This window comes from Oenanthe melanoleuca, chromosome 2 (assembly GCF_029582105.1).
Source record: "Oenanthe melanoleuca isolate GR-GAL-2019-014 chromosome 2, OMel1.0, whole genome shotgun sequence".
Classification (NCBI taxonomy): domain Eukaryota; kingdom Metazoa; phylum Chordata; class Aves; order Passeriformes; family Muscicapidae; genus Oenanthe; species Oenanthe melanoleuca.
Genome location: NC_079335.1, coordinates 97,641,067 through 97,743,078, shown reverse-complemented (window position 1 = coordinate 97,743,078; position 102,012 = coordinate 97,641,067). Strand labels below are relative to the sequence as shown.

At 42.3% G+C, this 102,012-nt stretch overlaps 2 protein-coding genes across 2 annotated transcripts; one reads left to right on the top strand and one right to left on the bottom strand.

Moving 5' to 3' along the window:
• Nucleotides 1-3,361: 3,361 nt before the first annotated feature.
• LANCL2 (LanC like glutathione S-transferase 2) lies at nucleotides 3,362-35,786 on the top strand. The gene is made up of 9 exons (XM_056484457.1): nucleotides 3,362-4,213; nucleotides 13,691-13,808; nucleotides 17,912-18,119; nucleotides 20,295-20,442; nucleotides 21,244-21,390; nucleotides 25,013-25,195; nucleotides 27,488-27,664; nucleotides 30,879-30,951; nucleotides 32,681-35,786. Exons 1-9 carry the CDS (start codon nucleotides 4,013-4,015, stop codon nucleotides 32,794-32,796), a joined length of 1,371 nt encoding a protein of 456 aa, XP_056340432.1. The 5' UTR covers nucleotides 3,362-4,012; the 3' UTR covers nucleotides 32,797-35,786.
• Nucleotides 35,787-40,046: 4,260 nt separating this feature from the next.
• On the bottom strand, nucleotides 40,047-101,366 carry VOPP1 (VOPP1 WW domain binding protein). The gene is made up of 5 exons (XM_056485615.1): nucleotides 101,003-101,366; nucleotides 58,026-58,084; nucleotides 44,900-44,977; nucleotides 42,767-42,903; nucleotides 40,047-40,504 (listed from the first exon to the last, which is right to left on the bottom strand). Exons 1-5 carry the CDS (start codon nucleotides 101,051-101,053, stop codon nucleotides 40,323-40,325), a joined length of 507 nt encoding a protein of 168 aa, XP_056341590.1. The 5' UTR covers nucleotides 101,054-101,366; the 3' UTR covers nucleotides 40,047-40,322.
• Nucleotides 101,367-102,012: the final 646 nt, after the last annotated feature.

The window sequence follows — 102,012 nt, the reverse complement described above, 5'->3', positions numbered from 1 at the left end:
CCCATAGCTCATTAGACCTAAACAGCTTTAAACCATTTAGTAGCAGAATTTATTCTTATACAATGGTGGAGGTAAGAACGAAACTAGGAAGTGCAGATAAAGGGAGGTGAAGAGGGAATTAGGAAGTCCTTTCCTATAGGCTACTCTAGGCCTATGATAATGATCAAGGAGTAAAAGGTTTTCTGCAGAGCACAAAGGATGCACCATAGACAGAGTGCAACCTGAAGAGATGACCAGAGAAAATGAAAAAGTTTAGTATGAAAGTATGAAAGACTGTATTTATGTTCAATAAAAGTATGACCTCTGATTTGCAGCAGGTATAAACTACCCCATCTCCACTGATCTGCTGTTCTACTCGACACTAGCTGAGAAATTGCCATAGCTTGTTTTTCCACGCTAAATAAAGCGGTGCACTTTGTTCTCCATTATATATCACATTAGGAGGGTCCATTCCTGGAGCTCTTGCTCCTCTCAGTTAATTTCAGCTGAATCTCTACAATCAGATATAAAATCAGATTAATGCCAGCTGGTTTCCCAGAATTTAAAAAGCACTTTAGCATGGTTGCTGAAGTCATATACTCATCATCCTGTCTCCATGGAGCAAAGCGTGGACGGGGCTGTTGCTTGCACATAGATGGAGCCGTTGTGCATGACAATAAATGAACACTATCATACTGTAATAAGAATGATCACAGATGCTGAAAGAACCACTGAACATGTCACAGCTAGAGCTATGGAGATTCATGATGGTTGCTCACACTCGTTCCACAAGCCACTTAACATTGCATCATGGTGTAGCTGCTCCTCCCCACCTTGTTAGTTAGGTTAGTTTACAACGTATGCTGGGAATAAAGCAAAATGCCTAGGAAAGCACAGCATCATTAATGGTTTATGTATGGATTCTGATTGTTTAGTCTTGACCAAAAATGTAATAGATATTTTATTTTACTATTAAAAAAATTGCACAACTAGTCTCGTTGTGAGCAGAGTATCAGATGCTGAGGGAAGTGAAGAGGATTGGAGAGAAGGAAAGGCCGTAAGAGAAGGGTTTATGATTTTCTCTTGTGTAAAGAATGAATAGCCCATTGATTGATAAGCAAGAGCTTTAATGATTTACATGAAGAAACTGACTTCTAAGCAAGAATCAGGCTTTGTTTAGACATTAGTTGGATTTTACCTACATCACAGAAAGCAAAAGGACAGCTTTCAGCTAGATCAGCTTGCTGCAGGGCTGCACATTTGGCAATGCTGCAGAAGGCAGGTTACAGGAGTGGTTAGCTGGAGTGCTGAAGTAAGGGTGACGGCTCAGTGCTTTCAGTAGCATTTAGACATTTTCTGGATGAAAGCACAAATGAAATCATTATTTCAGTAGGCAAAGCCTCCTGCTTCATACTACTGGAGATGAGAGATGTGAATTTATTGTTGCTTAAAACTTATTTTACAGGTTGACGCCGCACTCAGCCCAACTTTTTTCCTCCTCCTTCATCCATGATTCCCATCTGGGCTCTGGGAGCCCTGCATGCATCAAGGGTAAAAGAGCAAAAGGAAAAAAACACTCCCTGAGAAGAAGCTGAAAGTCTTTTGAACTGTTTCCCACCTGCTAAGAACAAAAGAAGGCCTTGTATGCTTGAAGTATAACATACCACAACAACAGTTCCCATGAAAGAAGTGCTCCAGAAAACAGGCTGTTAAAAGCAGCAGTGTGCAGATAATCAAACAGTGCAATGATGCAAAAGGGAAGAGATGCCAACCCAGCAACCCACAAACCCACAGCTCCAGAAGAAGGGAAGAACCTGCTCTTGCAAGGTGCCAGGGAGCACCTTCTCTCTTTATCTGCAGGCCTTGAGCAGGTACCAATTGGTATGATCCTGCTTTTATATTCCCATCATTTTGATTCAAGAAGAGTAGAAGGTGTAAGAAAACAGAAACCACACACACTCATATTAAATGCTTAACTCTGATCATTATGGGAATGCAGTTACTTGCACTGATGCAGCCAGTCTCCACTAAAGGTAGGAAACCATTCCAGATGAAAATATGTTATTTGAAATATTTACTTAGAGACAAGAGATGTTTTAAAAAGGTTCTGCATTTACCTTTTCAGGCACTGCAATACAGCACAAAAGACTTACATGATTCATAAAGTGATTTTTTAATTATCACAGAATAGGATATTTTATAGATTATTCTAAATTTAAAGTAACTGGTTATATTCACGTCCAGAATAAATACAAGGTACTTCTTGTCAGACAGGTTGTTTGGAATTTCTGCTTTGTCATCAGCTCAAGTTATAAAAATAAATAAAATGAAGAAAGTATTAATTCAAATTCATATCCTGTGACAAGGTGACAGACATGCTCCATTTATTCACATGTATATTGCTACAAACAACTGTAAACTGAAGCCAGTGCCAGGACAGATGTCACCTATATTTAATCTTACAAATATGTATTTTGATAGCAATAAAATTACCCAATGCATAAAACTAAATATCAATAAGCTTGCACAGTGCCCAGTTATTGGATTAATGTTTTATGGTCCATCTGACTTACAATTACTGGCAAGAAAGAATGGCATAGTTGGGAGTAAATATTCCATGGGATAATGAGGTCTCCTGTGCCTGTATTTTTACACAATACCGTGTGCAGCGTCCGGCCGGATTGCAGGCTTTCTGCCTGCTCGCTTTACACAACGATGTTTCAGTATGCAGTATCAATTCCTGAAGGCTATAGAACAGAAATACTCGCTATAGAAATATTTCCTGTTTGTGAATAGAAAAGATTTATCCTCGATGATTGTACAGTGCCCTCTCATCTGGAGCTCTTCTCCTAGCTTAAAGTGGAGGGCTAAGACGACGGGCTAAATTTATGATGAGACAGTGTCCTGGCATTCAACCCTCCCCCCCCTCCAAGACTAGATCCGAGAGACAAACGCGCGATCCACACGGGATGCAGACGCTGCTCCTCCCCAGGTGGGATGCGATCCCACCTTCACGTCCAGCCGCCACCGCCAGCCCCCTCCAGGGCTGTGAGGTTTTCTGATCGATTTCAGGGGGGCTTGAGGGTGTTTTGCTAGCACGCTTTGGCTTGCTGGAGCGAGCTCCCCGCCGGCAGAACGGTGAGCGCGGCCAGGCCAGCATCCCAGCCGGGGGGCGGGCCGAGGGAAGGAGACCACCCCCGTCCTCCCCGGAGCTGCCTCCTCTCGCCGGCCGAGGGGCGGTCGCCGCCGGCTGCGCCGTCCCCGCCGGGCGGTAGCCGCGGGCCGCGTCCCTCCCTCTGGCCGGGCGCGGGGGTTGCCGGCGGATGAGCGCGGCCCGGCGGCGGCTGCGGATGAGCCGGGCGAAGGAGCTGGTGGCGTACTGCCTGCTCCTGGGGCTGTCCGTGCCCCTCCTGCTGCTGCTGCCGCTCCTCTGAGATGCGCCGGGCGGCGGCTCGCCCCCGCCGCGGGGGGACGGGCGGAAGGAGCCGGCGGCAGCCCCGCTCCGCCGCCCGGCGTGCGGCCGGCGGCAGCAGCAGCCCGAGGCACTGACGCCCCGGCGGGCGAGGATGAGGCGCCGGAACGAGCTTTGCAGCGGAGCCACCCAGCCTGCGCCGGCGGGCGGGCTGCCTCTTGCCGCGGGGGGGCCCGGCCGCGGCCCCGGCCGCGCTCTGCCCCCGTACAGGCTGTGATGCCGCCGCGCTCGCCGCTCCCCCGCCCCGGCTGACAGGGACGCCGAGCAGAGCCGCGGAGCCGCAGCTTTCCCTTTCGCCTTCCAAAGTTGGGCTTCGGTGGCTCGGGGCCGGGGCGGCGGCGCCTCCGCCCTGGGGCGGCCCCGATGGGCCCGCGGCCGCGGGCACTGTCACCGCAGGCGCCCTCCTGATCCTGATCCTGATCCAGCCCCAGCGCCCGCGGGACGGCGGCCGTAGCCGGGGGCGGCCGCGGCGCTCGCGTTGCTGCAAAGCCGCCGCTCTGCGGGGCGGAGTGTGTCCCCGCCGGCTCGCCGTGCGGGGAGGCGGGCCGGGGGCCGGCTGAGATGGGAGAGAGCATGTCCAAGAGGCTGAAGCTGCAGCTGGGCGGTGAAGCGGAGATGGAGGAGCGGGCTTTCGCCAACCCCTACCCCGACTACCAGCCCCAGGGAGCCGTGGCAGCCCCCAGCGCGGCGGACACCCACCGGGACAGGGCGCTGCAGCCGCCGGCCGAGGAGGAGTCCCTCCCCTTCGGCGCCGACGGGAAGGTGAGTCCCAGGCGGCGGGCGGGCGCCGCGTCCCGGGCCCGGCCTCACCCGCGGGCCGCTCGCTCCCGGCGGTGTGGGTTCCGCCGTGGTTCTGCCGTGGTTCCGCCCCGGGGCGGCTCCGGCGGGGCGCGGGCCCGGCGATGGGGCCCGTGGGGCTGCCCGCGGCCTGCGCGCCGCCGAGCTCGGGGCGGCCTCGGGGGCGCCCGAGGGGACGGAGGGCGAGGTGAGCTGAGGGAAGGAGCGGCGGCTCTTAATTCGGGCTGTTTGTTTTACTCCGCTGCGGGAGTGAGCGCGGTGCCGCAGGCGGATTTAATAGAACGCTGTATAGCAGAACAGTTATAGCTGCTCTAACCACGGTGGTTCTGTGTCTCAGAAGTTGTCAGCATAAGTTGCTCGAGTTTCACCGGAGAAAATGCATAAGGGAACGAAAAAGATAAGCGCCCATTTAGAAAAGGAGAGTTTGTTCTCAGGTAACAGCAACGCTCAGTCATTAGGTGAAGATAGACTGCTCTCACGTGTTTATTTATTGATATACGCACATTTATAGGTTCAGGTGCACCATGGTAGAACCTGAAGGTTGGTTCATTCCCACAGAACGCCTGCCTCGTAGGACTGGTCACACAAGGTTTGCAGTCTTCCTGCTCTGCTTATCTCCTTGATCCCACGTGCTGCTGTTTGGTATACTATGAGTGTCTCAGGTTTTAAGCAGAGAAGCTGTTCTGGTCTGGCCTGTTACCATGCAAGTTGGATTAAGCTGCAGAAGGAATGCCAGACTATGGACTTTCTGTCATTTAGCCTCTGTGCAGCCTCATCCTTCAATACCGTGCGGCTTTGTCATCTTTTGCATGGAAAACACTGCATGGTGTCCTTCTACAAGGACAAATGCATTCAGGGTGGAAGTTAACTTCCTAACTCTCTTGATTGTGTGCTGGGATGAATAAAGGAAAGCTGTTGATATCAGCTCTGTGTTTTTCTGCTTGTGGCAATGTGGGATTACCTTGATTTACTGATAGAGTGAGACAAGGATGGTGATGCCCAACAGTGTGAGGGACAATTCTCTCCGACCATTGTAAGTACCAGCAGGATACCATCAGCTCACTATCAGTCCAAGGCAATGAAATGTTTCACTAAGTTGTTTATGACTGAGGTTTGTGAAGTTGTGCTTGGCTAAACAGGGTGCAGAGAAGAGAATACTTTGGGGCTTCACTGTCTTAGGTGCTGCAGTTAATTGCAGCTGTCAAAAGCAGAGCATTTGAGAAGGTTTAAAAAAGCAAGTGAAGTCTGCTTTGTTTTGTACACAACTCTCTGATAGTATGCGGAGTGTCGCTAAAACTATTTTTTTTTCCTTGTGGAAGAGAATGGTTATTTCTTTGTTCTTTTTGTTTGTATCTGGCTTAGTCTATAAAAATGCTTCTTCATTTACTGCTGATCTAGATGGACTAAAGCTTTCCCAACTGAGATAACCAGAAGAATGGTGAGATATCAAAAGAAGATGAACATCTGTGAAAATTGCGGTTTAGAGTGTACCAGCCTTGTTGCAGAATAGTTCAATTCTAATTTACTTTGGATTTGATCTTGAATTAATCTTAATTCAGAGACATTGTTCTGTGGCAGAGCTGAAATGAGTTACTCAAGGACTTCTAGCCCTGTGTTTACATTAGGAATGCCTGTTATGCTCTCCTGTGCATGAGAAAGGTGTTTTACAGTGGGTGCAATTGTTTTTTCCCAGCGTCAATGGTGGATGACAGACCTTGTTATGGAGTGGCAGTCAGCTATTTGTGCAGGCGTGCTCAGAAAATATGTTAGAGCGCCTGGGTAGTCATGTATTTGGTAAAAGGTGATGTCTGGGCTTTGTTGAGGAGGATGAAACACCTCTGGAAAAACTTCTGTACTGGCTTAAAACCTTGTAACTGCAGCAATTCTGTGCATTTCATAGGAGAAGGCAGAAGCAAGTGTACATTTTGTTTTGCTTTTGCATCTGTAAAATCTCAGGAGTCATCTTAAGTGTTTCTGAGCTAGAATATAGCTGTGAGTATGTTTATGTGTATTTATATTTTTTTAAGTATTTGCACGCTGTCGCTCCTAGTACTATCGTTTTATGAGATTTCATGATGGGTACTGTAGGGGTGCTTTTGTTGTTGTTTGTGATTTTCAGTTTATGTTTTAGTGTTTTATTTTTGCATTTAATGGCTCCCATTCCATCAGAGAAATAGCTTTACTTGCCTAAAGCCCTGGTGAAGACAAAAGGACTTTACACAGGGTAGGAAGTCTGTTCCTTAAACTTCTGTACAGAAGCACACAGGTTTCCTAAAAGTGGAAGCATCTTTCAGAAGGCCTCAGTGCACTGCATAATTCCCTCTTCCCATCTGCTGCTGAGTGACTCACGTAATGACAGCCTGAGGTGCGTGGGGCTCTGCTGTTGTCATGGAAGGCAATGCATTATTAATCCATTTGATTTCTTTGTCTGTCATGGTTGCCATCTAAAATTCACCTGGTTGATGAAAGGACAAGAAGCTCTTCAAGGCATTGTCTGAAATGTGAGACCATTGGGACAAAATTCTGCATATAGAAGTGTGTGTGGGTAAAATATTGTTCAGAAATCTTGAAGGCATGGGAGTAGGTGAAGCAGAATTTGAGGTTGGTGATTTGCTTTCTTATGAATAGTCACAGTAAACACTGCAGCTGTCTGTGTGGGCTCTGCTCATGTAGTTGAAATTCACTGTTTTCATAACTAGGTTTTTTCACCATTAAAATATCATGAACTTAAATTGCTTCTGTAACTTGTCTGAGAAAGCCAAGGTAATAATTCATTAGGCAGCATTAATTCTGTATTAGTAAGAAACACAATTTTAAATGTAAACCTCTGTTTAATAATTGAATTGAATCTTTCAATTAAATATATATCCTGTAGCCTTTTTTGTGTGGACCCCATAGAGATACCTTAGCCTAAAAAGGAACTTACAGATATTTTCTGAAAGTGGTCAGTCCAAAAGTTTCCAAAATGGAAATGTAGATGGCCAGGGGAAGCAGAGAAATGAATAGACTCATAACAAAGACTGCTCCCTAGTTCTTAGTTCCCTAGTGTGGTACAGAGTTACAAAGCTCTAAAGGATTTCCTGGGAAGAAGGGTGAGGAGAGCTTGCTGCTCAGGAGTAGCTTGTTCAAGGACCTATTGCCCACTGTAGAAGCCTAGACAATAATGTGGATTTTATGGTTGTGCAAAAAAATGAAGCATCCTTGTCATCAAGAAATTAATATGATCCCAGCCCTCGCTTTAAGATTGTCTGAATTTCTTGTGGAATCACAAGACAGAAGCAAAAGTAGATTCAAACTTCATGGGTTGGTCACTAGAATGCACAAACTTATTTTTTAGGCAAATTCTTTCTTTATAAGTTTTTTTCCTGACTTGCCATGGTGTTCTAAGACTGTTAGAAAGAAGTGGTATGTTCTGAGAAATGTATACAATGCCTTGTTAGTCTTTGCAGGGGACTCCTTACAGGGAACCTGTTTCAGAGATAATGGTGCTCATTGGCAAATATGAATTAATAGTGATATAGAATATTTACTTAGATTTATCATTTGGGTGATTTAGTAGTTTAGTAGTGTTTAGTTTCCTAACACTTTCTCAATCTCCTGTTACTTCCTCTATGTGGCTTTCAGTCTTCCTTCCCCTGTAAATATGTGTATGGGTTTTTGTCATAGCCTCACTTGTCTTCTTCCTTTTTTGGGAGGACTTCTTTGGAGTTTTTTTGTTTGTTTGTTCTTGGATTTTTGGTTTGGTTTGGTTTTTTGTTTTGTTTTTCAGAGTTTTTTGGGTTTGTCTCACTGGGCATTTTAGCTGTCTCACTGAGAGCAGCATGTTCTCCGAGTTCTGGGACTGACTCAGCAACAAAATTCAAGCTCCAAAGCCAGTAAATAATTCTTCCCACTTTTTTTCCAGAGATGTGGGATGAGGTATCTGCATTTCTTGAGCTTGTTACTTTTTTGACTGTTCCTGGCTCTCCAGCTCAGGCATATGCTATTTTTATAGGGGACTCTGAAACAATCAAATTTTGCAGTATTCTCTGTTATTCTTCAGAAGGCAAGTTTGTTTTGCTTTTTGAGAGTCTTGGTCAAAACTGAGCCTGAAAATCAGATTGTTGTTCTTCATTGTCCCTCACTAACTCCTGGCAGTTTTACACAGCCTGAAAAGAAGAGCTGCTGCTTCTTTCCTACAGCACAGATCAACACTGAACATCTCTTAGGGCTGTTCTGATGCTTTTGTAGTGAAAGCCTCTCCTGTTATTCAGGAGGTGACCTCAGAGTTAAGCCTGTTTGGTTTCGGTCAACTAGTTCTGAATGAAAATACTTTGTAAAATCAAACCCTGATTAAATTGTCTCACATCCATCCACTCGTCCTCAGTTTCTAGTTTTATCTTGCAGACCTGCATGTTAATGAGTTTTTAATCCAGCTAGTTGAGTGGGCAAGTGCAATAACATGTACTTGCTTCCTGGTGAAAAGAGATTTTTTATTTGGATCTAACTGCACTGATCTGCTGTCAAGCTCAATACGTGGAATATATCTGCTCTCTGTGCATTGAGGTAATTTAGACAGAATTGGCAAAGGTTTTAGCTTTTTGCAACTTGAGGACCACCTAAAAATGTCACATCTGGGCCAGAGGCTTCTGTATAGTGGGTGACTTTAAATCATACTCAAAACAGGCTTTTATTTTCTCAGTTTCAAGAAGTAGCATGCTGGTGTTAGGCTACCTGTAGGACCAGCGATTTTCAGTATTGTTATTTTGCTTTATCAGTCTCCATTTCCCAAAACGTGGGATATCTGTTAATCATGTTTATTCTTGTTACTAATAATCTGGAGATTTTTGATGATTCCTTGTGGTGATCTAGATCGTTAAGTTTTGGGTTTTTGCTGTCTTATAATCAATGAGACATATAACTTCTTTCAGACACAAATGCATTAGAGACACAGTCTTCTTATTTTTTACATGCTTTAAGTAGTTCTTTCAATAACTTGAATGTTTGCCTTTTAATGATGTTTTTCATGCCCTTATATCTTCTGAGACAGGGTGTTGACTATGTTTAAAGCCTATTCTTAGGCTGGCATTTGTAACAGTGTAGGAATTTGCCTACAGCTATTGATTTCTCTATCTCTTTCTTCCCTCCCCCTTCTTTTTTTTTAATTTTTATTTTTACTGTTTTTCCCCATTATCACATATATGGCACTAAGTGACAGATCACTGAAAAACAGTGCAATGTGTTCTACAGACAGCAATGTTTCAAAGCATTTATTAAGCATGTGGTTTTGCAGAACTGGCATTTGTTTCTGGAGGACCTGTCTGAGGAGTATCAGAGAACTTTGAGTGTTTCAGAGGCTGGGTGATGAGCTTCAACAGTATCTGGTTTTTTCAGAGAAGAAAGTGTTGCTCTGGGAGCTGTAAGAGTCTTTTGACTTCAGTAAAAATAAAGTAGATCTTGTTCTTCTGTACAAAAAGGCTGGTCACCTCCTAGATTCTGCATATGGGATCCTACTGCCATCCCTTCTGGTCTGCTTTTTTAGGAACTTGTGGAGGTGAGCATGAGAGCTCATCCTGCTTCAATAGACCCATGCTTCAATGCATGGGTGTGAAACCTGGCTCCCTTACAAAGTTCCCAATGACTTCCGTACAGCCAGAATTCCTCATTTCAGCAGAATTGTGAGTTTTCCACTACTGCATTCTTCTTCCTTGTTGTCTCCTGTGTCTTTTCTGCTATCTTCTGTGCAGGTTTGTTTTTTGAATGAGTTCTTGCTGCAGTAGCACCTTGAAATGTATTTTCTTCTCTTTGAGGTGCACTTTGGCTGAAAAACAACACATCACCATGTTATGTGTCCTGTTCTACACATCAGCACCAACAAAGCGAGGTAAAATGAAAGTGTATTTTGATTGTTTGGTAGTAGCAGTTTGTGTATAGGTCATCTCCTTTCTACTTCTGCAGAATCAATTGTTTACTTCTGCAGTCTGGTTTTACACATAGCATCATTCCCTCAAAACCTGATAGGGTTAAGAGCAAGATGGTTGTTCTGGGAGGTGGTGGTGGCAAGAAGGATTGGTACATAGGCAGCTTGTGAGGAAGCTGTGAGCTCAGGTCTCCACTGCCCTGCTGTGACTCTGCACAAGTTCTTAGCATAGATGTCCTGAGCAAGTGAATGCCAAGAGGTGTTTTTGAACAACGCATGGGTATGTAAATGTCTTTGACAAATGCAAATGAGATTACTCATCCTGTGTCTATCACACCCGAGTGTTGCCTTTAGTGACAAACTGAGTGCCATAAGGCCTCAGGGTTGAATTGTCAGACTTACATCAGCACTGTGATATTTGGTCCAAATGTGTATGCAGGACTTTAAAGTTTAACTTCTCTTACCTACCAGAAATCATGATACACAATACATACACAGCAGTTGCTTATTGCCTCATCTGCTCTTGGTTCTGGTTTGTTTTAATGCCTTGGCTGTAAAGCTGGATATGGCTGCAATGGTTAGTAAGAATTGGTATGTTATTGTAATGCTGACTGCAAGTGAAATGTTTGGGGTTTTTCGGAGATTTTTATTTGCATCATGATGTATTTTTTATAATAATAGAATCACAGAATATTCTGTGTTGGAATGGACCTTTAACAACCATTGAGTCCAACTTAAGGGAATTGCCCATATGGGGATCAAACCTATGACCATGATTTTATTAGCACAGTGCTCTAATGTAGATGTGTAGTTCTAGTGCTGAATTTACAGAAGATGAGTTAAATTCTCTTTAGAAACCCTAAGTGAAAAAAAGCAGATGTATGGAAACATGTATTGCTAACAAGGACAGCATAATTTAGACATCTTGTGATTAGTGCCAAAGACAAGTGGTGTTACAAAAGTACATTTTTGTTGGCTTTGGAATACTTTGTATTGGTATCTAGCTATGCCTGCTATCTCACTGCAATGGAAAAAGTGATATGGTTCAAAGAAATAACTAAACTATTAATTTCTAAACCAACATGTTTCATGTTTTCTGCATTGCTTTTGTGCTAATAATGAGCCTTTTTAGTTACCATGACCAATATGGCACAAGGCTCTGTTTGGTATAATGAGGAATTTGCTCTCTTTTTTTGTGTGTGTTTTGACAGTATAAGACTTGACCATTGTTTGGGGTGATAGTGGTTGTTCTTTGTGCAGCAGCAGAGGAGTAATGCAGCAGTTGAATTCCTGGAAAGAGCCTTTTTTAATTAGAAATACTCCTTAGCTCCTGCTATCACCCAGGACTGTTGTGAACCAGAAGCAAATGTGCTACTGGGTGTCAGAGATCTGGGTGGTTTTTGTTTGTCCCTACAGGAATAACAAGTCACGTGCAGAAAAGGCTGAATGCCAGCTGGAAACATCCCCACGAGATGAATGTGCTTCTGAGGAAAATCAGTCTGTGCTCTACACAAGTGTGCGTGTTATGCTCAGTTGTAATGCCCTAAAATTCCTTGAAGGAAATTTTTAAATCTTCTAAAGCCACCTTTCAACATTCATTTCTTCATGTAATTAATTTATTTCAGTGCATGTAGGCATCTGTTACAGGCTTATAGGGGAATCTTATGAAATGATCAGTGGCAGTGCTCGGTTGTGAAAGCTTCAGAGCAACTAGAAAAAAAGAGAGGCAGTGATGGAAGACTAGATAGCTTGGGAAAACTTTGTTGCCACTTGTAACATATTAACATTGACACGAGCTTGGGAGTAGCTTTGTTTGGGTTTACAGATAATTATAAAAATACTGATTAAAAATATCCTTTAATCTGTGGTTTTAAAGCACTGAACCAAGACAAGTAAGTTACAATTCAAATTTTAGAGAGAGGTATTACCAGCCTGAGCTAAATTATTTGTATGGGACTGAGTTTTCAATGCAGAACCCAGGCCATCCTTATGTCCTGGTATTCCCCTCCTACTAATCAAAGTAATTTAACCTGGTGTTTGATATAAAATATCCTGACTTGGTAACAGCAGGTGTATTGTCAGAACAAAAAGATAACCAGTGTACTTGTAATGTGCAGTAGGTAAATAAATGGGGTGTCTGGAGCCTTAGTTCACTCTTGTCAGATAAGCTGAGCTCTGTGCCTGGGTGCATCCACGTGAATATCCTCATGCTGTTTCACCATATGCCTTAGCATTGGCAAAACTGTCTTTTGAAGAAGAGAAGCCCTGCCCATGGAGAAGGCTTTCCTCTCTGTGTTGAGACCTCACTGAACTAGTTAAAAAAGGGAGGGTATTGGGGTAGGGGTGATGTGGATGCATAGTATAGTTCCCTAATGCTTAACACCATATTAGAGCTGAAGACTAACAGGCTTCAGATGCCTACTGTGTTTGGCTGCTATTTCTAGAGATACTGGAGAAAGGTTAAAGTGTCTCTAGCTTGTTTCTAGAATGATAAGTGTTCAGTGTGAGGTATAATAGCACAATTTCCTTCTCCCTTCCTGTTCTACTGTGGCTATCCCTGAATGGATTTGAACTATTGACCCTGCAGATTTCTGGTGTGTCAGAAGCCTTGTGCAATTTTTAGTCTTTCTGATTTTTGAATCTGTTGGATGGATGTTTGAAATCATTGATATTTATTTGAAGTTCCACTCTGAACAAGAGTACAAGATGAGGTATGTCTTGAGTTGCATGATGGCATCCAGGACCTGTAATTTATCCAAACCCTGCACTTCTGGTATGTGCTGTAGTCAAGGAAGAACTTGCCTTACTCCTGTGCTAATTTCCATGTTCCATAGGCTTTGAGGAGTAATCAGTAGCATATCTTCCCTAAGAGTGTACATAACGAGAGAGAAATGCTGGCAACTGTAAAGTATCCTCTGTTATATTTCATGTATTTCATCTATATAAACTTTTTTGGTGAAAAGTAAAAGCAAGCAGCGTGTAAAATCAGAGACTTGTTTCTTTGCATTTGTGCCTGAGCTGAAGATGCTGAGCTGCTTCTGCTCATCTTCTTTGGCTTGATTGTTTTGAGTATGAACATATATTTTCCTTGGGCTATTTCCTGCTTTGTAGTGCTACAAAGGATGTGCAGGGACCCTGTGATGAGAGCAAGCACCTATAACGCAGGGCTTGTGCTGTTTGCCCATAACATGGTCTGGGTACCAGCACCCTGATTTGAATTACATACTGTCACAATGTCCATAGCTGCTCTTTGTGTGACTTTAAAGAATGCGCAGGTAATTTTTTGTCTAATGTAGGTACTTGTACCTTACCCTAAAATGTAGTCAGAATGCTTTTACATGAGACACACTTAAGATGAACCACCTTAATGGTGCTGATTGCTGTATGTGTTACTTATTTCCTAGTTTATTTATTTTTTTTATTTTATTATTGGTTTCGGTTTGGTTTGCTTCCTAAACAAGAAAGTGGAGCAGGCACTTTGCATTCTTTTGCATTCTTTAATTACTTTCTTTTCTGCCTCATTCCCTGTCTCCTGCTTTCAGGTCAATGCTCAGTTCTCAAAACGGATCCAGGCAAAAATCAAGGACCTTCTGCAACAAATGGAGGAAGGGCTGAAGACGGCAGATCCACATGACTGCTCTGCCTATACTGGCTGGACTGGTGAGAAAGCTAGAATTTGGATGAAATGTATTTGTTAAATGATGTAATTGGATTTACTCACAGAAGATTCTGATATTCTCATAGGAGTGGCAGAAGTACTCTGTTATGAGCATTTTTGTGAGCTGGTTTTTTCTTTTAACTCTGGAGCCTTGTTTGCTGCTGTCTGTAACTTGCATTGACTTCAGCAGACAAAGATACAGAATGATAATTGACTTTTATATATGGAGATAATTATTTTGCAAAAGGAGTGGATATTCTAAGACAGTGCTTTTACCTTACTTCTTGTTTCTTTAAGTTTGCTTTTAAAAATGAGTTATTTTTCTAATGGTAGCAGCGTCTTCTAATCACTGGAAGTAGATGGGGGGAGTATAGTCTGTGGCCAGGAGCTTGGAACCTTCAAATCTGGAATTTGGGTAGTTTGGCTGTTCCTGTTCTGTCTGTACAAAAATGGTAACATGATTGTGTGAGGAGGGGAAGTGTAGAGGTATGATTGCAAGACTTTGAAAATCATGAAGAAAATTACACATGTGCACGTGATGGTTATTGCTAGGGACCATTTTTCATTTAGCATTGCATCATTGATGCTGTCCAAATGTAAATGAGCCCATCTAATTGGTGTGACTTAACACCACCTGGGAACTAAATAGCACACAGCTGAGCACTCACACTCTGCCCCTCCTACATCCCTTCTGCCATAGTTACATAGGGAGAGGATTTGAAAAAAAAAAAAAGATAAAACCCATGGGCTGAGATAAGAAGTTTAATAATTGAAATAAAGTAAAATAAAAAAATAATAGTAATGGAACCAACAATAATAATTACAATTGTAATGAAAAGGGGAGAGGGATAAAAGAGAAATGAGTGATGCAGAGTGCTTTCACTCACCACCTGCTCTCCAAAGTCCAGCTCATGCCTGAGCAGCAGCAGCAGCAGCATCTTGTGCACCTGCTCCCTGGCCGAGCATGGGAAACTGACAAGTCCTTTGCTTAGGGTAAGCATCCCTCAGCAACAACTAAACCATCAGTGTGCTATCAGTGTTATTCTCGCACTAAATACAAACCACTTCAGCTACAGAGAAGAAAATTAAATATATCCCAGCTGAAACCAGGATCTTTTAGGCAGAGATTACAGTTTTCATGTCTGATATGGCCACTGTTCTTTAAGTCACCAGGACATGTCTGTCTAGGCCTGTTAAGTGGGACTTGCTGGGTAAAATGGCATATTCTGTTCCTACTCTTCTAGCTCAAGCTTCAGGCTACACTAAACTTTTGGCACCACATGTTTAAAATGTGCCCTGAGGAGATCTATTTTTTTATCTGTGTGTTGTGAGGGGGGAGTAGCTTGGAAAAGCTCTTCAGCCTTCATCTATCCTTAGGCTTAAATCCAGCAATTAAAGGGTAAACTTTCTTTGCTTTCTTCTTGATGTTTAGATACAGATGGTTCTGTGGGTGGATGGGTGGGGAACTTTTAGACAGCTCAGGCTTAAAAGATAGACATGTTTCAGGGTCTGAAAGTGACCAGCTGCTGAGTGCGTGCAGATCTCCAGTGGTGGGCTTCTTCATGCTGACAGTACAGAATGGCTCCCGGGGAGCTGTGTTCTGATACAGTGACTGAAATCATGGCTGATAAACCAGAGCATCTGAAAATGAGTCATAAGGTAAAAGTATCACAGCCATCATTAGCTGAAACAGGAATATAGATGAACAAGTGATGTTGTCTTATGAGTGTGGGATTTTTCCATCCTGTAGAAGGATTGCCATCTACATCTATTCCAAGCTGTTAACTTCTTTCAAGGCTCCTGTGGATATGGTTCTGAATAAAAGGATTTAAATGATCTGGTTTTTAAAATACTTAATGCAGATACTTTTTCCCAAACTTGCTCTTTGCTGCATTTTGCTAGTGTGCAAATCAGAAGGTAAAAGTAGTGCTATAAACAACTGCCCTGCTTTTTATGTACCAAGTCCAGAATATCTTATTGGCAGTGCAGTCATGAGCATTGGCTTGCATTTTGTGAACCATCTTTAAAATCTTGGAATACCTACTGTTGACATGTAACAATCATAGCACATGTAAGTATCTATCTTATTTATACAAGTACTTTTTTACCTGCCAGACCTCTTGGGTGCTGCTCTGAGAAACGCTAGGAAGGATTAGATGAACTGGACTTCATGGCTACATTTCTAACCATCCTTTGATCAAGCCAAGATATTTATACATTTGTTGCAGCATAAAAAAGGGTTCCACAAATCCCTGTAAATAGCCCACAAGTTCCCATGATGTTGCACTGGGTTACCCAAGCTCTTCAGCTTTTTTTTTAGGTTCACCTAGAAAAGCTTGCTCAGAGCCTGCCTAGGAAACGTGTGAGGATGTACCAGCACTTGTGGTGCTGTTGTTCTTGTTCTACTGAGATAGTCTCTCTGTGAGCTAAGTGAGCCTTGCATGTACTGGGCTTTGGATGGGGCTCAGGAGTGTGCTCTCTCCATTCAGAAATGGATTTGAGTTACAGTGAGGTGTGGAGATAAGTGATTTACTTCTGCACCTGTATGCTTGCAATTGGCCAATAGACATCCTCTTAGACAGATTTGTTTCACTTCCTTCAGCCTACATGGTCTTTATTTCTAAGGTTTTGGTTTATTTTAATGGAGAACTATGTAATGAGTTTAATGGAGTGAAGCATGATAGTACCTCCTGGCATTCTCTGAGCCCTGCTTTGACTTCTGGCTTTTACAAACCAGCTTGACTTGTGAAATACTTTTAGGAGTTATGTAGAATTTGGCAACTTGAATCCAAAAACTCATCAAAAGATCCTTTTACAAATCAAATGAGAAGTCATTTCTTGCACATAATAGATGAGTATTATACAGTTAGTGTATAATAATAAATAATCTGCTTGTTAGCTCAAATTTCTGAATCTTCAGTGATTTCTTTGTGTAGTGGGTTGATACTGACTGAATGCAAGGCACCCACAAAGCCTCTCTCTCATTCCCCTCCACATCTGGACAGGGAGGAGAAAAATATAACAAAAGCTTCATGAGTTGAGATAAGGACCAAGAGAGATCCCTCATCAAATACCATAATGGGCAAAACAGGCTAGAATTAAACATATTAGTTGAATTTATTGCTAACAAAATTAAAGCAGGATAATGAAAATAAAATAAGACCTTCAGAACACCTTCTTCCCATTCTCCCTTCTTCCCACCTCTACATCCTCCCCCACTGGTACAGAGAGACAGGGAATGGTCAGTTCATCACCCATGGTTTCACCTGCTGCTCAGGGAAAGGAGTCATTCCCCTGCTCCCCCACAGGGTCCCTCCTACAGGAGACAGTTCTCCATAGACTTCTCCAGCGTGAGTCCAACTCACGAGCAGCAGCTCTCTGCAAGCTGCTGCAGCATGATGCAGTCCTTCAAGCAGAAGCTGTTCCAGCCTAGGCTTCTCTCTCCTCAGAGGTTACAGCCTCCTTCCAATAGGTCACAGCCTCCTCTTAGGCATCTACCTGCTTTGGTGTGCTTCGTGAATCTGCTTCACAGGCTGCATATGGATCTCTGCATCCCCATGGTCCTCCATGGGCTGCAAGGGCACAGCTGCCTCACCATGGTCTGCACCACAGCCTGCAGGGGAGTCTCCAGGAGTACCTGGGGCACCTCCTCCTCCTTCTCCTTCTTCACTGGCCTTGGTGTCTGCAGAGCTGTTCCTCTCACATGTTCTCACTTCTCTTCTCTGGTCACAATTACAAATGCATAATAACGTTTTTTCTCTCTTCTTCCTAAATCTGTTATCACAGAGGCATTATTACCACTATTTCTAATTGACCCCAGCCTTGACCAGTGGCACATCAGCAGTTTGGCTATGCAAACCCAATACAGTTTGCCAAGTGTTGAGGCCTGTGTAATGAGTTTGCTTCAATTTTCCTTTTTTGAAGTGTCATTTAAATAGTAGCCCAGTGCCTTCACACTGCATAAGCTAGGACCCTTGACTCACATGTTTTTATTGCCAGAGTACCTGTTCACATTTGAGTGGCTGGTTCAGAGGTACCAAAGAGGGGAATATGATATGCTTAGAAAGAAAAGTGAAGCTCTCTCTTTTTCATGTGTTCGTTTCAGGTATTGCCCTCTTATACCTGCAGCTGTACCGCGTCACAAAAAACCAGAGCCATTTGCTGCGATCTCTTGATTACGTGAAGAGAATCCTTCGCAATCTGAATGGCAGAAGGGTTACTTTCCTCTGTGGTGATGCTGGGCCATTGGCAGTGGGTGCAGTGGTTTACCACAAGCTGAAAAATGACAGTGAATCTAAAGAATGTGTTGCCAAGTAAGTGGTTGATGGTAGGAAATGTCATGCCTTTCATTTGTAGAGAGCATTGGTTCAGTAACTTTTGCAAGGGAAATTTTAGAGGACAGGATTAAAGAATGGACACTCACTCCCCTGATAAGTGTTCGGTACAAGAATGCAAAATAGGCTTTATCTTTATTAAAGCTGGCTTGTACTTGATTCATGTTTAGTGGGTTATCTTGAGTCCTCTATCACTGTTAGGACAGGATGTCCTGGGCATATCTGTAGTGCATGCACGTTCTGATTTTGTCACATTGAAGTGACATTTAACAAAAGCCACACGCTTGTCATTGGCAATATGTAGTGTTTGTGCAGTATGCGATGCTTTCTCTAAAAATTGGGTCTTAATTGTAGATTCATTACAGAACAGTGCACTGCAGGATCTGGAAACAGCCAGAAACACAGTGTATCTGATTGATATGTAAAAATTTAATATAACAAAGAGGGAGTATTTGCAGGAGTAAATTTGTGAAGGCAAGGGATTTAATTAGGTCAGAGCATATGAAGGGTGGCCTGAAAAAATTCCAGCCCCTTTTCAAAGTAATCTAAATGGAGCAAATGTCTCAAGAAATCCCATTTAGATGTAGTTTCATTAGAGAGCTGAGTGTGCCTTTGCTGGTACAGAGTTGATTGCTATCCCAGCAAGGGCTGGAAGCCCTGGAACACTCTGGGGTTTGCTTTCAGCACCACAGTCCACCTGCTAGCTGCCTGCAGAGCTCAGGCTGGCAGAATTTGCCACAAGGCTTATGTCCTCATCTCCATTCTAGTTTATGTTTGGAAATGTAACCGGTCTCTTTCTAGTCTAGAATCCTAGTGTGATTAATCTCTGCTACTGTTCCTGAATGAATATTTCGGTTTTGAAGTGAGTGATATGTTTGGGGCTTTTTGCTTTTACAACTGGTGGTAAACTTAGGCATGTCATTTTGAATGCAGCTCAGAAAGCAGTGTTGTTTGCAAGAAGGCAAGAAGCATGAGTATAGCAAAATGAGATTAGCAGTAAATCTTTTAGTGTTGCTTCTCCTTGGAAAGTAATTTCTATGAGGAGTAGTGAAAAGGAGTTTAGTTTGATTATTTGTTTATTTTATAACTTTTTTGTTTACAAATACATACATGACAGCAGCTGAATGGTACATCATAGATGACAAAATGTAATCTGTGATTTCACTTTTAACTTTTTACCTTGTCCAGTTGTATGAGTTCAACAATAAAGCTTAATAGTGGACAGTTTAGAAGAAAATAATTTGATTCTAAAACCAAAGCATAGTTCTGAGAAAAGAAATATAAAACTGTTCTTTGTGGGTAGCTTTTCCCTAGTATTAAGCAGGGACAGCATAAACACGATTGAGGTCGGTGGTTTTGGTATGGAATAATATTAATGCTAACATTTCTCCTGAGAAATAACAGCTGGGGGAATCTGAGAATTGAATTTGGTCTTAATCCAGATTGTTGTTGCCCCTGCCCCAATTTAAAATCATGGTGGTGATCATCACCGTGGTTTCATCTAATTATCGATTTAATCAAAAAAGATAGGAAGAGACAGGGAGAGGAGCAGCTGGAGAACAGATCTCTGATCCACCTCAGTGCTAATAGAGACTGTAGAGTATTAGCAGAGTGTCATTCTGGAGAAAATAAGAGTTACTATGGCCAGCACTTCTTGTTTCTTGTTTTTTACAAGCAAAACATTTGTGAATTATAGCAGTTATAAAACTGAGGCGCTAAATGTTTGAGACAACGTGTTTTCTTAGGAGAAGGAATGACGAATGGTGGTATTGGGTTATTTTGCATGTCCAATTAAGTGTTCCTCATTTTGGTGAAATTCCCAGAGGCTCCAGGAGGTTTCTGTCTTTGCTGGAGTAGCTAGCTTTCTGGGCTTCCCCATCTCCTATCCTGCATCTGTTTCTGTCTGCACAAAATCCTGACAGTTGTGCTGATAGTGACCTGGCTCTGGCTCAGAGTTTCCTGTCTCCAGGATGGCAGGCATGCAGAGCTCCTGCGAGTAAACCCAGCAGCCAACTGGACTGCACTGATAGAAGGGGAGTGGTTGGGCTTCACCATTTGTTCTGCTTCTGGTTGGATTGATGGCTTGTACAATGTGCAGTCCAGTGTGGTCTCTACAGAACATACTCTCTCTCCCATGTTCCTTGTCTGATGCAGGTTGTTGCAACTCCAAAGAAATGTCGTCAGCATGGATTCTGAACTTCCAGATGAGCTGCTCTATGGCAGAGCAGGTTACCTGTATGCCTTGCTGTACCTGAATACTGAAATCGGTCCAGACACTGTCCCACAGTCTGTTATCAAAGAGGTAAGACACTTTTCTCTCTCCAGGATCATGTTATCACTGAGGTTGAACTAGGATCACTCTCATGCATATTTCAAGCAATTTAAGAGAGGAATGCTGAAGAGAAGGGGACCTAGAGCTGGGAACCCAATATCAGCTGTCCATGCAGTCTCTTCCCACTTTCCATGCAGTCTCTTTCCTGTGGGAATTGTTGTTCCCGCAACAATTTAGGACCAGATTTGATATCCAGTATTCTGTTTTACATTTCTTGGAGGTAGCATTACATTTCTGTATTTTCATATTCTGGTTTGGAAATAGAAAATGGAGAAAAAAGGACCACATGCCTTTCAAATAGATTATAGGTCTCTTCCCGCTTTCACTGCTGCCCAGCTGGGGCTGGGACTGGCCAGTGTGGGTGGGTCTGTGTCTAGCCAAGGAAATAGGTCAGTATGTAACTAGTTTTGGCCACTTGAGACGTTGTTACAAAAAAACCTTAAGACAGAAATGTTGAAGTATTTAAGTATTATTAAGTGAAAAGGAAGGGAATTCAGTGTGAGGAACATACATGACCAGAACCAGAAAAGCCAGGGCTGGAAAAAAGTAATTAGAAATGTTGATAGATTAAATTTCTACTCTGAAAATATAAATTATTTCATCATTAAGGAAAATACCTTTTCTCTCTCAACCCTTAAATCCAAATGAATTGAATATTGTTATCCTACCACTGTACTGTGGCTTGTTTGTTGTGGGTTTAGTCATGCAGAAGCAAAATCCTCTGAATCAAAGTAAGCAACACAGGTGGTCAGGGTGTGCTCTTTTTCTTAGGTAATAGATGCTATTATTGAGTCGGGGAAAAACTTTTCAAAGGAGGAACGGAAGACAGACCGTTGTCCTCTGTTGTACCAGTGGCACAGGAAGCAGTATGTTGGAGCAGCCCATGGAGTGGCTGGGATCTATTACATGCTCATGCAGGTAAGAGCATCTTCTGTTGGCTTTGGTGAAGTAGAAATGATTTTTTGTTTTGCATCAGAGGATCTTATCTTCAGCTTCCATACATATGCAGTGTTGTGCTGGATCGGGGTCTCACAATTTGGAGTTAGACTGAGCACAGAACTGTGCAGAGGTGCTGCTTAAGGTTTTCATAGCAGAAGAAATCTGACTAGGATATCATCCCATTAGAATGAATTAACTCTTGAGTTGTGGTTGAGAGCACCAGTTTTTGGGATCTGGTTTCTTGTCCTCAGCGAAGACAGTGAAGGGCTTTTTCTCCATACTTACTTCTGCTGCTGCCTGCAGTTAGAGCAGCTGAAAATTCACTTATTCACTATCCATCACTCCCCAATTTTTTGCTATTTTTAAATGATTGCACCGCTGATGCCTCCTGTCCTTCGTGCCCTTCTCTCTTTTCTAGTGATTTTTATCCCCCATTGTCTTGGTGCTGTTGGAAGACTATCCTTAATCACATATTAGTCTTCAGTATGCTTTTATTATTTAGAAGTTTTTCTTTTTCCTTAGCTCCCCAATTTCTCACACAAAAGTCTGATGTTCTTTAGTGTATTTATGACCCCTGCGTTCCTCTTTCTGTTTTCCTTAGTGAAATTCCTCTCTTCTGTAAACCTTCTCCTTTCCCACACTTAAATTAATTCCCCCTACCCTCCTATTTGCAATAGGATTATCATGTTTTTCCAAACAAACCTGAATATCTTATTTCTGTTCTACAGTCTGGGAAAAAACCCTTAAGATTCATTATAGAAGATTGCAATAGAGCTGCAAAACTTTATTGCACCTGTTTCTGGTTTTTGAAGGTGCCAGTGTGTACATCTTTGTCAATATCAATTTCCTTGCCAGCTCACGCAGAATGAGTTTTCTTCAGTCAAATGGAAGGACTATACATCCTCATAGTCTGCAGCTGTGTACAGATATTCACTGCAGAAGTGACTGAGCTGGTATTTGGTGCTGCCACTACTCAGCCGTTCCTTGCTTAGAAAAAATGCTGCATTTCAGATTACCTTACACCAGTTCCACCAGCAGTTCTGGTTAAGCTAGCTGACTTTGTTATAGAAGTAGCTACTGCTCTGCTACCTGGGGTAGTCTTAACCTCACTTACACCCATTTTCTGCAGTGACTATCCCACTGGGGCCTCAGGCTGCTCTGATTTACCATGTTCCTATCTTTAACTACTGCTTTCTTCCATGAGGTTGTTCACCCTCGCCTGCTTCCTTCAACTTTCTGGCTTCCATTTTTCTTTCCCTACTAGTGCTAGATTTTCAGAGAAGGCTCTTTAAAGGCTCCATCCTTCATTTGCTATTTAAAGCTCATAGCAGAAATCATTGCACAGTGCTTTTTGGTTTGAGCAGAAGCTACTCTGTCAACATGTTAAAATCCTAGTTATTTTTCCTTTACTTGTAACTGCTGCTTTTAAGAATTACCAGAAAGCCATTGTTTATGCAGCATTAGATTACCGTCTTTTCACTGTATGTTAAATATTGTGAGTCATCCAAAGTTGAGTCACTCACTGCAGAAGAAGATTTCATATCAGAGTCCAATCCTTTTTCCATCCCTCCCACGCCAGATGGGGTGAATTTTGCTGTATTTTCATCAAAGAATTCAAGAGATGGTTTGTCGAGTGGTTATTTGATAACAAAAAAAAAGGCATTTAGCATTGCACGTGAGATGTGAAGATTACTGAGGATCATTCCTGTACAACACCTACATAATAGAATCACAGAATATGCTGAGTTGGAAAGGACACATCAAGATCATCAAGTCCAACTCCTGGCCCTGCTCAGAACACCCCAAGAATTACACCATGTGCCCAGACCATTGTCCAAGCACTTCTTAAACTGGAGGAAACATGTATTGCTGGATTTATTTACAGGGTACTAGAAGAATAAAAGCTTAGCCATGTTAAATAACTCATCCAGGAGATAGAGGGAGAATTCTGAAGTTCTAGGTAGGGAGTCTCTACTCCAAGATCATTTCACTAACACTGAAGCAAAAGCATATGTTTGCATACCATTGCTTTTGTCCAGAAAGTCAGGATGCACACCTATATGTTACTCTTGAGCTGTTTGAAGTAAGTGCTGGGAACTTCAGTGCTTGGGCAAAAAACTCACTTGTACTCAAGTCTTCTTGGAAGCACAAGGTAAGAGGTTTGTAAAGAGCTCTGCTCTTCTTGGATTTACCTCCTAAGGATTTCTGAGCTGGGCTGGGCTTGCTTTGCACAGCTCAAGACTGAAGGCATCTATTGCTGGTGCCCATCCTCTTTGCCTTCTTCTGCAGGAGTGCTGTGTGAAATCAAGAGCCTCAAAACAAAGTGAAGCCTCCCTACTTCACAGGGAGGGTTCTGAGTGAGGGCTGATTAGCTTTGGAGTGTTTTTCATGACCAGCTGCTCTGTATTCAGGTATATTTCTGATGAGCAGCATGAACGTTTCTGTTCCACTCAGAAAAGTGCAGAGCTGGAGTCTGCTTGAAGGACCTGGTAGATAGAAGTCTGATAGAGGTTTTCTGGCTGAGGGGAAATAGAGGCTTCTGGTTTCTTCAGGTTACTCAAAATATAGCTTTTGAAAGTTTTCCTTCATTTGTCCGTCAGACTTTGAATTATGGGAGCATGCTCACCTGTTGAATACAAATATGCTGGAGCTGGTGGAAAACAGTGGCATTTCATAACATTGAATCAGTAATAAAGACATATTATTTAAAAAAATAAGCTCAGCTATTAGGCTGCTATAGGCTCCAGTGCCTGTGGGTGTTCCCACAGCTTGCAAAAATTCCAGGAGTCATATAAAAATATGTGTAAAAATAGAGAGTTCTGCCTATGAAATGGTGGAAAATGGGCTGGTAGTGGAGGGAATACCAACCAAGGACAACTGTAGACACAACAGTTACTTGGCTTCTAAACCTTTAGTTACAAGAAACATACGGGATGATGAATGTATTCTCCATTTGACAAGGATGTAAATTAAACAAAAAAACTAGGAAGAATGTTCATAAGAGCAGTTGAAAGATGAGTTAGTTGTACAAAGATGTTTGGATAGGTAGCTATTGCTTCTGAAATTGGAAATGCAGATTTATAGCCCATAGGTTCAGGGAGCTTTATTTATGATGGAAAACTTCGACCTTCATAAATTTCTTGCCAGGTATGCTGCTGTATACACTTTCCTTCATTTGTTGGGCAATAGTTACTTTTTAAAACAAAATGTGTAACCCAGTATGTTGGATGTGTGTATTATGAGCACCATATGTACAAAACTGTCTTTTTCCTGTAAGTGCTCTCCCTATTTTAAGTTACAAAGAGAGATCTGGGAGCCTTCATACTCCGTTCTGAGTCCCGTAGTCTTTCTGTGTCATCTCCATTAAGACAGGTAACAATTTGGTGCCCCAATTTCTTTGTCTCTTGCAATGACTATAAAAATCTCTTTGCAAGGGTGTAATAAGCAGACATTAATTAAATCTGTAGGATGTGATTCACAGTATTTGGATCAAGGGCATGTATGTAGGATACTTGAAAACAGATTGTAGAATTAAGTGTTCATACACAATTTGTTACTGCTTCTGTTGGTGTGTTTAGTGATGTTTACTTTATTTCTTCAGCCAATTGCAAATGTGGACCAGGAGACCCTGACAGAGCTGGTGAAGCCAAGCATTGACTATGTGCGTCATAAAAAATTCCGGTCTGGGAATTACCCGTCATCACTGAGCAACGAGACTGACAGACTGGTTCACTGGTGCCACGGTGCCCCTGGAGTCATCCACATGCTCATGCAAGCTTATAAGGTGAATCATACTGTGTTCATAGATTTCACAGATGCACAGAATATTCTGGGTTGGAGGGGACCCACAAGGATCATTGAGTCCAGCCCTTAAGTGAGTGATCCCTTAATTGATCTCCATGCAGGGATCAAACCCACAACCTTGGTGTAATTAGCACCAAACTCTTATATATATATATATATATATATATATATATATAAAAAAGCATAAATACATATATGTACCTCTATCTTTAGAGAAAGACTTATATGCAGGCCTGTTAGTTTGCAAGGCTTTAATTTAGTATCTTTCTATATCTAGGCTTTTGAACAAGACCTCCAAGCTAGACACCTAAAAATCTCAGAGTACTTACATTGGTATTTTTTAAAGAGAAAATAAGTGGGTAAAATTTTTTCTCAGAGCACTAGCAGTTACTAGGCTTTCTTGGAAAAGAGTAATATATTTAAACAATTTGGCATCAGAGTCCTGGGTGTGAGGACATTGACCTAAATTCTTTGAATCTTCATCCCAAGAGTTTTAACAGTTATGTTGGTTTTCAAAAGTATAGGTTCATGTGCCTTGCCAAAGAATGTCTTCCATAAATTACTCCTTTATTAAGATATAACTCTTGAGAACTTAACATCAGAGCCAAGATTCCAGGCCCCTTCCAGGGCGTAAATAAAACTGCTGAGCTACCACAAGCCTGCTGTTTGCCCTTCTCCATTCTTAATTTGGTTTGCTACCTGTCTTTTTTGTGTGCTTCTGATTTGCATGACATTTGAAAGTATGCCATTTAATTGAATTTATGCAAATCTATCCTTGCTTTTGACAGCCTTCCTTGACAGATTCTCTGGTTGGCATCTGGTGGGCTGACGAAAAGCAGGCTTGGTTTATGGAATAATTACTCATGCTGCTACCTGAAATGTGAACTTTAAATTTCTTACAACATTGCTGCATGTAACAGCAGTCATAATTGCTTTTTCTTTAGACTGTGGTAGGAGGTTGGCTTAACACTTCTCCACTCTCTGCTACTTTATCAATGTGATGCTTTCCCCAGCATAAAATTTTTTGCAGGACATCAGAGATATAGGACCAAGTTCAGATTAGCAGACTCTTTTATGGCCTCTTTCTGTGGTTGGTGATGAAACATATTCTTTATATTCTGCTTTTTGAAGCACTGAAAGGAAAAATTGGCATGTGTTTGCTAGCTATGCTTTCATACCAGGCACAGGACTTGTGATAACAGACAGCAGCGTTTGTCCAGGAAATCAAGTGCTGTCGCCAGGACTTAATTCAAAATGTTACAGTTAAGCAGCTGGCAAACCCTGTTCAGAGAGAGGCACTTCCTTTATCAAGCCTCTGAATTTAGGAATCTTGGATGTTGGTTGCTTCTATTAGGTTATTAAATAGTTTGACAGGGGATACCATCTCCAGAGGGTGAATTTTTACAGTAGTGCATCAGGTTTGTTTTGTTGGGGTTATTTTGGTAGGGTTGTTTGTTGTTGTTGTTGATTTGGGGTTTCATTTGTTTGTTGATCTGTAAAGTGACTTAGGCAAAGTGAGCAACAAAATGGCTTTATAAAGGTGGAATTCTGGTGCTAATCAGCTAAATTACTTGCTTTTGTTTGCTTCTTTCTGGATGAGCCCTCTATGTTTAAAGTGCGTTTCAGTTGCAATAAACTTTGCCAAGTGTTCCTTTGCTCAAACTGACCACTGCTTCTGGGTATATACTATACAAATAAACTAATGCAAGTAGTCATAAAGGCAGTATAGGGTTCCTGCTTTTATTTGTGACAGAGAAAAGAGTCCTGTGTTATGAAGAGAGATATTCTTGTGCATTTTTGATATGGAATTGAAGGTAGACAGTGAATAACCAGGAAGAATTAGTCATGAAGAACAGACCAGCAATTTAGGACCAGATTTGATATCCAGTATTCTGTTTTACATTTCTTGGAGGCAGCATTACATTTCTGTATTTTCAAATTCTGGTTTGGGAATAGAAAATGGAGAAAAAAAGACCACGTGCCCTTCAAATAGATTATAGGTTGTAGAACCAAAGGCCTTGAATTTGAAATAGAGGTCCTAATTTCAGAAACAAAACCTGAAAAGTTTTTTCCCTTGCCATGTAGGGAAAGAAGAAACAACTTAGTAAGCAAAGAAAGACAAGTCTATGAAGATTGGATTATTACAATTCAAAATAAATTTTATATGGAAAAAGCCCCACACAAACAGCAAAACATCTCTCAGGGGCAGCTTCCTTTTGTTTTCATTAGTACTTCAATTGATGTGTGTTTATTCTCTGCTTTTATTCTACAGACTTTTAAAGAGGATAAATACTTGAAAGATGCTATAGATTGCAGCGATGTCATCTGGCAGAGAGGTTTACTGAGAAAAGGGTATGGGATCTGCCATGGTACTGCTGGCAATGGCTACTCCTTCTTGTCTCTCTACAACCTAACTCAGGACAGAAAGTACCTCTACCGAGCTTGCAAGGTGAGCTCTGCAACATCCCAGCAAAATCACTGTTCCCTTTCACATCCCAGTGCCTGTGCAAGGGTAAACTGGGGTAGGAGTGGGCTGATGCACACTGGGAGTGGCTGGGATATTGGGTGGGATAACAAGGCCCATCACTTGCTCCACTTTCTGGATGACTTCAACTTTGTGTATGTGGAGCAAGCACTTTCTTAATAAGCAGAGTGAAATACACAAATGATCTGTAAGAGGGGAGGGACTAAATGTATTGGGAAGAAAATAAGAGCCAGAAAATTAGCCTGCCTGAACAATAACAGACTGATGTTATGTGGTGCTAATTATTCCACTGAGAGATCCACTGTCCTCCTAAAGTCCTTAATCAGTACTGTTTGTAGTCTTTTGTAATTATTTGTTTTCAGACTAGTGCCTGTTTGGGGCTTTTAGAGCTCTGAATTGCAGTTATTAAATTGCTCACTTAAAGTTTTTTTATTAATACAAATTGCAGAGAAAGACACACTCAGAATTTCTTCACTGGAACTGTCCAAGTTCTGCTATCAGGTCTTGACTATGCTAGCAGTTACTGAAGGAGAAGGCTTTCTCTGCCTGTTTTCTTACCTTGTAAGACCTTGGGGTTTTTTATTGGGATTTTTTTTTTCAGTTTGATTCACTGGCATGAGGTTTCATATTGTGTACACAGCTTTTTAGCTGAAGTTTGTTACAAAGTATTGCAAATGAAATTTGATGAGTTGCTTCGTAGCCGCTTTTTAGTGAATATTGGCCATATGTAAAGTTACTGTGTTCATCTCTGCAGTCAGCCTGTCCTCTGTCAGCAGAGCTTTAAAAATCTTGCTTGTCTCACATTTATCAAAGCATCATGCTGTGAGGACACCTATAGACATACCTGCATTGTAGAGATTGAAGTAAAACCCTAGTACTCCCAGAGCGAATGTGTGACTTCATTACACATGGAGTCACCCACTGCTGGTATGTGAGCCACAGCACCCTGCAGGCATTGCTGCCAGCATGGCTGCCAACTCAGCCTATCGTCCTCCATGCTAGCACACCTTCTGCAGCTCTGTGCAGCATTGTCAGCTCCTGCTGGTGCTGCATTTCTGGCCCAAGAGAGCGCTGGTGTTTGTCCACGTCTCTCTAGAGAAAAGCAAACATATCTGTCTCAAAGCTAGAAGAAGGAAGAGACTCAGTTAAGTACATGAAATCCCTTTAAGAAGGAAGTTGTGATGCAGTGGCCAAAGGCTGTTTGATGGAGGTGTCCTCCACAGGCAGTGGATTTGCAGTCACCCTGCTACTTAGCATCTCCAGCATCCCCTTGCAGGGGAAATCTTGAAACAAGCAGAGGAATTTGCTTGTCTGGCATTCTTGAGATCTTTTCTTTCTGAGCCAGAGCATGCAGGGAAGCAAACATGCAGTTATGCTGGTCCCTAGAAGCATATGACTGAGAGGATGAGATGGCTCCCCTCCCAGGGGTGCTTCTTCACACCAAGAACATTAGGCCCAGGGGAAGGAGCCTTGCCTGGAATCCCTGGTTACCTCACAAAAGCCATGAAACTGTTTCACAAATGAAGCATGAGAATTTGAATTCACGCTTTCATCTTCACAGCTTTCCTTTCACATAATCAGACCGGCACCCAGGAGGCTGAGGTGCTTCTAGCTGGTCTGTCTGTAAGAGGAGTGAGGGGCTCCAGGTAACAGACCATTGAGCCCTGTGCTGTTCAGCCTTGTGATTGCCAGTGTTGGTGGCAAGCATGCCCAGTCTGTGTGACAAATGTCAGATGTCTTCCTAAGATATCTTCTCTTTCCCCCTTTGCCCCGCTCCCCCCTGCCCCCCAGTTAAACAAAGATACTGTGGCTTAATGGATCTGGGTTGCTGAAGCTATGAACTTGCAAATGATGGTTGTGTTTCAGTAGCCTAGGGTGCATTTTTAAAATTTCTGTTGCAGTTCCCAGGCTGGAAGTAATAATAAAGGCTAGTATGCAATCAGATGTGGATGTTGCAAGAATTGATTGTAGCTTAGAAACATGCCATAAACATGTTTGATACTCACATTTAAGACAGGATTACATGGGAGAATTAAACCATAGTTTGGAGATTTATAGCCAGAGGGTGCCCAAAAATGTTTAATTGGTTTTTAATAACAGTGTGAATCAGTGTTTGTGGTTTTTCCTTGTGTTTCCTGAAGACACTCTCACACATGCACATACCTCTATCAAGAGAAGAAAATTCATCTCCCACTAAGTATTTAAACATAACAGAGTGGGGAGGGGAGGAAGAGAGGAGATAGCACCATTTTCTTGTAATGAACAGACTGATGGCTTTAGGATCATGCTTACTACACCCTTAGAGCCCCAGCTCTATGGCTGGGGCACCCTCTCATTAGGCTGATGTTTGCTAGCAGGTAGTCCAAATTGCAGAGAAGGCAGGGAGAGACCCCCCAGTTGTTTGCTTTGCAGGAGTCTATGCATGTATTTTGAACAAGCAGTGGTTTGCATCCAAGCACAGAAATGCCAGCAGAACTTGTGCCCCCCTAATGCTCTGGGGAGTCATCAAGGAGAAGTAGCTGGTTGTTACTGAATTGATCCAGGTGTGGTTAATAAGTTATGTGTGTCTAATGTAGCTACTGCAGCAGTGCTGATGAAATGTGAGAAGGACATTGTTAACTCTTTTTAATGATAATCCATCTCCTGCAACAAAATATTGATGTCCATAATTGTCTAACTGTATTTATAACAATTTTTCATAAGGTTTGGGGAGAGCAAATAAATAAAACTAATTAGTGACAGCTGAGGATTTAATACTCTAAATTGGTGCACAGAAATGAAAGAAAACCAAAATGTAGTTAACAGCTCTAAGTCCTGAGTTTGTGGATAAATTAAGCACCAGGAGAGATAAGACTGATGCAATATTAATAAAATTTTTATTGAGTATATCTGTTCTTACAGAATTTTCCTTGCATGTAGCAGGGTTGATTTACAAAAAGCAGATGTCTAGCCCACCATTACATTGTTATGAAACTGAAACTCATTCTGTGCAAATACATATTTTAAAACCTGATTGTGGCCTTGCCATGGTTGAAGGAGGACAAATTGATTTAAGTGATTAATGTGTTGTGTGTCTGCTTACACTGCTTCACATTTTGTATTTATTAATGATATTCAGATACTCAAGCTTGTGTTTAACAGTCTTGAATAAAAAAATATATTTTAATGTGTTCCCCAGTTTGCTGAGTGGTGTTTGGAGTATGGTGCACACGGATGTCGTATTCCTGACCGACCTTACTCCCTCTTTGAAGGTAAAGTGATGGTGTTGCAAGTGGTTTTGTACTACAGGAAAGAGGAGCATCCTTGCAATTTTGGTACATGCATAGGAGTTGGGAAGTCTTTGGAGGAATCCTCCACTATTAAAGCTCCCCCTATACCATCACCTCTGTCTAAAAGAAGGCAGGGTGGCAGGGGGTAGAAAAGGACAAAGAAAAATAATTCACTATCACAATTTTCACTGCTGCTTTCATTTCAGCAGTTTGAATGTAAAACCAGCACCAGTATTACTCCAGAATAAAATTCTGCTGTGCTGATGCAGCTTGGTTTAAAGTGAACAGAAGTTCAGGCAACAGTTTTGTCATGGGTGGTTTTTCAGAGGGACTGGTCAGAGGAGCAGCTGTGAGTAGGGGGTCTCAAACTGTCAGAACTAAGCTTTCTCTGCTGCCATACTCAACCAAGGAAAAGGTAGTTTTAATATGAACCTGAATCACTTGAACAGGAGAGTCCTTCACGCCTTTTCTGTAAGTTCAAGATGTTACCAGATACTTTCCTAGAGCTTTTTTTTTAATGTAGCTTGTTCTCTATTCCCTGTATCATCCTCATGTTAGAGAACCAGTAGCAAGGAATTACAGACCCAAGTGGGATTTAAGGTGGGGCCGCAGCTGCTCCATGAACAATGAGCCTCGTGTGCCACCTGCTGCAGATATTTGAAATTACAGCAGCCGAGCAGGAATATCTGCAAATTAACAATTCAGGGCATGACTGAACACAAGAGAGCAGGAGTTTATATGCAGCCCTTCTAAATTCAGAGTTACTGTCTTAATGCTTAAAGGAGAAAAGCATAAGTATTCCTGTTCCTGAGAGCACTCTCGCATGCTGTTGTAGGGAGGGGAAAAAAGCATGCATACAATCTGTTGTGTAAAAGCTTTGAAATTTGTTGAGAAGGTGAAAGAGTATGAACAGCAGGATGAATTGTGCTTTAATGCTGACACACAGCTTTTATTTAGTTTTTAATTGTCTAGATTTTTTTTTTAGAAAAGTACAGAAATCTCATATTTATGATTAAAAAAACCTCTTAATTTTGGACTTTGTTTTTGTAGCCAAAATTGCGCTTGCAGTCATCCAATTCTGCATTAGACAAAATACATGCTTTGATCCGAAGTTGCATGTGCATCTTATGGAATGGTCCTAAGTGTTCTGTTTCCATCAGATACTGTCATTCAGAAAGGTTCCTTTATATGTGCTTAGCTGCTTATAAAATAGGATTTTAGCTTGGTCATAAAACTGAAATTGTATTTGTATGATTTTCTTGTTGTGCCTCTCTTATCTATCACCCTGTGAGTTCTGGTGGATGATGCACTTTGGGCTCTGGATGACCTCTACCTGAATAGTGAGGAAACGAATCTTTACAAGTTCAATAAAGTTTTGGCTTTTTCTTTTAACCAGTGAAATGACAAGCAAGAGTTGCTCAAACTATGAAGGACAGTCCAAGCTTGGATTAACTTTTTCTCAATTTGAAAGAGCATTGAGGTTGTTCAGTTGAAGAGATATTAGCAGAGACATCTTAGTTCTTGCCTTTAATATTTTCAAATAAAATTTGCATTTCTGGGCAGAGTACAGATGAACTTGCCTTCCATAGGGCCTAAGTTCACCTCTGAAAAAAGATCCTAGTGAGGGAAGTGTTGAAATGGGGGTTGTTGCCTTTGCTGTAAGCTGTGCTATTTTAATGTGCACAGAGATCTCCTTGTCATTGTGTTTTAGGTATGGCTGGAGCTATTCACTTCCTCTCAGACATTTCAGTACCGGAGACTTCCCAGTTTCCAGCGTTTGAACTTAGACCTCAAAAGAGGGAAAACAAAGTGGAACAGGACGGCTAAAAACCATCATTTTGAAAGGAAACTGATGCCAAAAGAGATGAGACTGTTTAGTGCCTCTGATAGTGAACCAACTTGACACTGAACCGACAGATGGATAAAGCCCTTTTCTCACCCCTCCTGCCCCAAAGGACCATGAAGTCATTAGAGCATGAACAGGAGAAGCCACACTTAAGTTCTGTTAAAGTGATACCTTCAGATGTAGGACCAGAGAAGTCAAGTTCTGAACTTCCTCTTTTCCGTTGTATTTGTCTTCTTTGGGTCTTTGCCATGCTCTGCACGTTTATTGGTGTTGTGTGTTGATCTGAGTCTTTTGTTGTTAGCCAAAAGCTGGTATCTGTGTGACTCTCTGCCCTGTACCTTTGTGCATGACTCACAAGAGCAGTGTTGCTTTCTGCAGCGTGGTCATCCGCAGAGAGTTTGCTGCAGGACAGTGCCCAGCTTCACTGGTATGCTGGCAGCTCTAAAAAGAGATGAAAAATGTTTCTATGTTCATTTTTTTTCTGCCTTTTTCTCCACAGTTTTGACAAGCTAAGCTGCTGGAAATCAGCCAGTTTTGATGAAGAGGCATGAGGCCATTTCCATTTTCAGTAACTTAACAGGTTGGAAAGGATCTGACTGGTTTTTTGCTGCTGCTGTGGGAGGCTTCTTTGAAAGTCTGGAAGAAAGGTTCCCTTTGATACCTGCTGTTGGTTAGTGTGTTAGGTGCTTGTAGCAGGGTGGAGATGCTTCTCTCCATCACTGCAAAGTCCCATCCCATGCCATGAGATTAAACTGGGAGTGGAGTCACAGACTAACCTTCCTCTACCACCAACAGCAGAGCCTGGACAGCATAACTGCTTCTTTCCTGGACCTCACTTTGGAATAAACCAAATGTCCTGCAGCATCTCATATACAGATGAGCAAGGGAGGGTGCCAGGGCAAGCTTCTCATGCAGGTAGCTCAGGATGGTCATTTCTTTGAAACCAAAGTGGTGATTTGTTCCGGGCCCTCCCCTCCCATGTAGTAGTACAGGAGTGATAAATAGCAGCTGCTTTTGGAGGCTGCAAAGGATTATTGAGCAATATGAAGCCATTGCCAGTGGCTGTAGTTGAACTTCAGATCCACAGAGAAAAAGCTCTTTTCCCATAGTCTTAACTGCTGCTAGTGCTTTGCTTCCCCCTGTAGTATGGTGGGGTTGTGAAATACTAGACCTGCCTCCAGGTGCTCCTGAGTATCAGGCATTGGTTTGGGAGGAGAAATGGGACATACTCCGAGCACTCTTAGAGCAAGCTTACGTGTCCAGATAGTACGGAAAGTGTAGCGCACTCCCAAGCACTCGGGCTCTGTTGTCATCCTCTCCCAGGTCTCCTTGGGATGACCCATCCTCATTCCAGGTGCTGATTTTAATTGGTATCATGTGTCAGGTGCAAGTGGGACAGAAGGCAGAGTTTGACCTTTTGGGCACACATTGGGATGTGTCTGTGACCTGTGGGCAATCTGCTGAGTGCCAGTGTCTGTGGTGGGGCTTGGAGATGCATTGTTGCTCCTGTATAAATCAGTCTTGATTTGTCACCTTGCAGGTGACTTCCTTAAGCGCTTTCCAGTGTCTGTTGCTAAATCCCTTGGGATGTTAATAATTTCTCCATTCAATTCTGGTGGACAACAGCAGCAGTGTCAGTGCACAAACAGCTTAATGTTACAGTGTAGGAGCTCTGCTGGTTTGTCAGGTGCGATTAAGGCATGGCAGCAGCAGAAGAGACTTTTCCACCCCTCTGGCAAAGGCAGAAGGTGAGGTGGGAGCACCAAACCCAGCTGCATCTCTAAAGCCAGAGATGGAAGAAAATGCTGAAAGGCAGTGGGAGTGGGGAATGCTGCATGGCAAGCAGCTGGACTGAAGCAAAGAGGAGCAGAGCAGCAGAAAGTGAGGAACAGAGGGAGTTATTGATGTGAGGGATGAGTGAGGAACAGGAAGAACTGGCCACAGAGGCAATGCACAGTGTACAGCAGAGACTGTCTTGATGAGAGATTCCTCCATGCCAAGAATGGCAAGAGTTTCTTTCTTCAGCCTGTGGATCCCTAATCCTGTCCATAGAAAAGCCAGGAAGGAAACTTGCCCAGGAAGTCTCAGAGAAATACTAGCAGGGGTAGACGCCAGCTCTGAACCTATTTCACATCACCCCCCACCTCTTTGTTCCTTCCCCTCCACTGTGGCTGCAGAGCATGTTGGGTGTGTTAATAGAGAAAGGGCCCACCACATTTACAGGAACTGCCTGCAAACACTGGCTACCCTGGCAAATCCCAAGCCTCTGCTGAATGGACTGTTTAACTAGGGGGTCTGCTGGCAGGTTTTTCATTCAGTGATTATATGTATATTGGCCTTGGCTAATGTCCTTGGAATGGCTCCTGTGGGAGGTGAGCTTGGCTGGCTGGAGCCTAAAGAGAATTGAAACCTGCTAGTTTTAAAAATGCAGATATACGCACTCAGAACAGCTGAATGCTGAGCAGATCCCCCAGATGCTGGCACCTGTCAAGATGATGAGCAAGTCAGCTACCTGCTCTTCTGTACCATAGCCAGCCTTCTGCCATGGTGGGGCCTGGCAGGCCTGGCACCATCTTTCTCTGCAGAATCCTCTCAGAATTGAGTAAGACTGGAAATGTATCGAGCTGGGAAGTGTCTTAACAGTGCATCTGCCTCATCTTCCTGACGTGACTTTCCCTGTGGCTCCTCCTCTTTGTCCGTCACAGTGTTGTGGTATCTAGGTGGCCCCTCCAGGAAAGATACAGTGTGAAGGTGATTTCACCGAGGCATTGTCTTCAGAAATGACATCAAACTACAAATGTAGAAAATGTCTTAATATTCCCTGGTTTGCTTTGTCTGTGTGTAATAGTCCACCTGTTGCAAAAAGCAGTAATTTTAAAAATGGAAATGCTCTTTGGGCAGAAAAAGAGGAAAAAATGCTGTTGTTTTGTTCTTTGGCTTTATTAGTAAAGATCAAGCTATGTGGTGGTAATTTGTGTGAGTCTTTTTCTTCATTGAGGTTCTTCTTTCCCTCCAGCACTGTGGTGATAGCTGTCCCACTGATCCTGACTGCTGAGCTGCTTCCCACTCTCATAGTCCTGCAGGATGAAACACATGCCAGAAAGAGGGCAGATTCTTTTTTTGTAATCTTCACATTTTCTTAGCACTGCAGCTGCCTTTTCTGCTGCTGCTTCCGGGTGATTTTTAGTGTATGGTGCTTAGTGTAAGGCTCTGCTTTCCTTTGTGGCCACAGAGATCCTGTTGAAGTGTTTGCAGCTGAAGCCAGATTCAGGATGAACTGTTTTTTAAAGCACATGTATGGAATCTCTGTCCAGCTGAATAACAGCTGTTTCTTAGCTTTGAGGAAGCTTCCTCTAACTAGACTTTAACAGAAGGAAACATCAAGTATACTGCAGGCAAGGGGCAGTATTTCTGTTTCACAAAGGCCCTTGGTGCCCCTCATGGCCATCTTGGCCACCAAGAGAAGCTGCTGCTTTTTTTGGATGTAGAGGATCAGTTCTGGTCTGTAGATAATCTGTACAAATTCAGGTGTAGGTGGATAACTGCACTGGGGCTTTTCTAGCACAGCAGATCTCTAACATCTTAATAGCATGTGACAGGTGGATGGGAAGAAGTGCTGTGTGTCACCTCATAGCTAGGCACCACTGTGCTGCCTGAGCCCTGCCCAGCAGGGTGTTTGCTGCAGCCTTTCCTAGTGAAACTTCACTTTCTTCCCCTGTTTTCATTGGTTTCATGTCGATTCACAGTCAGAACCAGTATGATTTGTGCACAGGGACCTCACTTCAAACCACTGCTTATCCTTAACAGCTACAAGTGGATTGTGGTAAATCCAGCTTGTAGCTGTTGGGTAAGATAGGGTTAGGCAGCAAGAGAGAAACAGAGTGGCACAGGTAAAGAGATAGCCATCCTTGTGATACCTCTCACTGCATAAAGCTAAAATGACATTTTTGCAGGAAGGCAGGGCTGCTTAACCTGTCACTGTTCCCTCTGCCTTCTCTGCTGTCCTCTTCACCTTGCAGCACATGGCAGCTCGGAACAGGGCTGCGAGTTCTACCTCTCATCTTTAATTACCTTATTATCTAGCAGTTGCTTTGTAAAAGCTGTCTCATGCTGGATCTTGCCCTGCATGGTGTCTCTGTAGTCATTTCCCTGCCAAATAGTACAAATTGTAAGGCAGCTTAGCTCCTGGTGACGGGATCAGAGGGGAGGGCTCCCACAGGGCCTATAAAGGCATCCTGGCTCATCCACTCAATTAACAATGTTAGATCAGAAAAAGATAGGCTTCACTATCTGAAAAAGTGTTAGGGCTTCTTGGCTAACCCATGTGATGTTTTGGATGTATGTATATGAAGCTAACCTTTCTGAGGTTTTGGAGTTGGGTTTCTTAAAGCAGAGAAGAAAGAATACCTCCTTTGCTTCTTCACATGGTCTGAATACCTTTTTGGAAAATATAGTCCCAGCTGTCTGTTGTTACATCAGTGTAAGCTGTCACTATAAAAAGTTGTCACTATATTATCACTTCCCAGAGTGATGAAACACAGGCCCCACCAGAGTTACACACAAGGTGAACCAAGAGTCCTGGTGGTGCCTCTTCTCATACAGCAGCATAGTTGGGAGATTTCAGCAGAAGGGCACTGACCCCCTTCTCATTCTTCCTGCTGCCAAGTCACAGGGGCAGAGACCTCAACGGTGTCCTTCTCTGCCTGGTCCCTGCCTCAGAGAGACACCAGACACATTTTGGGGATGCATAACTGAAGAAAGGACCTCAAGGGGTTACATTGTTCATGTTCCTGGCTGCCACCCAGGTTCAGTGGCTCCACTAAAGCATTTCCATCCTGGCTACAAGCCCTGTCAAGGGATTTAACTCCCCTGGATCAAACCTCACTGCAAGAACCAGGAGACACATAGGCACATGACACAGAAATCACCTTCCTGAGGTAGATGGGGAGATCTCAAAGGCCGCCTGGGAGTCAGCTGCACGCTGGTCCAGTGCCTCTGGGAAGGGGCAGGAGTGCTCCACACATCCCCAGGGCTCCCAGCCATGACAACCAACCTTATTTTGCAGTCACAACACCACCCTGCCTCATCAGCGAGGCACCAAAATCTCTCTTGTGTTTGAGAGAGGATGCAGTAGCTGCACCCAGGGAATCCCAGCAGGTAAAGCTCCAAACCCCCTGGGGAAGTTGACATTAGCAAAGCTGCAGCAGCTGGCAGCTCCTAGGGCATCAGCACTGCCAAGTAAAATCCTGTTGGAATTGGCGAGGGAGCTAGAGGAAAGGCATGTAAACAATTTGCAATTAATGCATATGGATGCCCACACAGGTGGTGTGTTTTCAAGAAAAGACCAAGCAAGTTTGCTAGCAGAGAATTCCCTGTGTTGTATGAGGTGTCATCCATCAACACTAGGAAATAAACAAGCCAGACTTGAGGAAAATTTCACCTGAAGTTGAATTTCACTGTACAAAGGCTTCTATTCAATGTGTCCAGGACAATGCCAGCTGTCATAGGTACATTTCATACTATAAAAGGACTTAACAACATCTATCTATTAACATGAGGTCTGTTGCCATTTCTATTGACAGAAGTGTGTTGGAATTACTTTTAAAAAATTATGTTTTGTAAACACAACCATACTCAGTGACATACACAGCTTTTACACTCCAAGTGCAAGCTAATTTAGAAAATACATACAGTTGTGATGTGCAGATGGACCTCGTATTCACCTACAAAATGTACTTTTTTGTTATCCCAAGTGTCCCTCAAGCCTAAGACTGCATACACAGAAGTACTTTGCTTTGTCCCTTATTATGATGCACAGTAAGGGAAAGCCTTGGTTACAATTTCACCCAAGTCAGGTCGGCAAGAATTAACTCCTCCATGCTAGCTCTGCTCCAGATGGCTACTGACTCCACCAGCAGGAACAATGGCCCTTACAAGTTTTTCTGTTAGAAAAATTCACAGCAAAAGGGGTTTTGCAAATCCAGCTTGACACCTAGAAACAAATTCTCAGAAGCCACTGGCACAGAACAGCAGCACAATAAAGCTTTGGCTCCCTGTGCACAGGTCTTCAGATTACTCCAAACCACCTCAGTGAGACCCTCTGTGCCCTGGCTGGCGTCACACAGGAGCATTCACCTGGTACCCAAAAGACCACATGGGCCTCCTAACCCTCAGCTATGTTATTTTTCAGCAGCAGGAGGCAATGGCATCTTTTTGTCATTGCTCAGTGACATGACTGAATATGCACAAAGGGAGAAGGTCCCATTAGTACAAAGTCATGTTTCAGAGCAACTTCAAATTTTTGCTAGACATGGATGGGTGTGAGAGCCCTGACAGGCAAAGGGGCTCTGTGTTTATTTGAAGATGTTCATTTGTGGTCATTCAGAGGGTTGGTCGTGAGCACTCACAGCAAAATGCATGAAGAGCTAAGAGATATTGAAAGCCAAACCATCTGCATCAGGTCAAAGAATGCTATTAAGGATCTGTCTCAAAAAGTTATTATTTTTCTGACCTAGAGAGGAGAGTAGATTTACAGAGCTGTCACCTAAGATGACAGCTTTACTTGGTACTCTTTGTGGCAGCAGTAAGACTATAATGAAAGATACTATTTCTCAGGAACTAAACTCCCATCAACGCCAAAGAGAGTAAACTTGTACCTATACTCCCATCCCTTCTTACTGTAAATATTTTCCAGTTTAGGGAAGAAAACTTATGTCTTTCTTATGTGTTTCTAACTGGTCTAGCAAGAGACACAGGTAGCTCTGAGGTTGTAACACCTTCCTTTCATGCCAACATATAGGTTTCATACAATCTGGTAAAACAAGGGGAGCCAAGATGCCAATCACACAGGCAAAGTCCAGGTGATGGACAAGAAACACTCAAGTCCCAGTCCTTAATTTTTGGATGCATCATTTAAAGTAACTCCCTCTTTTCTAGGGCACTTGGCAGAGCCCCTGCCACAACTCAACCAATACTGGTACTCCAGTCACAGTGACCTTTATCAGAGCATCTTTCTGTTACACATCAGAAAGAGATGGTGGCCACAATTTCTGGTAAAATCATTGCCCTGCTGCTTCTGCCTTGATCCTCTTTCTCTATTGTTTCCCTTAGCTGAGGACATTTCTGATGTGGTGTCTTAGGAGGCTGCACATCACTCTGGGGTTGCAAGAACTGCTATCAGTAGCAATTAAAACCTTGATTGAAATGAACAATAAATAAAGAGAAAGACATACAGGTTTTAAATATAGGTTTCCATTAAAAGCATTACAAAGACAACTTCTCTCATTTTGAAGACAAAGAAAAAATCCACTTCTACTAAAAAATAAGGAAAAAAAGGAAAAAAAAATTTAAAAATCACCCCTTTGCAAGTAACTTTAATGAGGAAAGGTGTTGGGAAGGGAAGGAGAGAGGACTTGGAGAACTAGCAAGTGTTCAAAAGGGCAGTGCCCTCCACCTTGGTCATTTTGCAATTGCACCTTCTTCTCACACAGTCAGAGAGCCAGAGTCCTCACGTGGAGGATTTCACCACCTGCTCATAGGGGGGAGGTGGTGTGTTGCAATAGGAAGGTGGGGGTGGGTAAACCGGGTTTCCCTGTGGGGAGTTGGGCTGGACGTGGAAAGCCATAGCCATGGGATTCATCACAGGTCCACCTGGATCTGTGTAATACGGCACTCCGGGTTGTTGTGACCCTGCAAGAAAGAGAGGGAGAGAAAAGGTATCAGCAACAGCAGGGGCATCACGTTGTGCTCTCACAGGACCCCTGCTCTGCATACTCAGACAAGGATTTTCAAAGGGTCCATCAGAGCAAAGACAAGGAGTATCTTCCTCCCTTCCAGAAAAAAACCAAAACAAAACAGGCTGGCAGGACTGCATTCACCTCTTCAGATACTACCAAAAGGTTTCAGTTTTGCTTCCAATGGAAATCACTTAGTGAAGCGAAGGGCACCACTGCCCCAAGCAACTACCATTTGAAAGGGAAAACAGTGAGCCCTGTTCAGTTGCTCTGACAGAAAAGCTCTTCTGTCTGCACAGAGAAGAGGTGTGGGATCCCAGATGGACAAAGGAGTCTCTACTGCAGCCCTGACTCAGGTGTCGAGTCTTACAAAAGGACTTCAGAGATTATTTTGTGGTGTCCTGGGTCTGCCAATAAGCCAGAGTGAAGTTCAGATGGATAATTTCCCTCCCAGGCACAATACAGTCTAGAGGTGAACCTGCATGAAGCAAAGAGCCAAGCTGTAGTCAGTTACTGCTGGCTAACACAATGGGACAAGACTGCTTTGCATAGATTCAGTTTAGGAAATTACATTGGAGCCTGCAGGGACAGGGAAAGGAAATGTATGGCCAAACACAAAATTCCTTAGCTGTGACACATAAGGAGTAACAGAGATTGATGCCAGTAAGAACAAAGCTGGTGTGTAACCCTTCTCAGATATCACAGTGGGTGGTGGAAGATGACTTAATGCAACTGAAGTCACAGACTATCTCAAGATGTAAGTTAGTTTTTTTCCTTTCTTTCTGTCTGTTTAAATAAAGATGGACTGGGAAAAAAGTCATGGCTGAGCAACAGGTTTTCTTCTTTTGGATCCAGTCTGTGTTTCCTATAATGACACAGCTTCTAAGGGAACTTTCCCTTCCATTCTCTCAGTCAGGGTCCCAGAAAAGCACTCCCAGCAGATGCTGCTGGAATGGCAGAAAGATGCTGATGCTATTTTGCAGGGAAGGAGTGAGACAGGCAATGAGTCACATTTTGAGGGCTCCACTTCAACAGCGAATTGGTTACTGGTACCAAACCTAAAAGAGTAACTAGTTGAAAATGGTAACTTGCTTTTGCTATTAAATATTTCTAGAACAGTAGAAAAACTAAAAATAAAAAATGAAATAAATGGTGGGGTTAGCTCGGAGCCCAAAGCTTTTAAATAACAGTAATAACAGTCTGGAAGCAGATGCCATAATCAGGTCATCAAAAAACTTGTGCTTATTTTATATTTGCCCCTAATTTATGTTCCATGAAGCACCACGAAAGAGTAAAACTGTGTTCTAAATTTAAATCAGGTGTTTATCAATCCAGCCAAAGTCACTCCCTATTCACATAAACTCAAGGGTATTTTTCAGGCTTAAAAATATTAGTCTAGTTGGATTGGCTCCCCCTCAGTTGAAAAATACTCTGTTCAGTCAAGGAGAAAAACAGATGCAGATGTGGAATGGGAGCTCTAAAAAAACCCTTAGGATTTAAACAAGGAAGGTAAGTAAAATGCTAGTTTGTGTCTGTAACATCTTTTTAACCATTTAGGCCTAGAAAAGTTCCCAACTGGAACTAACTACCAGAGGGGAAGAAATTACAAACTTAGGCAGCAGTTTTACCAGAGAAGCCTTCACCAGGAAGGTCCTCTTGATGCTCACAGTTATGACTTACCAGAGAGACAGCAATCAGACTAACAAGCAGGAAAAGGTCATTTTGCTACAGAAAGAAAGCAGCATGGAACATTGAAGGCAAATCAAAAATACTTGCAAGATGGCCAGATTGTGGAAGAAAATACTAGGCTTTCCTTCACCTCTGCCAGATGTTATCAGTTGTATTTAAAACTCTTTCTTCCTGTGACTGTTGAATTTGGACACCTACCATTTTGTCTACATTGCAAAGGGAGAGTTTGCTACCCTCCTTCCATGCATGGACACACCTGTAAAGGTACTAGGAACCAAAACAGACCTGCAAGTTCTGTCATCCCATGTGTTTCAAAACCACTTCCATATACTGCAGCTGAATTAGGCTGTTGGAAAGGCTGAAGACATCACTCACTGCAGGAGGTGGCTGCATGTTTTAGTGCAGTGCAATCCCTTGTACAAATCACACCATTTCCAAAAAACAATGACACCAAAGCTCAAAACCCACCCTTTTTTAGTGCCTTGGCCAAAGCAAGAAAGCAGTGAAACTTGTATGAGCAGAGTCTGACCTGATGCAGTGCTGACTGGTTGTCTGGTGTAAGACACGTTAAAAGTAGGTTCTTCTACTAACGGAGGAGGGTACATCCGCCTCCGGATAAAGAAACCAGCTCCACAACAGAACAAAACTCCCATCATCAAAAGGAACCTAGGCAAAAAGAAGAGGGAAGTCAAAACCTGCACATTCAGGCAGCATTTAAATCCAGACTGCTCACTGAGAATACATCAGCCCACAACTTGTAACAGGGTTTCTTAAATAGGTTGCCTCTTGAGAGCAGGTGTGTCATTCGGGATAGCACTCATGGATATATTATGGACAACTTCAGTGATTAGTACTATTGCCAATGTTCTCTGGCATGCAACTCAAAAGTAAAAACACTTGAACTTTTCAGAAGTTCAGGTTCACACCTGACCTTGGCCACTGGGATGCTAAACTGAAATTCCAGGTCAGTACAGTTTCAAACAGCACATGTTGAATGCAGGCCCCAGGCTTACAGCATCTAGGCTGCTCAGATGTTTGTGGAGTACAGAGAGGAATACTATTCTGCATTTGCCATTAAAAGAAGAATCTTAGATATTCTTAAATTAAGACAACATTTTAATTTCATCTCCCATGGGAAATATGGGAGCTGGCACTTAAACTCAAGCCAGAAGACTGAAGCATTCAGTACTGAGGGCAACAAACTTCTGTGCTTCCTACATGGGATACTATATTCTCCATAAAAAAGACATAATTTAGCTACCATTCTCCTCCTCTCAGCATCTTTTCCAACCTTACTAAACTGTCCTCATCATTTCCTTGCCCTGGTGTGGTGGAAACAGGAACATGCACAGCAAGGGCACATCAGATTTTGTTCACAGTGGCTTTCACTGTGTTTCCTTGATCAGTAATCAGACACTCCAGTGACTCATGCAAGCTCTTGTAAATGGGAATGGTTCTCCTGCTTGTAATTGCAATCTTGTTTCATGGCTTTTTACTGGAAGATAATGACAACTGTGCTTTTTTGGAAGGGAAGGAAGCTGGCCAGAGGCAAGCCTACACACCATGCTTATCTCCCCTGGAGAATTCCCAGGTGGCTGAGAGGAAGAGTGTGGAACAGCCTGGCAGCAAGAGTTATTCCATTCAAAGGCTAAAACTCTGTTCTTGTTTCTACATTAGAAATGAGAGCAGAAGGAGATTCTTTTTCCCTGAGCCAATATTAATACATTCCCCTTTGGCAGTGTTCCCGCAAAGGATTTTTTTCTGAACAGAAAAACAGAGATTTATGACGTCACCCCAGGGATTGAGATAGAGAGCTCTTCACTTATATCAGTAAGGATTGTTCACTGAAATCCCAGAGTCAGCTTTGGGAAATCTCTGTATTATAGGATACATCAGGCTTCTGTTTTTCACTGTTTATTTGTTTCAGTTTTGAAGGCTTTTTTTTTTTTTTTTTTTAAATCAGTCTTCAAATTCCACATTAAAATGCCTGAAATTAGGTTTTCTAGGAGAGTCTTTATTTTTTCTCAACTGTAATGAGGAGGCACCTGAATAATCAGGTGCTTTCTTAAATTCCACTCCAAAAGGAATTTCCCTTATTTTTTCATTATGCATATAACAGTGATTAGTTAAAGCTTTATCCAGATTACTGAGCTGCTGGTTTCACAAGCTCAATCTTTCTGCCTTCTTTTACTTTGCTGTCATCTCCAGTGAAATCCTCATAGTCATAAATGTACTTCTCTTCCCTTTTAATTGAAGCCTCAATTCAGCTGATAAGAATTAAACCCTGCCTAAAAGCACAATCCAGCTTATATGATCCTTTAAAACTGAGTGCCCAAAAAAACGGTTGCTGCTTGGTAGTACCTGGGACAGCCATAAAGAATTCAGCAATTTTGGATAAAAGTGCTTGTACAAAGCAGCCAGATGCAAAAGCAGGAAAGGTCAGCTTGACATGATTCACCTCCTTTTTTAGTGTTTTATTACTACATCAGGAGAATTCTATATGAAAAAACCAAAATCCATGCATTTCTATGTACACATATACCTTCCTACATACTTGCACCTTCCCACATACTTTAAAATACCAGGGCTAGCAATATCCTGATTTAAGTCCAACCAACAAGACAAGGACAAACAAGGAAATTCCCAAATTGCCTGGACCTACCAAAAATACCATAGTCGCTGGATAGAGAGAGCTCTTACACAGCATCTTGAGCCACAGCAATCCTCATAGGAGCGACATCTGCAGAGAAATAAAGAGACAGGGGTGTTGGAGGAGTGGTTGTGGCTCAGATTAAAATGGCATCCCCAACCCTGACACCATTCACACCCCCAACCAAAGCATTATTTTAAGAACAGACTACCCTTGGCTGGATAAAGTTGTCAATCATACGCAGCACATATCATAGCACAGCTCTATCCCTCTTCAGGAACTTTTTCCATGTTATTGAAACTACCTTCCCATATACTTATCCTCAAACCACCTCAAAAAGACCAAATATGGTGTTCAATTCTATATAAAAAAAGGGTAAGTTATAAAGAAAAGCAGTAGCACTGTGTTTTCTTTCACAGTAAACGAACACTGCAGACCCCAAACAGATGTTTGGAGTTTTATTCAGTGGAACAGACAAGACCTGCCAGAACAGAACTGCCAGATCACCCTGTCTTTGAAATCACCAGCTTCAAAGCAGAGAAGCCATTGTGTGCAGAAAAAATTCCAATTGTACCATTATTTGCAAATTGTATGCCCTCTTTTCCTTCTCAGAAGTTGCACTGGACTGCAACTGCCAACAACTCCCACTATTGATGCAACTTTTCCTCTAAAAAAACCCCACACTTCAAATTAGTATTTTGTACACACAGAACATTTTTAAAGGTATTACAGCACCAATCATTGTGAGCAGGAGGTACCACTTCACAAAAAGCAAGCACATACATTAAGGGCAACCTCTGAACAATTCCTGTGGTAACTCCTATTCCCACACCAATGAACTCTACTTAACAGGGAAAAGGACCAAGTTCACACAGAATCTATGGTTTGTTACAGACTTGGATGAAAATAAGCAGATTAGCATATCCACATACAAAAAGAAAAGAGGAGGTGTCCACAACTGGATTGATCTTCTTAAGGGTGTTCATATCTGTGTGCAGAATGCACATATTTATTTAAGATTTATTTCTGATCTTGGACAGTTTGCTCAGCTCATTACTGTGCTCCCGTATTTGTATGCAAACTAAAACCATGTCAATTGAATAACTGTACAGACAATTACACATTTACATGCTCAATTAACAAGGCTTGACTCAGAAAATACATTGTCACATAGGCTTCAGCCTCTAACTGGGGCCAGAGGAGGATGCTCTGTGGATACATAATCAGCTGTTTTGCAAGAGAAAACAGGTACATGCTCTTCTGATGACAAATAAGTAGGGTTCATTCAGGCAAGCTGGAGGATCTGACATGATCATCATGGCAAGGTTCATTAACAGACTCAGGCATCCAGTTTGAGACTTAGGCCAAGAAAATTGCTCATGCCAAAAGAGAAAACACTCACTTTGCTGTCACTGAACCTGAAAGTGACTCATCTGCAACTTTTCTTCTTTAAAGCTTCCCAAGACTCTGACAACTGCTCATACTCAAAGCTACCAAACCTCACACAACTACTAACAAGTCTTAGCAAGTCAGCATTAACTTCAGTCCCCTTGAGACCAAGAAATTAAGTATTACTCCATGCTTCCCCAGTGGCTCAACCCAACAGGAGCTTTCAGGACATATGTTGAAGTGAAGGACAGATTGAGGGTCCTTTCAAAAAGGGCTGCAAGCTGCTCCCTTCTGGTACACCAGTTTGCTCTTCAACATGCTTTGGTTGGAGCACTTCATCCATGGTGATGGATACTTGCTCCCTTGGCTGATGCTGCACAGAAAGAATTTTGTTGGGCCAGAAGAGCAGAGAAGAAACAGAGCCCATAAATCTAGAAGCCCTTCTTGAGTCCATTAGGACAAAAATAAAAAGAAATATTTTTGGAATGTGAGCAGTCTTTATCCCTGCCTCCACACACTGCCAGTCTAGACACCTACATCTGACCACACACAGGATGAAGAGTGGAGGCACCATTTCCCAGAGCCCCAAGAGCTTCACCTGTAATAAAACTTAAATAGAGAGGTCACAGAGACTGCACACACACCTCCCTCACACCCACCCCTGCCTTGCTTATTTTGCTCCTGTTTTCTCCAGAGCCAGAAGAGATGGGAAATGGCTATTTTAAAATATATAATTATGGTCATTCAAATCATCAAAATTAAAGGAGCATCTGTAGAGGAATATAGTACCTCAATCTATTTTTATCTGTATGTTATCTGGGTTATGAGTCAGCACCATTTTTAGTCTCAACAGCTTAGCTTTTATTCCTGCAAAAGAAGGCAAAAGCACCAGCTGGAAAGCAGAAAGGCTACACTGCTGAATATTTATGAAGCTCCTGAGACCACTGACTGACAAACAAACAGGCCATCAAAGAAATTTCAGGTGACTGAATTTTCAAATGGTTGAAAACAATGATGTAAAGGAAGAAGGAGCCTCTCATCCTGGCTCCAACTCCTGGCAGTCAGTAAGCTTTCTGAGCCAGCTCATCCCAGGCTGAGCTCTGCATTTGCTGGGTAGAGCTGTCAAAGTAAACTAGTACCACAATCCTCACAACCCTTTGATATCTGACACCGGTAACTTTCTCACTTTGTATCCATAAAACCAAACAGGTCCTTTACTCTGTGTGCCTGTGTGAATGGACACATGTGCCCATATGTAGGAGCCTGGAATCAAGGCTGATGCCAACATGCTGTCTGTACTCCCCACCACTTGACAGCAGCACCAAAAAGGACTGGAAGAGCAACATTCCATTTGCTGATACTGCTATCAGGCTACAGCAAAAGCTCTGTTGATCTCTTGTTCTTAATTCAATGCACTCTATAAAAACAACACAACTCCTGACAATATTGATCCCAATTACATGACATTTAACTTACTTACAAAAGCTATATTTATTAGCTGGCAGAAGTCAACAACAAAATCAGCTTATTAATAGAGTAACATGCAAGCTTAAGTATAATCAGTTTTTGATGTACTATCTCTCGCTGCCTGATGGCAAATCACAGCAGAATTAAGACCCTGGTTCATTTAAAATAACCCCATAATTAAGCACATGCACTTACATTTATTGAATTGGTATGCATTTTCTTTAAATTGAACCCATGCTTTGGCATTGCTTTACAAGGAAAGACCAGTGTGCCCAATGCCAGTTGAAGCAGAATGAGCCTTGCTATCAATCAAAACTGGACTAAACTCATCTCCAGAAGACTTTTCTAAAGTTTTCGATTTCCCTCTTTCACAGATCAGTGATGATCCCAAGTGATGATTCCCTAAGGCAATGTTCATTTCATTGATCAAAAATTAACCTATGACACAGGATAAGACATAATTAGGTGCATTGCTAATCTGCAACTTCACCAAGAATAGTCTCTCTTACAAAAACTGTCAGCAATAGGATTTATGATTTAGAAGGTACATCTTCTCATTCATAATTCAGTGGAATGAAAGGACTGCATGTGCATGTCCAATGTCTTGAACTGCTGGCACACCAAGGATCTGCTGTGTCACTGACCAAAGTTACACAGCGTGTCAGGTCACAGGGACAAGACTTTTCTCTGGGTTCACACTTAAATCATGGCACTGAACTTCCCTCCTTTAGGGACAAGCAGAGCATAGAGTTTCACTTAAAGATATATGTATGACCCAAACCTTACAAACCAACTCTTTACTTGGATGTGTTCTGAGGATAATTGCTGCTCAATGAAATGGTCCAATAGCTCTTCTCCAATTACACCTGCATTTACACAGTTGAACAAATCCCTTCCTAGAAGAGCTGCTGCAGCAAAGAGGTGCATTCTCTACCACCACCACATCTTTGAAATAGAATTCTCAGGTTTTTTCTCTAGATGTTTTGCATCATATGGGCCAAAACCTGATTTAACATTTAAGATGTTTGATTGGTAATGTATTTTAGTAGACTGAAACAAAACATAAACTGTCAATCCACCTGTAGTGGCAGAAACCCTACTGTAGACACAGAGACAGAGCATGAGCAGGTAAAATAAAACCACAACCTCACATCAACCACCAGATATAGTAGACTGCATAATCTCTAACCTCATCTTGTTCTGAAGACAAGCCTGACATGAATTCCCAAAAAAGGTCACTAGTCATGGGTTAAATGATTATGCACATATCTGTGAATTCTGTGATACAAACTGGGATTCATTGAAACACAAGAAGCACTGGTAGTTTTGGAGTGAGGGGCAAGAAAACTAAAAGGAGTCAGGGGACTGTGTAAATGAAAATACAGCAATAGACAAAAGCAAAGAACACAAAGGAAGCATTTTGGGGGTTGGTGTAGCATTAGGTGAAGCTGAGGAAGTGCCAGATGCAGCCCTAATATTGGCACAGGCAAAGGACCAGAGGGAATTGTAAGAACTGTAAGGGATGAACTGCTGAGGCTGGGTCATCTCCAGGCAGATTCCATGCTGAGCCCTAAAGTCAGAAGGTTCAGGTCTGCTCCCATGGAACAGATGACAGCAGACAGCTGAGGGGTGCATATGCATTTACTTGTTCGAGACCAAAACAAGTTTTAAAAATAAAATAATCTAATCTGCTTGCAGCTCAGCTGCCAAGATACAATGATGCTGAACAGAGAAAAAACAAATAAGCCTCAAAACAAAGAAAAAGCAGCCAATGACCACAAAGTGACTAGCAGAAACAATTCTGATGAAGCTCTGAGTCATGGCTGTGCTATCAAAGAGGAGTGATGTCACTGCCACAAGACTGAGACCTGACAGATAAAAAATGAGAAAGATCACCTGAAGGTACCTGAGAAAGAGTTATTTTTCTACCAAGTTTACTTAAACTTTTATTCATTTCTGACATTTTGTAAGTGCATTTCCATCTTTCCAGAAAAGGCAGTGTTGAAAGCAAACCCATTGCCTGTACCGCTGTCTAAGAAAAGACACAGACTGTTGGCTGCAGACATGGGGAAGACCACCACACAATGGAGGAGTTATCCCAAGAAATCTATTTTGCTACACGGTCCCACAGAACATGGAAATCGAAACAGAATCCAACTCTGCACTCAGGATTCCCACCTAAGTAACTATTTGTGAGTCTCAAAGTGATTTGATCTCACTCCAGAAAGATGCTACAACACAAAAGGCCACATTCTTCCACTGGCATTCACTGAAGTGCTTGAGGAGCAGTAAGACAGGCAAGGTCTTTGGCAGGTGGAGCAGTTGTAGGGAACATCTGCATTCCATCCTTGGTCTCAGGGTCATTTGTGTCTCCTTGGCCTAATTTTCAGCAGACACGATTCCACCAGTCACCTGCAGTTACAGGTTCTCAGCACCCAAAATCATTTTATCTTCCTATAAATAGCAAAGATCTCTCAGCATATGCAAAAACAGTGCCTCGTAAAACATAGGTCTGATAAGCATTAATAGATAAGTCTATTATAATAAATACAGCTGCTTCATAGATGAATGGAGCTGTGACCTCAGTGCACATCTGTACTGCAGAGTAGAATCACTGCTACAAGGAGAGCACTAGTGAGAGAGTTACCCAGGCACTTGGTAAATCACACAGCCCTTAACTACATAAGAAAATGTAAGACAAAAAAAAAGGAAAAAGGCTGGCAGGTAATCTTTTTCTACAGAGTAGAAACAACTGAAGCAGAAACAATGTTTTCTCAGATTAGAGCCCTTAGTGTGCTTTGACACAACTAAAATCTCCTACAAGGCAAGATACTTGGCTCCTGTCCTTCACATAGATGTGAAGAACAAGAGCAAACAATAGCTGAGAAAGGGCTTATTTCTCAATTACTCTTTAGGTGAAGAGCCTATAAACACCATCTCTGTCCAAGAACTCATCAGAATACAGAAATCCTCCCCCACTTCTGATGGGATGAGAAGTATTTGCTCAGGTGCTCCTATCAAACCAATCCTTCTCACAATCTTCTGCTATGCAAAGGTTAACCAGCCCTCTCTTCCCAGATCCCAAGAAGAAAGCCACCCTACAGAGGAACTCTCTTTGCTGTCTGTAAAAGTACCACTGCATGGCACTCTGGCCACACATATCCATATAGAAATTTTCTCTGCTGCCCTTGTGGCAGAACCTAGAAAGAATTGCAGTGACTTGGGCTTTGGCAGTATATGGAGCCTTAAACAGCCATTTTCCAACACAGGCTACAGGCTTTTCTCTCACAGGACAAAGCAGAGCATTGCTTAAAGCTCTGACAAAAATAAGCCACAGATAATGTGTAGGACACTTGAATTTTCTGGACGTGGAATTGTAAATTTCTCATATCAACAGGAACGAGGATTTCTAGTTAATCATCAGGCCCCTTATTAAACAGATGTTTAGCTCTTCATATGTCTAGCTGCTCCCAGTGGGCAGGCAGTCCTACTGCATCTCATCCCTGCTTTGGGAAACCATAAGCAGCCTGCTGGCAGGGGGCGATGGGAATCCAGGAATTTGCTGTCTGCCTCAATTTAAGATACTAATGCATAGTAAAACTTCTTTTCCTGCACCAAGCCACTGCATGATCAAATGCAGAGAAATAGTAATGGCCAGCTGTTAAGTGCCATCAAACCTTTCAAAACTGTAATTCAGGGTCTCCTTACTTAGAAAGGATTAGAACTTCAAGATTATTCAGGTGCCAGATGCACTTTGACACTGTCCACTGAAGCTCAAGCCAGGTGCAACCCTTCCTGTCCCACAGACAGGAAGGCAGAAGAAACTGATTCTCAGCCTCTCATTAGGGTTCTTGCCTGGGACATGGAAGAATTAAGACCTGATGAGTATTTCAAATCAAACACCCTCCACAGGAAAATGTGAAGCTCACTTATGGTAAGTCACAACTGTGGTCATCACATCCTCTGGAAATGAGAAGAGGATGTGACTGGATTCTCTGCTCCACCTCTGCCAGGGGAGGGTCTGGTCTCAGAGGAGTACCCCACTAGAAGACAGAGGATGCCCTCTTTTCCTCTGTCCTCACCTTTCTCAGAATTAGCTGCCTATACCTGGTCGGTCTCCAACTCCAAAATCATCCCAAGCTTTAAATCTGAAATTAGGTCCACCACCTGTTTGATGGCCTGTGAAGGTTGAAACATTAAACCCCTCTCCAGGACCTACTCCTAGCAGGTTGAGCTGGGTGCTAATTTGGCAGCCTAATTCACCCCAGATTGCTTTAGATAACTGATTAATTTAAGGAAATTCCAGTCTGTGGCAAGGCACCTAGCTGCTGGGTAACTCCAGTCTCTTATTTGGAGCAAGGAGTAGACCACCTCAAGGGCACTGACTTTTGGAGCTAGTTGTGACATTTTGCATTGTTATTGTTTAAGGCTACACAGGACTAAACAATGGTGGTGGGCTTCTGTTGTCTTTTATATGGATGGTCTGATAATTACTGCTGTTTTCCTTCACAACACAAACCAGGCACTTGCACGTTCTTGCACTGAATTACATCTGCAGACAGGCCCTTCCTGAGGCTGCTCACTGCAAAAGTGGTGGCCCTGGAGCAAATCCAGTCTCTGTTTCTGTACACTATCAGCTATTCAAGGCGCCTGGAAGCATGCAAAACTATTACACTGCTTCCCCTCTCCCTCCTCCCTGCCGGCTTCAAATCAAATGAAAGGATAAATCAGCAGCTACATTACTGCCCTAAGCACACACCTGCTGACACTCCATGCAGCTGTAATTGCAATGGAAAGCTAAGTGTACTATCAGGAAAACACAATTAACAGCAGTAAACATAACAGGATGTGGAGCACAGACAATAGCCACCACCATGCAACACACCCAGTGTCTGCTTTGGGGTGGTTTCCCAGCCTCTTGTACACATGTTGATGGAAGAAGTGCCCTCTGAGATATCTGAGTGACAGCAAGAGAAAACACATTTTTTAATGTTTTCATCTGGAACATTTTGCAGGTTCTTGATAATGCACAGAATTATTATGGACTGACCACAAAGAATATAGGGACTCACATTCAAAACCCAGATGAATATGGCTGTGTGATAAATACAATAAAATTTCATCGGCAAAGTAAGAGAAGAGTGTGGAAATGTGCAAAAAATTTATTTTCAAAACCCAAGAAAAACCACAAGCTTAATATATTCCTCATTCTTCTCTACAATAAGAAAAATAAGTTACTCTTCCCATGCAGGGCAGGAACATGTTTTAAACATTAAGAATACTAGGAAACATTAATTTTTTAGGTTTCCATTAGTATTCTTATAGTAATTCTAAATTAAAAATAAAACGGATTTCATCAACACAGAAGTGGACACATGCAGTTGTCTGCTGTATGCAGTAAACTGGCTTCTGTGGTGGAAACACATTAGCCTAAAAATACAGCACTTCCACCTGCTTTCAGCATTAATTCAGGTCCTGCTTTGGATAAGAATTAGAAGATACTGTGAGATGCCAGTCCACTCTGTTCTGTTCTTCACATAATTACCAACAGCAGTAGTTAACACTTCCTTCCAGAGAAAATGTCCATGTTTCTTTCTGGAGGTCTTTCACCTAGTAGCACACCTTTGAGAAATCAAGACCTACTTGAGACAAGGAACCCAGGGCAGAACTCAGATGTGAAAAGTCAGTATTTGGAGGTAGAAAATACAGGCTACCAAGGAGGCATTTAGAAGCCATCACATATACAAGTAGGTGTGATGTTAGAAAAGCCAAACCTACAACTAGTAGTTGATAGGGACACCAAGTCCAGCAAGAAGAGCTCCTAGCACTACACTGGCAGTGGAAGCCATCTGTGGACAAACCAGAGAGCAGGAGATGCCATTACCCTAACTTCAGAACAGCTTTCCACACTGTCTCCCTCAATATTTTCATAACCAAGTGCAGACCTTACAGTTTGGACAGGCAGGCAGCGAAATGGGTTAAAAAAAAAAACCAAACAGAAACACCATGGTGAGGCTCAGAGGGCAGGGGACAATGGGTCTCCCTCCCTATGGGTGAGTCCTTCACTGACTCAGTGACATCAGCCATGGTATATCTATGGCTGTGGACACTTGCCTACCACTCACACTCAAAAACATTCCTGCTCTTTTATAAACATACCATGAAGCCTGGCAAGGAGAGGATTAGAAACATGCATCTGGAATTTGTCACCTCATTAAAAGCCCCAGTATGATGGTAGCTAACAACTAAGGGAAAAATAAACAAGAAAATACCTATGGGATTGATCAGTCATACCAGGAAATATACTTCGCCCTGCAAAGAGACATTCATAATCATTCCAATCAAACTGTTACCCATCAGCAAAACATAAGGCAGCTTTCCCTCTCCTATTCATGCCCAATTTAGAAGTGGAAAACCAACTGGAGTATCTTAAGTACTGCTGGCATCTGCCTACAGGGAAGGTGGTTTTGCAATCTAATGCATTCTCTATGTTACCATTCACATTATTGCCATGGAAGAAAAGTACCTTGACTGTTTCTTCTGCCAACTATGAGCACATCTGAGATAAAGCTGAGCTGGCTTACTTGAGAGTGGGAGGAGGATCCTCAGTCAAGTTTCTTGAGACAGCTTTAAACTCTGAAACACTTTCTGTGCATCCACACAAGGAGACGTACGATCTAACTCTTTAAGCAAAGTCAGGAACAACTTGGCTCCCTGCTTTTCTAAAGGATAAGAATTAGACTCCAACAACTAATTCCTTTCTCTGCCTTATATTTGCTTACTTATTTTTCTAGGTCATATTAAAAATATTTTGCTGAAGTAGGAGAAAAGTATCTAACTGACAACAGTGTCTGGTGACTCAGGCAACAAGGACATGGAGAAATGGTTGGATGGGTTAGTGAAATAAGTTAAGAGCAGTCTTGGAAGTTCTCTGTGTTAACAACAGAAGACCAGCATAAGTCTCTCAAATTCTTGGGGAGCTTTCCATGTTCACTTCTGTTCTGAAATAAGCTGTATCTTATTCACACAGGAGAGGGAAAAATGTTGGAAAATTATCAATTCCTCAGTCTACCCTTAAGAAATGGAATTTCATTTGAAAGAAACATGCTTGAGTTAAACTAAAGCTTACTGATCATATATGAAGGATAGAATAATTATGTCCCTTGGAAAAATTATTTAGAAAAAATACTAATACCATTAAATAATTGTACAGAAAGATGTATCTTTAGTTCTGGAACAGCGATCTACAACCTTTGCCCTTGCTGTTAAGAGAGAAAGTATAACAGACAACTTTTAAGGAAGTTTTGAACAATATCTCTGACAGATTTTTCTGTTTAAAATTGTTATACTGGAAGGCAGATTGAATAAAAAAAAATAAATCTAAAAAAACCTTAAGCTCCAAAAGAGGAACTGTCATATAATTGCAAGTTTTACCCACCCAAATCTAGCTGAATTTCCAGAACACTTCTTTTGGCACACTGTTCCTCTGGCTTAGCAGACACATTATCTGTCTTTGGATGGCTGAAGTAGAGTCTTCACAGGAAAGATTAACTAAGCTATCTTGCCTTTAAACTTCTGATAAAAGCAAACCACTACTTTATATGACAGTCCACCAGATTTCTATTACTCTGGGTAATTTAAAGAGAGGTAGGCACCTTCTGGGAGGATGTGCCTACCCAGAAGTGATAAGAGGTGTAGATGGGTCAGTTCAGGGACATCTCAGTCCCAGCATGCCATACTGCATTTGTGAATAGACACAGCACTTGGCATTTCTGAGCTGACATGGCAACCTTTTCACTATAATACCAACTGTCTCCGTGAGAGATGTGACATAGTGTCAGCATGGGACTGAAATCACAGGGAAATCATTAAAGAGGATTGCATTCCTGGATTTTGTAAGTCTCCAAAGATAGTCTTGAGACCAAAGGAGAAACTACATATATTAACTGGGTAGAAAAAAGTTTGTTCAGAAAACCAGTGACAGAAATAAATGGAATCTGTTGTGAACTCCTTTAAGTGTACATCTAAATATATCTGCTTCACATAGACTGTCGCTACAAAAATGGTAAGATATAATAAAACCTGTTTCACTACAGCACATCCCAGATCTAGATTAGTACAGAGGAGGCTCTCTCAGGACAAAGTTATGTATTATGCCTTTAGATAATTTAACATGTAACCATATGCTGATGGGGACGATGCTATTCATGCCTCCTCCCCCACAATATGCAGAACACTCCCTTCCTCCCATTTCACCAGTGTTTGCCAAAAACTATACCAAGCTGATTCAACACTGACTCGAATGTGCTAAAATGAACAACTTTCTGTGGGAATAGAAAATTGAATTAACTCAGCGAAGGGTCAAACAAGTCCTGAAGCAACGGGACTTTGCCCTAAGATATTGAGATTGGAGTTGTGCTGCGTCTCCACCAAGCAGCTGTGAAAAGATAGAGCAGGTAGGAAGTAGCTGGGGACCCTAGACAACAGAAACTGACATTGCAGAAGTAACAAAGTAGAACAGGTCAGGCAATGCAGACATGCATCCTATTGCTTTGATGCACCCCCCACCAATCCTCTGAGCTTTACCATCCCCAAATCCTTATCGTTTTTCCCTAGTGTTCCTTCTTGCCCACTAGAACTCATAACCACAACAACAACAACATTAGCAATAACCATCAGGACAATTGCTGAGCACACACATCCTGCCCTTTCCCCTTCCTTTTTCCATTTACTTGCACTATTCAGGAGAGTGGCAACCACAACACCTTCATGCAATGACTGCATAACACAGTGCTACAGTAACTACCACAAAACACATGATGAATAGTGACAGCCTTCTGATTGACCTGACAGTGTCAATATACAGCAGGATTCTTTTTGTAACCCTTGCTTTTGCAGGACTCTGTATGTACACAAAGGATCTGAATCAACACCCAGTCTCCAAGTAGCCATCCCTTTGTATTGCCAGGTGAGACAAAACACTATCTGTGAAAGCACATGGGCAGAAATGTAAGCAAAACACCAAGGTGATGATGTGTAACACACTCCTGAATGTCAAGGTACAGCGGGATTTTCACAATTTTGTAACATCCCAGCTTCTTTCCCACACTGTAGAAAAGCAAAATAAAATGTAGGTGGAACCATAGTCTGTCGTTATCAGCATGCAAAGAAAATGAACTTATTTAAATTCCCCCATCTGTTCTGGCCAACCATTTATGAGTAATTCTCAACATTTCAGTCACCTGAAAAAAAGACAGTGAGTTCTAGGCACTAGCACTTCCTAAGCAGCTAATATCGAGGATCACAGATGATTAAATCATGGTGCTTCTCTCTTTCTGTGGCTTTATTTCACAACTGTCTTCCTGGCTGCTTTTTGTCTCTAGCATTTCTCTCCTGCTTCTGGCAGATGAAGCGGAAGTGGAAAAGAAAAGGGAGGGAAGTTCTTGGGTTGCATAAGGATTAGGATTATAGTAATTTTCAATTCTTCAGCAAAAAAGAGCTTGCTCGGGGAACAGATAACCTAATGTTGTTCCACCCCACTTTATTTTTTTTTTTTAACTTATGTTTACAGTTGTTCGAAATTTTAAAGTTATCAACTCAGGCAAAAAGTTTACTACATTTATCTTCTTTCTGCCCCCAAATCCACATGGAATGTACCTCCCATCCACATATTTCCTCCACCTTTTTATCACTGCTGTGGGCAGTATGAAACAGAAAACTGCAATTAGAGAGACTCTCAGTCATACACCTACAGGTCACTGACATTTGGTTCGTACCCAAGCCTGATGTGAATGTAGATGCCACTCATCGAAAGGACAATTATGCCATGGATAACAAATCATCTCAAATTAAACAATAGTAATCTATTAAACAATCTCTAAATTAAACAGTATTAGCACAGGGACAAGTTACTTTCAAAGCATTCTTGGTATTCTGTCTGATTACCTGCCATTGCTCAAAACAAAGGAAGAACTGCCTTCACATTGCTCTACTTTTCAGTGTTCTGAAATAAGAGCTGTTTAAGAACTTGAGTTTTTGTTTTCAGTTGGAAAGGTCATCTGATATGTGTGGCAAAATGAATCTGTACCCTTTTTTTAATAGGAAAAAGGGAAAGAGATGGGTTACAGGGAAGGAGGGAAATGAAAGTTTACTGCATCTTCATTTTTAAATTTGCAAAAGTCTCACAGAAATTATAGAAAAAGTATAATTAGTAAAAGAGTAGTAGTCTAAGGGCCTACAGAATCTAATTCTCTTTTGAAAAAGAAAAGCAATGACTACTTACATATAATATGTAGGATATAATCCTTCAAAGTACCAGCAATGCTTTTTGGCTTCTGTACACTACAAAGAAAGAAAAATATGGTATTAATATTTACATAAGATGATGTACAGTTATAAACACAAGCTTAGAATAATTATAAATACTGTGACTCCAAGCAGTTAGGAAAGGTTTATATTCCCAAAGATTTCCCAATCCAGATACACACAGCAAGTGGGAAGTCAGTTCATGTAAATGGCAGCATGTCCTGCCAGGATTCAGATCCCTCATGCAGGGAGGGCTTTGTCTGCAGGGCCCCACCAGCTTCCCACAGTTCCCGAACAGAGTCAGGACATTTGGCGCAGACCCAGGACCGAGCTGCACGTGTTCCCTGGCAGAACTGCTGCCTTAAAAAGACCATGGAGAACTTCAGAGCTCATGCTGGTTTTAGCCCCTTATGAGACCTCCAAGGCACAAGCAACTTGATGATACTACACATATGCCTATACAGTAAATTCAGTTACAGGGAATTATTAATCTTTCTGGAACTGTGTGACACGCGGAGCCAGGCTCAGGAAGGAACAGAATGGAGAACTATCTATCCCATCTCCTCTTCCTACATTTGAAATGTCTCAAGTGCTCATTGAAGTAGTGGGGAAAGGAAACTGATTTATGCAACTCCAGGGTATCTCTCTCTGCGGATTGCTGGAGTATCCCTGCAAAAGGATGGCGAGAGGCGTTTTCTTGGGATGTGTGTGCCAGCGGCGTGAGGAGCGCTCATCCTTACGAGCACTGCCAGAGCACAGGCAGCTCCAACAAGAGCAGCCCCTAATAAAGAAAACCAGATGTCAAGCTCAAGCTCTACACAATGCACAAAATATTTCTGTGTCTCCCACTGACATCACTAGCACGAAATGCCATTTCACAGCAGACACAGCTCCAGCAGCTCCCCCGCAAGCTGTGTGATCCCATTGCACGTGGACAGGGCATTGCGGGACACCCACTGCAGGGCAGCCAGGAATATCTGGGGTTTTAACAACAATTCCCTCTGCTGCTCACACCTGACACCTGAGGACAGGGAGCCCCTGGCACACTGCCGGTGTTTGGATCATTCTTCATGTTCACTTGGCAGCTCACCTTTAAATAATAGCTCATTTAAGTTTATTAGCCTTCCCAAATCCCAGAATACTAAATGAATCCAGTTAAGACAAAGACAAAGTGGTTTTAGATCCTTGACTCTCACTCTTCATGAATAAAAAAGGCTGCAAACTCTTTAATGAGTGTCTGATGAGCTAAATCACAGACAGATCAATTACAGTCTCTGAAGACAAACTGCTGTGGATTAAATTGTTATGAGTGGTACAGGAGATTGGGGGAGGAGGAGAAGATGCTTTTGATGCATGTGATCAGGCCTTTTTCCAGTAACACAACAGGCTCACACGAGTCTTTGAGATGCACAAGCTTTAGCTTATACTGGAAAGACCAGTCCTCTCTCCCTAGGATAAATACAGCAGAAACCTTGTTCCCCTCTCAAATTTATGCCACAGTCCAGGCAGTAAATTCAGGAGGACTCCTTAGCTTCTGTTGAAGCAAGTGGTGTTCACAGATCCATCTCTGAATTGACCCTATGCTGCCTTTCTCCCTCCTCCTTCAAAGCTTCCAACTTTTTAACCCTTCCTTCAAAATATTTTCACCAGCTGGCTTTTCCTCTTACTCTGAAATTAGATATATGTCAAGTTTCTCTCCAGAACACCATGCAAACCTATATGCATTGAAAAACCCAGTAGGCATGCTGCCAAGTCATCGAGAAATATTTTGGCTCTTCAATTTGAAGGCTGTAGATCAGCAGACATTGGCTAAAATTCCAGTGCCTGCAGGTCAACCCCCTGGGAAGCCTCATTTCAGAGTACAGCTTGGGGTGTGCACTGCCATTAAATGTTTTTCCTTCTTGCTTCTCAGCCAGTATGAGTCACCATTTACCTCAACAGCCTTGAAGCCTTTTGTCAGTCTCAAGGATTTTAATCGATGTTTTCCCAGAAATGTTTCTGAGCACATGGAGCCTGCATACCCTTTGTAAGTGTAAAGCAGACATTTATATTCAGCACTCTCCCCCCATATTTTAATCTGCTTTACAAGTCCTAAAATGAATTGGGAAGATTCCACCTTCCAACATCTCCCTAACTGTAGGATTTCTGTTTCTGCCTCTAAATAACACTCTTTTTCAGACAGCCAATATGCTTACTGCTGTCACAAGAAAGGCTCCAGCCTGGAAAGTTCCTTCCAGCTTACAGGGCTTAGATACCTGCACTAAACATCCTTTGGTGCCCAGATTTAGTTTTAAATTGGCCCTGGAAGAGCAGGCACCAATCCCAGTTCTGCCTTTTTTTAATATCACAGTGCTATGAATACTGCATGGCAGTTGTTCAGCTCTCCTACATGGGAATCAGGCAAAAAAAGCAAGTGGACCTCAAATGTGAGCAGCAGAGCCAAATCTGATCCACATGACATGTCAGACAGATTTACACGCACAAGGGCAAACCGCCGAGCTCCCTGCTCAGTTACACTCCCACTCATCTCCATGGCAACTTTACTCCAGTAAAGCCTGACACAAAGCAGGCGGCACAACCACCCTCTCCACTGCTGGTGAGCAGCCTTCGCAGGAATCCGCTGCTGAGAATAACTCCAGAATGTCATTGCCTCCAAGGATCTGAGTGCCTGTAGCACTCGGGCACCAGAGACATGAACGGGGCTCAGGGTGCAGATTAGCTTTCCCCACCCCACATAGATCCTCTGAAGAAGGCTATGATAATCCACACTTGCCAAGATCCAAATTATTCTTCTGAGTGGTACTGGCCTCAATAGCTAAGCTGGTGGAGAGCCACAGTAAGAGTAAGAGGAGAGTATGAGTAAGAGTATGCCATCAACATCAGGCTCTCAGCCTTTGGAAAGCAATGTCCTTGTAGTTGTTTGAGACTATTAAACCCTCAAGAAAGCACAGCTGGCAGGAACTCGCTGCAGCCCACAAACCAGATGCAAAGGGAAGATTAGTCATATTGCTGCAATACAATAGGACCTCACACATCAGGATGGGTGCCCACTCTGCCAGCTCCCATAAGAAGACAGGCTGTATCTCAGACTTTCTAACAAGCATTCATTCATGTATTTAAAAAGCCATTTACCCATTCACTAATAGCCAAAACAGTCTGTCTATGGTTTTAAAACTAAGATTAGGTACAGCTCTACTGATACTTCCAGCCTTTCTAGGGAAAGAACTCTGCATATTTCTCTTGTAAAATTCTCCTATCTATGCCCTTTAAGATTTTGGCACAGCTGTAAAATATAAATATGAGAGTACATACATTTTAAAAATAAATTATGCAGGTCTAATTGGGTGTGCATATGTAATCTTTAGAGAATTAATGGTATGTGAATTAGCCAGATGCTTGAATACATTCCTTGAGTTTGCAAAGAAAAGAAGAGAAAGAGAAAAAGCACAAGACTTGGTTTTTTTGTCTGATTTTAAATGAATCTGCCTGTGTCTTGTAGCCTGTTTCCACTGCAAGACTGTAACAATGTGAATTGCAAGCTGTCCTTTTCTGTAGCCTCTAAATTATTTCAGATTTCCTTTAAAAAAGAAAACCTGCTTTTGCCAAAGATTGATATTGCAAATGTTACGGCTGCTAGTAAGAACAATGAGAAATAGGAGTTACTGAAACATTAGCCAAAGACTGGTTTTGATCACACCATAAAATGCAGAATACAAAATGCACATGTAGGCACATGGTGTGGGGGATGCTAGAGCACGCAGCCTGCTCACTGAATGTCGGGTGGTACTCCACAGATAGGCTTTGCAGGATTTGCAGATATACTATCTCCAGCAGGAATATCCTCCACATTGCACATCATTATCTCTCAGTCCAAAGGACAAGGAAAAGAAATAGATCTGATCAATTAATTACTCTTTGTAATCAAGGGATTCACAGCCAGTGCCTTCAATGAAGGTTTGGAAATTAATAACATAAAAGGAAATAAAGCCTCATATGCATATTCCAGTATGAGTACAGTCCATTTTTGTTATGGGTACCAATGAAAACAGCAGCCTGCTGTGGACAGACGTGCCTGTGGAGGGCAGATGGAGGGCAATTGCTATCTGTATGCTGAAGGGACATCCAGAGCGAGTTTGTGACATCTGCTCAAAGCCAGATTCTGTAGGAGGCATGGGGCTGCTGTCAGTCAGAAGGCCAATGAAAACCTACCAGATACCAGCAACTGAGGGGGAGCCTTTCTCTTCTATTATGGATCTATAAGGATCCAAGGTAGATTCAGAAGAACAAAAACAGGTATTTAACAGTGACCTGCCATACTGATATGATAGAAATGGCTCCTGGTATTTTGGGATGACCTGCTTAATGGCTGTAACCTCCCACTTAGCTGGGTATATGCTAGACATTAGTAGCGTTCAAGATGATCCACATGCCCAGTCCTTGTGGCTACAGCCTCTGAGGCTCTGCTCAGATTAATACATAGATGAACAGGAAGAAGTATCTTTGACATCTTAAACATCTTATTGTTTCTAAGCATCACACAGTCTTATTCCATCACAGAGACAGAACTCTGTCTTCCATACTGTTGGATCAAACTAGTAACTGAGAAAATGGGAAGGACAACACCTTTCTCACCATATGGCTCAACAGCATCTGAAAAACAACTGTCTATACCTGCTGCCTCTCTTACAGAAGGCCACTTGCAAAATTCAGATCTTTCCTGGTTTTATTGGTCACTGCACCTGGCAAATATTTGATGAAGCCCAGACAAAATGAAGATAAAGTCTATGGTGCAACTCCAGACTAAATAAGCAGTTCCAGAAGGCACATTAGTGGCTACGAATCACAATGTTTTATGGGATCTGACCTTTAAAACTGCATCAGTTTTCAGAACACTATCCCTTTCAGTGCCTAGACAAGAGCTGAAAACATTATGAGATACAAGCTGGGCTGAATCAGAAGGACTTCTGTGTGCTGAAAGTTTGAAAGACTGTATTTGCAGGCACAAGAATATGAGGCATCCTGTTCTTCCATTGCCAAGAAAAGGGCAAATTATCCATTAGAGACAGCATATCCTGAATCTGGAAAGTACAGCCTAAGGGTGAGAACAGTTTGCTAGAGAAAACACATTTGGTTTTAACCTTGCCTGAATCCATCAAAATTCATCCCTACTTCTTCCCTGGTGATGCTAACAGCTGAGGGTGAAAGTAGCCCATCTTCAAAACTATTCTAAGACACTGAACTTGGAAGCCATGTTACCAGTGATTTCAACATATATCCTTGTTGCAAAAGACAGAAGCAACTTTTACTAAATCTCAGGATTATGTTAAGGTATTTTTATTTAATGAAGTAATGAGAACACAGCAGGAAGCTCATATATAAAAGGATGACAATCCTTTATGAAGCTTTCCCTCTCATTTAATAGTAAATAGAACAAATACTATTTCGGCTATACAACTCTTTCACCAACACCAAGATTACAAAGTCATATAACTCACAGTATAAATAATGATTTTCATATATTTCATAAGGAAATTAAATGGTTTCAGTTAAAACTTTTTGGTTAAGACAATTGGTATTGGTCAGACTTTTTGTCTGTTCTGTAAGAAAGAAGGGAATATTTCTGATAACAGGATTCATAAAAGAAACAACTTTTCCACCTTTAATCAGTGTGAGTTTTGTAACAGTAAAAAATTTCAGCACAAGCATCTAATTTTTATTACTTCTTTTGCTGTTCAGAGAACAAATATTAATTATCATATTTTTATTTAGAATTAATGTGGGTTTATCATTATATAGCTTCCCATCACAAAGCATTATTTTACATTTAGATCTATTAACCTTTCCCACAGAGGAAATACAAATATCCCTTGTGTGCCATTTCATTTCAGGAACCTGACTCATTTATTTGTTTAATTTTTTTTTCTTTTTCTTTTTTTTTTTTGTTTTTTTTTTTTTTTTGGCCATTATGCAGCAAATTGCGAATGCACTTCAGTCCCAGAACAATATCATTTCAATTTAATATAATTCCTTCATCCATATCCGGAGGGTGGGGGAAAAGGAAGAAATAAAAGGCAAAGCAAGGCACCCTTATTTTCCAGAGCCCAGGACAGGAGGGTGCGGGCGCTCAGCACCGCGGACAGCGCCCTCCCGCCCGGCAGTGCCCCAGGCTGGTGCGCCTTCTCCACAGCCCGACCGGGGCAATAAATCATCTGTACAAAACCTCACCCTCACACATCACCGCACTCAGCTCTCAGCTCTCTCTCACCTACTCCTACTAATAGTAGCCACACTTACTAATTATCTCTTTGCATGGTGAGCACTAATATGAGAAATTAATAAGCACAACTACCGTAGAATCACAGAATATTGCAAAAAACTCAGTCCAGGTCCCTACTCTTCACAGGATTACCTAACATTACATCACATGGCTAAGAGCACCATCCAGATGCTCCTTTGACAGGCTTGGTGCCACTACCACTTCTCTAGACAGGCTGTTCCAGTGATCTCAGCAAAGAACCTTTTCCAAACGTCCAATCTGAACTTCTGCCAATGCAGCTTCATTCCATCCCCTCATGTCCTACTGCTGGTCACCAGAGAAAGATTAGCACCTCCCCATCCACTACCCCTCTTGAAGAAGTTATAGACTTCAATGAGATTACCCCTGAGCCTTCTTTTCTCTGTGCTCCACAAAATGAGTGATCCCAGTTACCTCTCAATAAGTCTTGCTCTCAGTGTCTTTCTCCACCTCAGCCACCCTCCTCTTGATGCTCTCCAATAATCTTATGTTCTTCTTATATTGTGGTACCCAAAACTGCACACAGGACTCCAGGTGGAGCCACACCAATGCTGTGTAGAGCAGGACATCAGGCCAGCTCCCCTGGACCAGCTGACAATCCTGTACTTGATGCATCCAGGACACAGTTGGAACTTTTGGCTTCCAGGGCACACTGTTGACTCATATCCAACTTCACATCAACCCAAACCACCATCAGACTGCCTCGGATGGAACAGCTGTACTCAATCTTGTTCAAACTGTTTGGAAAGCATAGTTATGATAGTTGTCATAGTTATGTGAAATACCCAGCTCAGTTCTACATCAGAATGTACAACCAGATGCTTACAAAAGTGCCAAGAGAGCCTTGGTATCAGAGAAGTTTAAGACTTGCCTTACCTTTCTTTAATTTCTGCATCCATGAATGCAGCAATAATTGCTCAAACATAAAAGCTGGGGACTGGGGGTGTCTAAACCTTCCTGGTGAATTGACCTTACACTGCAATGTAAGACCTGCAAGAAAGCATGAGCCATGCCACATACTGAAGGCATTTTCACCCAAGAAAAGCAAAACACACTCAACATTCCAATGGAGTCTCTGTAGCTTCAAGGGGGTAGTGACAGACTTTTTTTGTTTCAATTGCAAGGAAACATGCAATATTTTTCCAACTCCACTTGCAGAGGTTGATCCATTCCAAATGGTACTAGGTGGGTTCCACAGCTCCAAAACTGAATTTAGCTTCTGCAATTACTGTTTCCTTTTTCATGTGCATGGGAAATAAAACTAAGGGTATTATTATTTGCATTCTTTAACTACAGAACAAGTCACATAATAAAACAATCCATAAAGTAGGGTGCATGGGAGGAAGGGTTCACTTGCCAAAAATTGAAAGGAAGACCATGCCAAGAATGAGGACATCCACTATTTCCACACTCAGTCTCTTTATAAGTGAAACAAACCTAAATGAATTTTTTTTAATATAAAATGATTTGGTGACACAATGTTTTTACTTTTATGCCTCTAATGAACACCACGAATACTGACACCAAACCAGCTTTCCTTTGACTGAGAACTAGAAGCTTGGTTCATCTCCAGACTCGACCCTGAGTGGGCACTTTCTGCTGGCAGGAACTGATGCTATTTAGGGTACTATTAAGGGCAAAGTCTAGTTTTAGGTTTCTCCAGTTTTTATCTAAAACTGTGCCAGTCCATGCTGAACTGGTAAATTTGCCTGTTTCCTACATGCATTTCATTCTTCCGCTTTAACACCCCAAGAATGAAAACAGCCTCTAAATCAGCTAGTATTAAAACTCAGGGGCTGTCTTTCATCTACAGAACTAATAAAATCAAAGCAAAGAGAGGCTGAGCAAAAGAAAATGAATTCAGACTCAACTTTCTTAGTCATCCACGGTGAAGAAAGGATCGAGGCACTTAACAGCACTGCAGTACAGATGCTGGTTAGTTAAGTTGTGACAGCCCTTCAAAAGCTGCAGGAAAACAGATTCCTTGGATGATCTCTAGGACATAAGGCAGCTGCTTTGGGAGCTCCCAGGCTCTGTTCTGTTGATGCTATATACCCTCCACATGCTCATTTGCTCCACAGAGAGAGCGTGAGCTGAGAGGACAGAGCGCAGCTGCATAATCACAGAAACTCATGCTCCCCTCCCTAATACCCTTATTTTTCATTCTTGACATTTAATCCAAAGATGCATACCTTCCTCAGATCCTTCTTAGGAGGAGTTATTGGAAAACAAAACTTTTTTTTTTTATTCAACTAAGACTCTTACCACTTTTTTGAAGTATTTATTCCAAAACTGCAAATACTCAAAATGCTTTGTGCTTAGAAGTCCTGAAAACATCTGTAACACTGAAGATATCAAATCCTCAGTCTCAAAAAAAAAAAAATAAATGCAGAGTCCATGACCAATCACACACTCAGTGGTGCACAGAAAAAAAGAAGTCAATAATAATGAAATATTATCTAAGTGCCGTTCCTATTATCTGGAAGGTAAATGCCAAGGCAAGTACTCACCTTGAGGAGGTCATTCTAGAACCCCATTATGTTTAGTGTTAGATTGTTTTGAGGAGCATCTGTTAATTTTAAATCAGATTACACACATCATGTGTATATTAAATTAGCAAGCATTTGAACACAGTGGAGATTAAAGAGGTTACCTTGGAAACATTCTGATATTTGAAAAGCAGTTTCTAAAAAATCCTGGCAAGTGAGACTCCAGGTACTTCTTTGAGGAGAAGCATCTACTTGAATGCATTGTTGGGGGCTTCCCACTTGGTCAACTCCCACCTGCTTAACAGTGAAGTCAGTTATTACCTACACACTTAGATTAACAGCCATCATTACCGTGTCCTTCACATCCTCACAAGGCCACTCAGTCTCTCAAGGGAAAAGCACCGATGTATAATTGATGGTACAAATCCAATCTGATTTATTGACCATACTGGGACTGGAGAAACAGTTCTAAAGGAAACTTTAGTTAATTCATTCCAGCTACATTAGAGTAACTACCTTGAAGTAAATGCTGAAATTCAGATAGCAACACAGCAAAGGCAGGCATGGTCTGGTCTGCAAAGCAGGCTCATCAAACACTGCTGTCGTACAATCATCTCCAAGTTGCAGTCCATAAACACATTTGCTCTGGGACTCATTTACTGGAACACTGGGAGGAGTTTATGGGCTTGGGTTCATCCAAGCTAATAATCACAATTTTTTATTCTTGCACACAGTTTATTAAAGTTCCTACTGATCAGCAGCAAACACATCTCTGTCTCAACCCAACACTCTCCTCATGGGAAGAAACAGCAGAAGAGTTGACTGAATGTAATTTGTATTTGTTTAACAAGTCAACTCAAGCTTTTTGGGAGATGCTGTTTTGTGGCTTTTAGGCAGACTCTCACCAGGTAGACTGAAACATCAATGCCTTTTAATTTAAAATAAGAACCTAAACTGACTCCTATTCAGATTGTGCAATACCATATTGCCATAGCACTAGCATCTGATTATTAAATTCCAGTGAGACAAATCTAACAGCTGTACCTCAGAACTACTTATTTTAGCAGGAAGAAATACTAAGCATTTGTCCTTGGAGTAAGTATTTCCTTTTAAAGGACTAGAACAGCAAAAAAATAGACAACCCTTTCAGGCAAGTAACAATGCCTACTGATGGCAAAGCATTTTTCCAAATGAAGTAACTTCCTACATAAGATTTTAATATTTGCTTTTTTTTTATTAGGAGCCTGAATGTACCTAAACAATAATCTACAAAATCTCAGTCCAATTCCAACATAAACCACTAAAAAAGTGACAAATCTCTTCATTTAAACCAGAAGCACGTGAGTTTAGGCATTTTTCTAAGTGGATAATTTCTTGCTCTGAGTTATTACCTGAGTTCTATCGCACTCAAAATAGCTTATTGGAATAAGAAGAAGAAAAAAATATATTCTTAAAATAACTGTTTAGAAAGAATACTGGATACACATAACCAGACAAATCCACACAACCTCTTTGGTTATGTATAGAAGCCACAACTCAGCTCAAAATCTCCTTTCACCCCTGAAACCACTCACTTCACAACTTGATCAAGGACATGCAGGATGTGGGTAGTTTTTTACATGTCTCCTCTCACTGTGAATCAGTGCATGCCCCTCGTTCAAACATCTGTCCATATACAAGGATTTTTCTGGGACACCATCAAGCTTTCAGCTTCCATTAATAGCAGTTAAAATGCAAATGTCCCAGTTATCACTGCTGGACCTCTTGCTACCACTCTTGTGATCTGTGGTTCACGCAATGTTTTTCTTTTTTCCAGCTTGCAGATGACAGATCATATTTGTATGTTGGGAAGTCACTTGAAAAGACATTAAAAAATTTTGGGATGCTGCAGTGAACTCTGCTCTTTCCTTTGACACAGACAACACAAACATTAAAAATCTTCTTACTAAGGTTATTTCCTCCCAAGAAATATCTGAGGTTACCTCAGGGATGTTCTGCAAGTGAGAAGTGCAAGAATAAGATGAGGCATAAATGAAACATTCACTCTTTTTTAACACATGGCCTACACTCCAAAAATGCTCAAGATCCTTGCCTGGAGGTATTGCTATGGATGGATAATAGCATGAGATATGGCCATAAATGTTTAATTTATAAACCTAGCAGCTAGAAAATTATTCAACTAGACTGAAAGTGCTGAGGATTTTAATAGTGCCTGCCCACACTAAGAGATGGAAATAGCACCAAGAGCTCAGAAACGAGCGCAGACACACTCGCATATTTTGGTCAGTGTTGATAATGTTGCATAAACTGAACTTTGGGAGAAAATTTAATCCCTGTGCATGCAGTAGGCAATTCCAGAGATTTCAAGGGCATTGCTTCTGCTTTCACAGGATATGGCTTGGCTTGCTGCCCCTCTCTTCACAGGCCTGCCAGCTGCTCTTCAAGTGCTGGGCTCATCTCAGAGGGGAAACAGCACTGCAGTACAAAGGCACTAATGCTCCTACATTTCTCCAGGGCAATTCCACTCAGGCAAAGGACCCTTTATACTGAAACTACAAATGCAAGCTTGTGGATGAGAGAGAGAAAGAAAGAAAGAACAGGAGCAGCAGGGCACAGAAGCAAGGAAGACAATGACATACCCAAGAAAACCAGAAAAATATGAAGTGAAATAAAACCTAGGGCTAACTGAAATAAATGGCACTGACTCTGAGCCACAGCCAAGCCTTCTTCCCAGCATGTTTCCCTACAGGCTTCAGAGGATAGAAACCAACAGGGTGGCAGCCAAAGAAATCACAGAGGTAGTCTGAATTACTTGCCACTATATAGGAAGACAGCATCTTGCAAAGGTAATGATGAAGGGACAACTCCACTGGCTTTGTCATTTTAATACTACAGACAGATACCTGGTGCACCTGCTCTCCATGCAAGGCAGCAGTTCCAATTTTTCACCTACAACTAAGTTTTGTACCTTGAGCCCTTTCTGACACAAAATCATGACACCATGAACTAGCTACAGCTCCTCCTGTGAGTCCAGGGCAGAAATCTTTTTATCATCTCCCAAAGTATAAGGCAAAAAAAAAAATCCTTTTTTGTGTAGTGTGCTTAGCCTCTAATTTGGGAAAGGAAAAGCCTGGCACCTCACCATTGAGAGGTTGCTTCCTTTGGTTCATGTGTGCTATCATTCTTTTTCAATAAGAGATGAAAACTTCTAATAGCTTAAATGCAAGAGTGCTAACCCATGTCAATAAAGCCACGTTCATCTACAAAAGCAAAAGTTATCACCAGTTTAGAGATTCCCAAATTGGACACCAGATACTGAATAAAGGCTCAGTCCTTCAAGTATGTCAGTAGGGCTCCATATACAAAGAAGACTCTTCTTACTATTCACAGTGCACTTGTGTTAGGGGGAACAGGTTCAGCTCTCTCCTAAAATTTTAAGTTACTGAATATGAACAGCAAACCATTGCCTTTATTAATTTCCACTCAAATCCAGAAATATACCAAACCTTATTCAACACTTCTAAAGGAATGCCTATAAACTACCACAGAGGTGTGCAGTCTTCTACAATGATGTCCAGCCTAATAAAAAGATCTCTGGCCACGAGTTAGGTTATGTCACCAGACAAAATAACTGGACCACCTCTCTCTTCAGTTAAAGGTAAAAAATACATCCTTGCTAAATTGTTTTTCAAATATAGAAACAATGCACTTATGCCTGGTTCTTACAGTTGCTCTAATGAGTATCTTCTTGAACTTTCAGGAAGGATAAGGCTCTGCCTTGTCATTCCTGACACATGATCCTGAGACTTATGGGAAGAAATTCAAGCCACTGGGCTCTTGAAGGATACTTAAGAAATCCTGTTTAACAATCATCTTCTAAAGCTTTCCTAGCTTGACTTTAAGACTTAAGACCACCAGAATGGCTGTTGGAGATTGAGGCTTATATCTCTGACCCAGAGCATAAAACATAAATAAAATGGAAAATTGTTTGCTGCCAGCAATCTTCACAAAAGGCTAAGACAGATGCTATTAGTAGCAGGACTTTTAAAGGAGAGGGCTGACTGTGGAAAGTGCCAATTACCTCACCATGCACTGAGGTGCCACTAAAGTCCTCAGAAATTCATAGCAGCAATCACACTAAGGGGCCCACACAGCACCAAGTAAACTGCTAGGCAACACTTGGTACTATTTGTTTTATGGATGCTTTTGTTAGGCAGGGCCTTTTTTTTAATTAAAAACAAAAAATCAGCCTCTTGGGGGATCTATTTTCCTTTCCTCTTCTGACTTCAGCACAAACACACTAGAAAAACTAGAGCCACAGTACAAATAAAAATAGCTGAAGAACTTACATCTGTTGTTAATTTCCAAAGTATTCAACGTTGCCCGTTTAATGATGGAACAATATGCTCCAGTTTCAGTCCTGGCACAAGGCTGTCTGAGCAGCAGGCAGATATTTTAGCTCATGTGAATGCCAGAGGTACGTCAATGACTACAGCAAGTAGAGAAATGGAAGGAGGACAACATGATGTAAACCACTGGATGTCCACACCAAACATTTTCTCCAGCTTTTTGTTTCTCATTTAATGCTATTAGTTGACTCCCCAGCTGGATAGACCAGGCTTGCAGACTTACTAGCATGCTTAGCAGGAAAAAAATGTTCCTAATAAAAATTCATGAAGTGGAGAACATTTTTACAGCTAAAGAGCTGATTTTTCTATTTTAAGTATAGGGTGTTTCTGGTGTGAAATGATTTACACAGGGAGGTTTTGCTCACTTATCTCCCTGAATAAACCAACTTGTCTGTAGTCTGGATGAGTGGATTTCCCGAATTTCATACAGAACAAAGCAATAAAGTACTTGGTATTTGTAGAAAAAAAAAGAAATTAAACAAAACATGCCTCTTAAGCTTGGCAAGGAGAATCTAAATACTAAACCCACTTTTGAAACACTGAAAGATGCAGCAGAAATGCTTTCTTAGTTACACCTCTTGAAGCTCTCCCTTCAGTTGCTAAGCATCTTCTCATGCATACTCACTCACAAACCAGACTGAGCAGAATTAGCAGAGACAATGCCTATAAATTCACACACAACAGCCATAAGAAGAAATGAAGTACAAAAGAAAAATGAAGACTTTACATATAGGAGTAAAATTCAAAGGCTCAGAAGTGACAAGGAAATTCAGAAACAGCTGATTATTCCTGGAAATATAGTTTCCATCTTTGTTTGGCTTCATTTGCCTCATTCCCATGCATAAAGGCACAGTTAGAGGTCATAAAGCTAGAGCATTTAGGAGTTAACATCTAGTGAAAAAAAAAAAATTATCCTCCTCTTATTGAGGAGGATTAATTGCCCACAGACTGAGCAAAATTTAAAACATGGTAAGTAACAGTTTTAAAGAGGAGGGGAAAAATAAATTTTAAAATAAGACAAAGCTTGTAACATTGCCAAGAACCCTCTATTATGCTCAGATATGGTTTTAATCTACTCAAGGAAGGAAAAAAAAGGCCCCAACAATCCAGCCTTGGCCCAACAATCACAAAAGCAAAGGCTCAATCCAACACCCAACACATCAGAGACTAGGGTTCAGACAGCTCCATATAAATAAACTGCCTGGAGAATGTGACTGAAGTGGGGAAGAAAATGGCCTGGTTGGGTTGAAAAGCAGACAGAAATAATAGCTTCATACATAGCCCCGTGCCTTCCTGCAGGTAAAGAACAGGATTAGCTTAAATCCCATTTTGAAAGGCAACTGACAGCACAGATATGGCAAAGCCATCGCTGCTGAGCCCTAAAGGCAGGCAGAGCAGGCACCCAGGGCCAGCAGCACTGTGCTCCTGCCCTCAGCCAAGGGTGGAGAAGGGCAGCCAGCTGGATTTGAGGTCTCCTGCAAAGGAGAGCTTTGCAGAGACTGTGAGAGCTGTGGAGAGATTGCTGGAGACAGCTTGGTGTGCAGCTGTCCTTCAGACTTTTGGGCTCTCCCTGACTTCATCCTGCACACAGAAGGTGTCCCTCCTGATCCCTTCCCCCTGCTGTTTAACAGAGCAAAGCCATACCTCTAGTGTCTACAGAGACAGCAGAGACACAGCTGAACTCATTATTCACATTAGATCCTTGTGCTGGCTGTCCACAGCTCAGCTCCTGCACAAATGGCTGCTCCTGTGACAGATGATATTCACACATAATAGGCCACATCACAGGACAGTAAATGCACCAAGGCACACAGGCACCTATCCAGCCAGGTACAGACCTGCCAGGATAGAGCCCCCAGTTATAAAAGACAGAGCCTTCATTGTCTGAAGCAGGAGTGGCTGCTACTCAGAGGTCCCTGATAGGGATCATTCTCTGAGAAGGTATCAGCTTCCTTTCATTTTCTCTATAAAGAAAGAAAATAGATCACAGAAGTGATTTTATTCAGCTCTTAGATATAGTCTACCAACAGAGTGAGCAACGACCTGGCCACAGAGCAATTGCAAAACTAGATAAAATTAGAGAAACAAGCAAAAATGAGGAAACCTCCAGAAACAGATAATCACACACCTGGCACCACAGCAATGCTCATGCACACACTGCAACATGAAGGTGATGTGTGGAATGGGTGAAACAAGACCCTGTTTATCGCTGAGCCCCAACAAAGCTGTTAATACAGAGAGCTGGCAAGGAGAACTCAGCTGGCATTACACCAGTATGAACACGCACAAGTAATGCTTGTAGGGCAGTTTGGAAACTTAGGGACCAGAGGATGCTCTTCACACTTCAAGCCTAGTCCAGCCAGAAGCTTACAGTGAGATTTCAGGGCTTGCAATTACATCACCAGGTAACTACTAAAGGGCTACTGGGTTTTCTTTTGAGTAGCAGGAGAAGTGGTAGGGAAAAAAAAAAAAAAAAAAAACAGGCAAGAAAATATTCCTTACTGTATATTTTGCAGGGGAAAAGCAAAAATGAAACCCTACACCCAGAATGACTAGATCTGTGAGATGACTCTATGACTTATTCCAGGCACATCCACATGGACTGCTCTTAGAACAGTACAAAATCCATTTAAACAAAAAGAAAAGAAAGAAAACATCATCAGGAGAAATCCTTCACTTTGAAACTGAAATCTGCAAGGCTGTGCAGTGATATACTGTTGAAATCCTTTACATGTTTTTGTGTTGACTTTCTGTAACTCTGTTCAAAGAGAATGAAATATCAAACTTTTTTTTTCTGCAACCATCAGACTACAAAGCTCCCTGCTCATTCATTACAGCAATCATAACCCCTAGACTCTAGCAGCTGATCTTGGCAGAGGAAAGGAAGATCACCAATGTGAGACTGACAACTAAATGGCAAAGATTACTAAAAATAACAAACCCACAATGTACCAAGAGATTAAGGATGATCATTTGGAAATTCTTGTTCTGTTTCAAATTAGCTCTGCAAATTTAAGTCTAGCTATCACAGTAAAGGCATTCTTAATGGGTTAGAAACATCTGCTTTAAACCAAAACAGATAGCAGGAGACTGGGAACAACAGGACAAATGCTTTTCAAAGGATAATACCTTTGAAGAAAGACAAAGATCTGTCAAAAGAAGCAAGAAAATAAGTACATGATGCCAGCACATCAGACTGTGAACTCTCAGATTGCTGCCAATGACACTGATGAACACAAATGAATCAAAGAATAATTAAATTTAAATAATATATACATGCAACCACATCCATCTAGATGATTGGGAGACGTGCTGCAGGGACAGTGAAACAAATCCTAAGAGAGAAACAAGATCTGGACAAGCAGGAAAGGTGATGATGCTGTGCTGCTCATCCACTTCTGCAAAAGCAAAGAGACAGAAAGGAAGAGTCCATATGAACTTACTAAAAGTTCCTTTAGGTTACAGGAGCACAAGAAAGAAGCCTCAGTTCCCTTATTAGACTTAAAGCACAACTACCAGAACATATCACATAACAGAGAGATATGAATCTTTTCTGAGCTCTGTTTTAGGAAAATTTAATCCTCTCTCCTATCCTCTCACTGTCTGTGAGGTCATCTATATCCCTCTTCCAGCATCTGTCTTGCTCTTGCTGATAATAAATTTTAAAATTGCTTTGTTGACCAGATATTTTCAGGAGCACCCATACTCAGTGCACATCTTAGGAAAATTTGAAGTGCTGACAGCTTTTCTTGGAAAAGAATGATCATGACATCTTTAAATTCAGCAAGTAAAATTAAAAAGGTGGGGGTTTTGTTTTCAGCTTTAAAGAAGGAGAACAAAGAAAGAGATCATGAAGAGGGGACCAAAGCTCTCAGAATCTTGTATTGCTTTTGCAGAGATCTCAGGCAAAGCCTAAACATAAAGCACCCAGAAAAGGGGTGCCAGCAGAGCAGAGGTCTTCTGACCTGCCCACCTGGGAGATTTACCAGGCAAGGGGAAGTACCAGGGTGCAGCCACCCTCACAGGCAGCCATGTCTGATAGCAGACCACTGTCTGTCCATGCAGGTACCCAAACACGAGCAGTGCCTTTGTTCATCTGACACAGCAAAACACCAGGATAATATATAAGTAGACAGTATTAGTTTATATCTGTTGAGAGGTGGTAGGCAGTTTTACAATTCCTGCACACTTTGAAATACACAGTACAACAACTCTACAGGCATCCTTCAAGGCACACTGAACAAACCTTAGGTAAACAGAAGGCTCACAGGATTTCTGCTGTTGTTGTTGCTCAGTACAGAAGGCTCCATATGTGGGGCCCCATGAGATGCTCCTTTTCCCACCCCTGACATCCAGTGAGCTAACCACAGGCATTCTAGCAGAGACATCCTGAGGCTCCTTTGGGGACACTCCTGCTCTTCAAAGCCAACACACGTGAGGTATAGTGCTGCAAACATATAATCTGCTAGCATTGCAGGGAGAGAGCATACGAGGTGGCCAGATGAGCCAGTCTCACACATAAAATGCAATACCTATCAGATCTCTGTGCATGCAAGCTAACTGGGAAAGCAGCTCTGGAGCCTAGGCAGCTGCCAGCATTGCTGGAAACACTGCAAAGGATATTTACAGAAGGCAAAGCCAGAATGTAAAACAAATTATGAGAAAGTGCCGACTTGTCAACCTCAAACAAAGAGCTCACAGCAGCCAGTGTGCATATGAGTGGGTCTCTGGATTCACTGGCACTTGGTTGACTTCTTTTCAGAGTAAATTCTTGGATCTGTCACTGTCATTTTCCTTTGTCAAGAGCCAGTAATATTGTTTTGCTAATGGTTTGTGCAGGAGTACTGGAGCCAGCAGCTTGCACACTGGTTGCTTTTATTGGTCTATTAAAATGAAATGAAGCTGATACTAAAGCTTTTATAATCATTTAGGTTACTTTATTATGAGTTCAGGGCAGAAAAGCAACCAATGGTGTGTTACACAACTGAGTAGGCAAAGTACATCTGCCCGTCACTCTAAAGGAGAAATCCATATGGACTGAAGGAAAAATCAACAGAGGGAAGTTGGTTCTCCAGAGTTTCTGCTGGTAGACAGCTGCTTGCTGTACACAGAATCACAGAAAAAAATTAAAAAAAATTAAAAAAAAAAAAAAAAAAAAAAAAAAAAAAAAAAAAAAAAAAAAAAAAAAAAAAGAAAGAAGGAAATAAATTCACCAGGAGCAGAGTTTGACAGAAAGTATGCCAGGATGACTGCTACTGTACATTTATCATTGCCTGCATCCAGAAGCCCATATCAGGAACCAGGACATGACTGCACAATCATTATAGAAAAAGGAAATAGGGACTATCAAAGTATAAAACAACAGAAAGCAAGATGCAAAGAGAGGGTAAAAGCAAACAATGAAGCAATATTTCTTGTCCTGGCAGGAAATGGTCTCAATACAGGCACCTAACTGCTGCCACCTTTTGCAATCATGGCATAGAGTCCACAGCAGGACCTGCAGATAAACAAGGGAGGAAGCTGCAGGTGTTTACTGAAAGCCTTTCACAATGTTTGGGAAAAAGGCAGGACAAAGGAGGCTTATCAAGTATTTCACAGATTTATTTGAAGGCTAGGTTGGATTTTAGGAAGAAAACACTAGGAGCAGGATGACAGAACACAGATGCAAAAAGTCTTATTCTGACTATCTATTTACGTTTTTATCCATGCAGCATCATGAACATCAAGGAAACCATCAGATGTATCAAGGAATCTCACACCAGTTTCTTTTGCAAACAACCAAACTAAACATCACTGTTCATGCCCCTGTGTTTCTGCAAGCCTTCCCTGGAGTGTAAAGAAGTACCATGTACCCATAGTAATTGCACTAGCCTTGCAAGCCTAAATATATTTTAATTTGGGATTTCATTCTCAACAAGTCCTTCCTCACATTCCTACAAGAACAGCAAATTTTATTTTTATTTTAAAAATTTTTATTTTTTACATTCCATCTATACTGTCAAGTTTGCTACTTGATTTTCTGGACCCACATAAATAGAACTTAATTTTAGCATAAGGCTGTCAATAATTTGTCCTCTTTCTTTTTTTTTAAGCACTATCAAGTGACATTCTTAAATTTGTAGAACAATTTTGAAGAGACCTAGGAACTAAAAAGAGAGTTGGTGGTATTATATTATTTTCACAAGAAAACAAAAAGAGTATGCATACCCATGGTTCAAATTGTCAGAATTTAGAGCTGTGGCTGAAGATTACTGTGCTTGAATTTCACATGCCATTCATTCAACTAGCTCAGGCCTAAGGACAGCATTAAACCACTCCTCATTCACATGACATAGAAAGCACAGATCACTGTCTCTCAGAATCAGATGTGCTTAAAACTGCCCTTTAAAAAAAAATTATGACTAACCATCAGCAAAATGTAGGAACATTAAAATGTAGAAAGACCTATGTGAACCAGGCTGCATGCATTTGAATTGAAAAAGAACAGGCAAATCAGAGAAGCAACATGTCTCTGAGACAGCAGCACCCCAAATCCCTGTGGTTTTCCATGAGGAACATGGAAATCATCACAGGCATATGATTTATCAAAAAACCTCTATGTTGATAAACAAACTTCCAGTTATTACAGGTCCACACCTGGAGATCACCTGAAAAAAATGCAACCAACTCACCAAGTAAGATCCCTCGCAGATGAACTTTGATTTGCAGTATTTAATGTAAGACACACTCAAGCATTAGTTGTTAACAGCCCAATGATGTAATCTGATTGGTACAACACAGAACAAAGCATATAATCCAGTTCCTTCACAAGCAGTTTGAGTCCAGACAACCAAATTAATGTTCAAAAGGATCAATTTTTCTTTATTTACAGCCATACTGAAATGGATAAAAATGACAGGGATATGAATGCTAAGAACCTGCAGACAATTTTCAGCTCCCCCTGCATCTCGCCACTGTGACCACAGTGGCACTACTGTGATGACAGGGTTAGATATGGAAGGCAAAATGCAGAGTAGAATGCATCTTGAGGATTTTCCATTCATCTCTGACTCTCCATATACATCCACAAGTGGTCAAATTTGCCTGCCATTTCAAGGGCAGAGCACAATTAAGAAACCTCAACAGCCTGGAAGTCCCAGCTTCATCTTGTGGTCTGTGTCTCGGAATGGGTACCTTTGCCATCTCTCAGTCCAGCTGTGACACTATAACAGATGTTGGTGATATACCATAAAGGCATCAGTGGCTCAGAATGTCCAACAGGGACCAAGTATCAAATTGCACTCCCTCAACAACACAGACTAAAAGATAGAAAACAAGACCAACACCCCACCCTGACTCCCCCCTAACTCCCACATATACCCCCCCACCTCAAACATAATGAAACAAATTCTACTTTCTCTCCTTTGCCTACAACAAAGTTTCATAGGATACAAAACTGAGCCTCTTATATAAAAAACTACTCAGCTCACTGGAAGAGGACCCAGAACAGATATTGGCCATGGTGTTTGGTACACCACTGGAAGACATCACCACAGCAGTGGCAGGACAGCTATATGAAACAAAACTTAATCCTAAACAATAGCTACCATGTAATAAAACTTCCATTATATAATACAGCTCTAAAGAGCCAGTTGTGATGATCAGCAGCCTTTATGCTCATGCTGGAGAAGGGAGCTGAGCATGAGCTGGCTGCAGAAGCAGGACGTGCATTCCAACTGTCTTCTGACAGCTGCACTTATCCACGCTCCTCCAGGCTAAAATCTGTCCATCTCCTCCTACAGGTACACTCCAGCAAGCCTCTGAGCACTGAATTTTGAAAATTCAACTAGACTAGCTTCTCTCAGAGGAGGTGAGCACATAATAATTTCCCCCTTAGCCAGCCCCATCAAAAGCAGTGAAGCTTCAGGAGGCGTGAGTCAATACATGCTTTCCTGGTAGGTTTCATGCTCTTTAGCTCTCTGTGTTGAAAAGTCTTTTACTCCACTAATAATCCCTTGCAGAATAAGGGCAACTAAAAGTCAGTAACACTACTGGAATCCAACTCAAATAAATGAGTTATTTTATTGCAGTTCCTTAAAAGCTTAGAAATTAAAATTAGCTGTCTTTTAAAGATCAGTTTGAGCTCTTTTTCCATACAGGAGGTGAATCCCAAACTTTCAGCAGATACTAGTAACCAATTTTCCCCCTATTTCAAAGTGCACCTCTAAGTCCTTATTTCTGCTTTCCAAAAAGTGCTTGTAGCTAGAGATCAGATGTACAGGGAGGGACAACTACAATGAATAATCAGATGTAGCAGCTGCCTTTCAAGAAGGGTTTAAAAGGTTTGGGAGCCTTCAACTTGGAAAACAGATGCCTGGGTGATGAAGAAGAACAAGGTTGAATGCACAGCTGAATGAGGCCAAGTACAGAACTATTATTTGCCAAGCCCTGTAACAATAGTTTCAATTAGTGTTCCTTTTCCTAGCAGGAAAATCATTTAAGTAGTACTTTTTTACACAGCACATGGACAAAATCTGAAATCTGTTGCCCCAGGAAACTGCAGAAGATGACAGATTCAAAAGGAACTAGACAAATCCAAGGAAGACAGATCCAAACCAGTAATTAAACCCATTAAAAAGGGAGCTACATCCTAATATCTCTGATCCAAGTGGTCCCTATGTTGGGGAGGCATGAAAGGAATGAACAGTGGGCAGTCTTGTGGCCCTTCCTGGCACAGCACCTGCCACCACCCAAGACAGAGTGCAGACACAGATAGACACTTGTCTCACCCATCTCACTTCTTTTAGTCTTGCAGACACCCATATTTCTGAATATACAATTATCAAGAGCTCAATTAATAAATTGTGTGAACAGAACAGTATTTTGTTCTGCAACTGAAGGTGAACAAGGCAAAAGCTTTTATGAAGGTGCAAGAAGAAACATCCTTATAAAGGATAACAAAATCCATTTTTTTAAAGTCCACAAAGAAATACTTGTACTCTTTCAGAAGAATAAGTTCAGAACACTAAGGAGATTTTCAATCTTGATAATCTTGACAAAGTTTTTGAAATAAAACCAGCATAGCAGCAATATATTTTTTTCCTATTTCATATTAAATAAATGAAATATTCATAATTCTGTATAATCACTACTTAATTGAGTTTTAACCACTACCACATATCTGGGGGCAAGCATGAAATATTAATTACCTAAAACCTACACAAGATGTATAAAACATTTCAGACACATGATCTCTGACCTTACAGAGTTTAAGCAGCAAAGCAATCAATCCATCAAAACACCTTCTCCAAATTCATACATGGAAAAGTTATGCAGTATTCAATACTCCATTAAATATTCAGACTTCCTCTGTATCGCTGCAGCCAAAGAATACAAACCCCATCGTTCTGCAGATTTATAAAACCATAAACAACCACAAAGATCATCTTATGTCTGCAAGACACACACCATCCAATTAAACATAAAACCACAAGTAGGAAGAGCATCTCCTCTCACCCCTGCAAATGTCCCACTGAACTTTATGGCCTGAGAACTGGCTAGATGAGGATTTAGAAAGTGCTCCATTTTGACCAACACCTCCCAAAGAGCAATGTAACACATGGATGGGTCTGTATGGTAGCTTACTAAGGGTGCTTTTCATGAAAGCGTCATGGTGAAATGTGCTGAGTTTGGCTGGGGTAGAGTTAATTTTCTTCACAGTAACTAGTTTGGATTTGTGCTGGAAACAATGTTGATAGCACAGGGATGTTTTAATTATTGCTGAGCTGTGCTTACACAGCCTCAAGGCCTTTTCTGCTCCTTGTACCACCACGCCAGTGAAGGCTGGGGGTGCACTAAAAGTTGGGAAGATACAGTCAGGACAACTGATCCTAACAGTCCAAAGGGATGTTCCATATCATATGGTGTCATCATGAGTATATAAAGCTGGGGGAAGAAGGAAAGGGATGTTCAGAGTGATGGTGGTTGTCTTCCCAAGTAACCATTCTGTGTGATGGAGCCCTGATTTCCTGGGGATGGCTGAACACCTGCCAGCCCATGGGAAGTGGTAAAGGTATTCCTCATTTTGCTATGTTTGTGTGCACAACCTTTGGCTTAACTGTTTTTATCTCAACTCATGCTTTTTTCTGACTTCCACCACTCTGATTCCCTTCCTGGGCTGACAGATGACCAGAGCATCGCTGCTGTGCTGGACAGGATGGAATTCCAGTGTGAACTCAAGTCAAAGGGACTGTCACCTGTGGATGAGTGCACATCAGAGCAGAACACTCCAGAGTGCCTGTGGCTGCAGATAAGCCCATGCCAGAGCAGTTACTGTGGCTGTGTTTATGTCTGTGCTGCAGTCCAGAGGGATTGTGGCCAATGGATAAAAGACCATGCTGAAACAGGTGCTTCTGTGCCCGTGGATAAGCCCATGCCACAGCAGGTGTACACATGAAGAAAGTGCAGCTCATAGATAAGGCTCCACTTGGACCAAGTACAATCCTAAGGAACTGCAGTCCCTGGATAAATCCAAGCTGCAGCAGGGTCAAGTTCATTGCACTATTAAACCCTAAGGTCTGGTCCAAAGAGACAAGGGTTGGAGATGGTAATGGAAAATACCTTTAAGTTGCTCTAACCCAGGATTTGAGTTGCATATTATGGGAATTACTACAGCAGAAACCACCTGAACCAACAGAGGACAAGCTTTACAAGAAGCAGTGCAAGTGCAGCAGTGACCTGACCTAAGCTGGTTGTGGTACCCAGTAACTCCACACCATCTCTCCTGTCCTGAGTGCTCCCCATAAGAGATGGAACCCCTAAGTTATGGATTAAATTAACCCAATGTTCATTAAGGGAATGAGATCTACATATTATACCAAAGGATGAGGGTAAAGGGTGGTGGGGGTTAATGAGGATGTATTGGATGGTGTGGGACCTGAGCACAATGCAAATGGGATGGAATCAGCAGTACAGAATGTGCTGGTTTTAGCTGGGGTAGCATTCATTTGATTCACAGTAACTAGTAGGGGGCTATGATTGAGATTTGGGCTGAAAACACTGATAACACTGGAATATTTTAGTTATTGCTGAGCAGTGCCAAGGCCTTTTCTGTGCCTCACACTGCCCCACCAGGGAGGATTCTGGGGTGCAAAAGAAGCTGGGAGGGGACACTGCCAGGACAGCTGACTGCAAGGGACCAAAGGCATATTCCATACTATATGGTGTCATGCTCAGAATGTCAGGCGTGGGAAGAAGGCGGAAAAGAAGATATTCAGAGTGATGGTATTTATCACCCAAGTAACTTTTATGTGTGATGGAACCTGGGGGTAGCTAAACACCTGCCTGACCAGGGGAAGCAGTGAATAAATTCCTTGCTTTGCTTTCCCCATTAAGCTGTCTTTATCTCAACCCAGGAGTTTACTAGCTTTTACCCTTCAGATTCTCTTCCCCATCCCACCAGGAGAGGTGAACAAGCAGCTGTGTGGTGTTTAGTTGCCAACTTGGGTTGAACCATGGCATGAAACACAAAATACATTTTGTGGCTTTCAGACAAAAACTTCTGAAGATACTTCTCATTTATAACATTTTCTGACAAATTTAGACAAGCATCTGGAAAACCACAGTGAATCTGTAATTTCTAGATAACACTGTGAGTGAACTTTGTTTGGAGCTACAATTCATTTGAAGACAAATCTCTGATTAAAGCTGCATGCATTTAAATAGAACTTGCTTATTTCTTGCAAAGTTATGTACCCAGGTCCCAGAATCAAGGTGCAGGAGGAAGAGGATAGCCCAGCTCTGGCAAATGATGGAGGAGAGTTTAACACTATGCAATGGCAATTCCCGTGGGTCCTTAGGGTACAATGCCAACTGTATCACAGGTCAAGCACTGCCTAAGGCTTTTCAGGCCCAGAGGAAAGTAGATGTGATCAAGGCCATTAAACAAAGTGGGGAAAAAAAATCAAAGAAGTCGATGTTTCTCAACAGAGGGAATGAAATTGATACCCAAATCTTTTTACTTTTATAAAACAAGGTTTTATTAAAGGCCTTAAGTTCATCAGCTAAAAAAACACCCTCCCAACTATGAAACAGCATAGACTGAAAGAGGACCCCCAGCCCATAGTCAGAGTGAGCATTGTTTGATGTGAGAACCAGCATGTTACAAGAGGTAATTCTGTGGTACTTGGTCATGGCCCTTAGTACCAGTAAAAGGATATCAGAGATCCTCACCTCTGATAATGGTAGCATCTGCTCAATTCAATCTATTGAAACCTGTCTTTCCTATGGCTTTTAACCCATGGCTTTAACCCACAGCTTCCAAGACTAGCTATGAATAGAAGTTATAATTTCTCAAACTAAAAGAAGAATATGGGGCAAAAATCACAAAGAAACATGCCTGTGCCTGACAGCAGAGCCAACAGCAGAACCCCACTTTCCTAAGTGACACTGCCCTTAGCCATGAGGCTGTACTTTTATACTATTTCCTATAGAGTACAGTAGATCACACTGGAAGGAAAAATATCTTCAAATATATGAAATCATGAATGAGGAAACTAATTATTTCTAACATAAGCTCTAAAGAAGTAACTTTTTTCCCCCAGGTTCTTCTGTACCAAACAGAAAGTCATCCCCATCACCAGGATTCATTATTAACTTTGCCAACAGCCTTATCTGAGGGGCAGAGCTCTGAGGAGGTGGGGAGCTTGGGCTGTGTATCCACCCACAGATGTATTCCCTCCAGGCCAGGTCTGAGGCTCATTTGCAAGGCACGCATGTAGGCAGCTTGTTTCAAGACTGCCTGATAGCAGAACAGAGAATTCTTGGGGGACATTGTAAAATCCAGCACTATTTATACGCATAAAATTGTGATCACAGGCTCAAGATGCAGGGTTTCCTCCAAGCTTAAATCCACAGTGTGCAACAAGAAACCCAGCATGCCAAGTCTACACATTGGTACAAGGAACAGTAGGATTGATACTGCTGATATGCACGTTTTTATCTGAAAACTCTTTACCTCTTTTCTTTTGGTGGTTTCACTGCCTAGAACACTTGGATGGTCTCTCTTACCAAAAGAGGTGGCAAGTATAAAATCAATCCTAATTTACCAGCTCTGTCACCAGTCACAGAAACATAAAATTGAAAAATTGGACTATCCAGAAAAAAAATGTAAATCATTGGATTATGTAAAAATATTCAGGAAAAAACCCCAAATAAAGCAAATTAGAGCAGCAGACATAAGACAGACTTAGGAATGTATAAACTCACCACTTAATGTAGCAAACATCCAGCTCCATGGATATTTCATCAGGCCATATCAATAAAATTTGAAATAAGTATCTATGACTGTCTTAAGATGTTCATTAAAGGAAAAGGACAGCACCAAAACCAGCTTCAGCATAAATTCCCTAACCTAGACCCTATTAGACCAGAAGGAGCTGAGGAAGGTACCATAAACTGGCACAGCAATGTCAGGAATACAAACAGCCCTGCAAAAAATCTGGTGCTTAGAAAAGACACTACCAATACTCTCAGCCTAAATATTATATGGATCTGTTTTAAAACAGTCTGTAAGGCTGGAAAAGGTATACTGGGCATTGCCCTCTGCATCCTACACTACCACCTTCCCATCTCATTAGTGACTGGTGAGGAATGGTGATTATTTGAAATATATCTCTCCAGTATTGCCACACTCCTTGCCTGGATGTGCAACATTCAGGACATTACCATGAGATGCTCTCGATACAAAAAGGAGGGAAGACAGATTTTTATGAGCTATTTATTAAATATAAATATTTCGTGTAATCATACAAATTAAGTATGTAGCAGCAGGTAAACTCCAGATAGTGGCAGCTTGATATGAAACTAAGTGAAATTTGAGAAACTGTATTTTTCTGATCTTGAAACTGTGCTTCCTTCATTCCTAAGGCAAAAACAAAACAGAAATGCTCCTCTGGGGTTTTTTGTATCTGTTAGGTATCCTTAAGGACACATCTGCAGAACAGAGATGTATAAAGGAAGGGTGCAGCAGCAATTGAGTCAAGATCCACCCAACCCAGCTAATGTGCTCTGCCAGGATATGGCAAATATGTTCTCCTCTCTCCCACCCAGAAGGACTTGAGTCTCTCTTGCTCTCCTGGAAGTGAACAGAATTTAACTCCAGGAGACAGAACCTCAAACTTTTGTGCTTCTTTTCAACATGATGCACATATTTATGGATTATATGCATTTGCATGAAATGTATAAATATAGGTGAAAAGACCTATTTTCACCAGCATCCTAACTCTATCAGGAGATAGTAGCAAAATTTTTGGGACATTGTGTACAAAAGCAGCAAGGACAGAATTAGCTATCTATCTTTCTCCAATGCACACAAGCAGATTCCTCAAACTCATCACGTAAGCACTTCCCAAGACAAGGCCATGCTGTTTTATTGTAACCAGCAGACCTAATGTCTCACTCTTTTCTGTCTTTCAGAAAGTTCCTGGAAGAAACTTTCTATATTCAGTCTCTGAATGGGGTAGAATTGGAATAAACGACGCAAACACAGGTCTCTCTCTTCAAAGAGCATCTAAACCACTGAGTGATGGTGAAGCTTCCCACCTAGATTAGCACCTTTTTCCTTTATAAGTGGGAAAGAGGGATAATGTGAACAATTGACATAAAACAATTCTAGTATACCCCATCTAGGGCAGGAACACTTTCAAGGACTCATGCAGAGGACACAAAGGAGACAAAACTAGCCTCCCACACCCTGGGTGAATGCCAGGCTTTTCAGAGAAGTTCCATTCTCATCACACATTCTAAACCTGGACTTTCAATTCCCAAGCTTTTGGAAGTGCTTAAACAAAAACAGCCTTTGAAAGTTTGAAACTGTTTTGATGTGCTGTTATTTCTATTTTGACCTAATCTACTCAGCAGCATTGACCCAAGTTCACAAAATATTGACTGTCTTAGGACTGCATATTCAGTGAATGATTAAAACCAAAGGGAAAAAAAAAAAAGGAAAACAAAGAGCCTCACACAAGCATTAGTTCCTGTGGTATTTCAGAGTGCAGCAGTATGAAGACAACAATAAGTTTAACAGATTTAGTCAGCTATCCAAAGAGGTGAGATGCAGATGGACACTTTCATTAATTTATATTCTACACAAATAAATACTGGCATAACTAACAGGCTGAGGTTAATTAGATCATCAGAAAGCCATTAAGTCTAGAATGCAATCCCAATACAAGTACAATGGAGTGGTAAATGTGCAAATGCATAAATCAAAAGACCAAGGGTAAGAATCTGGAGGTATCTATTGATCTCAGATTCTCCACTAACAGGACACACTGAATAAACAGTTGTGTTACAATTGTACCAATTGTGTTACAGTTTGATAATTCCCATGGATAAGAGTCCAATCCAGGAAATTTCCCTCCAGACCACTTACACACCTGTAGAGATTCATACCATTGACAAGATGCCTTACTTGGAACTTCCAAAAATTGCCCATGTTTATAACTTCATTTGAAAGAAGGGCTTGTTGTGAAGTGTTTATAGTAAAGTCAAAGTGGTTGCCTTATACTGAACTGGAGTAGGAAACCAGGAATCAGAAATCTTAAATTTCTAATTCTGCTACAAACACCCTGCACAATATTTTCAATATTTTCTGCCCACTTACCCATCTGTACAAGGCTACACATCTGAACTGGATGTGACTGGAACATGCTATGACATATTTAATATTGCTTAAGTACTATGAAATCCTTCTGTGAGAGATGGCAGGCAAGCATACTTTTGGCATTACAATCAACTGCAAAATTCTGGTTTCCCATAAAAATCTAAGTACTGGCAAGGACTTCTGAAGTGTAACAGCATGAATTGTTCTTTATTTGATTACTTGTGTTTGAATAAAGCATGAAGAAATACCATAAATGTACAAATAGATTTAATCTAATTTGGAAGATGGATAGTTGGAGAAGCTGTTACCATGAATACAGAATGTATATCCAAGTCTAGGACATTATTAAGAAATAATTTCTCCTCCAGAACAACATAAAGCACTGAAAGGGAAAAGAACAGTAATTTTTTTCAGCAGCTGAAGAGCCAGGTATTAAAGTCAGGCACACCATGTAGTTTTGCCACCTCCAGCCCATGTTGTAGGAACAAGTATCTGAGTGTGAGCACCTCTGTCCCGGCAGGCACAGGCAGGGTGGGCAGGAGCTGTACCCAGCCCAGCAGAAGGACGCCAGCCCTGCCAGCTTCACCATCATACTGGTGCCACAGGCACAAAGCTGGCACATCCCTGCCATCAAATGGCTGCAAAAACACCTGTCAGGCTGAGGGGAGTCAGGTCCAGACACATCTGGCAAGCCTGCACAGACATGAGATCAATCCCCTTGAAGGAGTCATTTGTTCCTGCAGATGGCTTCAGAGTCAGACCTCAGTCCTTCCTGACACTTCCAGGTGTCTGTAACCCTCACACAGGAGGCAGTCACCTGCAGGGACATGTCCAGGGAGTCACCAGCAGGGCTGAGGTAACACTTGCAAATACTGACATTGAGAATACAAGTGCCATCCCTACCACAGTGAAAAAGGCTGCTAAGCTTTCTCTAGGCAGTATCAGGAAACCCAGTACTAATTGTCCCTTCATAGGCTTGCTTCACATCATGTCTAAATGTTCTTGCTTGAAGGAAAGTCTTTTTACAAAGGGTTCCTGCTTTCAAACCTCTAGATTTCTTTATTTTTAAAGCTTGCTGCAGGAACATTTCAAAAGAGAACTTCTTAAAGTTATTAATTTGGCTCCATCAGGCACTTCCAGACAGCAGGATATTTGCAGACACTGCTCATTTATTTCCTCCACTGGACTTGCTTTTGGAAATCTTTTTAACTGAATCTATTTAACTGTACTTGAGCCTTCATAAGAAATTTAATATCTTTGCAGTCTATTTTCTTCAAAGGGAACAGATGACCAATTAGGACTGAAGCTCAAACTCCAAAACATGGAGCCCATTCTGCTCCTTCCTACCAGTGAGAGTTCTGCCATCACATCCAATACAATTGGTATGCTCCAGATGAACCCCAGGGTTTGTGTCACAGACTAGCAAGCCACATGGTCAAAGCTTGCATCTGGAGGTTTCAGAACAAGGAACATTACTACTAAAGTCAATCAGATTATACATTCTGCACAACACTGGCAAGGCAGACAAAAGTAAAGCAAAGCCTTGTATGGTGTCTCTGCACCAAATGTAAAAACTGCCTTCATGCCTTTTTATACCATGCTTATCCACCTTGAACTGTCTTATCCACATGAAACTAAGAATTAACGTTTTTCTTTGATCCTAGGCAGGAGTTTACATACATACCTTTCATTAAAATTGATACAAATGAGATACCATTTCAGTTTCACTGGTTTTAAAAAGTTAACATAGTACACGAATTTTGGTTTTCTTCTCTTTTCACTACTTCACACTTGCCTATCAGTCCAGATAGGATTATTCTTAATGTATCTGAACAGATGCAAATTAAACAGTTTTCACATTGCAGAAGCTCCCGTAACAGCTCTAACACATCCTTACATGCTTCTGCACAAGAACTCTCAACTTTAGTCACATCTTTTTCCAGATGTGTAATTTGAGACCGAAAAATTAAGTCCATTAGGCATCTGAGAATTTACATGGCATCAAAATAATTTCATATTATCCATGGTCTGTGCCTGCCCTCGTCCCCTACAGTTCACAGGGTGCTGCGCATGCAATCTCCTCTGCCCACTTTCCATCTACATTATGCAACAACCATATGTCTATTAAAAACATTCTCCTAACAATCTTTTGCCCTGACAGCAACAGCAGCATGTTCCAGGGTTGATACCCTACTAAAAGGAGAAGGCATAAATACTGAGGAGAAGGGGTCTGTACACAAGGTGGACAACTGCAACAAGGAATCACCCATTCCACAAATGGAATTCCTGGGTGAAGCTGCAAGCTGAACTCTCAAATCTCTAGTCTAACATCCAAAAACAAGAAAAAACAGATATTCAGGAAAAAGGGACAGGATGGCAATCTGTATTTCTTCCAAGGGAAAAGGATTTTAATTTTTTTTTTTTTTTAAATCTGCATCCAACACCTAAATGCAATACATGGAGAATGGATTTATAAGGCACTTTTAAGGGCAGATGGTGCAGCCTTTCCTTCTGCAAGTAGGAAAAAGTAAAGACATTATGGAAGAGACAAAACCCACATGGGAAGTAGTTGTGCCAGGGCTGAATCATAGATGGAGCTGAAGAAAGCCTAGAAAAGAAATAAGAGAGGAAAGCAAAGAAAAAAACCCATATTTTAAAAAGAGAACAGGGATGCAGCAGCCAGGGAAGTGGAAACTATTGCAAATAATGAAACCAATAATGCAGAAAAGAGAGAAGAAAGCCATCCTAAGCCAACAAGGGTGGAACAACAGTCCAAAGCAAGGCTGGGAAGAGGAGAAGGAAACCAGGTCAGAGCCGTAGGTGGAGAGAAGATTATGTGGCAGCTTGAAGATAAGGTTAAACAACTTGAGCTTCAGGCAGCAAGAGACAAGGAGCTGAAAAAGCAATTCAAGATAGAGAAGACATAGCTGCAGCAATGAGAAAAGGTGGCAAACTGTACCTTCAGGATGATGAATGGGAAGGCAAATTAAAATCACACAAAAGAAAAATTAAAAATAACCCCAAACCCACAACAAATAGCCAGCAGCGACCCAGACTCTAGAAGCTGATCTGAAAACCACAGGAACATTTTGAGAGCCAGGACAGATGTTCCCAAGTGAACTACTGGCGCTCAGAGAGTTTCTGTTGCTCGCTTCCTCCCCTGCCACAGCCTTTATCCAGCTTCCTGCCTTCTCCCAAGCTATCCTGAGCTCACCCCTGCACAGCTTTCTCAGGACTAGGAGACTACAAGGAACAGCACCCTTTCCTCCACAGTTTCTCCCTTGACTTCAGTTAGCATCAGAGAGCCTTCACTGGCTTTGGCAGCACCTGATTTTATTTTTTTTTTTTATTTTTTTAATTTAGTCACTTTCCTTTCTGCAAGAGAGGAATAAACCTATGAACTGAGATACAAGTAAGAGTGGGGCTGAAGCACACATGGTCATCTCAGTTGTCTCAAAGGCTCTGGAAATTGTCCAGCATCTCCCAGACACTTCTCGGGGTGAGGTAGGGATAAGAGGTAGAGGTACTGGCAACTTCAGCATGAAAAACAGACAGTTCTGGGAAGGAAAGAAAGCAAAAATGGCCCAAATTCATGGAGAAGCAACATGAGTTCCCTCCTCCGTCATCTGCTCTGCCTATGCATTGCACATCCTCACAAGGATGCCACAGGCAGGTGGCACAGGCCTATCAAGAGCAGCTGGATACCTTCAGTGCACCTGTGGAACAGGTCTCACCACAATGTGGGGCCGGGAGAACAGCAGCTGATGTCTCACCACAGCAGCACAGGAGCAGCGGAGCTGCGAGGTCTGTGCAAGAACACACACAGCAGGCACAAGTGTTTCACCCTGTGTCACGGCCCAGCACCCACTTTTTCCAGCCCTTCATCACCGTGGATGGCTATCACAGAAATAAATGCATATTCACAAGCTATTCTTAGCGTTCACCAGAGAGGCGATTACCAAATTACCCAGTTACATAATCTCTTTTATATAATCACTACGATGCTTTCCTCCTTATGCAATGTGGACAGTGACCGTGGCTGAAGTGGCTGCTTCCCCAAGGAGAGCTTGGCAGCTCTGGGGGTGGATGTTCTGCATAGTGCAGGTGCAGAGGAATGACAGCAAAAGCTGCTTCAAGGCAACCAAACTTTTCACTGTGTGTGCCTTCAGTCCAGGGAAGACACCACCATCCCTGCCCACAGGGCTCCAGAAGCTGCACAGAGCAAAGGCCACCTGCACCTCAGGCTGGTTGAGACAGCGAGACCAAAGGCACCCAGCATCCTCCAGGCAGCCTGTCCCAGCAAGTGGGAAGCAAGTGGGATGTCTCCATTGACTTTTAATGGCCTTTGGACAGAGCCCAGGATTAGGGATTTAATAAAAATAGGAAGTCAAGATTACTACAGAATTAAAACAAGCTTAATCCAAATCTCCTTGGCTTTGTGCCACAGCTGTGCCCATGGTTTTTGTCAACAGGGAAAACCAGGTGAAGCTGCAACCTAAACGTGTTCTCACAGGATGCCTTGTGACAGGCATAGATGCACACAGAGCTGGCAGTGTGGGTCAGCATAGCCGTGCTAGGAGGTTTCACCAGCCAGCTTTTGAGCATATTCCAATGTGTCCCCTACAACATTTTCATTGTATCCCATCCACGCATTCTAGGAACGCTGCAGATACCTATCCAGACGACTGTCACATACAGGGTATAGTGAGAGCAAACTTGCTAATATTCACCTTGGGCTTTAAGGAGTCAGCACATGAAAACAACAAATCTAAGACCTGGATTTCAGAAAACAGAAGCTCTAAGATCTACAGATCACTTGCAGATCCTGAAACACTTTTCTATCACATGCTTCAAGTTCAGCACTAAGTTCAGCCGGTTGCATGGTGCCGGCATTATGCAAAATCCCCAGACTGCCTTAGGTTTTCCTCAGCATTATGCAACTTGTAGTATCTGGCTATTATTAGGCACTTATGCCTCCCCTGCTCCCCAGCTTCCCTAGAAATACAGGTCATCCTAAGAAATACGAGGCAAACCCAGCCTTAGTGTAGCACTATAACATACTTTATGCAGGGACGCATGCACACAAGTTTAGGAACAGAGCCACTATCAATTCAGATACAGAAAAAAAAAAAAAATGAAGCAGCCTAATGTTATCTTACACTATCTCAAACTACAGGATGACCCAGTTCTGAAGAGTTTTAACCCAATCCCATAGGCTATTAGCATTTCTGTATCACAGCCAGGAAATGTGAATTGCTTTAGTCAAGAAGAGCAGAATGGGTCCCTGATGCAAAACCCCATTGCACACAGTGGGGCCCATCATAACAGCACTGCTTGATAGCTCAGGATTAGCAGGCATCCTCTGCACCATTGCTGCTCAAAACATTGAAAATCATGGTTATCATTACTAATATATGTTTGGCATAGGCAAGACAGCACTCAAGATAGGAGCGTCTTACATCAGCCTGAAAAAGAAAAGCAGACTGCGAAAAAGTAGATTTAAAATTTCTTACCCACTCATCCTTCCCCCTTTTTTTTAGGCTAGACAATTGTCTGACCATTTCAAAGCAGCATATTCAGAGATCATGTGTCCTCTCCTTTGAGCCGAGATTTTGCTAAAGTTAATGGCACTTGAACAAATGAAGGTGAACTTTTATGCCCATTACCCTTCCTGTAATAGGTTAAATCCCTGGCTCCAATTGCAGCAGGGAAATAAGGCCCTTAGCTGGGAGCTCACACTGTAAGAGAGCCAGCAGTGAATTCCTGGATCTCACTTACACCAGTATTGAGAGAATTATCTGTAGCGATGAGCAATGTATTTTTCCCCCTGAGGAGCAGAAATGAAAGAAAACACTTGCTTGACTCATCCTTGCCTGGTTTTTGCATTAAAAGCTGAAGCACTTACAGTCACCCACCAACCAGACTGAGAAGTGCCTGCTTCCACATTTACAGATATCATGAGGAAAGCAGAAAATAATTCACTAAGTTACCAGGTTTTCTATCCATTTTAGTGAAGAGATTTAACAAAATTGGGAGAAACAAAACACTGAGCAACACCTGAGCAATTCCCCAGATACAGACCCTTACACTGCCTGTTGTCATATCACCACATCTAAACAGGGCTGCACAGTTGGACATCAATCACCTGTGCTGACACTAAAGGGACTGTGCCAAAACTAGAAAGGTATAAACACCTGGCCTCTTCTGATTAGACAAGGGGCATCCTCTGTCCAGAAAGGGAGAAATACAGACTCCAACCAGGACGCACAGAAAAATTTAGTTGGTCTGCCTACAGCCATCAGACATGCATGTAGAAAGACACAACTGTACCAGCCAAAAAAAAAAAAAAAGTTTGCAGCAACTCAAAAGAAGCCTCAAAAGTATCTTTGCTACTACAGTCATTGATTTTGTTTTTCTTTGCTAGTATATGTTCCCTGACAGAGCTCCTAATTTATTGGCAACCAAACCCTCTGGATCACAGGCACACTACCCGCTTTTACCCCACGGCAGCACAAGCCTGTCACTGTAACTACATTGCTGGCAAGACCAAGCTAAGAAGAGTAGGTCTACAAAAGCATCATTGGGTGTTAGTGCCACTGACTGAGACCCACAAAGATGAACATGCTCAACAAAATGTTCCTCTCACATCAAGTATAACACGTGCTACCCATCGTCTTCAGTCTGCTGTCAGTGAGATCCCTGCCACCTTCCCACATGCTCACATTCCTCTCATACTAATTTCATCCAGGGTTCTCCATTTCTTCATACCCCCAGGGAAGATCTAGACTGGAATGCATGTAACTAGAAAAGCAAAAGAAAACATTAAATGCAATTACCTTACAAGGACAAATCTTTAGAGGTATTGGCTGCATTCCTGGAGTCCACAACCCTCACATCTTATTCCAGCAGCACAAGCCCTGGGAAGGAAGGATCCATCCCCAAAGCTATTGCCAGCTCTTTAACTGCCTGATGCCTATCAGTGTCAGAGGTGGGAGACCAAGCCAGCTGGCAAAGCATCTTTCCTACTCCAGCTGGAAACAGTGACCTGCTTGCAGCAGGCTCGTGTGCAGCCAGGACTGGAGTCTAGGCACAATCCCATCACCCTGCTTCATCACCCTTCACAACCAGACACTTTCACCGCCTCTGAACTTTGAAACTAAGGCCCAGATCACTTCACAGTCACTTTCAATGAATGGCCAAGGTTTTGGGGGTTTTTTTAGACCTCCAAATAAGGGAGGTGGAGTGAAGGGTGTAGCAGAGGAGTGCTGTGTTTGTAGTTACCCTTGGCTGGACTCATGGACAACAGTCCATGCTGCAGCTGATGCTGGACCTTCCCCAGAAGTACAGTTTCCATCCATGACTCTCTCCTGACCCACAGATGAGAAAGACTTGGGGGGGCCATTAGCTCCTGGTTGAGCAATTCTGCTCTGAGAGACACTTGGCAGGTGATTTGGGATAATGACAAGACTAACTTCTCCAGAACACTATCTATTGGCATTTTTCAGGCAAAGGGAAAAAAAATAAAAACCAGACTCTGCTAGTTTCCCCTTTTAGGAAAGCACAGAAAAGGTCTCCCAGATTGCCTTCCACTTCTGTACAAATGCAGCATCATCTAGGGACATAGTTTAGTGGTGGACATGGCTGTGTTAAGTTTGCCATTGGACTCAACAACCTTAAAGGTCTTTTCCAGTCAAAAAGATTTTATGATTCCCATTAGGAGATACCTGATGTATTGAAACAAGAAGCATGCTACCAAAATGAGCATACCTCCTCCAAGCCATACATTCTCCCTCCTCCCTTGCAGCAAGTTTCATCATGCTATACCACTGCACAAACCTCTGCTGAACCAATGCAAAACTATTCCCTCTCACTTTTTTCCCCAGACCCTCTTTTGTGGCTTAGTCGTTCACACCATCAGTGAGTTGATAGGATCCTTCCGTGGCCCCAGGGTCACTAGAGCTGCAGGATCCGGTAAAACCAGGGATTAGAGACCACCCTCACCAGCAACAACCCACACCTTCACTGCATGAGACACAGATAAGATACCACTTCTTGCTAGATCCTTTCCTTTAAAAAAATCTACCAGACTGAAAGCTGAGTCATTGAGAAAGAAGGAAGAGATTTTTAGCTGAGCTATTTAAAACACAGGTGTAGCTAACACCTATTTAGCACAAAGTTGAAGACACACTTCTGAAGAAAGATGTTTTTAACTCAGCAGTGATAACTCTTCCATTTAGTATGTGAGAAAACTGTCAAGATACATTGTTCCTAAAAAGGAAAAAAAGAAAAAAGCATTCAACAAACCCAGATTCTCCTCTCATGCCCTTCTGAAATGCCAGGCAATGCATTTCATCCCATATATTACTATTCTGATATGAGGAAAGTGATAATATCCACTATTTAAGACCTTAGCTTTCCCTTGTCTTGAAACTGCTGTTTAATGCCCAAGATCCCAGGCTATGTGCCCAGACTTCAGACAGACCTAAGATTCATTTTCCAAAAAACACTATTTAAGCAAGCAAAAAAACTTTTAGAAAGGCTTTGTCTCTTGCTAGTCCGAAGACAGTTTATATTTGCCATAACAAACTCTAACAGGATTTCAACAAAACCTTCAGCAGAACAAACTCAGCTGCATTGTTGAGGATACAAAGCAATAGTGTTGTCAAAAATTAGACACAAAAAGTAAAATATGCTAGCTTTATATAAGGTTTTTTCATATGGATTTTACTTTAAATCACAATAAATTTGAAGTAAATTGGTAGCCATCTTGTCCCAGCAAGAGATATTTTTAAATATTTAAAATATTTTTTATTTTTTAAATTCTGTAGCATAAGCTTAAGCATTAATCTGTTTTTGCCTGTAAACTCAGCCTACACTGATGACCAGAGCAAGTCCCTATATGGGCATACTCATTGCAATTTTTCTAAGTCTCTTCTTAGTGGAAAAAAACCAAAATGAATTTGTATTAAACCAAAGAGTTTCAACTGACCCCTTGTTTAAACTGATTTTAGCTAAACCCATTTTAAAAGAGCACTTGAACTCTAAGGGCTTGCTTTGGCCAAGTTTAACCTTCCAGCCACCTGCATTAGCTGGTGGAAAGTACCAAGAGGAAAGAGAGTCAGGCAACTTCCCTTTTGTGAAGAAAGTGCTAAATATTTTTGACTGCCATAAGAAAATACAAACAGATTTTACAGATGCTCCTTCTAATTTAAACAAAAAAAAACCCAAACCAACCAAGCCCAGAAAACCCCATTTGCACCTCCTCTTAGAGGATGCAAATGGCAGTCGGCCACCCATTCCCTACCCACAATCAACACGAATCCTGTCTCCTCCTCAACAGGAGCAAAGTGAGAAAAGTGTGTGAGCTCAGTCCTCCCGTCTGGAAATCACAGCCCATCTCGCTGCTGTCAAGAGGCAGGGAAGGCTTGCCAGCACCAGTTGGATCTCAAAACTATAAATTGTAAGAAAGCTCTTTCCTGCCTTCACTCAGCAATGCAATAGATGCTTTGCAACCAGCTGCAGGAGGGTAAGGAAAAAAAACCCACCAGAAATTGTTTAAGCTGCTAAATCCATTATGTAACCAAAACTAAAAAGCAGGGGAGGATTAGTGGACACATCTACACTAAGAACTCTGCAGCAGAATTTTTGGGATAGATTTTTTTTCCTCCTTTATTCCCCCCAGGCCCCACTGAAAGAACAAGAGTTAAACCAATAGGGCAGCATCTCTATTCCACAGAGAGGGACATCACAGAGACAACAACACTGGTGTGCATGCACATTTGCACATTCAAGGGTACATACACTCTTAGAGTACTTTATATAAAGGAAAACCTGACCACTAATGGAAAAACGGTAGGATGGGATGGTCCCCATAATCCTCACAAATTCCTGAACTCCACCTGTGCCTACCATGATTAAAACATGTAGGTTTTTTCTTTAAGAAAAGGGTTTCCTTATCTTAACATTCTTGTTCCTACAAGGATTAAAAAAAACAAAACAAAACAAAACAAAACAAAACAAAAAAAAAAAAACAAAAACAAAAAAACAAACCAAAACCTAAAAACAATCAATGAAAAAGCACAAACAAACCTCTTCAGGAAAGACAGAAATTTTTTGTTTCTCTGCTTTGATAAAATCTCTTCTGTTGAAGTCCACTTACAAAAATAATACTAAAAAGCTCAACACAGCAGTTAACCAACTGAGGAGCACCAGCCAACTTTGCTTTTACTTAAACAAATCTTGTATGACAGACTGTCGGGAGTATTTCAATTTTCTTTCAAGATAACACATTTTGCTGTTACTATGACATGTCCATTTTCTTGTTCTTTTTAAAAAAGGCACTTGACTCTTGTGCAGCATCTCTCATCGGAAAAATTAACAAGAGCACTATAGTGATGACTTTTTTCAGCCATCCAATTATCAGTGCTTCTATCAGCATCCACATCATAGTTCTCAGTAATGAGAAATTCAGTGTGCCAAAATATCAATGCTAGTACTTCCAGAAGTGAGGTTCTCAATTTTTTACAGCCACGTGGAAACCTTTGTAGAGGGATTCTCACAAACACCTCACACCACCTACAGCAACTACAGCAGGCCTTGCTCAGCTAAGAAGCTTAACCTAAGTATTCAGACACTTGTGCTAGTGCCTAGATTCTCCTGGATACAATATAGGTGCCAATTAGAGGTTTAGGCATCTAAAATTATTTGACAGTTTTGAAAGTTGAGACTACCCAGCAAGCTTCTCTGCAGCAGTGACAATAAAACACCTTTATTACCACTGCAGCACAGACAGAGTCCTCTAACAGCTCTGTGTTAGCTCCCTGAGCTGAGCTTCAGCTACTGAGCTCTCTTCCATCCAGCACTTCTACAGCTTGGGAAAGAGAAAGCAAGCACTCAGTCTGAGAAGTAAGCCCCACAGAGACTCTGGTGCCCTCATTCAGGCTGAAAATAAGCTTGCTTCATCGGGGGGTGGAAGGACTGACTGTTTAGTTTTAGTTTTTCCCCATCCCAAAGACACCACTATTCATTAAAGTCACATTTAAGCTCAGACAACGAAAGCCCTTGGGATCATTGATAAAACAGAAGCAGAAAATCTTGGTATATATGCCCCAAACAATCATCACTTCAAGGACCTCTTCAAATCTTTCCATAAGAGCCAACTGAGACAAAATACAGTCCTGTTGACAGAATCACAAGCCAAGCTAGCAAGCAAGACTACTGGTTATTTGTGAGTGCAGAAATCACACACTCCAGTACTGTGGGTATACCAGACATCCAGGCTCCTGGTGGAAAAGGGCATTACAAGCAACAGCAGTTAATAACACACTGCTATCTCCAAGTAGCCAAATTAACTTGAAAAAGACAGATAAAGATTTAACAGTCTTCATTTCTTCCTGCAAGAACCAAAATTACCTGTCAAATTGTCCACCTCATTTTACCTTACTCGTTAAACTGTTCAACTGCAATTAAGTCGTGAGCAAAACACATGGCATTTTTGGATTTCTCCCCTAATAACAAGGTCTTCTCAGAGCAGAGCTTTCTGGGTCCTGGGGCTGGAGATTTTTCTTCCACCATGGTCTTTGTGGTTGCAGTGAAAAAACCCTTGTCACACAAGAAAACTCAAAATTAATTCCCCTCTCCAACCATCACAGTGCTCTGGGTGTTTCTGCAATTAGTGCATCTCAAGCTTGTCTAGAACAAGGACTGGCATTTTAGCACCAAGAGCCAGTAAGTTCTTATGTGTAAACCCTGCTGCGATGGTGATGCCTTTAGTCACCTTCATGAAACCAGCAGCACATGGAAGCTCCTTCCCCTGCCCCTCAGCCCCTCTTCTGCATCTTCTGCCTTTACATCAGGAATAGCAAACCATCATTTCCTCATGGGAGACTGCCACAGACATCTACTGACTCGGCTTCAGCCTGAAAGCCACACACACACCCAAATTCACACCCACCATGAACTTGAGGTATACTTAATTGTGAAGGAGCTCATTCCTTTCACCAATATAACCAGAATCAGTGGTTTTGCAACACATGAACATTTTACAACAAGTATTTTGGGTAATCTAACCAAGGAAAACCTGGTTAGAATCAGTAAACTACTGCATAGCTCTCTGATGGACTAAAATGGGTTCCTCCTCACAGTACCTGGGGTAACAGAGCCCTTTGCAAAATGATCAATGAAAACCATATTTCTTAGCTCATGCTCTGTTGAACAGTAACTAAAATCATGTTGAAGATGCAAACAGATTTAAAAGAATTGCAACAATGTTATCTCAGATAATATCCAGTACAGAACTTTGTGCAGAAGACAGCAGAAGTTTCATGTACCAAAAACCTTCAAAACAACCAGATGTCTCTGATTAAGTTATTTAAACCCCCAGCACTCTGGTTTGGGGCCTGTAGAATACAGCCTAATTTACATAGCATCTCATTTTAATAGGCAACCTCAGAATTTCCAAGAAAGAAAAAAAAAAAAAAATCCACAAAAACAGATGGCAAAACAAACATTCTAGATTAAAAGAATGGGGGGGGGGGGGGAATCCACAATTAAAACCAGTACAAAAGCTTAAACAACAGCAACACTGGCTAGATCCAATGAGGATTTATGCAAATTACTTTTTTCAGGCACGAATGATCTTTTTCAGCAGAATGCACATTAAGAGAGCAGAGACATCTAATCAAAGAGATCCCAGAGGGGCGAAACCTTTCACAGTCTCAGATGAACACAATCCCTCTGGGAAATGCTGGTGTTTGTTTCATTTAATCGACATTTTGCTATTCCTGCTTTCTGAAGAGCTGCTGTGGAGTCAAGAGCAATTGAGGGCCAGGATCAGGGCCAGGTTTACAGGCAGGGTAAGCAGATGCAAATCAATTAACTCGTAAAGAGTTACACTTATTTACATTAAGCAATGATTTTGATATGAGTGTTTTAATGGGATGATGCTGGATGGCAGAGTGGGCAACACACCAGAAATCATTCATCTACGCAGGTGGCATAAACATGTAGTAAACATGATTTCCATGAATTATATCCACTACCAAAAGCAGTAATTTCACAGCCAGCACTTGGTTTCCATGTATGCGTTTGGTGGCATGCCGTTGTTTTAGAAAAATTAATTCATTTTCTGTCTAAACTGCTCCATCACAGAGGCAACACAGCTCTTTCACCTCACTGACACTTTCAGCTACATTGCCTCTGGGCTTTGTGAGCGCAGAGATGCGCCTCAGACAAGCCCAGGGGTGTTCCCGAAGCCACCCCGGCACGCTGCCACCGCACGTGTGGCGGCGGTGGCTCCGGCACGCTGGCAAACCTGGCACCGGGGGCTGCCCATGGCAGCGTGCCCGCAGGGTCTGTGCCGTCCCCAGCCCCAGGGACAGCCCGCCCAGAGCACACCGACCGACCCGCTGAGAGAAAGAGCCGCTTTCCCAAACCCCGATCCAGCGCCAGCCCAGCCCACGGCAGGGAGGCTGAAACTAGACTATCTTTAAGGTGTCTTCCAATCCAAACTATGATTCTAGAACTGCGTGGCACAAATTCGCCCCTCCAATTAAGGAAAGCTCCTAATTCACTGGTTATTTTGTTGTCGTAAGTGCGAGAGCTGCGCTATCCAGGCTTTCCCAGAAGTTTAACCACGCTGCTCGGTGCCGCCGCGGCTCCTCGAGAGCTGGTGATGCCGCACACCTCCACCTACCTCGCGATGGACACTCTGCCCACGAAAGGCCACTTCAAATGAAAATAAGAGATGCACCTTCGGTTTAACCCTCACCGACAGGCGCAGGCTTTGCGTCCCCTGGACAGCCTGCTGGGAATAGGCAGCTTCCAGCAGCCTGTGCCCCTGCGTACAGGTCCCGCGTTTCTCCGCTCCATCACACCGCGGATAATCCTCCTCCGCTCCGGCAGTCAGCCCCGGACCCCGCGGACGCCCGTGCCCATCGCAGCCGCCGGGTCTCGCCCAGCCGGCCCCGCAGCTCCCCCGCGCTCCTCACCGCGCACTGCCCGTGGAGCCGAGGCATCAACCCCAAAATAAACCACTGCGGGCTGCAGCTCCAGGTGGCGACCGCCGGACCCCGCGGGGCGAACAGAGCAGGGCAGCGCTCCCCCCACGGCCCTCCTCACCTCCCACAGCAGCGAGAGCAGCAGCGCGACCCCGGGGTGGAAGCGCCTCATCTCTCCTCCTCCTCCTTTTCCCCCTCCTCCTCCCGCGGCGGCGGCGGGCTCGCCCCTCCGCCTCAGGCGCGCTCGGGCGCTGCCGGCCGCGCCATCCCCGACGGCGGCGAGCTCCGGGCGGCAGCGGCGCACGGGCAGCCCGGGAGGCGGCGGCGAGCAGCCCGCACCGGGGGCAGAGGGACGAGGCGGGGTAGAGCGGCGGCGGGGCGGGGAGAGAGGCGGGGAAGCCTGGCAGCAGGGCGGGGACGGGCTGACCCGCCGATCCCCTCGGCGGCGGCGGCCGGAGCCGAGCGGAGCGGAGCGGGGCCGGGGCGGGCGGCACCGAGAGGCCGCGCACCGCCGCTGAGGGAGGGCAGAGCTGCGGCCCGGCCCCGCCCCGCGCCGCTGCCCGGCCGGGAGGGGGCGGCGAGTGTCCCCGCGTCTGTCCCCTCGTGTCCCCGCGTCTGTCCCCTCGTGTCCCCCTGCCCCGCATCTCCCCCTGTCACCGCCCCCGACCTGCCCCCGGCCCGAGGGGACAGTGACGGGCTCCACCTTAGGGCCCCGCGGGCCGCCCGTGACCGCCACACCGCTTTCCCGCAAGAGTGATCTTCTGGGGTGAATCCAGAGAAGGCCACAAGGATGCCCGGAGGGCTGGAGCATCAATTCTAGGATCACTAAAAGAGTTGGAGCTTTTCAGCCCGAAGAAGAGAAGGTTCTGGGGGCGCTTTGGAGCAGCCTTCTAGCACCTAAAGGGGAGTTCTAAGTAAGATGAGGAAGGATTTTTATAGCTGTAACGATAGACCAATGGGCAATGATTTGAAACTGAAAGACAGTCCCTTTAGGTTGGACATGGAAGAAATTTTTTCAATGAGTTTGAGACACTGGAACCAGGCTGCCCAGGAAGCTGTGGATGCCCTGTCCCAGGAAGGGTTCAAGGCTGGGTTGGATGAAGCTTTGAGTAGCCTGGTCTTGTGGAAGGT

Excerpts from the sequence above, each read along its gene's own strand:
- LANCL2 (XM_056484457.1), top strand. The coding sequence starts at position 4,013 with ATGGGAGAGAGCATGTCCAAGAGGCTGAAGCTGCAGCTGGGCGGTGAA. Across the intron at positions 4,214-13,690 it reads CCTTCGGCGCCGACGGGAAG|GTCAATGCTCAGTTCTCAAA; the intron begins GTGAGTCCCAGG and ends TCCTGCTTTCAG. Across the intron at positions 13,809-17,911 it reads TGCCTATACTGGCTGGACTG|GTATTGCCCTCTTATACCTG; the intron begins GTGAGAAAGCTA and ends TGTTCGTTTCAG.
- VOPP1 (XM_056485615.1), bottom strand. The coding sequence starts at position 101,053 with ATGAGGCGCTTCCACCCCGGGGTCGCGCTGCTGCTCTCGCTGCTGTGG. Across the intron at positions 58,085-101,002 it reads TGCTCTCGCTGCTGTGGGAG|TGTACAGAAGCCAAAAAGCA; the intron begins GTGAGGAGGGCC and ends CTTTCTTTGTAG. Across the intron at positions 44,978-58,025 it reads TTATATCCTACATATTATAT|ATGTCGCTCCTATGAGGATT; the intron begins GTAAGTAGTCAT and ends ATTTCTCTGCAG.